The sequence below is a fragment of the Hyla sarda genome, chromosome 1 (genome assembly GCF_029499605.1).
Source record: "Hyla sarda isolate aHylSar1 chromosome 1, aHylSar1.hap1, whole genome shotgun sequence".
In the NCBI taxonomy this organism is placed as follows: Eukaryota; Metazoa; Chordata; class Amphibia; order Anura; family Hylidae; genus Hyla; species Hyla sarda.
In genome coordinates, this window is record NC_079189.1 from 587,939,255 (window position 1) to 588,083,433 (window position 144,179).

At 44.6% G+C, this 144,179-nt stretch overlaps 2 protein-coding genes and 2 long non-coding RNA genes across 5 annotated transcripts in view; 2 read left to right on the plus strand and 2 right to left on the minus strand.

Annotated features, from left to right (window-relative positions):
- Positions 1 to 517: 517 nt before the first annotated feature.
- Positions 518 to 87,819, minus strand: LOC130295278 (complement component C6-like). Of its 2 annotated transcripts, none has more exons than XM_056545889.1 (18): positions 87,733 to 87,819; positions 66,071 to 66,222; positions 65,814 to 65,970; positions 56,480 to 56,624; positions 51,437 to 51,575; positions 51,064 to 51,211; positions 46,020 to 46,220; positions 44,526 to 44,766; positions 31,041 to 31,163; positions 27,339 to 27,505; positions 25,573 to 25,798; positions 20,440 to 20,611; positions 15,197 to 15,308; positions 11,884 to 12,016; positions 10,579 to 10,770; positions 8,715 to 8,805; positions 1,713 to 1,951; positions 518 to 770 (listed from the first exon to the last, which is right to left on the minus strand). In XM_056545889.1, exons 2-18 carry the CDS (start codon positions 66,211 to 66,213, stop codon positions 595 to 597), a joined length of 2,805 nt encoding a protein of 934 aa, XP_056401864.1. In that variant the 5' UTR covers positions 66,214 to 66,222; positions 87,733 to 87,819; the 3' UTR covers positions 518 to 594. The 2 variants fall into 2 exon arrangements, with proteins under 2 accessions (XP_056401864.1, XP_056401856.1); XM_056545881.1 differs by lacking the exon at positions 87,733 to 87,819 and adding an exon at positions 68,680 to 69,047.
- A 7,825-nt stretch (positions 87,820 to 95,644) lies between these two features.
- The window catches only part of LOC130295286 (complement component C6-like), a 61,021-nt gene continuing 12,486 nt past the window's right edge, over positions 95,645 to 144,179 (minus strand). The window contains exons 5-18 of the mRNA XM_056545903.1: positions 140,283 to 140,421; positions 139,972 to 140,119; positions 139,367 to 139,567; positions 137,509 to 137,749; positions 135,080 to 135,202; positions 133,705 to 133,871; positions 131,291 to 131,516; positions 130,356 to 130,527; positions 122,704 to 122,815; positions 106,932 to 107,064; positions 105,014 to 105,205; positions 99,192 to 99,282; positions 97,964 to 98,202; positions 95,645 to 95,924 (exon numbers count right to left, since the gene is read on the minus strand). Coding sequence (XP_056401878.1) covers positions 95,749 to 95,924; positions 97,964 to 98,202; positions 99,192 to 99,282; positions 105,014 to 105,205; positions 106,932 to 107,064; positions 122,704 to 122,815; positions 130,356 to 130,527; positions 131,291 to 131,516; positions 133,705 to 133,871; positions 135,080 to 135,202; positions 137,509 to 137,749; positions 139,367 to 139,567; positions 139,972 to 140,119; positions 140,283 to 140,421 — 2,360 coding nt within the window. The 3' untranslated portion in view covers positions 95,645 to 95,748. The remainder of the gene's footprint in view (positions 95,925 to 97,963; positions 98,203 to 99,191; positions 99,283 to 105,013; positions 105,206 to 106,931; positions 107,065 to 122,703; positions 122,816 to 130,355; positions 130,528 to 131,290; positions 131,517 to 133,704; positions 133,872 to 135,079; positions 135,203 to 137,508; positions 137,750 to 139,366; positions 139,568 to 139,971; positions 140,120 to 140,282; positions 140,422 to 144,179) is intronic.
- Positions 101,838 to 107,252, plus strand: LOC130295294 (uncharacterized). Its single transcript, XR_008848761.1, has 3 exons — positions 101,838 to 101,937; positions 106,761 to 106,851; positions 106,962 to 107,252. It is a non-coding gene; the product is annotated as an uncharacterized LOC130295294 (long non-coding RNA).
- The window catches only part of LOC130295292 (uncharacterized), a 22,873-nt gene continuing 6,508 nt past the window's right edge, over positions 127,815 to 144,179 (plus strand). The window contains exons 1-2 of the long non-coding RNA XR_008848760.1: positions 127,815 to 127,904; positions 143,413 to 143,548. This is a non-coding gene — a long non-coding RNA (uncharacterized LOC130295292). The remainder of the gene's footprint in view (positions 127,905 to 143,412; positions 143,549 to 144,179) is intronic.

The following is a 144,179-nucleotide window of genomic DNA, read 5'->3' on the forward strand; positions in this document are numbered from 1 at the left end:
CTTTTTTATATATATATCAACTGGCTCCAGAAAGTTAAACAGATTTGTGAATTACTTCTATTAAAAAATCTTAATCCTTTCAGTACTTATGAGCTTCTGAAGTTAAGGTTGTTCCTTTCTGTCTAAGTGCTCTCTGATGACACCTGTCTCGGGAAACGCCCAGTTTGTAAGAGGTTTGCTATGGGGATTTGCTTCTAAACTGGGCATTTTCCCGAGACACGTGTCATCAGAGAGGATTTAGACAGAAAAGAACAACCTTAACTTCAGAAGCTCATAAGTACTGAAAGGATTGAGATTTTTAAATAGAAGTAATTTACAAATCTGTTTAACTTTCTGGAGCCAGTTGATATATATAAAAAAGTTTTTCTTGAAATACCCCTTTAAGTATTAATAATATGGAGAACACACAAGTGCCTACGACCCCCCTTCCTAGTTTAGTTATGGCTATTTCTTGTATGTTTACAGCATCCATCGTGCTGACATCAGAGCACATCTATATAAATTGAAGACTATTGGTGATCTTAAAGATGAAAGTCTTTGTCTCTTTAGTACTAACTATATATTTTTATTTTTGTGACTGTGTATATAGGAATATTACTGGGCACATGCGCCATCGTGCAATATTTCAGCCTTCAGCTTTGTGCATTTTATGGCTCCCAATGAGCAGAGGTTGACGGTTCTCTCTTTGCCGGTGGATCTTGTCTTGATGCAGAACAGTTGTTTGTTGTTCTCCGGGCACTGATTCGGGAGAAGGCAAAAACACTGAGAATCTGTGTAAAATGAAGAAAAAACAGTCTTAGTCTATGGAAAATAAAGACTGTAATTGAAAGTTACATAAATGGAGGGACATCATCCAAATAATTTTCGTCAGTGATGCCTGGATGAAGGGTAACTCTGGATGAAGGGCGTCTGCTAAAAGGGGAACTTTACATATCAATGCATTATTTTTTCTCACCATTATGTTCTGTCTTTATTATTTGGGCTCCCTACTATATTTACCCCCTGTCTCTCCCCAAAAAAGTTATTCCTCTTTATAATGGAGCTGTTAGCAGGAAAACAGTGGTGTAAGCCCATGGCTACTTAGGGCTAGTTATCAAGATTTCGGCAAACATTTTATCTCCATAGTTCTCTCCAGTACAGAGATATAAACCTTTTTGTTATTCTGTAAATGAGGCTTTAGTGTCTAGGGGGCGTTCCCCAGTATGAGAAGAGCCCAGGTAAGTCCAGCCCATCTCCTCTTAAAGGGGTACTCCACTGCCCCAAGGTTCGGAACATTTTGTTACCTGGACTCTTGCCATGCTGGTGAACGCCCCATGGGCACTTGAGTTAAATTTGCATAATAAAAAAAAAGTTTATATCTCATGCCTGGAAAGAGCTGTTGGGACAAAAATGAATGCCAAGAATGGTGATGACTAACCTTATCTAGCCATGGGCTTATTTACACCGCATTTTTCCTGCTGGCAGATCCGCTTTCATTTAATACTTCATCAAATAAAGTATTTTTTCTACATAATTGTCTTTCTTTATGCATCACAATATTGTACAGCTATAGCTGGAGACATCTGAACAACTGACTTATGTGTTAGACATGTTGGCAGAACTCCGAGAAGCCATTGCTAGATGGCAACATGTGTTACGAATGTCTAGCGTTAGATTGGATGGTGGCTGCCACTCTGCACCCATGAGATGAAGCAGGTCAATGTGAATAATACCTGTGCATCGCTCCCAGTCATAGCAGAAGTCATATCCACAAGGTTCCCTCTTTGTGCTGCTTGTTGACAGAGATTTCCGGTCTCGCGCCCAGTTCAGGTTGACGTCTTTGCAGGCGCCATCGTTTAGGAATTGAAGCTGTTTTGTTCCCTGGCAGCGCTCAGCCAAAAAGTGACACTGGGACATTGTGACAAAGTTATCAATCCCTTCATCATAGGCGCAAAGATCTTCTGTATGGTGCCTATAAGAAGAAGGAATTTTAAGCATGGCGCTCACACTCCCAACAATCAGGGAGATATTCAAAAACGACTGTAGTTTCTGTTCCATCGATATTAATTACACTTTTTTTTCTAATAACATTTTCAAAGTGTTACGCTATGCACTCCGGCCAAACACGCTGGCCATGAGCGCATGGTCCCCTTACCTTCTGCTGCCGACGGGGCTAGGACTCACATCACTGGTGGCACCCGCATGCGAGCACCAGTCCGTCACTCTCCGGGGGTTTCTCCTGCCTCTGCCTCTCTGCTCCGGCGCGCGAGTCCCCGTCACTTAGGGCGTTCCCGCGCCGGAGCTTTAAGATTTAAAGGGCCAGTACGCTCATTAGTGTAACCACCTGTGGCTTGTTTATACATTCCTCCACCCTCCTCAGTTCTCTGCGGGATCTTTGTTGCCTTGTGCCCTAGAGAAAGCATTCCATTGTATTGTCTTGCCGTGTACCAGATCTCCTGCTCTTGTGACTTGACCTTGCTCCTCAGCCGCCTGCCTACTGTACTCCTGCTATGTCCTGACTACGCTACTGTGCCGCCTGCCCTGACCTACTGCTATCCAGACTAAGAGATGTCTTATCCCTCCTGTGGCTCGCATCTCCTCAGCCACCTGTGTGGCTGCCGGAAGCATCTTACCGTATTTTTCGCCGTATAAGACGCACTTTTTCTTCCCCAAAACTGGGGGGAAAAAGTCGTCTTATACGTCGAATACACCCCTATTGCAGCGGTCCCTGCGGCCATCAACGGCCGGGACCCACGGCTAATACAGGACATCACCGATTGCGGTGATGCCCTGTATTAACCCTTCAGACGCGGCGATCAAAGCTGACCGCCGTGTCTGAAGCGAAAGTGACACTAACCCGGCTGTTCAGTCGGGCTGTTCGGGACCACCGCGATTTCACTGTGGCGGTCCCGAACAGCCCGACTGAATAGCCGGGTTAGTGCTTACAGGACACCGGGAGGGACCTTACCTGCCTCCTCGGTGTCTTCTCCGTTCAGGGATCCCCTGTATGGCCGGCGCTCTCCTTCCTCGTCAATGTTTAATAACATTTTCCAATAATAATTATTTATTTTTCAATAATTGATTAAATAACACCTTTTTACCAAAAAACTAAAGAAAATAACAAAAACAAAAAAAGACAACTATTCCTGTGATTTCTACACTAGAATAAAGTTGGTGTGAAATTTTTGATGTAAAATGGACTCACTCTCACCCCTTTGAAAATATCATGTAAAACATGAAATTTACATAGCCACGCCCACTTTAGCAAAATTGGTGTGATTAGTGTAAACTTTGGATAATTCACATGTAAAACGCTTTGAATATCTGATGTGAACTTTTTCGTGCCGAAATTATGTCGCAAAACACAACATTTTTGATGTGAAGAGTTTTGAATTTGACCCCCAATGTCGCTATTTTTCACCACTGTGTACAACAGAAGGTCTCTTCATGCTGACACATAGACCACATACATCCAGCATTGTAAATAAAATCTTACGACATACATTAAGTGTTAAATCTCGAATGTGCCATATTCACAAACATGGCACAAACCTACTGAACAATTATAATATTTTATAATTAAAGGGTACCTTTCATCAAAAAAACTTTTGATATATTATAGATTAATGTATGCAGAATAACTTTCCAATAGCATGTTATTAAAAAATATGCTTCTTTCTATTAAATTTTCCACTTTGAAAAAATGACCACTAGGGGTCTCCCTACCAGTCCTTTTTTATAGATTTAAATCTCAAACTGCAGCCGGGACACAGACAAACTCAGCACTGCTCCCAGCCAGGAGTTTGTCTGTGTCCCGACTGCAGTCTGAGATTTAGGACTCCAGCATGAGTCTGAAATCTATAAAAAAAGGACTGGTAGGGAGACCCCTAGTGGTCATTTTTTCAAAGTGGAAAATTAAATAGAAAGAAGCATATTTTTTTAATAACTATTGGAAAGTTATTCTGCATACATTAATCTATAATATATCAAAGGTTTTTTTTATGAAAGGTACCCTTTAATGAGACTTAAATGGCACTCTAGAATCAAGCAACATCCATGTGATAACCTACAGACGTGGACAAAATTGTTGGTACCCTTTTGTTAAAGACTGAAAACCCCACAATACTCCCTGAAATAACTTAAAAAAGGCAAAAGTAATAATGTATAAAACTTTACTTAAAATAAACATCTTAGACTTTGTGGAAATGGAGGCGGGATCTGACATATCCAGCATTCCCTGCCAGGTCGCACCTCAATTGCGTGAAGACTGCGATTACCATATTAACAATGGCGGTTAATAAAAGGTCTATATCAGGGACCGGACTGCAAATCCTCATTTTAATTTGGCTAACCTGCACTATAACCCTGTGTATTGTGTTTAATGCAGGTAACCTGGCTGTCAGTTTCCCTTTTAAAGGGGTACTCTGCTGCTCAGCATTTGGAACAAAATGTACAGAATGCTTAGAGCTGGCGCCGGGAGCTTGTGACGTCATAGCCCCGCCCCTCATGACGTCACATTCCGCCCCCTCAATGCAAGTCTAAGGGAGGGGGCGTGACAGCCGTCATGCCCCCTCCCATAGACTTGCATTTAGGGGACGGGGCTATGACATAACGAGCTCTAAGCATTCAGAACATTTTGTTCCAAAGGCTGAGCAGCGGAGTACCCCTTTAAAGGGGTACTCCGCTGCCCTGCTTTCGGAGCTCCACTCCCCAGCGTCCGGAAGTTTATTGTTCCGAATGCTGTGTGCGGGCTTCCATGTTCAGGGCCGCCCCTCTTGACGTCACGACCGCCCCCTCGTGACGTCGCGCCCTCAACAAAAGTCTATGGGAAGGGGCATGATGGCCGTCGCGCCCCATTCCCATAGACTTTCGTTGAGGGGGCGGGCGTGACGTCACGAGGGGGCGGCCGTGACGTCAGAGGGGCGGCCCTGAACACGGAAGCCCGCACACACAGTGTTCGGAACAATAAACTTCCGGACACTGGGGAGCAGAGCTCTGGAGGCAGGGCAGCGGAGTACCCCTTTAAGGTTCAACCTCTTTGGCCGCAAACGAATACTGATGATAATTCGAAGAGATTCGAAGGATAATACCAATGGTAACTAAAGAGCCCAGAACAACAACAAGACAGTAGAGGCGAACTACAAAGTCAAGATACATTAGTGTCAGAATGCACCATTCATCGTTCTTTGAGCCAAAGTAGAAGTAAAACCATTTTAAAAAAAACTGACAGAGATTTAACAGAATGCATATTGAGAAGCAACAAAGCTTCTGGGAGAATGTCTTTTGACACCTACGAGACCCCCTGTGTCAGATACAGCAAAGCAGCCCTAAAACCTCCTCCAGGCTTCACAGGATGTACAGAGTTCTTTTCCATGTAGGCTTCATTTTTGCCTCTGTGAACATAGAGCTGGTGAGACTTGCCAAACAGCTCTAGTTTAGATGAGACAAAACTGGAGCTTTCTGGCATGTCACATCAGCTCTATGTTCAAAGAGGCAAAAATGAGGCCTACAAAGAAAAAAAAAACACTGTACCTACTATGAAGAAAAATGTGCTGCCCAGTGTCAGAAAGCTTGGACTTAGTAGCAGGTTAAGGGCCCTCCACCAGGAGAAGACACCTTCACACCTGATGCAGCTGGAGCAGGATCTTATGAGGAGTGGGACAAGATTCCTGCAGTCTGGAGAAGACACCTTCACACCTGAGACAGCTGGAGCAGGATCTTATGAGGAGTGGGCCAAGATACCTGCAGTCTGGAGAAGACACCTTCACACCTGAGACAGCTGGAGTAAGATCTTATGAGGAGTGGGCCAAGATACCTGCAGTCTGGAGAAGACACCTTCACACCTGAGACAGCTGGAGCAGGATCTTATGAGGAGTGGGCCAAGATACCTGCAGTCTGGAGAAGACACCTTCACATCTGAGACAGCTGGAGCAGGATCTTATGAGGAGTGGGCCAAGATACCTGCAGTCTGGAGAAGACACCTTCACACCTGAGACAGCTGGAGCAGGATCTTATGAGGAGTGGGCCAAGATACCTGCAGTCTGGAGAAGACACCTTCACACCTGAGACAGCTGGAGCAGGATCTTATGAGGAGTGGGCCAAGATACCTGCAGTCTGGAGAAGACACCTTCACACCTGAGACATCTGAAGCAGGATCTTATGAGGAGTGGGGCCAAGATACCTGCAGTCTGGAGAAGACACCTTCCCCCCTGAGACAGCTGGAGCAGGATCTTATGAGGAGTGGGCCAAGATATCTGCAGTCTGGAGAAGACACCTTCACACCTGAGACATCTGGAGCAGGATCTTATGAGGAGTGGGGCCAAGATACCTGCAGTCTGGAGAAGACACCTTCACACCTGAGACATCTGGAGCAATATATTATGAGGAGTGGGGCCAAGATACCTGCAGTCTGGAGAAGACACCTTCACACCTGAGACATCTGGAGCAGGATCTTATGAGGAGTGGGGCCAAGATACCTGCAGTCTGGAGAAGACACCTTCACACCTGAGACATCTGGAGCAATATATTATGAGGAGTGGGCCAAGATACCTGGAGTCTGGAGAAGACACCTTCACACCTGAGACAGCTGGAGCAGGATCTTATGAGGAGTGGGGCCAAGATACCTGCAGTCTGGAGAAGACACCTTCCCCCCTGAGACAGCTGGAGAATGATCTTATGAGGAGTGGGCCAAGATACCTGTAGTCTGGAGAAGACACCTTCCCCCCTGAGACAGCTGGAGCAGTATCTTATGAGGAGTGGGCCAAGATCCCTGCAGTCTGGAGAAGACACCTTCACACCTGAGACAGCTGGAGCAGGATCTTATGAGGAGTGGGCCAAGATACCTGCAGTCTGGAGAAGACACTTTCACACCTGAGACAGCTGGAGCAGTGTATTATGAGGAGTGGGCCAAGATACCTGGAGAAGACACCTTCACACCTGAGACAGCTGGAGCAGTATCTTATGAGGAATGGGCCAAGATACCTGCAGTCTGGAGGAGACACCTTCACACCTGAGACATCTGGAGCAGTATCTTATGAGGAATGGGCCAAGATACCTGCAGTCTGGAGAAGACACCTTCACACCTGAGACAGCTGGAGCAGTATCTTATGAGGACTGGGCCAAGATACCTGCAGTCTGGAGGAGACACCTTCACACCTGAGACATCTGGAGCAGGATCTTATGAGGAGTGGGCCAAGATACCTGCAGTCTGGAGAAGACACCTTCACACCTGAGACATCTGGAGCAGGATCTTATGAGGAGTGGCCAAGATACCTGCAGTCTGGAGAAGACACCTTCACACCTGAGACAGCTGGAGCAGTATCTTATGAGGAGTGGGCCAAGATACCTACAGTCTGGAGAAGACACCTTCACACCTAAGACAGCTGGAGCAGGATCTTATGAGGAGTGGGCCAAAATACCTGGAGTCTGGAGAAGACACCTTCACACCTGAGACATCTGGAGCAGGATCTTATGAGGAGTGGCCAAGATACCTGCAGTCTGGAGAAGACACCTTCACACCTGAGACAGCTGGAGCAGTATCTTATGAGGAGCGGGCCAAGATACCTACAGTCTGGAGAAGACACCTTCACACCTAAGACAGCTGGAGCAGGATCTTATGAGGAGTGGGCCAAAATACCTGGAGTCTGGAGAAGACACCTTCACACCTGAGACATCTGGAGCAGTATATTATGAGGAGTGGGGCCAAGATATCTGCAGTCTGGAGAAGACACCTTCACACCTTAGACATCTGGAGCAGGATCTTATGAGGAGTGGAGCCAAGATACCGGAAGTCTGGATGTACCTCATTAGCCCAGCACAGTGCAACCTGTTCAGTCAAGTGCTCTTTCACCGGCATATGTCATGTCATAGCAGAGAGAATTATATGCTGCGCTGTGATTGGCCAGAGAAGTAAGAGAAAAGAAGACCTGTGTGTATAATACTGGCAAACAGTCCAGCCTTAATCCCACCCTTTGAAATGGAGAGAATGAGAAATAGCTGTGCATCATGGAGGGGACACTCAGGGGCCCAATAACAGCAGTCAGAGCCCAAAAGTCCCCTTATCACCCCTCTAAAAGGTTATTATAAATAAAACATTAAGTTTAAAAAAAAAACTGTTTAGAAACAAAAGGTATACAACCCAAGAGCCACAATTTTTTTTAATCAACATAAATTGTGGCTTACGGGGTCTTAAAGTGTACCTGTCTTCAACAAAAACTTTTCATATAATGTAGATAATACCATTATATGCATATTTGTAATATATATTGGTTAAAAAAATATGTATATTTTTGTCCCTGCAGTGGGCCCTGTGTAGTGAGGATATGTGACATGCTTTGGGCTCACACATGAGTATGATTGAGAATCCAGGAGCCTGTACAGAGCCCTGCAGGTCCCGCCCTCACTTCCTGTATCTGGACTCCTCACAGAGACACACATGCAATAGCTGCAGGGACAGCACTTTTTCACGCAAAAAATATGCACATTTTTTAACCAATGTAGATTACAAATATACATATAATGTTATCATCTACATTATATAAAAAGTTTTAGTTGACGACAGATACACTTTAAGTAAATATAGCACAACGTATGAACACATTTGACTGCCGAAAAATACTAATACTATAGAACAATAGCGTACAATAACTGTCAATACGGTATAGACATGTCCTGTCTAAATTTAGATTACACCACATTAGATAACTTATATTGTATCTCCGCGCTAGACATCTTACCCACAATCCTCATCTGGTGACATGCAGACACATTGAGAACCCACTTGCTTTTCTCCTGGGCCGCAGTTCCCTTGAGACTTTTTTTGTTGTACTAAACAAATGAGACAAGCATAAATGTCAGATGTGAGTTGAGGTCGTACGGAGACTTTTTTTCTGTGTTAGAGGGACTGGAAACTGTACAAACTCCATTCCGGCCACCATGGAATCAGTCCAGCACAGGCCCCCTCGCACCACAGCCCCACAGCAGTCACATTCCTGACCTCTATAGTAAACATGCCACTTAGTGTGCTATATTGTATCCAAATAGAAAGATCACCCCTTAAATACACAGCCAATTCTGACCCCTATAATTGTGTTATTTTTTCATTACCAGAGCTGTAGAAGGACTAGTCTTTTGCGCAGCGTGATGCTGTTTTTATTTAGGCTAGATGGGACATTTAGATTGCTTAAAGTGGCACTCCGCTAGAAACATCTTATCCCCTATCCAAAGGATCGGGGATAAGATGTGAGATCATGGGGTCCCACCGCTGGAGAGCCCCGCGATCTCCGAGCCGGCACTGGCGGCATCCAGGACACGGAAGCTTGGAGCTACCATGTTCGCGATGTTACGCCACACCCCCTCCTTTCATGTCTATGGGAGGGGGCGTGACAGCTAGTACGTAGCCGTCACGCCTCCTCCCATAGATATGAATGGAAGGGGCGTGGCGGCTGTAGTGGCCAGTCATCCGGCATGGAGCGGAATCCACGTTGTGCAGCATTTGACTGGGGTGCCGCAGCAGAAATTGCGAAGGTCCCAAGTGGCCGGACCTCCGCAATTAGACATCTTATGCCCTATCCTTTGGATAGGGAATAAGATGTTTTCCGGCAGAGTACCCCTTTAATAATCTGCCCTTTCTTAGGATGCTAGGCGTCTAAAATATCATGATTCTATACTTATGGGAAAAAGAAAGCAAAAAGAAAGGAATTACATATAGACATGGAATAATTTGTGATTACAATTGTTAGGACAGAGCATTTTTTTTTATAGTTTTAAAAATGCTTTAAAACTGTTTTGATTTCTACAGTGCAATGCATTACTAATGTTAAAGGGGTACTCCGGTGGAATTTTTTTTTTTTTTTAGGTCTTTATAAGTCAACTAGATATTTTTTTTTTTTTTAAGAACTGGTGCCAGAAAGTTAAACAGATTTGTAAATTACATCTATTAAAAAATATTTACCCTTCCTGTACTTTTTCACAGCTGTATGCTACCGAGAAAATTCTGTTCTTTTTTAATTTCTTTTTTGTCTTGTCCACAGTGCTCTCTGCTGACACCTCTGTCTATGTCAGGAACTGTCCAGAGCAGCATAGGTTTGCTATGGGGATTTTCTCCTGCTCTGGACAGTTCCTGATACGGGCATTAGGTGTCAGCAGAGAGCACTGTGGTCAAGACAAAAAAGAAATTCAAAAAGAACAGAATTTCCTCCGTAGCATACAGCTGCTAAAAAGTACTGTAAGGGTAAAGATTTTTTAATAGAAGCAATTTACAAATCTGTTTACCTTTCTGGCACCAGTTCATTAAAAAAAAAAAAAATCTACCAGAGTACGCCTTTAAGTGGGGGGCAACATACTAGATGTCAGCAGTGAACAGACTGTTGCACCTAATTGCCTGTAATTGGCAGTAGACCATTGATTGTGGCATCTCTATAGTTAAACAGCTGGCATCAGAGGTATCTCTGATCCAAACCACTGATAGAGGTTTTTAGTTGCAGCAGGACTGAGTATGAACAGGACTCAACTCCTGAGTCTAGTCCATAAATTCTTAACACTGCGGGGGCATTAATAGGTTAAACATTAGAAGACACAATTAAAGAAGTTGAAATGAACCTTTTTCACAGCTAAGTTCCCCCTGGACATCTGGACTCCACTCATAGTCACTTCCGCACGTGTAGCGATTTCCCCCAGTGACTGTAAATCCGGACGGACAACTTAGCCGAATCACTTCTCCGACTTTATATTCTGACTTGAAAGGGAATATGGTCACATCATCAGTTGTTGATGGTCTGGGGCAGGTTGTCCCTGTAAGAGAAGAATACAGAAGTGATAGTACATCATCCCTGACAAGTCCGCAAGAAATTCTGGTTTTAAGCTCTGGTTAAAATGTACTTTTCTTAGAGCCATGGCCACTTTCTTCAAACAATGCTGATCTGATGGCTGTGACCCCCACCAAATCTGATATTTATGAGATTTTCCAGTAAAATGACATTTCTAACCTATTTAAATGATCCCTCTAAGTGTTACACCCTCATGCTCTTCAATATTGCCTTCAAAGTTGACATTCGAAAAGTCAACTTTAGATGACATAGCTGTCCCTGTAAATACTAGATTTAAATCATCTGAATCTATTTAATAATAATAACAAAGCTCCCTACACTGTGTCTGCAAGGAGAACTATCTTTTCAGCAAGAGAAACCTCTATGCTACTTAGATTGTCTGGCACAGGCGCTATATCGACAATGAGGACATCGTCGATGTAGCGCCTGTGCCAGACAATCTAAGCAGAATAGAGGTTTCTCTTGCAGAAAAGATAGCTCTCCTCCCAAAATTCCATATAGAAATCTGGGGGAAAAAAGGGACCTCATTGGGACACTGAGTTGCTGAAAAAAATACATGACATAAAAAAATAAAAAATAAACTGTGTTTAAAGTATTCTGAATAGAGCACACATTGTATGCAGGATACATGAACATAAACTTTTCACTTCATTGGAAATCCATGATTTTCTTCCTACGAGTCAAAATGATGATGGAGAGATCTAATGGCTCCATACTGAGCTTTAGTGACATTGCATCTTACCATATCTTCTTTTATTAGGGTTTAAGGGGTCACAATTCTTCAAATTGTCTGCTGGATTTGCAAATTTTTACTCTCAGCCCCATGTAAATCCACAGATAATATATTGAGATTGGACAATGAATTGCACCAAATGACAAACTTTGCTACCTGCAACTTTTCTTCCAGCCCATTGTCTGCCAGGATATCATCAATGCTCCGTCTCTTCTTCTACACCATAAATCCATTGCTTCTGAGATGGCGGCTTATTAACCAGCGAGTATGTGAACAGGACAAGTTTTATATGGCCAGGACGACATTTCCATATAAATGAGTTTATTATATTATTCGTGTACTTACTGACACACTCCACATGCTCTTGTTTCCAAGTTCCATCTGGAAGACATCTTAAAAACTGAAACCCAGAAAGTTCATAGCCAGAAAAGCAGTCGACTTCTATCTCCTCAGCCACAGAATACCAAATCTTGTCATTCTGAGAGGAGAAAGAGAGGAATTACCTGATAAACCACAGATAACTGTAAGGGGAATAACATGAAAGACAAATCTATATCTATCTGTCTGTCTATCTATCTGTCTCATATCTATCTATCTATCTCATATCTATCTATTTATCTATCTATCTCATATCTATTTATCTATCTATCTCATATCTATCTATCTCATATCTATATATATCTATCTATCTATCTATCTCATATCTATCTATCTATCTATCTATCTATCTATCTATCTATCTCATATCTATCTATTATCTATCTATCTGAGATGTCCCAGTACAGGACATGGTCCTGTACTGCCCTTAGGCCCTGTCAGGTTGAGTCCCTCAGTGACCTGGGGGTTCCCCTGCATGGTCTCCCGCTGTTGGTTATAAAGGTGTGTATCACTTTAATGCCTAGACAGGATCCCTATGTAAAGTTAGTTTAGAGGACCTGTGGGAGGTCTCAAGGACCTGTGTGTAAGCTGTCACATGTTGTGTTATATTGTCACATGATTTGTTGTCACATGTTCTCCCAGAGAGCACAGCTTAACCTACGACCCGCAGCTTGACCAATGGGCTTTGGTCCAGCCCCCCCCCCCACTATATAAAGGGGCGGCCATTACAATTCAGCCTCTTCTCTTGTACCATCTGCTACTGAGCACAGCAACCACCAGAGATCTCAGTGCAGGTGATCAGCATCTGGAAGACCCCAAAAGCTACAGTCATTCCAGTAAGTCTCAAGTCTATGTCTGCTGTCACTGAAACTAGTCAAGTCCTGCACATAGTCAAGTCAAGTCTAATTTCAAGTCAAGTTAATTACAAGTATATTGGTCCAGCAAGCTGCGAGGTCCTTCTGGATCCTGGCCACCTCTCTGTGAAATCTTAGCTGTGAAGATAATTTCATCTGTCTTATACTCAGTAAAGCCTCCGTTTGAACATAACTCGTTGTGGACTCTCATTTTACTTCTAGCAATTGGGATAGCGGAGAATCCGGGCGTGTGGTGTTCCGGAACCCGAAAACCACACTGGCATCATGAACACTAAGGGTTAATACCATCCAGCCCCCGGGGTTAATACCATCTGATCCCACCACTCACACTGCTACACCCGTGGTCCCGCATTTCACCCGGTGGTCCACCACATATCTATCCATCTATCTCATATCTATCTATCTATCTATCTATCTATCTAATATCTATCTATTATCTAGCTCATATCTATCTACCTCATATCTATCTATCTCATATCTATCTATCTATCTCATATCTATCTATCTCATATCTATCTATCTCATATCTATCTATCTCATATCTATCTATCTCATATCTATCTATCTATCTATCTCATATCTATCTATCTATCTATCTCATATCTATCTATCTATCTATCTCATATCTATCTATCTATCTCATATCTATCTATCTATCTCATATCTATCTATGTCATATCTATCTATCTATCTATCTATCTCATATCTATCTATCTATCTATCTATCTCATATCTATCTATCTATCTCATATCTATCTATCTATCTCATATCTATCTATTATCTATCTATCCCTCAGAATCTCTCTAAGTTTAGCGAGAAATTTGTTAAAATAATTTGAAATAATAAAGTGACACCAGAGATAAAACCTCAGCTCTCTCCTTATCCACAGAACACAACCTTAAACGACAAGATTTATAACATCATGAACCAAAGACACTTCAGACCCATTTATCACTTTTAGGAACCTAATGGATTTACGTTTATAGGTCTATAAGAAGGAGAAATTGTTGTTTCCACTTTTTTCATCAGTTTTAGCCAATAGTAAAAGAAACTATCTTGTTTTTAGACTCTAGAGATTTTACCTGATGCTAGTAACAGCATAGGCCCGGAGGACTGGCATGTCGAACAGGCATGGCGAGACATTTAGGGGCTAAGTAACAACCCCCTCCCCCCTACACTCAATTCCCTCATTTGCATAATGCTATGAATCAGTTTTCAGAATAACAGTACCTGAAAGGAGAACTGCGGTGAAACATTTTTCATTTCCCCTGTGCTTGGGCTGCAAAAAACAAACTTTACCTCACCTTCCTATGTACCCCCTTTGCGCCAAAATCGGCATCCCGATCCTCCGGTGCTGGTCTTCTTCCTGCTTCTTGGGCTCGGATCATCACACTGCAGTCTGTGTATCGTCGGCCAAAGCAATGTCCCTTCTCGGCCGGTGATAGGCTGAGTGCACTGTCATGTAAGGAGCCTGGGCCCTGCCTTCTCCCTGCTGCCCGAGCTCCTTACATGACAGTGCGCTCAGCCTATCACCAGCCAAGGCGGGACATCACTGCTGCCGGTGATACGCTGAGCTCAGTATGAGTCACCGAGCCCAGGAAACAGGAAGAAGACCAGCATCAAAGGACCGGGACGCCGATATTGGGGCAACGGGGGAACGTAGGAAGGGGAGTTAAAGTTAGTTTTTTTTGGTTTTTGCAGCCCGGGCACAGGGGAAATGAAAAATGTTTTACCACAGTTCTCCTTTAAAGGGTAGCTCCCACCATCCTATTTTTTATTTTTTTTTTGCTAGCCCGTTACCACCACCCCACCCCCCGCTACGGCACTAGCCCGTTCCCTCCTCCCCCCCCCCCCGCGCCCGCCCCGCATACCCCGTTCCCTCATTAAACTTGCAGTTACTGCAGAGTCCGGCAGCGGGCGTGCAGGGACAGCAGCAGCAACGAGGCGGCGGCGATGTGCTGGAGGAGTGGCCTCCCAGCCAGTGACCGGGGAGCCAATGCGCTCGCTCCCGCCTGTCTGATTGACAGGCAGGGAGCGAGTGCAGCCTAACTGAAAAAGGACTGATTGCCACTCCAAAATCAGTCCTTTTTCAGTGGCCGGTTTTAAATGTAAATTAAACCTTTTTAATGAAAAAAAAAAAATAATAAAAGTACATTAGAGATATGTTGTAGTACATAAGTACTACAACATATCAAAAAATAAAGTTGGTGACAGTGCCCATTTAAGTCCTGCAGGGTACAGAGTTCCTGCACATTTTCCACAGTATGAACACTGTTTCCATTAGCAGGTGTTCTGCAGGACCAGTCCTTGACTGGAAATCTTGGGTGAGTTCCTACACTTTTTTCCCAGGACTTGACCCCTGTTGTAGACAATCCTGTGCAGTATTCAAAGGATAATGTCTTACCACAAATAGTCCATGTTCTGGGGGCTGTGGTTTTGAACATCCACTGTCAGGATTCGGCTGTTTCTGATCAACTTCTTTCTTGTCTTCATTTTCATTAATACAGAGTGCTCCTCTAAAAAATTGAGTAATGGAAAGATCTAAGATGAGATAGATATATTAAAAAAAAAAAATAAAATCAGCAGCACTCCGTTCCTTCAGATAAATCAGTGCGTGGCTTTATTCATCTTGTGTTACAATCAATGACCTTTCGGCTGTCTCACACCGCCATTATCAAGCCTTGATAATGGCTGTGTGAGACAGCCGAAACATAGCTGCTTGTAACACAAGATGAATAAAGCCACGCACTGATTCATCTGAAGGAGCAGAGTGCTGCTGATTTTTAGTTTTTTTTGTATACTCTAACCCAGGCTCCAACAGCCTGCACCCAGACAGTTTTGGTGTCGGGTGAGGGTAATGTGTGAATTAACCTTTTCGTGACGCCAGGGCGTGGTTGACCTACACACCACCTGAGGTAGACCAGCTTCTCCTCTGCCAGGCACGGGGCAAATAATCACTCCGACGCAATGTTACGGATAACTGGCTTTACTGAGGTTGGAAAGATGGTACAATCCATTACAGCTCAGATTAGCATGAAGGAGATGAAGGGTGAACTTTGAGAAGCTTATGGGCTTGCTGGGACTTATAGTTGATTGGGCTGTATATGACTGACTTGACTTGTATGCAAGCCATTCTAGACTTGAGTGACTTGAGCTTGATTAACTTGATTGACTTGAATTGATCCCTGGACTTTAGTGCTTACCGCAAGGCTTTGACTTTCACCTGGGTACTGGGATTAACTGGTAGTAGATGCGTGGTTGCTGGACTAGGCCTCAGGCCTCCTTTAGAATAACCTCACAGACTCCTCAGACTTCTCTCATCTGTACCTCAGCATTAACTAACCTCTGTACTCTGGTTATACTATATATGGGGTTATACTATATATGGGAGCAATTTAGAAGGGTCCCATTGGCTGGATAGGTCACATGGTTCACCTTTGCATACTCCCCCTAACAACAAGGTCCACGACAACAGGTTTCTTAAAGTAACAAGTGCATAGAAAATACCAATAAATTTACTTTGCATAACATTGCATTATTATAGAGTCCTGAGGTACGTGGGCCCAAGATGGACATTGAAGCAGCATCTGCCACACAGGGCGGGCAGGAATACAGAAGAATACGTTATTCTGTACTGGGTCACCACACAATTAGAGTGGTTGTGCTGCTCTACTGCGAAGTGTAGATAGATAGATAGATAGAAAGATGTGTAGTAGCCCAGTGTGAGCTGTACCAGCTGCTATGCCACACTTAGTCAGGTGGTTGAAGTATTTTAGTATTATACAGTTTGCTGGACAGTAAAATGTGTGTTTCATGTGCTGATGGCCTGTCCAGTGTGCAGAGGCTTAACAATAGCATTAGCAAAAAACAGAATCCAATCACAAACAAGACTCCTAACCAATAGCTGCAAGAGTTGTCCAAACTCCACCCTCCTGGCCCTGGGATTAGAGGCGGAACTTCTTTCTCTTGAGTCAGTTTAGTGCCAAATAACTCCAGTTTTGTCTCATCTGTCCAAAAGACATTCTCCCAGAAGATTTACGGCTTGTCCTTTGGACAGTTGAGAGTTACAGGCATTGCCTGTTTGCAGTGACTGCCTCAAAAGGTTGTGCAACAAAATATTAAGGGATTGTTTGATGGAGTATGTACAGTATTTCACCTTCCTCCACTCCCTCTAGATCCGGGATCAGGACGCCTCATCTCAAGCCGGTCTCTGCTGACTGCCTGCTTTACGGCGGCTGGAGCTGTAGACATAACGTCACAACAACGCTCCTCCAATTACTAGACGCAGTGGTGTCTCACCTCGGCCAGTGATTGGAGAGCGCCACTGTCAGTTCCCCTGGCTGTAGACGCTACGTTCTGAAGCTTGGGGAAAAGCAGTGTCATCAGCCATGGACAGGGCACCCCAATACCGAAACTACGAGGGAGCAGGGGAAGGTGAGTAAAAGTTTTTATTATTTTGCTAGGGACAATAGTAAAATAAAAAACTGGACGACCCCTTTAGGTTCAGGGACCATCATTTCTGTCCAGGCCAGTTTTTTTTTTTTTTAAATGATTCTGTTGAACCACAATTCAGAAGCGATGTCAAATTTTCATAAATTTTCTGTAAATTTATATACATTATTAGTTTTGTCAGTTTTAAGTTATTTCAGGGATTATCGTGGGTTTTTCTGTCCTTAATGTATGGGGAACAACAATTTTGTTAATGTATCTATCTATCTATCTATCTACAAAAAAGCAAAGGAGAGCAACACTTCCCAGGATAAGGTGCACAGGTGCTGTCTGCAAAGAACCCAGTTCCAGAGTTCACAGTGTTTAGCAGCAAATAGGTAGCAGCAACTCCATTTAAAGTGCAAAAAGAGGTGTCTTTATTCATACAATAACTAACCATGGAAATAAGCCCAGAACTATCAAAGATAAATGCAAGGCACATGCTAAAACAGAGATAGTAGATTAAAAGCTCAAACAAAGAGTGTTTCACCCAAAGCTCCATGCAGCATGTGGACATGTAATCACCAGCCCAGAAGCTAGACTGGGCTCACCTTATGTAGACACACCCTAAGAGCTATTGGATAGAATGCCAAAGGCTTAACTATTCCCTGACCGGGGAACATATCACTGTTAAAACACAACCAAATCCAATAGCCACTGAACACAGACCAAGACAGACATGACATATCTATCTATCTATCTATCTATCTATCTATCTATCTATCTATCTATCTATCTATCTATCTCTCATATCTATCTATCTATATATCCCTCAAAGAAGTTGCAGCACACCCAAGCAGCATAAGGTGCAAAATAAGTGAGCTTTATTTGCCCATGTTATACAACGTTTCGATGGTATCACACCATCTTTGTCAAGCTTGACAAAAAAAACAAGGCAAGAATCAAAACTGTAGCTGCTGCCCAGCCTCAGCTCAAGCATCATTTTCTAGTGAGGTGCCTTCCTGCAAGGGGCTATGAAAAATGTCATTGGCAGGGAAAGGGTTAAAATTGTCTTTTTCCATACACCCTGTTAGTGAATTCACACTTCACACTTAAAGGGGTACTCCGTTGGAAAAAAAAAAGTTTTCAAATCAACTGGTGGCATAAAGTTAAACAGATTTGTAAATCACTTCTATTTAAAAATCTTAACCCTTCTAGTACTTATCAGCTGCTGTATAATACAGATATACTACAGAGAAATTTTTGAAATTCTTTCCAGCCTGACCACAGTGCTCTCTGCTGACACATCTGTCTGTATCAGGAACTGTCCAGAGCAGGAGAGGTTTTCTATGGAGATATTATTCTAATCTGGACAGTTCCTGACATGGACAGAGGTGTCAGCAGAGAGCACTGTTGTCAGACAGAAAAGACATTCACAAATTTCTCTGTTTCATACAGCAGCTAATAAGTACTGGAAGGATCAAGATTTTTTAATAGAAGTAATTTACAAATCTGTTCAACTTTTAGGCACCACTTGATTTGAAAACATTTGTTTTCTACTTGTTGCCGCCAGAGTTCCCCTTTAAAGGAAAACTAACAGCTGGTATACCTGCAGTAAACCGAATACACAGGGTTAAAGTGTGGATAAACTGGCTGTCAGTTTATCTTTAAAGAGGTACTCCGCTGATCCAAAGTATGAGGATAAGATGTCTGGTCGCGGGGGTCCTGCTGCTAGGCCGCAAACCCGCCCCCCGCGCGCGATCTCCCGCAGCACCCAGCGTTCTGAGCAAACACCGGATTCCTGTGGCAGTGGTTGTGACATCACGGTCACACCTCCTCCTGACATAACACCTCACCCCCTCCATCCATGTCTATAGACATGAATGGAGGGGGCGTGGCGTGATGTCACAAGGGGGGTGTGCCCGTGACATCACGATCACAGCCTCCAGGTCTGAGCATTCTGAACAAGATATTCAGAACAATGGAGCACCAGAGTACCCCTTTAACCATAGTGAAGAGCGGCTACAAAAACCATCTCTCCATTCGTCGGACCAGTTCTGTCCTGCATTGCTTAGACCACCGACCGAAATGAATGGACACTCTAATGCTTTATTTCTCCTGTGGAGGCACTGTAGGGAATTTTCTGCATATCACAGCTGATCACTGGAGGTCCTAAAAGAAGGGCAGACAGTGATCTGCTTATTGTCAAGGTATCCTTTTAACAATAAAGGATTGTCTAAGTGGAGAAACCTCTTTAGGGTACGTTCACACGTACGCAGATTTGATGCACAGGATTTTCTGCTGCAGATTTCAGTGTAAACTAGATGACTGAGCGCAGCTTCTAATCGGCAGTTACATATCCTGCGCATCAAATCTGCGCAGGATCCTGTATGTGTGAACGTACCCTTAAAGGAAATCTGTCACCAGTGTCACAAGCACCAACCTGGTACCGACAGGTAGTGCAGGTGACACTGATGACAATGGTACTTACCTTGTCCCGTTCCCTGCAGGGGATCTCCGGTAATCTCCTCCGTTAGCTTCAGCTCCGGCACGGCTTGGGGCACTGGTGGAGCTTAGTGATGTCACCGCTGTTGTTCTCTAGCAGCGGGACCCAGCAGAGGTGACGTCACTAAGCTCCGCCCATGCCCCAAACCATGCCGGAACTGAAGCTAACGGAGGAGATTACCGGAGATCCCCTGCACGGAATGGGACCAGGTAAGTACTGTTGTCATCAGTGTCACCTGCACTACCTGTCGGTACCGACAGGTTAGTGCAGGTGACACTGGTGACAGATTTCCTTTAAGTATGAAAATATCTAGTATTAAATGAGTTAAAACCTTAGTGTTTTTGCCAATTTACTGTTATTACTTTAGACAGCAAATGAGAAAAATCTGTCTACCTGCAGCCACCACTAGGGGAGCCCACTGAGTATGGACACTAGTGAAATCAATGGGGTTGTAAAATTCTGCAGTGAGCTCCCCCTAGTGGTGGCTGTAGGCAAACGTTATGACTGTTTTCTAGAAAGCAGGAAAAGCAGTTTAAAGGGGTACCCGCTGTTATCTACAATCCTTTGGACAGGGGATAAGATGTTTACAGCAGAGTACCCCTTTAATGCCTTTCCTTCCCACCACTGACCACATGGTAACCACATGGTTGGCCTCTATAGAATGCAGTTACTGTACAAAAATGCATAATACTATCCCCATCTTATTAACCTACTTGTCTTTAAAGAGAGAGATGTAGCAGTAATCTTCTTCGGTCTGTGGACCCTCGCATGCTTTGCCCCCATTACGGGGCGCAGGATTGTTACACACCCTTGTTCTCTTCCTATTTGAGAAGGCGTCACATGAGCTCCAGGCAGACCAGCAGCTCCAGGACCCATCAACCACAACTAGAGAATGTAAGACAACAATGGGTTAATCAAAGTTACACTAATCTGTGTATTATTGTACACTGTGTGAAGGTATTATTTATACACTGTATGATGCATTATTTTAGTACTGTATGAAGGTATTATTGGAGCACTCTATGGTGGTATTATTTGTACAATGTATGGTGTTATTATTTGTGATGGTATTATTTGTACATGTTATGGTGGCATTTTTTGTACACTGTATGATGGAATCATTGGAGCACTCTATGGTGATATTTTCTGAGCACTGTATGAAGGTATTATTGCAGCACTGTATGATAGTATTATTTGTAGACAGTATGGTGGCATTATTGTAACACTGTATGGTGATATTATTTGTACTATGTATGGTGGTATTATTTGTACATGGTATGGTGGTATTATTTGTGATGGTATTATTTGTACATGGTATGGTGGTATTATGTGTACAAGGTATGGTGGTATTGTTTGTACTATGTATGGTGGTGTTATTTGTACATGGTATGGTGGTATTATTTGTGATGGTATTATTTGTACATGGTATGGTGGTATTTTTTGTACACTGTATGATGAAATCATTGGAGCACTGTATGGTGGTATTATTTGTACACTGTATGATGGTAATATTTGAGCAGTGTATGATGGTGTCATTTTAGCACTGTATGGTGATGGTATTGTCATGGTATTATTTGATTACACCAAAACCCTCGGATTGGTACGCAGTGGATTTACCATAGATAGGATAACTGTTAGGGGCAGCGCTCTGGCCATTCATTCTGGCCGTGATCGCTGCCCCCTCCCTGGTCTCCCTGGCTCTGGGACTTGCGGTGCGGGACGCACCTGCACTCGTGTCCCAGGCATAACCATGAGCAACGCTCCGGCTGTGAGGTCTGGCCATGAGCGCACCCCTTCTAGTTCTCCTGTTGGCACTGGGACTCGCTATGCGGGGAGCTCCCGCATGCAAGTCCCGGGCATCCCCATACCTTCCTCTGTTCCCGGCCTCTCTGCTCCCCTGTCCCTAGGGTGTGCGTGCGCCAGCATTGCTAGATTTAAAGGCCAGTACGCCCTTAATTGGTGTCCTGCTGGTGGTACTCTATATTAGTCCGGCACTTCCCTAGTGTGGTGCCAGATCTTCATGCCTTGTGCCCTTCGTTTGTGACCTGACCTTGCTCCTTTGCCACCTGCCTCCTGACCTAGTGCCTGTGACCTGACTACGCTCCTTTGCCGCCTGCCTGCTGACCTTGTGCCTGTGACTTGACTACGCTACTTTTCTGCCTGCCTTGCGTCTGACTTCGCCTTCTTCTGTGCCAAGCATCACCTGGCAACCTGTGTGGACGGATCGTGCCAGGAGTAGCGACCTGGGTGCTGTCTGCCGCTGCAAGTCCATCCCGCTTTGCGGCGGGCTCTGGTGAAAACCAGCAGCACCTTAGACTCTGCTCCCTGGTACGATTCAGTCATAGTCCACACAGTACAGGGGATCCATCTCTCCTCTGCCGTTACGGTAAGATCTTTACAATAACAAAAAGGAACTTATATAAGCTGGCTCTGATGTCCGGAGCAACAGTAGATCCTTGTCCCTTGACAAAGCCGATTTGCTCGGGGAAATGTCAGGGAGGACTATGATTTAGTTGTTTTAAATAGCTAAGTTACTGACAAACAGGGGATGAACAACTGAATTGAGGCAGACAGTGTATAAAGGGGAAACAATACCCACAGAAGTGCTGCAGCACTGGAAATTGAAGAAAATATCCCAGTTAACACTACATGCCAAAGTAGGGCTATTAGCCCATGCAATACCCCTTAAAGGGGTACTTTGCTGCTAGACATCTTATCCCCTATCCAAGGGATATCCCTTGTGACTCCGGCCTCTGGCTTCAAGCGTTCTGAACAAAATGTTCAGAACACTGGAGCACCGGAGTACCCCTTTAATGGTCAGGTGAACATTGTGGGGGAGATTTAATGTGTGTCTGTCTGCAGCCACTTCACAGCCTTTTGTCTTTGCTGTCTTTTTGGCTTATGTGTGCCAAATTTACCAAAACGGTGCACAGACTTTGATAAATTTTGCCCAAATGAAGAATCATCTCAGATCTTGCTGCAGGATGTAATTTTTCTAAGACAAGGCTGAAGTCATAAGAATTAGCGTTTTTTTTTTTTTTTTTTTTAAGTTTGCGCCTTATTTTTGTACCTTTTAAAAAGATGCAGTTATTAAATCTTGTCCACCTCACAGTCAAGAATGAAGCACTGCATTTCACAGTCACTTTTGCCATAGTTGTCTATTTTGAAATTGCGCAAAATGTTTGTGCAAAAACTAACTGCGCAAACATTTTGGCAAATACAGGTAGAAGAAACAGACATGGTCGCACATCTACAATCTTATATAATGATCTAATTGCTTCTTAGCATAATATCAAAAACTAACAGGTTGTTAGTATACATTTTTGATCAAAAAGTACAAGCCCACTCGCCACGTCAAGGCCACCTATTTAAAGTGGGTCCCTAACGTCCCTACCATAAAATGGCGGAGCACTGGGCGGCGACCACCACCGCCGCGACACCAGTACCCACGCGGGGGAAGTGAGCTGTAGCACCTTGTTCACACTGGTGTGGTGCTGTGCGGCGTCCGTTGCTGCCGTGGCGCCGTGTCTGCGGGGAGGTGCGACCCATGGACTGGTTTGAGTGGCATTGGGGCCGCTCTGCCAGTGGGTCGTTCCCCCTGTGGGCACTGGTGTCGCGGCGGTGGTGGTCGCCGCCCAGTGCTACACCATTTTATGCTAGGGACGTTAGGGACCCACTCTAAATAGGTGGCCTTGACGTGGCGAGTGGGCTTTGTACTTTTTGATCAAAACGTATATACTAACAACCTGTTAGTTTTTGAAATTATGCTGAGAAGCAATTGGATCATTGTGCAAGATTGTAGATGTGCACCATGTCTGTTTTCTACCTGAATTCCCATTTTGGCGAATAAAATGTCAGGAAGGCAATGATAAATATCCCTCTGTGTTTTTAAATAAATGTTAATTTTGTAATTTAGAAAATATTTTAAAGTGACATAAACTTAAGTTTTAAATAGGGGGGTATCTGGCAATTGGGGATTAGTCCCCTTGGGCTTAGGCCCTTAAGGGGTTTTGGTGTAATCATATTCATATTCTCCTGAGTTGACCAGGTGCCTACAGCAACCAATCAGATACCTTTTATTTTTTATTTTCAGAGGCCTTTTTATTTTAAAATAAAGAATCGATCTGAGATGGAATTATTTAAGCTCTGTATAGTGGTATCATGTGCGCACTATGTGATGGTATTATTTAAGCTCTGTATAGTGGTATTATGTGTACACTGTGTGATGGTATTATTTAAGCGCTGTATAGTGGTATTATTTGTACACTATGTGGTGGTATTATTTAAGCTCTGTATAGTGGTATTATTTGTATACTGTGTGATGGTGATATTTAAGCTCTGTATAGTGGTATTATGTGTACACTGTTTGAAGGTGTTATTTAAGATCTTTATAGTGGTATTATTTGTACACTGTGTGATGGTATTATTTAAGCTCTTTATAGTGGTATTATTTGTACACTGTGTGATGGTATTATTTAAGCTCTGTATAGTGGTATCATGTGCCCACTATGTGATGGTATTATTTAAGCTCTGTATAGTGGTATTATTTGTACACTGTGTGATGGTGTTATTTAAGCTCTGTATAGTGGTTTTATTTGTACACTGTGTGGTGGTATTATTTAAGCTCTGTATAGTGGTATTATTTGTACACTGGGTGATGGTATTATTTAAGCTCTGTATAGTGGTATTATGTGTGCACTGTGTGATGGTGTTATTTACGCTCTGTATAGTGGTATTATGTGTACACTGTGAGATGTATTATTTAAGCTCTGTATAGTGGTATTATGTGTACACTGTGTGATGGTATTATTTAAGCTTTGTATAGTGGTATTATTTGTACACTGTGTGATGGTATTATTTAAGCTCTGTATAGTGGTATTATGTGTGCACTGTGTGATGGTGTTATTTACGCTCTGTATAGTGGTATTATGTGTACACTGTGAGATGTATTATTTAAGCTCTGTATAGTGGTATTATGTGTACACTGTGTGATGGTATTATTTACGCTCTGTATAGTGGTATTATGTGTACACTGTGAGATGTATTATTTAAGTCTGTATAGTGGTATTATTTGTACACTGTTTGGTGTTATTATTTAAGCTCTGAATAGTGGTATTATTTGTACACTGTGTGATGGTATTATTTAAGCTTTGTATAGTGGTATTATGTGTACACTGTGTGATGGTATTATTTATGCTTTGTATAGTGGTATTATGTGTACACTGTGTGGAGTGATCATCTGTGCTCTGTATGATGGAATTATATATTTTACCAGCATATGATTTTTCTATATGGGTCTTAGAATCAGGAAGTGTATGGCATGAATACTTCTATACTGTATGGTGGCACAGTACATAACAAAAGAAGTGGTTGGATATACATAGTAAAGCACATGACACCATCCCTTATATGGCTTAGATGGTTGAGTACATCAGCAGCATGAATCTAGACTAGTGGTCTCAAAACTGTGGCCTTCCAGCTGTTGTAAAACAACAACTCCCAGCATGCCCGGACAGCCATCGGCATGCTGGGAGTTGTAATTTTACAACAGCTGGAGGGCCCAAGTTTGGAGAACGCAGGGAGATTTATCAAAATCTGTGCATAGTAAAAATATATTAGTTGCCCATAGCAATCAGATCGCTTTTTTCATTTGCGAAAAGGCCTCTGAAAAAGGAAAGAAGCAATCTGATTGGTTTCTATGGGCAGCAACTTTTCCACTGGACAGGTTTTGATATATCTCCCCCTCTGTCTATATATTGGGAGACACATCGGGGTGCAAGATGGATCCATACGAAATCTTTCCCACCCGACAGGAGGCCGGGCTAGCACGCATTAGAATCACTTACCTGAATTGTAATCTGGGGCCCGTTTCTCACAACTTTCTCCGTAAGTCCCAGGCTGGCAGACGCAGTGACACTCGGTGTCCACCAATATGGTCCTGGCATTATTAGGGCACGGCGAGCACCGGCAAGGGTCAAACTTTCCTAAATACTCATCAAATGCTTTCAGGAGGTTGCGTCGTTTTGTCACCGCACAAGGGATCCCGGTCACCAGATCCACAATGGGCTTTGCCTACATAATAAATAATTGGGAGATAGCAGTGGTATGCAGAAGGGGGTGGGGGGATAACATAGTTAATCACATTTTTATATACTTTAGGATGATTTGGGGGTCCTAGAAGTGGACTTATTATTTCTTTAAAGGGGTGCTCCAGTGTTTTTTTTTTTTTTTTTTTAAATTAACTGGTGCCAGAAAGTTAAACAGATTTTTTAATTACTGCTATTAAAAAATCTTAATCCTTCCAGGATTATTAGCTGTTGAATACTACAGAGGAAATTATTTTCTTTTTGGAACACAGAGCTCTCTGCTGACATCATGACCACAGTGCTCTCTGCTGACATCTCTGTCCATTTTGAGAACTGTCCAGAGTAGGAGAAAATCCCCATAGAAAACATATGCTGTCTGGACAGTTCATAAAATGGACAGAAATGTCAGCAGAGAGCACTGTGGTCATGATGTCAGCAGATGTACCAAAAATAAAAAAATTTCCTCTGTAGTATTCAGCAGCTAATATGTACTGAAAGGATTAAGATTTTTTTTAATAGAAATCATTTACAAATCTGTTTAACTTTTTGGCACCAGTTGATGTAAAAAAAAATTAATAATAATAAGTTTACCACTGGAGTACCCCTTTAATTTACTTATTTTAATTTAATTTATTTATGTATCAATTTTTTTTATCTAATTTGAATATTTATTTATTTAAATGTATTGTATTTTATTTATTTATTTAAATGTATGTTATTTATTTATTTAAATAATTACATTTATTTTTTTTTATTTGACTATGCTACAGGGGCTGTAACGTTAGTGTAGGTCATAATATAGTGTCTGTACCTGTATGTGATGGTTTTCTCACAATTCTTCTCTGATTTTCACTGCAATATTTATTTTTACCAGCCAACAAAATGACTGTTGTCTCAGATTTTTCCCAGGTTGCAATGCGGCTGAGACCTGACTCACTAGTCATTTGATGACAGGGAGCCTGTCTGCTTCAATGGGTGGAGCGATCGCTTGGTGGGAGAGAGATCAATCTGCAACAGCTGTAGGCACCCTGATTGAAAACCACACTGATTTGAATGGATGCAACTCATTTATGTTTCAATGGGTGGGGTGGCTGATGTGTGGGAGGGAGGAAGATGGAATTGTGGGATTTGTAGTCAAAAAAAGAAAAGTCAAACAAGAAATACAAGTTCACAAAAAGCTAGCCACAGTGTTATGTTAATCTCACAACATAGCCATTTATCCCCAAGACAATCGCAGATCCTTCCTAAGCATGTCCACTACTGTCTGCCAGATACGTACTAAAATCACTTTATGGTGGAGAACCCCTTTAAAAGTATGTTATTCATTTAAATAAATTTATTTTATTTATTTATTTATATTTAATTCATTTAAATTATTTTTTACATTTATTTTTTTACTTTTTTAAATGATTTATTTAATTTTATTTAAATTTTTTTTATTTATCCCTTTTTTTATTATTATTATTAGTATTATTATTATTTTTTTTATCTATTGCTCTGATTTACATCTCCTGCTTTTCCTTTACCTCAAAATTAACCAGCACGGGGTTATCCACTGTCGATGCTTTCCAGTTTCCATACACATCATGTCCCGGCAAGGATCCCTTCTTCTGCCAGGCTAGTTTAGCAGCATATTCCGCCCTGCCGCCCTTTACAAACGATATTGATTTTTCTGACGATTGTAGAAAAGAACCTTTGAGAAAAGAAAGTCTGGGTTAGTGAAGGGAGTGAGGCCTGATACAATAGAAAGAAGTTTACTCTCTGCGACCCACCACCCATTTAGCTGGACGCAGGCATCTTGGATACAGTGTGACCCCCTACAAGGATATCTGTAGCAATACCCTATGCCATCGTTTCCCAACCAGGATGCCTCCAGCTGTTGCAAAACTACAACCCCCAGCATGCCCGGACAGCCTTTGGCTGTCCGGGCATGCTGGGAGTTGTAGTTTTGCAACAGCTGGAGGCACCCTGGTTGGGAAACATTGCCCTATGCATTGAATCGAAGTCATCCACCAGCCCTGGGGGTCTGAGACGCAGGCTACATTCAGACTACAAATCTTCGTCATATTCCGGGCAGGAATGCCATCTGCAGCGGGCACCGTTGAAATCCGTTGGCACTGGGACCGCGCATATATGTGCCAACCCCATGCAGATTTCCGCCACATAAATTCTGCAGTGTGCATGGCGTAGCAGAATCCCATTAAAGACTAGTGTTGAGCGGCATAGGCCATATTCGAATTTTCGATATTTCGCGAATATATGGACGAATATTCGTCATATATTCGCTAAATTCGCATATTCTTAATATTCGCGTTTTATTTTCGCGTATGTGAAATTTTGCATATGCGAAAAATTTGCATATACAAAAATTAGCATATGCGAAAATTTGTAAATGCCAAAATTTGCTTATGAAAATTTTCGCATATGCGAAAATTCGCACGCCAGTCTCACACAGTAGTATTGAGCCTTCTTTACACCACACAAGCTGGAAGCAGAGAGGGGTGATCACTGTGATGTGTACTGTGAAAAACAAAACAAAACAAAAAAAAAGAATATTCGTAATTGCGAATATATAGTGCTATATTCGCAAATTCTCGAATATGTGATATTCGCGAATAAAATTCGCATTGCGAATATTCGCGAGCAACACTATTAAAGACAATGGGGGAGATTTATCAAAACCTGTGCAAAGGAAAAGTTGCCCAGTTGCCCATAGCAACCAATCAGATCACTTCTTTCATTTTACAGAGGCCTTGTTAAAAGTGAAAGAAGCCAGCTGATTGGTTGCTATTGGCAACAGGGCAATTTTTCCTCTGCACAGTTTTTGATAAATCTCCCCCTATGTCGCCTCACATCCCTTTTGCATAACCCCCCTACTAACCCCTAAGCTTGCAATTGTGTGGAACCACAAGTCTCAGCTGAACACCCGTGTAATCCCAGCTGTACCCCCACACAAAACAGACCACACACATTCAAAGTCTATATCATGGCCTTCACCTACCATGCGTTATTGATCATACTGGTGCCCTTTTTGGGCCCTCATGAGTTTTAGGGCCTGGGTACGCCACTTATCGCTACACCTCTGGCAGATGCTTCTACATTCGTAAATGCATGCACTTAAAGGGGTACTCCGGTGGAAAACAATAAATATATATTTTAAATCAACTGGTGCCAGAAACAGATTTGTAAATTACTTCTATTTAAAAATCTTAATCCTTCCAGTACTTATCAGCTGCTGTATACTACAGAGGAAGTTCTTTTCTTTTTGAATTTCTTTCCAGTCTGACCCTAGTGCTCTCTGCTGACACCTCTGTCCATATCAGGAACTGTCCAGGGCAGGAAAGGTTTCCTATGGGGATTTGCTCCTACTATGGACAGTTCCTGACATTAACAGAGGTGTCAACAGAGAGCACTGTGGTCAGACAGAAAAGAAATTCCAAATGAAAAGAAGTTTCCTTTGGAGCATACAGCCGCTGATAAGTACTAATAAGTTATAAATCGCGGGGGTGGGGGGATATGGGGTGGTCATTGGGTTGTTTCTGACTGCTGGGACCACCGCGAACTCCTGTACGGGGACATAGTAACATAGTTCATAAGGTTGAAAAAAGATCAGAGTTCATCAAGTTCAACCTATATCCCTAATGAGTCCCTACTGAGTTGATCCAGAGGAAGGCAAAAAAAAAAAAAACTCATACTAGAGGTAAAAATTCCTTCCCGACTCCAAATATGGCATCAGAATAAATCCCTGGATCAACATTCTGTCCTTATAAATCTAATATACATAACCAGCAATGTTATTACTTTCCAAAAATGCACCCAGAACCCTTTTGAACTCTTTTACAGAATTCCCCATGACCACCTCCTCCGGGAGAGAATTAAACAGTCTCACTGCTCTAACAGTAAAGAACCCCCGTCTGTGCTGGTGTAGAAACCTTCTTTCCTCTAAACGGAGAGGAGGAGAGGATGCCCCCTTGTTATAGATACAGTCCTGGGTATAAATAGATCATGGGAGAGATCACTGTACTGTCCCCTGATATATTTAATATAGTTTTCCTCCCCATGTGCATTACCTTACATTTATCAGGATGCGGCAGTATACTGAAAGGGAGGGTTCCATCCTCGCATGAAATGGTGGCCGACACGCCCCCTCCATGTATCCTGCTGAGGACAACAGACCGATTCCTGCAGACTGCTGCGACCCCGTACAGGAGATTGCAGGGGGCCCCAGCAGTCGGACCCCCCCCCCCCCCCCCCACGATCTATAACTTATGCCTTACCCTTCTGATAGGGGATAAGTTATATTGCCCTACAGTTCTCCTTTACGTTGGTGAAACCCATAGGTTTTCTCCTGTTATAACATGGATCTTTGCTCATTAAAGGGTACCTCTCATCCAAAAAAAAATTTTGATATATTATAGATTAATGTATGCAGAATAACTTTACAATTGCATGCTATTAAAAAATATGCTTCTTTCTATTTATTTTTCCACTTTGAAGAAATGACCACTAGGGGTCTCCCTACCAGTCCTGGCAGCAAGCATTTCAGACTCATGCTGGAGTCCTAAACACTACGAGCTGCCAGTCTGCTTTGTTCACAAAGGAGAACACTCAGAGCTGCCAGCCTGCTTTGTTCACAGCCTGTTTGGCTGTGAACAAAGCAGGCTGACAGCTCTGAGTGTTTAGGACTCCAGCATGAGTCAGAAATGCTTGCTGACAGGACTGATCGGGAAAAATACAATAGAAAGAAGCATATTTTTCATTAACATGCTATTGGAAAGTTATTCAACATTCATTAATCTAAAATATATCAAAAGTTTATTTGATGAGAGGTACCCTTTAATACTTTGTGACAAGTTTCTAATAAAGTAAAATTTAATCCTTACAGGATCAGAAAAACATGGCTGCTTTCTTCCAATAAACAGTGCCAACCCTGTACACAGGTTGTGTGCGGTATTACAGCTAAGTCCCATTTACATCAATGACAGCAGCTATATACAGTGTATATATATATATATATATATATATATATATATATACATACATATATATATATATATATATATATATGTTTTTTTTATCCTTTTTTTTATAATCTCTTTATTGTCTGGCAGATATATGAAGTACTACACGGCAATGTCTGAAAAGGTGGACAGAGCTCATCTAGTACAAAATGTGTAGAATACCACATAGACATTACTTGCACTGGTATTTAATCAGGGTTTGTTTACCTTCATATTTCTCGCTCATTTTGTTGGTTCTGCATATGTGTTTCTCTGATTTTATGGGAATAAAAAGAATCCACACAGTTGTTTCTGATCTGGAACATTCCGTTGATTCCTCAGATGTCATACCTAAAGGAAGATACATTGAGAACGTGAATCCTGCTGTAAAAAATGTGATCGAACCATAGTAAGGTTCTACGATACCTCTAAGATCTACATAGATAAAGCCAGGCTTCATTCATATTTTGACCACAACTAAATCTGATTTCTGAAGGTAGATAACCAGAAGAAATCCACACAAACACGGAGATAGAGATGAGCGAACTTACAGTAAATTTGATTCGTCACAAACTTCTCGGCTCAGCAGTTGATGACTTTTCCTGCATAAATTAGTTCAGCTTTCAGGTGCTCCGGAAAAGGTGGATACAGTCCTAGAAAAGAGTCTCCTAGGACTGTATCCACCTTTTCCAGCTCACCGGAGCACCTGAAAGCTGAACTAATTTATGCAGGAAAAATCATCAACTGCCGAGCCGAGAAGTTCGTGACTAATTGAATTTACTGTAAGTTTGCTCATCTCTACATGGAGACAACATAGAAACTGTCCTTGGTGAAAATTGAACCTGGGACTCCAGCACTGCAAGGTAACAATACTAACCACTGAGCCACTGATATAAGGTGCCAATAGACCCCAAATCTAATGCTCAGAGTAGTGTTAGGCGCGAATATTCGCATTTCAAATTTTTATCACGAATATTGCAAATTCACAAATATAGCGAATATATTAGCTATATATTCGAAATGACAAATATTCACTTTTTTCTGCATATGTGCATATTTGCATATGTGAATATTTGCATGTTCCTTCTTTTCACTTGTGGGCCAATTAGAATGATGCAAACACACTTGTCAGAGGTTATCAACAACATCCCTAGCAACCAATAGTAAAGTTGCCCACCCCCTCACTGTTTTCTTCCTTGAATACGCGGATATGCGAATATAACGAATATGCCAAATTAGCGAATATAGGATGAATATTCGTCTATATATTCGTGAAAAATTGCGTATTTGAATATGGGCAATGCCGCTGATCTCTCGTTCAGAGTACAGAGGGGCCATTTGTGGACAACATAGGAAAGGAATAGTGAAGTTGACAAATACATCAACTTTTAGAATTATCCTATTTGCCACTTTGTAATAGATGTTTTATTTACTAATAGACCTCATCTAGCTTATGCAATTTACTCATCAAGAATTATACTGTTAATATGTAGAAAAATAGGAAATATCCAAGAACAGAAATACCTATGTAGATCAAGGCATCCTGAATATATATAATATATGTTATATAATGTTAAATAATAGGAAACATCCACTTACAAAGTCATACACCAAGATCAAGGCATTCCAAATATACGCAATAGAATATATCGGGTATAAGTTTAACCCCTTAAGGACGCAGACCTTGTTCACCTTAAGGACTGAGCCCTTTTTCGCAATTATGACCACCGTCACTTTACGAATTAATAACGCGAAAACGCTTTTACCGAATATTCTGATTCTGAGATAGTTTTTTCAGGACATATTCTACTTTATTTTGGTGGTAAATTTTCGGTGTTAATTGCATCCTTTTTTGGTGAAAAATCCCAAAATTTCATGAAAACTTGTAAAGGAAAATGGATATTCCAAATACATTTTATTTTTCTTCACAAACACAATATGTCCACTTTATGTTGGCATCATAAAATGGACATACTTTTGCTTTTTGAAAAAATTAGAGGGCTTCAAAGTAGAGCAGCAATTTTCAAAAATGTCATGAAAATTGCTAAATCTGAAGGGACAGATGTTACTGAACTACAACTCCCAGCATGCCTGGGCAGTCGAGGCATGCTGAGAGTTGTAGTTTGGCAACATCTGGAGGGCTACTGTTTGGGCACCACTGTAACAGTGGTCTCCAAACTGTGACCCTCCAGATGTTGCAAAACTACAACTCCCAGCATGCCCAGACAGCCAAAGGCTGGGAGTTGCAGTTTGGCCCCCCCTAGTGGTTATCACAGTAAATATCGATTTACTTTCACTTTCAATTCCCCACCCCCCACTGTAGATTCCCTACCTGATCAGGATCCAGCAGGCTCCAGCGAAGATCCCAGGTCCCCAGGCATCTTCTCCTGCAGGTACGGCCTCCATCTTCTTCCCAGAGCCCCTCGACATCCAGGGGCGGGCAGAACGGGGGGTTGCCATGGCAACCCCCTGTCCTGCACTGCCATTGGTCAGAACTCCGTTCTGACTAATGCCAGGGGATAGGAGTAGATCGCAGCCTTGCGACCTCACTCCTATCCTTTAGGCTGATCGGGGCTGTTGCTGACAGCTCCGATCAGCCCTATTTTCCGGGTGATCGGGTCATCAGAGACCCGATCAGCCCGGAATTGGAGAAAATCGCATGTCTGAATTGACATGCGATTTTCTCCGATCGCCGACATGGGGGGTCACAGGACCCCCCTGGGCGATGTGCCAGGGTGCCTGCTGAATGATTTCAGCAGGCATCCGGCTCCGGTCCCCAACCGGCTAGCGGTGGGGACTGGATTTCCCACGGGCATATGGATACGCCCTCAGTCCTTAAGGACTCGGAATGCAGGGCGTATCCATACGCCCTGTGTCCTGAAGAGGTTAAGTCCACGCGCGTGCGCGCATATGAAACAAATGAACAGGGATTCTTAAGTTCGTGCGCATGCGCGAGTATAAGGAACATCACGAGAAAACGCGATGACGCAGTGCCGCAATGTCAGGTGGAAGCACAGTCATGTGATAAAGCTGTCACATGATCATAACAAGAGATCATGTGATACATGACGTGGCGGTATGCAATAGGCCAGAGAGCACCGGAAATGCGATTGCGCGGAACCGGAAGTGATGTCAGAACAAGAGTCTATAAATATACAAGCGTAAAAGATTTTCGGCATTAGTCTACAGCCCTTGACAAAGCCAGGTCATCTGGCGAAACGTTGGGGAGGCTGGTGGAAATGATTTTAGACAGAGACTCTCTATAGGGAGGAGTATTACATTGAAAAGTTGAAACTCATGGGACCGCAAAAACTCCGGGCAATATGATATAAGTTAATGGGGAAGTATTATATAATAGGGATAATATGGAGGGAAAGCTAGACCCCTGAATTTAAGAAGGAGTGAGAGGCCTTCAAACACTGTTATCCCTAACCCCTAATAAACCAGCAGTAACTGGTATAAAAATCAGGAGTAGTGCCCAGTAGTTCAGTACTACAATCTCCAAATTGTATACCATAGAGAATCTCTGAAAGTTTTAAATATTGTTAATCCATTTATGAATATATGGTTTTAAAGCATACCAATAAAAGAGTGGTTTTATTGAGAACCTAGAGAAGGGTATTAATCCCTGAGGAGGGTTAGCCCTACAAAGGGTTTTGCAATTTATATTATATAACATAGGAAATGGACAGATGAAAAGTGGATCTATGAATGAGTGTTTTCTCGTTCGTCTGCTGGTTGTTTGCCCTTTTACATAGGCCGATTTTTGGGAACGTGCCTTTTTATGAATGCTCATTCACTAGATAATCTGCCCATGTAAAAAGGCTTTTGCTTGCCCTCCCATAGCCCTGCACTCCTACAGCCAGATACCGGTGACTGTCTTTCTGGTGTCTCAAACATCATGTCCTCCCTTTATCTGAAACTAAATCTTTCTAGAACAGAACTCATTGTATTTCCTCCATTGACTAATGTACTTTAACCTGACATTTCCATCTCGATGTGGGGTACTACCATAACTCCTGGGCTGCACGCTCGCTGTCTTGGAATTGTTATAGACTCCGATCTGTCTTTCACTTCCTATATTCATTCCTTTTTACATTCTTGTCACCTGCACCTCAAAAACATCTCCAAAATCTGTTGCTGTGATTCATTCTTTCCTTGACTAATGTAAGTCTTTACTAATAGGCCTTCCCTTCTCTAAACTCTCCCCTCTCCAGTCCATCCTAAGTGCCGCAGCCAGACTCCTCTTCCCCTCCAGTTGTAACAATGATGCCTCCTCCCTGTGTCAGTCACTACACTAGTTACCTATTCTGTCCAGAATAGAGTATAAAATCCTTAGTCTCACCCACAAAGCTCTCCACAGTGCTGCACCTCCCTACATGTCCTCCCTCATCTCTGTCTACCATCCTTCACGTGCTCTCCCTTCTCCGCTATAATCGGAACCTCTCACTCCCATCTCCAAAACATTGCTTAGGCTGCACAAGTTCTCTGAGATGTGATACCCTGGACCGTCAGACTTATGCCCAACATCCACAGTCCAAATATGAAGAGTAAATGCTGGCACTGCCAAGATCACCGTGGAACAAGACTTGTATGTATATTACCTCTGAACAGCAGAATGGCACCAAAAAGGATCCGGTGGTGCACACGTCAGCTCCAATAGACTTGTAGAAATCCAATAATGTGAGAAGAAAACGCTGCAGCATTCGTATGGTCTGGACCCACAATAAATATGGTTGGACCGGATGAGTGCTGCAGCGTTTTCTTCTCACACTATTGGATTTCCACAGATTTAAACAAGCCCTAAAGACACATCACTTCAAGCAGGCCTATAACATCCCATAACTCATCTTCCCTACTATCACTTCAGCCTCTTTTGAGACTTCTGAGACTTGGAGACATCAAAAATGCCAAATTCGGCAGTCCTGCATACACTCTGCACTTTAGACATTCAAAATGTATTTGGTGACTGGTTCTTCCACCTTCACGTAACCTCTCCTATTTATAAAACATGGCTGGAGCATTGTATCAATAAAGCGCTTTCTGGCTTTTGTCTCAACCCTATTGCTGATAGTCTGGGGAAGCGGGAGGCTTGGGCACAGACATGGCAAATGAAGATTAATGTGGTTATATGTAATGTTATGCACTTGGGCCGTTAAAACAAAGTGTACAATTATGTGTTAAATAATAAAACACTAGGTTAAATTTGTACCAAAAAGGACTTGGGGATATTGCGGTCAGTAAGCTCAACTTTAGTGACCAGTGCCAGGCAGCTGCTGCCAAGGCTAATAAAGTCACGGGATGTGTATAGAGGCATAGAGGCACATGACAAGGACATAGTTTTACCTCTGTATAAATCAATAGTCAGACCACATATGGAGTATTGTGTCCAATTTTGGGCACCTATATATAAGAAGGACATGGATGAACTGGAGAGGGTGCAGAGGAGGGAGACAAAAATGACTGATGGTATGGGAGGATTACAGGACCAAGACAGGTGTAATGCCTTTAAGAAATTATAATTATTATTTGTATATTGTGTAATGCCTTTAAGAAATGTGTCATGTGATTGTGACATGGGAAGATACCAGTGACCATGTGACCTGTAGGGTGACCTATGGGACCCCTCCTAGTCTCCCCCATATAAGCCCTGGGGGAGCTAGCTCACTCTCTTATGCTATAGTGCTGAGTTGCAGCAAGGTCAAGTCCTAGGTATGTGTCTGGAGTCCAGAGGAGGCCAAAGTCTACCACGCAGCCAAGGATCCACAAGTCAAAGCCTAGTAAGCTACAAACGGAATATAGTCAGTCTCAGTCAAGTCAGTCCAAGTCAAGTCTGTATCAAGTCAGCGTGGCTGTGCACAAAATTTTCCAAGTCCACTATAAGTCCCAGCAAGCCCTGTGGTCTCTGAAGTCACTGGTCACCTCCGTGGGCCTAGCCAAGCTGTATAGACTGTAACATCGGTCTACCCTCAGCAAAGCTACCGCTGTTCCGTAACTTGGCATTGGATTGATTATTTGTCCCTGTGCCTAGCCCAGGATCCAGCGGTATTCCTTCGGGAGGTGTAGAGGATAAACCCCGCCCTGGCGTCACGAACACAAGAGGTTAATGTCATCTGCCCCTAGGGTAATTCTGTGGTCAGCCACGGTGATGCGATGTGAGATGTAGGGGCAGATGGAGTTGTCCAGGTGTAGATGGTGTTAACCCCTTAGTGTTCGTGATTCCAGGGCGTGGTTTGCCTATGTAACCACCCGAAGGTAATCCCGTTACTGCTAGGTCAGGCAGGGGTAAATAATGAACAGCTGGAGTAGGCCGTGGCGCTTTTGTTGGTGCCCCCTGGTCAGGCCAAACCTCTGGGGCAACCAGAGTAGACCTGGGCACTTCCGTTGGTGCCTGATGGTCAGGCCAAACCTCCTCAACAGCAAGAGTAGGCCTGGGCACATCTGTAGAAGACCCTTGATGCACATACTTGGGGTCCATAGCAGGTGGCTCCAAATACTCTTCCTGAACAACTGCTCCCTTGACGCATGGTGACAGGAGAAAAAATGGATCTGAGTCCCAATATTCAGAGGGGAAATAGGCGAAGGGGATTTGTGTGGGATTCTTAGGTATAGTGACAGCTGCTGCCCATTCCCCCCTCGCAGACTCTGTACAGGCATGTACTCCACATTCTCCCCGCTCTTCAGAGAATGCATAGCTGGGGGGGAGATAGTCCCTTTGTTCACTAAGAGGATGCCTCCATGGTGGCAGTCCATAAGGGTGCCAAACCCCCTCAGTTTGTAAAATTTGATTACTGTTGCGCGACGGCTCTCCAGGGGTGGCTCACCCTCCTGGGGGTGCTCTAGCTTTCTAATATACAGGGCCTCCAACTTTTTGGTATCTTGCTGCGGCTCCTGTCGCACCTCAAACGGCAGCCGCTTTGGCCCATACCTCTCTATCCTTTGCACCCTCAGTTCCTCCATGATATCGGCAACCTCAGCGTCTCTTTTAGCCCTTTTGGACTGGGCCGGAGGAACTGGTGGAAGGGACTTCCCTGACAGGAGAAGAAGATGCTCCCTCATGTACTGGATCAAGTCAGGCTCATTGCCAAATAGCCACTTAGGTAGCGGTGGTGACTGGGGACATGCTGGGGGCTGCTGGACCTTGGACGCTGGCTCTGGACTGGGGTAGATGGAGGGGTAGAGAACGCGGCCTTGGCTAAGGTACTCACTTCTGACTCCTCAGTGTCGATCTCCGGCCAGGATACCCAGGTCCGGCGATAGGGTGACAGCCTCACTGGCAACGGTTCTAGGGACAACTTTGGCGTACCTATGCCGGAGTTGTGGCCCACTCTCCATCGTCCTCTGGCAACGACACTTTCAGGTGGACGTCTTTGGCCCCGATGGAGAACTTATGCAGGCGATCCGCTAACTCCTGGAACATTTGGGCCACGGCATCGGCAATCTGTCGATCCTCCGCACATGTACATAGCTGCACCTCCACCATCTTCTTACTCTCAGCCAGCACTTCCACAGAACTGGAGGTTAGGCTCCCCATCGCTTCTTATACTAGTCGCCAACAAAATGGACTCCGGACAGAAACACATCATCAGTGGGGCCTGGGCCCGGAAGTGACTCAGCGGTGAATCCTCTTCTTCCGCCCCACCAGCAACAAGGGGTGGACCTTTCAAGCTCCACTTCAGACTGGGTACTGCAACTTGACTTCCACACTCAGGGGCGAGATGCTGGATTTGGCGGGGTCCTTTCGCTTCTCGACCAACTGGTTAACCCTTTCAGGTACAACGGCAGACATTTTGGCGTGTAACAGCTTTAGTTCTGATTTTGCACACTGTCAGTATAACTTTTACAGACTTCCCAATGGCAGGCAGCAAAACCTTCTTCACCTCCCCCTCTACTTTATCAGTGCCACAGTAAAAACACATTACAGTAACAAAGTCCCGTACACTTTTCTGGCGCAAACTTTTTCGCATCGGCATGCGATTTTTCTCGGACACAGTTTAGACTAGGGGGTGGCTTTGTGGCATATGGCACACAACCGAATCCTGTTCGTGAAGCTACGGGGGTACGATGTGAGGTGTAGGGGCAGATGATGTTGCCCAGGGGTAGATGGTGTCAACCCCTTAGTGTTCATGATGCCAGGATGTGGTTTGCCTATGTAACTGCCCAAAGGTAATCCCGCTACTCCTAGGTTAGGCAGGGGTAAATAATAGTCCAAGGCCAGGTTAAAGGAGTAGTCCAGTGGTGATCCAGTGGTGAACAACTTATCCCCTATCCTAAGGATAGGGGAAAAGTTTGAGATCGCGGGGGGTCTGACTGGGGCCCCCTGCGATCTCCTGTACGGAGCCCCGACAGCCCGGCCGACACGCTCCCTCAATACAACTCTATGGCAGAGCCGAAGCGCTGCCTTCGGCAATCTCCGGCTTTGCCATAGAGATGTATTGAGGGGGCGTGTCGGCCGCGGCTCCGTGCGGGGGTCGACACCCGCTGTCTGGCCAGAAAGCCTGGCCCCCGTACAGAGAGATCGCAGGGGGCCCCAGCGGTCGGACCCCCCGCGATCTCAAACTTATCCCCTATCCTTAGGATAGGGGATAAGTTTTTCACCACTGGACTACCCCTTTAAGGTTAACGTTTGCTTTATTGAAGATGAACAGGTATAACAGTCTTTACAGGGGTAGTAAGGTTCCCAGAGAGGTAACCAGTAACACGGGGGACCTCACAGCTTGCTGGGACTTGCAGTGACTTGACAGACTCTAGCACAGCCACGCTGACTATAACTGATTTGACGTGACTGAAGATAGTGATACTAGACAAAGATGACTTGACTTACAGATCTGTGGCTGCAATTTAGGCTTGAGGCCTCCAGATGTAATGGACACTGGCTCTGAGACGTCTGGACTGGACCATAGGAGAAGCCTGAGCACGTACAGGGACTCAACCAGACAGGACTGTAGGAGCATATCCCATACTGGGACATCACAATTCCATCTGCCCTCATCACACCCTCACCACAAACACGTTTTAGGGGCAATTTGATCACAAGCTATAAATATATGAATAGACAGTACAGAGATCTTTATAGTGATCTTTTTATACCTAGACCGGTAACCATGACAAGGGGGCATCATCTTTGTCTAGAGGAAAGAAGGTTTCACCATCATCACAGACAGAGATTCTTTACTGTAAGAGCAGTGAGACAATGGAACTCTCTGCCACACAATGTTGTGATGTCTGACTCAATAAACTAGTGTCTGACTCAATAAACTAGTGTAAGGGGGGTCTGGATGCTTTTTCGTGAAAACTATAATATTACAAGTTATGTATACTAGATTCATGTGGATAAAACGTTGATCCAGGGATTTATTCTGATCGCCATATTTGGGTCGTGAAGGAATTTGTCCTCTGTCATAGGGCACTTGGCATCAGCTTCATGGGGAAGGGGGGGGGGGGTTGTCTTCCTCTGGATCAACACAGTAGGGTTTTAGGTTGAACTTGATGGACTCTTGTCTTGCCTTACGAACTATGTAAGCTTTTGCGAGCAGGGCGTCACTCCTCCTGTCTGAATATTTAATGTGGAATATTGTTATGTCTGATACTAATCTTTATTTGTATCCCCAAAACTGTAAAGTGATGCGGGATCTGTTGGCGCTATATAAATATCATTATCATTTTTATTATTATAATTATTTGGCTTTTCCCTTTCTTTCCTTTGATCTACAGTTCATGTATATTGTATTTTAGAAGAGAACAAGAGCGCTCTCATGTGAAGATTCTCAAAGTACAGTGTTAGGTTGTGGCTAACAGAGACCGTGCTCACCTGGTGGGGTTGTGCGGTCTGCAGGCACAACACTGACAACTTGCAGAATGAATGAACCGAACAGCTGCAGCGGCTTCCCACGCTGGATCACCGGCGTACACAACAGGAAACAAGGGCAAGGAAAGTGGAAACTTGATGTCGCGCTGCTGTAGAAATGATGAGGATGACTGTTCAGGTAAGTTTAACCATTTATTGGCACACACACACAACGTGTTTCAGGGAATTAATGTCCCTTTCATCAGGCATGATATCCAGTAAAGAAACATACACGGTATTTAACAGGCAGTTCAGTGACGTATACAGGAAATGACGTTTTCCACAATAAAATGACGTTTTCCACAATAAAATATATACACCCAAAAATGATTTTAAAAATTCTTTAAAAAAACATAATAAATGAATGAGCACAAAGGAGGTTAATCGACAGTGCAAGTGCGGAGAGAATATAAAAATATCATCACACACATTTGAAATTATGGACACATTGATATTAATAGTAATAAAGGTAATAAATAAACATATATATATACGCATATAAAAAAACACATATATATAAATATATATATATATATAGATATAAAAATTCTATCATATCAAAAAATGTAAATAAATATATAAAAGTGGCATTTAGTCTATTCTCTCTGTGCATTCATTTAACCCTTCAGGCCACATCGTGTTCAGTCTAAAAATCCAGTACAATTCCCTATTAATTAATTGCTGGTATCGGTTGGGACAATTTTCATTTCATTTATGGATTCCACTACACAAACCGACAATTGCTCACTATCGCAACCTTTCGAGAGGGCAATATGACGGGAAACACTCTGTTTCATGAATTTATTGGCAATATTAGACCGGTGTTTGTTCATTCTTGAACGTAAATTTTGTACAGTATGGCCGATATACTGGATTCCGCACTGACATGTTAATAAATAAATAACAAAAGAGGAGCCAAAATTATTGTACTCCCCAATCTTTTGTTATTTATTTATTAACATGTCAGTGCGGAATCCAGTATATCGGCCATACTGTACAAAATTTACGTTCAAGAATGAACAAACACCGGTCTAATATTGCCAATAAATTCATGAAACAGAGTGTTTCCCGTCATATTGCCCTCTCGCAAGGATGCGATAGTGAGCAATTGTCGGTTTGTGTAGTGGAATCCATAAATGAAAATTGTCCCAACCGATACCAGCAATTAATTAATAGGGAATCGTACTGGATTTTTAGACTGAACATGATGTGGCCTGAAGGGTTAAATGAATGCATAGAGAGAACAGACTAAATGCCACTTTTATATATTTATTTAAATTTTTTGATATGATAGAATTTTATATATATATATATATATATGTGTGTGTGTTTTTTATATGCGTATATATATACATATATATTTATATATATATATATATATGTTTATTTATTACCTTTATTACTATTAATATCAATGTGTCCATAATTTCAAATTTGTGTGATATTTTTAAATTCTCTCCGCACTTGCACTGTCCATTAACCTCCTTTGCGCTCATTCATTTATGATGTTTTTTAAAGCATTTTTTAAGCATTTTTGGGTATATATATTTTATTGTGGAAAACGTAATTTCCTGTATACGTCACTGAACTACCTGTTAAATACCGTGTATGTTTCTTTACTGGATATCATGCCTGATGAAAGGGACATTAATTCCATGAAACAGGTTGTGTGTGTGCCAATAAATGGTTAAACTTACCGGTACAGTCATCCTCATCATTTCTACAGCAGCGCAACATCAAGCTTCCACTTTCCTTGCCCTTGTTTCCTGATGTATACTGTATGGTAGACAACCACTTGTATTCTTGTTTGGATGACTATTTGGTAATTCCAAAGTTTTTTTTTTACACTATAGGAAGGGATGTCTTATCAATATGATTATGTTTTGCATATGGCTACTTTACACACATACATTATAGTTAAAATCTATATATATAAAACTCAACGTGTGTATGTGTGTATGTATGTATGTTTATATGTATGTATGTATGTTCCACAAAAACTTCCAATCGGCTAAAGATATTAACATGAAACTTGGCACACATGTTACTTATATGTCAACAACAAACATAGGATAGGTGATTTAACCCTTACTCACCCCCATTTGCCAGGGGCGGGGTTTTTGTCCCATACAAGTCTATGGGAAGTATATGTTACCGCATAACTTCCAAACATCTGGAGATATTTCGATAATACTTGGTCACATGTTACTTATATGTCCACTTAAAATATTGGATAGTTAATTTAACCCTTAACTACCCCCATTTGTGAGGGTCAGGGTTTTTGTTTAACGTCCCATGCAAATCAATGGGAAATGTATGTTCTCACATAACTTCCGTATGGCTGTAGATATTTCAATACTTGGTACACATATTACAGGTTGGGATATGAGGACGGGATGGGAGGTCAAGATAGGAGATCGAGAAAGGAGGGCGGGATGGTCGGGATAGGAGGTCGAGATAGGAGGACGGGATAGGAGGATGGGATAGGAGGTCGGGATATGAGGACGAGAAAGGAGGACGGGATAGGAGGACGGGATAGGAGGACAGGATAGGAGGTCGGGATAGGAGGTCGGGATAGGAGGTCAGGATAGAAGGTCGGGATAGGAGGACGGGATAGGAGGACGGGATAGGAGGTCGGGATATGAGGACGAGAAAGGAGGAAGGGATAGGAGGACATGATAGGAGGATGGTATAGGAGGTCGGGATAGGAGGTTGGGATAGGAGGTTGGGATAGGAGGACGGGATAGGAGGACAGGATAGGAGGAAGGGATATGGGATTGGTATATGACAACAATATATGAGCACGGGATATGAAGTCAAAAGCTTCCTCCTTTGTTGATTTTCCTCCCCAACAAGGAAGGAAAAACTGGGCAACGCTGGGTACTCAGCTAGTAATAGTATAAAAGGAGAAATGTCAGTATTGTGACCACCTAGCTCCACAAATCTCTGTATAAACATGTGGTAGTGGGGTGTGATGAGGGCAGATGTTGTTACCCTAGGGGCAGATGGCATTAACCCCTTGTATTCATGATGCCAGGGCGTGGTTTAGCCTAAAACCACCCGAAGGTAAACCGTATGATCCTGGGCTAGGCACTGGGGCAATAAAGACTCCAACGCCAAGTTACGGACAACGGTAGATTTACTGAGGGTAGACAGTTGGTAAAGTCTATGCAGTTCAGCCAGGGTCCAAGGAGGTTACCAGTGACGCAGAGACCTTAAGGGCTTGCTGGGACTTGACAATTGAATGCAGACCACGCTGACTTGACAGATGGCAGGGACTGACTTGACTCATAAAGCTGTGACTTTAGCTTACTTGACTTGATGGTGGCTGCAGGACTGGACTTTGAGGCCTCCAACACTCTGGACACACACACTAGGCACGACTGCACTGGACCTCAGCAGGAAGCAAGAGCTAAGAGAGAAGCTCTACCCAGGGCTTAAATGGGGGAGACTAGCAGGGAGCCCGTAGGTCACTCTTTGGATCACCTGCTCACTGATAACTTCTGGGTAACAATCACATGACATAACTCAACTCAACTTAAAGATACAACACATTTTATAATACAATACACTGCAGAACATATGTACCGGGGGGAAACAGGTGCATGGGGCCCTGGGGTCACTGAAGGAGGCTGCCTGACAGGACAGCAAGGGTACGGAGTAACATCTCCCGTACTGGGCCACCACAAACATCATTATTTTGCATACAACAGATGACTGCATAGTTTGACGGTAATAACTGTAAATTTGTAGATATGTTTTTGTCTCATATGTCTGTTACCCTGTATTAGTCTCTACTATGGCCTCCTATCAGGTTCTAGCTGTCTCAGCCTCTGGCCGCTCTGCAGTGAGTTTTAGCTCCTTACCTGATGTCTTTAGCTCCTCAGCACTATACTGGTAGAGAAGGTCATACGATCCACCCATGGTGCCTGCTGTGATGTAATGGGTACCAAAATCATCAAATATTCTGCTATAGAGCGGATAGTTGTATTCCAAGGGCAGATGATTCAGAGCCTGCAGGAAGACATCTGAGAGCCAGAGATTGTCCGTCTTCATTCTGAATTCTGACACCGAGATCACTTTATTGATCCGAATGAAGTTAGAATTCTAGAAGGAAAACAAGCGAATATTGATAGAATTATAATTAAAATTTTGTTTTATTAATAATAATAATAATAATAATAATTTTATCTGTGGGGTACAAAGCAGTAAGTGTTTGTTTTCCCTACAGAACTACAAGAGGGGAAATTACACATTAATGAAAATACAAATAGACCCAAATCCATTCCAAACAACAGTAGGTGTTCAAATCCAATAGTTAGGGCTTGTTCACACCATATCATGTAGTATAGCTTTCAAATAAAACAAGATGGACATGTGGTGTGCCAGCACCAGAGGCTGTCCCGTGGCTTTAGATTGCTTCGGGCAGCCCAGTCTCTCCGGTGTTGGGCCCACTGAAAGACCTCTTGTTCCATTAATTATATTTGCCACTTTAATAAGAAGTAATATATTTTCCTAAGTATTTTGTTGATGTTATCCTCATGTATGTTATTTATGTGTTACTCTAACCTTAAGAGAGGAGCTGTGTGAACCCCATGTGACCCTGCCTACCAATGGGAACCCCAAAATTCTTGCATATATAGTGTAGTGGAGGAGGAGTTGCACCAGTCCAGTGCTAGTCACGGCTGAGTTTAGCCTGAGCATCAGTGTGGTAAAGGTAGGCCCAGGAAAGGCCCAGATCAAATCTACTTTATACGGTCATTCTGCAAGGATCACTCGTACGGTGGAAATACATGTCCTGACGGAGGAAGCTTCAAGACCTTGACAAAACCCTACCTACTAGGATCATTCTCCAAGTCTCACAAGTCAGTATCAATTTATTGGGTGAATGCATCACAAGTCCCAGCAAGGCAACAGGGCTCCCAAGGGGTTACGCTGCATGATACTGTCAGTGTAATACCATCTGTACCCTGCTCAGTAAAGACAGTTATCCGTAACCTGACGTCGGTGTGTTCCATTACTCCCCGTGGCCCAAGAGAAGCTGTCTCCAACCTCGGACAGTGTATAGGATAACGGTGCCCTAGCATCATGAAGGGATAAGGTATTTGCCTACACCACCTGGTACCACAGACACACATAGAGACTCCATCAGAGCCCCAAGCAGTGGTTGACATGACTTTGGGGGGGTTGACCTATTGACCAAGTGCAAGAAGGCAAGGGGCAATCCTCCAGTGATGGCTCCCTAGAAGTTTCCTCCACTGGTTTTTTTTCCCTTTCCTGTGTGCTGAAGGATGACTCTTTGTGATTTAAATGCACACTGTCAGATTAATAAAATTGACCTTGATGCATGGATTGTTTACCTTTTTATGAGAGGCTTGTAAGGCTTCCTTAAAGGATGATGAACCATGGCTTACAGATTTTGTATCAAAGAAGAATAATATAGGGATTACAATAGCTAGACCGCTGCCTCCCCGATGAGATCCAAATCGGTTATTGGAATTGGCAAAATTGATAAGACTATCGTAGAATTTAGACGACACGTCATCTGCTTCATCTTTCATCTGTTAGAAGACACACACACACATTTCTTTTATTCAAGGTCAATAGAAAAAAAAATGGAGATAGTTGAAGGGAACAGCATATCCAGTCAAGCAAAATAGAGAGTAGGTAGGCACTCACCGCATCTGACATTTACTGGTGCAAAATACCTGATCCACGGGAAGGCATAACAGACAGTGTAGAGCGTTCAGAGGCGACTGTTGGCCATTTCGCACGACTGTGCATGCTTCTTCCGGCCACAAGTGCATGCTTCTTCTGGCCAAAGTCTGCGATTTCGCATGACTGTGCATGCTTATTCTGGCCTCACGTGCATGCTTCTTCCAGCCACAGTCGGACGTTTCTCACGACTGTGCATGCTTCTTCCAGCCTCAAGTGAATGCTTCTTCCAGCCACAGTCTGCTGTTTCAGCCTTAGGGCCAGAGGAAGCACGCACAGTCGTGCGAACCGGCCAGCAGTTGCCTCTGAACACTCCACACTGTCTGTTATGCCTCCCCGTGGATCCGATATTCTGCGCTAGTAGACGTCACATGCAGTGAGTGCCTACCTACTCTCTATTTTGCCTGAGAAAATTGTAAAAGGTGCATCAAGAGTCAAAGTAGGAGCAGAATATTTTAATCGATTGTAAAATCAGATAATGACATAGTAACTGTTTGTAAGGTTATGCTGCTCCTTGTGCAAAAATAAAAATAAAAGTTTTTCCCCCATTATTCTGCACTCAATTCCCCATAAATTGACAATGTGGGAATAGAGGTCCTGATTTACTATTGTAAACCCGGCCTGTTTTGTCGGGTAGTGTGCCCGACATTGCATTGCACCACAAATTGTGTCCAAAATGTAAAACCCGACCAACTCTAAATTTCACTCAGAAAACCCGAAAAAGGGAAAGGGGACGTGGCCACCAAAAAGGGGGCATGTCCCGGACATTTAAAAAAAAAAAATCCCAATGTATTTACTTATGTCGCCACATAAAATCTGGTTAATTTAAGCTCTTGGAATCCCAACAGCTCAGGGCATGTGTAAAAAAAAGTAAAATGTAGGGAAGCCTTAGTAATTACCATAGAAAAATACTTGTAGGGAATTAAAACTCACAAAGAAAACTACACAACACTCTAAGTAAATCAGGGCCAGAATGTCAGAAATCTTTGCTAATTTATTAAAAAGGAAAAACTAAAATATTGCATTGACAAAAGTATTCAGACACTTTACTCAGGACTTAGTTACAACCCCTGTGGCAGTGATTCCAGCCTCCAGTTTTCTTGGGGATGAGGCCACAAGGTTTTCACACCTTAATTTGGGGATTTTCTTTAAAGGGGTTATCCAGGGAAAAACTTTTTTTTATATATCAACTGGCTCCAGAAAGTTAAACAGATTTGTAAATTACTTCTATTAAAAAATCTTAATCCTTTCAGTACTTATGAGCTTCTGAAGTTTAGGTTGTTCTTTTCTGTCTAAGTAATCTCTGATGACACGTGTCTCGGGAACCGCCCAGTTTAGAAGAGGTTTGTTATGGGAATTTGCTTCTAAACTGGGCGGTTCCCGAGACAGGTGTCATCAGAGATTACTTAGACAGAAAAGAACAACCTTAACTTCAGAAGCTCATAAGTACTGAAAGGATTAAGATTTTTTAATAGAAGTAATTTACAAATCTGTTTAACTTTCTGGAGCCAGTTGATATATATAAAAAAGTTTTTTCCTGGAATACCCCTTTAATTCTTCTCTGCTGATCCTCTGTGTCCAGTTGGATGGGGACCGTCAGTGGAAGCCATTTTCAGATCTCTATATAGATGTTTTCTTAAAGTTCAAGTCAGGGCTCTGACTGGGCCCCTCTAGGACATTCACAGAGTTAGCCCTAAGCCACTTCTGTGTTGTCTTTGTTGTAGGCTTAGGGTGGAGATTTATTAAAACCTGTGCAGAGGAAAGGTTGACCAGTTGCCCAAAGCAACCAATCAGATTGCTTCTTTCATTTTGCTGCCCCACCATGCTTTACTGTAGGGATGGAATTGGGCTGGTCATGGGCAGTGCCTGGTTTCCTCCAGACATGATGCTGCCCCCACCATACTTCACTGTAAGGATTGTATTGGGTTGGTCATGGGCAGTGCCTGGTTTCCTCCAGACATGATGCTGCCCCCACCATACTTCACTGTAAGGATTGTATTGGGTTGGTCATGGGCAGTGCCTGGTTTCCTCCAGACATGATGCTGCCCCCACCATACTTCACTGTAGGGATGGTATTGGGCTGGTCATGGGCAGTGCCTGGTTTCCTCCAGACATGATGCTGTCCCCACCATACTTCACTATAGGGATGGTATTGGGCAGGTGATGGGCAGTGCCTGGTTTCCTCCAGACATGATGCTGCCCCCACCTTACTTCACTGTATGGATGGTATTGGGCAGGTGATGGGCAGTGCCTGGTTTCCTCCAGACATTATGCTGCCCCCACCATGATCACTGTAGGGATGGTATTGGGCAGGTCATGGGCAGTGCCTGGTTTCCTCCAGACATGATGCTGTCCCCACCATACTTCAGTGTAGGGATGATAATGGGCAGGTGATGGGCAGTACCTGGTTTTCTCCAGACATGATTGTGCCCCCTCCATACTTCACTGTAGGGATGGTATTGGGCAGGTGATGGGCAGTGCCTGGTTTCCCCCAGACATGATGCTGCCCCCACCATGATCACTGTAGGGATGGTATTGGGCAGGTGATGGCCAGTGCCTGGTTTCCTCCAGATATGATGCTGCCCCCACCATGATCACTTTAGAGATGGTATTGGGCAGGTGATGGTCAGTGCCTGGTTTCCTCCAGACATGATGCTGCCCCCACCATGATCACTGTAGGGATGGTATTGGGCAGGTGATGGGAAGTGCCTGGTTTACTCCAGACATGATGCTGCCCCCACCATACTTCACTGTAGGGATGGTATTGGGCAGGTGATGGGAAGTGCCTGGTTTACTCCAGACATGATGCTGCCCCCACCATGATCACTGTATGGATGGTATTGGGCAGGTGATGGGCAGTGCCTGGTTTACTCCAGACATGATGCTGCCCCCACCATGCTTCACTATAGGGATGGTATTGGGCAGGTGATGGGCAGTGCCTGGTTTCCTCCAGACATGATGCTTAGAATTGAGGCCAAAAGGTTTCATTTTGGTTTTATCAGACCAGATAATCTTGTTTCTCGCAGTCTGAGAGTCCTTTAGATGCTTTTTTTGCAAACTTCAGACATCTTTTGTGTGTCTTTTACTGAGGAGAGGCTTCTTTCTTACCACTCTGCCATAAAATCCAGATTGATGGAGGCTGCAGTAATGTTTGAACTTCTGGAAATTTTTTGGTAACAATTGGGTTCTTGGGAATTTCTCTCACTTAGGCTCTTCTCTTCCATTACTTAGTTTAGTGGAGCAGCCATCTCTAGGAAAAGTCCTGGTTGTTCCAAACTTTTTTCATTTAAGAATCATAGAGACCACTGTGCTCTTGTGAACATTCAGTGCAGCAGAAGCATTTTTGTCCTCTTTTCCAGACCTGTGCCTCCACACAGTCCATTCTTTGAGCCCTACAGGTGGTTCTTTCCGCCTCATGGCTTGGTTTATGCACTGATATACATTGTCAGCTTTGAGACCTTATATAGACAGGGCTGTGTCTTCCCAAATCCTGTCAAATCATCTGAATTTACCACAGGTTACTCCGATCAAGGTGCAGGTACATCTCAGAGATGATCAAGAGAAATGGGAGACGCTTGGAAGCAAATTGTCAAAGCAAAGGATCTGAATACTTATGTCCATGCAAAATGTTATTTTATCCTTTTTAATACATTAGCAAAACCTTATAAAGTTCTATTTTCACATTCTTATTATGGGGTATCAAGTGCAAATTGATGGGGGAAACACAAATTATTTTGACTGCAGCATTAGGCCACATAACTAAATGTAAAAATAGTGAAAGATACTTTTCAAATGTATTGTACATCTATCCAGTTCATTACCCTATAGTGTTGATCCAGAGTAAAACAAAAAGACCCTATGATTTAGAAGCCAAAATTCCTCATTTTAGGCAGAATTTTAAAAAAGGGGTTATCCAGTAATAAAAAAAACAGACCAAATTTCTTTCAAAGACCGCCCCCTGTCTGTCTCCACTTTGGGTGGGGTATTACAACTTTGCTCCATTCACTTAAATGGAACTGAGCTGCAGAACCATGCCCAATTTAGAGACAGGCAGGGATATAATTTTGAAAGAAATTACCTCTGTTTTTCAATTCCTGGATACAGAATACAGAATACATGCCTGAATCAACAACCCTTCTCTGAAATCAAGTGACTACAACCTTTAATGTTATATATTACACTATAGAAACCTTCTTTATCTAGACGTAAAGGATGCCCCCTTATTATAGATACAGTATTGGGTATGAATAGGTTATGGGAGAGATCTCTGTACTGTCCCCTGATATATTTAGTTATATATGGTTATATATTTAGTTATATATGGTTGCCCATATATGTCTGATAGACATAACAGCATTTTTTTTATGACAGTATTTTATAGCTCAAAATCTGAAGGTTTTACTTCCCTCTGCTGCCTTTCGACAATTTACATCTCTCTCAAAACTGAGTTAAAAGCTGCCGCTTCATCCCCCTCCTACTCCTTCCTTTGTGTCCCCCATTAAATGTATGGATATTTGAGGCGCACAAAGAGGTTTCTTAACATTTAAACTTTCCCCTAATTCAATCTACCTAAAAGTTTCATGTATTATGTAAAATGATAATAACAAGTGATGCTTAAATAATAAAAAAAATGTTTTTAGTCAACAATGGTTTCATAGACTTATCAAGCAAAAAAAAAACTCTGCACACCTGAAATGTGATGTTTTCCAAGTTGGCGGACAGCCGATATAACTTCCGGTTTGGTCCTGTTCCATTACCAGAAACTGTTTCTTGCCTTCCTCCAAAAAACGAGTTATCGAGGACCTCACCTCCCATCTCCCCAGACAGGTAGTTATACCTAAAGCCACAAGACATAAAGTTACAACATGTACAGCAAAGGGGGAAGACAAGACAGATTGACTGGATATACAGTGAGTAAGGTGCCCTGGGATTTCTCCAATATTAGGACTGCTTCTGCTTTCACACAATAATCGGTCAATGTTAGAGCCAAAAGTTCGATTAGGGAGGGAATACCAGTGGAAGAAATAAGAAATTGAATAATTTATTTGGCGCCATGATTTACCCATTTCCCATCAGCTGCACCCCCGGGATGTTCTCAAAGCTCCTTTTGGGCTCTATCTTCTTCCTACAGCCTCTTTCATCTGAGTTGTCTCCACAGTCATTGTCTCCATTACACTTTAGCTTTGGGTCAATGCAGCGACCTGTTCACAAAGAACAATTATTTCTTCAATTTCAACATATTTTATAGAAATTTTATTAAATTTTTTTTAAAATAAAGACCAATTTCCACTTTCATGGATCCTTACAAGGGTTGACAAAAGTACAAACACTAGAGGTGTAGATCCTCACCTGGTGGGGTCTAGCATCAATGATTGTTCCACCCCTCCAGGTACAGGTCAGTTCTACACCTGCAATGACGTAACAGAGGAGGACATCTTAAGGATTACAGACTTCCCTTTCATTTCCCCCCATTTTTTAAGGAAATACTTTGCACTATTTTATTTACCTTTATCCGCTGACAAATGAGAGAGGTAGAAAGTCATGAACAATAACTGAGAAATTAATGGCAATGAATCGCAAACCATCGGGGGGGGGGATGGGTGGGGGGGGGGGAGGTTCTGTAAGGGGCCTGGCTACTCATCCAGTCTTGGCACACCCCAAGCCCCACCATTGAAATCGGGTTCAGTGACAGTCTGCTCAGCAAATCACTGGCCGAATGAGTAGCAAGCTCAGCGACAAGCAGGGCTCTGTGCACTGAGGACAAGCAGGGCTCTGTACACTGAGGACAAGCAGGGCTCTGTACACTGAGGACAAGCAGGGCTCTGTACACTGAGGACAAGCAGGGCTCTACACTGAGGACAAGCGGGGCTCTGTACAATGAGGACAAGCAGGGCTCTGTGCACTGAGGACAAGCAGGACTCTTACACTGAGAACAAGCAGGGCTCTGTACACTGAGGACAAGCAGGGCACTGTACACTGAGGACAAGCGGGGCTCTGTACACTGAGGACAAGCAGGGCTCTGTACAGTGAGGACAAGCAGGGCACTGTACACTGAGGAGAAGTGGGGCTCTGTACACTGAAGACAAGCAGGGCTCTGTACACTGAGGACAAGCAGGGCTCTGTACACTGAGGACAAGCAGGGCTCTGTACACTGAGGACAAGCAGCGCTCTGTACACTGCGGACAAGCAGGGCTCTGTACACTGAGGACAAGCAGGGTTCTGTACACTGAGGACAAGCAGGGCTCTGTACACTGAGGACAAGCAGGGCTCTGTACACTGAGGACAAGCAGGGCTCTGTACACTGAGGACAAGCTGGGTTCTGTACACTGAGGACAAGCAGGGCTCTGTACACTGAGGACAAGCAGGGCTCTGTACACTGAGGACAAGCAGGGCTCTGTACACTGAGGACAAGCATAACTCGATACACTGAGAACAAGCAGGGCTCTGTGCAGTGAGGCTCTGTGACATGCACCCGGCGCACACAGCAAGATGATTGACAATCCAGGAGCCTGTACAGATCCCTGCTTGTCCCGCCCTCACTTCCTGTATTTTGTCTCTGCACAGAGACACACAGGCAATAGCTGCAGGGACAGCATTTTTTCACCTAAAAATATACAAATTTGTTTAACCAATGTAAATTACAAATATACATATAATGACATTATGTACATTATATAAGAAGTTCGTGCTAATGACAGGTACACTTTAAATAGTGAAATATTAGAACTTGTAATTCTGCCTTTTTTATCTGCTGTATTCTGTTAGCATCTGCTGGGGAACAAAATTATCCGAAACAGAAATATGTTTGATGGATCTGACTGTTCCCTTCATGTCCAGAAACATCAGAGGTGATTGCAGTTATTATCACAAGAGGAACAGACGAGCGGCTCCTTTTGCAGTGAACAGATGCTCGCCGGTGTCTCACTAGGTTATCGCCGCTTCCTCTAAGTAAACAAATTGTTTTCTAGAACTGCACATTTAAAATACTAGAAAAATTATGTTTCAAAACTTTACAGGCAACAAAGCAAACAGAAACAAGAAAGATAAGAGATCTGGTGTAAGGTATCTGGACCAAAACACAGCAAATACCTGCTCCGTAACACAGTTCAAAAAAGTGGCCCACACCTCAGGCGGCAGTGTCCATGAGGAGGATAGGTGTAGTAGTTTAGGGCATCTGGGGCACCTTCTTTATACTGCACCCAGCTAGATGTCATAAAAGTAAGTACGTTACATATTATTTTACTGTGTGTTGAGATGTTACAGTGGTTATGCAGCTTCTCTTTTGTTTTGCTATTTTTTTAGTTCATTATATTGTATAGCCCTTGGCAGAATTAAAGGGGTTATCCAGGAAAAAAAACTTTTTTTTGTTATATATCAACTGGCTCCAGAAAGTTAAACAGATTTGTAAATTACTTCTATTCTTAATCTTAATCCTTTCAGTACTTATGAGCTGCTGAAGTTGAGTTGTTCTTATCTGTCTAAGAGCTCTCTGATGACACCTCTCTCGTGAATTGTCCAGAGTAGAAGCAAATCTCCATAGCAAACATCTTCTACTCAGTGCAGACAAGCAGAGGTGTCAGCAGAGAGCACTGTTGCCAGACAGAAAAGAACAACTCAACTTCAGCAGCTGATAATTATTGGAAGGATTAAGATTTTTTAACAGAACTCATTTACAAATCTCTTTAACTTTCTGAAGCCAGTTTATATGAAAAAAAAAAAAGTTTTTCCCTCGAATACTCCTTTAAGGTTCCCAATCCCTGCCTCTAAAGAGAGGATGTGGGTCCGACAAGGTATTCTAAGAATACCTCTCCTTCCATTAGCTAGGCCTCACCACCTGAAGCCACTTGGAGTATGATCAGTGAATATAAGCCTAAACATTCCACATTCCGGATCATACCTAGTCATATCTAAGGAGATACAGGAGAAGTTATATTGGTACTCCAGTGGAAAAAAAATGTTTTCAAATCAACTGGTGCCAGACTGGAAAGAACTACACAACTTCCTCTGTAGTATACAGAGGAAAGTTGGGTGTGGTTTTACAACTTGGCTCCATTCACTTCAATGGAACTGATTTGCAGAACCACACCCAACCTGGAGACAGACAGGGAGCATTTTTTGAAAGAAAGCAACTCTGTTTTCTTATTCCTGGATAACCCTTTTAAAGGAAAACTGTCACCAGTGTCACCTGCACTAACCTGTCGGTACTGACAGGTAGTGCAGGTGACACTGATGAGAATGGTACTCACCTTGTCCCGGTCCGTGGCGGGGATCTCCTGTAATCTTCTCCGGTATCTTCGCTCCGGGCACCTTCTTGGGGCACGGGTGGAGCTTAGTGACGTAACAGCTGCTGCACAGGACCCTGCAGAAAGCAGTGGTGACGCCACTAAGCTCCGCCCATGCCCCAAGCCGCTGCTGCTTTCTGCAGGGTCCTGTGCAGCAGCTGTTACCTCATTAAGCTCCGCCCATGCCCCAAGCCGGTGCTCGGTGCGAAGATACCGGAGAAGATTACAGGAGATGCTCTCTGCTGGGTCCCGGGTCCTGGGAACAGCAGCGGTTACGTCATTAAAGGGGTACTCCGGTGGAAAACTGTTTTTTTTTAATCAACTGGCACCAGAAAGTTAAACAGATTTGTAAATTACTTCTATTAAAAAATCTTAAAGCCACAGTAGAGCCCCGGGAGGAGCTAACTCAGTCTCTTTCCTTACTCTCTTGCTTCCTGCTGAGGTCCAGTGCAGTCGAGTCTAAGTGTGTGTCCGGAGTCATAGGAGGCCTCAAGTCAAGTCTGCAGCCACAAGCTACAAGTAAGCCACAGTCTCAGTATTGTCAGTCACAGTCATCATATATCAAGTCAACACGGTCTGCATAAAATTTACCCCATCTACTACAAGTCCCATCAAGCCCTTAAAGGAGTAGTCCAGTGGTGACCCAGTGGTGAACAACTTATCCCCTATCTTAAGGATAGGGGATAAGTTGCAGATTGCGGGGGGTCCGACTGCTGGGGCCCCCTGCGATCTCCTGTACGGAGCCCCGACAGCACGCGGGAAGGGGGCGTGTCGACCTCCGCACGAAGCAGTGGCCGACACGCCCCCTCAATACAACTCTATGGCAGAGCCCAAGCGCTGCCTTCGGCAATCTCCGGCTCTGCCATTGAGATGTATTGAGGGGGCGTGTCGGCCGCCGCTTCGTGCGGGGGTCGACACCCCCTATCTGGCTGGAGAGCCGGGGCCCCATACAGAGAGATCGCAGGGGGCCCCAGCGGTCGGACCCCCCGCGATCTCAAACTTATCCCCTATCCTTAGGATAGGGGATAAGTTTTTCACCACTGGACTACCCCTTTAAGGTCTCTGAGTCACCTCCTTGGGCCCTGGCTGAACTGTATAGACTTTTCCACCTGTCTAACCTCAGTAAAGCTACCAATGTCCCTAACTTGGCGTCAGAGTCATTATTGCCCCCGTGCCTAGCCCAGGATCCAGCGTTATACCTTCGGGTGGTATTGAGGATTAACCACGGCCTGGCGTCACGAATACAAAGGGTAATGCCATCTGCCCCTAGGGTAATTCCATCTGCTCTTGGCATCACACCCTCTACCACATCTGTCTCTGGCTACTTTATGTGCATGACCCCACCAATGGAACTGCAGCCAACATCAACCATTAGAACTAAGCACAAAGGTACTGGGGACTATTTCTACCATCCTCATCCTATGTGTAACCCCCTCTTTATTGCACCAGCCCAGGTAGTGTGGAACCCCAGCCACCATGACCACTGTTCCACTATAAACTCTATGCTACATGACTGTGAAAACTGAGGGACTACACCCTGATCATCCATACATCTGCATCCCACTTGGCTGCTACACATTGACTATTTAGCTGCAATTAAAGGGGTACTCCGCCCCTAGACATCTTACCCTCTATCTAATCCCCTAGGATAGGGGATAAGATGTTTGTCTGTGAGGGTCCAGCCGCTGGGACTCCGGCGATCAGATATCTTATGCTTTGGATAGGGGATAAGATGTCTAGGGGGAGGAGTACCCCTTTAAGTACCATTATACACTGCTATCTCTCTTGTCACATATCTAGTTATAGTAATAACCATTTCTTACCTGTGTCACACTGGAACTTTTTAGTGCAGTCTGCTTGTTCTATGTTACACAGTTTTGTTGGGACACAAGGCCGGGATTCTGACAACTGCCCTGCACAGCTCTGCCCTCCAAACTGAGATGGACGTTCCAATGATCGAACCCGGAACTGGAAATGTAAAGGTTAATGTGCAAGATATGGCAAAAAATCAATCCGTAAAGGTATATTCTGCACGTATAGTAATACCCTCAATGGTATATACACATGCATTGTTACATTTGTCATGATCATGGACATACCGATGGGGGAGATTTATCATAACCTGTCCAGAGGAAAAGTTGCCGAGTTGCCCATAGCAACCAATCAGATCGCTTGTTTCATTTTGCAGAGGCCTTTTCAAAAATGAAAGAAGCGATCTGATTGGTTGCTATGGGCAACTCAGCAACTTTTCCTCTGGACAGGTTTTGATAAATCTCCCCCATCATGTTTTTATTTAGAAGGATTCGCTGCACATGAGCAGCAACAGGTCATATGGTGTCTGTCCATCATCATGATTGTAAAAAAGGAAACTACAGTGATCCCTCAACTTACAATGGCCTCAACATACAATATTTTCAACATACAATGGTCTTTTCTGGACAATTGTAACTTGAAACCAGACTCAACATACAATGCTACGGACAGTCCAGATCTGTGAAACGTGTCAATGGCTAGAAGATCTCACCAATCAGAATGGGCCTTCACTGGTAAAACTCCTGTATTACTGAAGTGCATGCACTGACTGGTGTCTGGCATGTTCTGTACTCTTTACCTGTGCCAGGGATAGCTGCTCCTTTGGACACCAGGGGAGGGTGGCTCCATTTTACATTTTTAGGACAGGACCCTGAAGAAGCTACTGTCCTCTACATAGACCAGTGTTTCCCGACCAGGGTGCCTCCAGCTGTTGAAAAACTACAACTCCCGGCATGCCCGGACAGCCTTTGGCTGTCCAGGCATGCTGGGAGTTGTAGTTTTCCAATAGCTGGAGGCACCCTAGTTGGGAAACACTGACATAGACAGTGATTACAGCTCCCAGCAGCTCTTTCTTACTTCTATATGTAAGGATTTGCTTTATCTCTATTCGTTATCTACTTATTTTTTTGTTTACTCCTCACTTTTTCCTATTTTTGGATGACATTTTGGGGGCTTCAGAACCAATTACCAGGTTTCCATAGAGTTATGGTCTCAACATATGATGGTTTCAACATACAATGGTCGTCCTGGAACCAATTAATATTGTAACTTGAGGGACCACTGTACTGGTATTAAATGCAATCGGTTACTAAACATTCAGCTATTCCTGCTCCATACTTCAAGCACTGAAGGGTTTTCCTCTTTTTTGTGAATAAACCTTAAAGGGGTACTCCGCGGGAAAACTTTTTTTTTTCTTATAAATCAACTGGTGCCAGACAGTTAAACAGATTTGTAAATTACTTCTACACAACTTCCTCTGGAGCATACAGCAGCTGATAAGTACTGGAAGGATTAAGATTTTTAAGTAGAAGTAATTTACAATTATGTTTAACTTTCTGGCATCAGTTGATTTAAAAAAAAATGTTTTCCCATGGAGTACCCCTTTAAGGTGTTTCTGGTGACTTTTCAGGGTAAATTGCCCTGTGTGTGCACATGAGGAGCAGCACTATTTCTATAACTTGTATATGGTATTTTTCAGCAGATTTCTGTCTTCAGGCTTCATCTATAATTTGCAGTTCTTTCAGAGCTGATGGGCGGAGTCTCCCCCCTCCATAGACTTGTATTTCTTGTCTTGCAGACACAGGACAAAGCTGAGCTTATTTTCAGAGAAGAATATTTGAGCAGCAGGTGGGTGGGTGGGTGGGGGCAAAGTTTGTTTTAATAACAGTGCCTGTTTAAAGCGTTACTTTAAAAAAAAAAAAAAAGCACAGACATGTCAAAATTTTTATTATTTGAATAAAGAATTAATAAAAAAAAAAAAATATTATTTGGGGTCTGGGAGAAGCATGTGCCTTAGTGCTTTACTCCACGGCTCACTGCTCTCTCCGACTCGTTGCTTTGTAGACAAACTGATTCCAGAAAGGTCTAGAAAAGACAGATGAGTCTGGCAGAAGTTTGTCCCATTAAAGGGGTACTCCGGTGAAAACCTTTTTTCTTTTAAATCAGCTGGTGGCAGAAAGTTAAACATATATGTAAATTACTTCTATTAAAAAAATCTTTATCCTTCCTGTCTTTATTAGCTGCTGAATACTACAGAGGAAATTCTTCTTTTTGGAATGCTCTCTGATGACATCACGAGCACAGTGCTCTCTGCTGACATTATTATAAAATTAATAAGACTTTATTTATTCTTGTCCTTAGTGGGATTTGAACCCAAGTCCCCAGCACTGCAAGGCAGCAGTGCTAACCACTGAGCCACCATGCTGCCCTTAGCATGCATCTGCTATGCATGGTTGCTAAAATGGACAGAGATCAGCAGAGAGCACTGTGCTCGTGATGTCATCAGAGAGCATTCCAAAAAGAAAGGAATTTCCTCTGTAGCATTCAGCAGCTAATAAGTACTGGAAGGATTAAGATTTTTTAATAGAAGTAATTTACAAATATGTTTAACTTTCTGCCACCAGTTGATTTAAAAGAAAACAGGTTTTCACCGGAGTACCCCTTTAACCCCTTAAGGACGCAGGACGTAAATGTACGTCCTGGTGAGGTGGTACTTAACGCACCAGGACGTACATTTACGTCCTATGCATAACCGCGGGCATCGAAGCGATGCCCGTGTCATGCGCGGCTGATCCCGGCTGCTGATCGCAGCCAGGGACCCGCCGGCAATGGCCGACGCCCGCGATCTCGCGGGCATCCGCTATTAACCCCTCAGGTGCCGGGATCAATACAGATCCCGGCATCTGCGGCAGATCGCGATTTGAATGAATGATTGGATCGCCCGCAGCGCTGCTGCGGGGATCCGATCATTCATAACGCCGCACGGAGGTCCCCTCTCCTGCCTCCGTCCGGCTACCCGGCGTCTCCTGCTCTGGTCTGTGATCGAGCAGACCAGAGCAGAAGATGACCGATAATACTGATCTGTTCTATGTCCTATACATAGAACAGATCAGTATTAGCAATCATGGTATTGCTATGAATAGTCCCCTATGGGGACTATTCAAGTGTAAAAAAAATTTAAAAAAATGTAAAAGTAAAAGTAAAAAAAAAGTGAAAAATCCCCTCCCCCAATAAAAAAGTAAAACGTCAGTTTTTTCCTATTTTACCCCCAAAAAGCGTAAAAAAAATTTTTTATAGACATATTTGGTATCACCACGTGCGTAAATGTCCGAACTATTAAAATAAAATGTTAATGATCCCGTACGGTGAACGGCGTGAACGAAAAAAAAAAAAAGTCCCAAATTCCTACTTTTGTAATACATTTTATTAAAAAAAAATTATAAAAAATTAATTAAAAGTTTTTCATATGCAAATGTGGTATCAAAAAAAAGTACAGATCATGGCGCAAAAAATGAGCCCCCATACCGCCGCGTATACGGAAAAATAAACAAGTTAGAGGTCATCAAAATAAAGGGATTATAAACGTACTAATTTGGTTAAAAAGTTTGTGATTTTTTTTAAGCGCAACAATAATATAAAAGTAGGTAATAATGGGTATCATTTTAATCGTATTGACCCTCAGAATAAAGAACACACGTCATTTTTACCATAAATTGTACGGCGTGAAAACTAAACCTTTCAAAATTAGCAAAATTGCGTTTTTTGTTTTAATTTCCCCACAAAAATAGTGTTTTTTGGTTGCGCCATACATTTTATGATATAATGAGTGATGTCATTACAAAGGACAACTGGTCGCGCAAAAAACAAGCCCTCATACTAGTCTGTGGATGAAAATATAAAAGAGTTATGATTTTTAGAAGGCGAGGAGGAAAAAATGAAAACGTAAAAATGTAATTGTCTGAGTCCTTAAGGCCAAAATGGGCTGAGTTCTTAAGGGGTTAAGCATGGAAATGGCTTAAAAGGAAACTGATTAGCATCACCCACACTAACCTGCTTATACAGGGTAATAGTGTGATTGATGCTGATTCAAATGCAGGTTAACTAATCTGATGCGCCATTCCCAACATATGGCTAAAACTCCTAAAATATATATGAGCTTATTGGTGCACTCAGGCCGCTCCACAGCCCCTTATCACACCATTCTGCCCGGCATCGGCCTTGTGAGATCCCCCTCTTCTTTAATATTCATATTTCTCTCTTTAGCACAGCGCCAATATGTGCTATGACCTTGGGGAAGTGGCGCATGCGCGCTTGTCGTACAGGCTGAATGTAATGACAAGGTCACAGATTGTATCGCCACCTACTGCAGAGAGAATTATAATTATTTATAACTGAGGGGAATATTACAGGAAAAGGTAAACTGCGCTGGAATCGGCATTGCCCGGACTATTACCTGTATAAGCAGGTTAGTGTGGGTCTTGCCGCTGTCTGTTTCCATTATGTGGTGGCCCAGTACAGGAGTTGCTACCCTGTATCCTTACTGCCCTGTCAGGCAGCCTCCCTGCAGTGTCCCTGTTCTACTGTAATGGTATATTATCCCCTATGTAAAGAATGTTGTATCTTTAACCCCTTAAGGACCGTTTTTCCGTTTTTGCATTTTCGTTTTTTGCTCCTTGCCTTTAAAAAATCATAACTCTTTCAATTTTGCACCTAAAAATCCATATGATGGCTTATTTTTTGCGCCACCAATTCTACTTTGTAATGACGTCAGTCATTTTGCCCAAAAATCTACGGTGAAACGGAAAAAAAATCATTGTGCGACAAAATTGAAAAAAACACAGTTTTGTAACTTTTGGGGGCTTCCGTTTCTACGTAGTACATTTTTCGGTAAAAATGACACCTCATCTTTATTCTGTAGGTCCATACGATTAAAATTATACCCTACTTATATAGGTTTGATTTTGTCGGACTTCTGGAAAAAATCATAACTACATGCAGGAAAATTAATACGTTTAAAATTGTCATCTTCTGACCCCTATAACTTTATTATTTTTCCGTGTATGGGGCGGTACCATTTTTGCATTGATAGGACTTATTGATCACTTTTTATTCATTTTTAAATGATATAAAAAGTGACCAAAAATGCACTATTTTGGACTTTGGAATTTTTTTGCGCGCACGCCATTGACCGAGCGGTTTAATTAATGATATATTTTTATAATTCGGACATTTCCGCACACGGTGATACCATATATGTTTATTTTTATTTACACTGTGTTTTTTTTGTTATTGGAAAAGGGGGGTGATTCAAACTTTTAATAGGGGAGGAGTTAAATGATCTTTATTCACTTTTTTTTTTCACTTTTTTTTTGCAGTGTTATAGGTCCCATAGGGACCTATAACACTGCACACACTGATCTTCTATGCTGATCACTGGTTTCTCATAAGAAACCAGTGATCAACGATTCTGCCGCATGACTGCTCATGCCTGGATCTCAGGCACTGAGCAGTCATTTGGCGATCGGACAGCGAGGAGACAGGAAGGGGCCCTCCCGCTGTCCTGTCAGCTGTTCGGGATGCCGCGATTAGCCGCGGCTATCCCGAACAGCCCGACTGAGCTAGCCGGCCACTTTCGGTTTCACTTTTAGCCGTGCGGCTCAGCTCTGAGCGCGCGGCTAAAGGGTTAATAGCGCGCGGCGCTGCGATCGGCGCTGCGCGCTATTAGAGGCGGGTCCCGGCTTCACTATGATGCCGGGCCCGCCGTGATATGACGCGGGGTTACTCTGTAACCCCGCGTTATATCAGGAGAGCAGGACCAAGGGCGTACCTGTACGCCCTTGGTCCTTAAGGGGTTAAAGGGTACCTTTCATCAAAAAATCTTTTCATATATTATAGATTAATGTATGCAGAATAACTTTCCAATTGCATGTTATTAAAAAATATGCTTCTTTCTATTTAATTTTCCACTTTGAAAAAATGACCACTAGGGGTCTCCCTACCAGTCCTTTTGTATAGATTTCAGACTCATGCAGGAGTCCTAAATCTCAGACTGCAGCCGGAACACAGACAAACTCACCACTGCACACTGCCAGGGATTTTTTCCGTGTCCTGGCTGCAGTCTTAGATTTAGGACTCCTGCATGAGTCTGAAATCTATAAAAAAGGACTGGTAGGGAGACCCCTAGTGGTCATTTTTTCAAAGTGGAAAATTAAATAGAAAGAAGCATATTTTTTTAATAACATGCAATTGTAAAGTTATTCTGCATACATTAATCTATAATATATCAAAAAGTTTTTTTGATGAAAGGTACCCTTTAAGAAAGGTTAGCATGTGATCACCAGTTGTCATGTGAGTTGTCATATGATTGTTACCCGGGAGGTATCAGTGACCAGGTGACTTAAAGGGGTACTCCGCCCCCAGACATCTTATCCGCTATCCAAAGTATAGGGGATAAGATGTCAGATCGCCGCGGTCCCGCTGCTGCGCAGAGCGAGTTCGTTCTGCACGTAATGACGGGCAATACAGGGTCCGGAACATCGTTGTGTCACGGCTCCACCCCTCGTGACGTCACGGCCCACCCCCCCCCCTCAATACAAGTCTATGGGAGGGGGCGTGGTGGTCGTCACTCCCCCTGCCATAGACTTGCATTAAGGGGATGGGCCGTGATGTCACGAGGGGTGGAGCAATGACGTCACGCTGCCCCGTCACCTGTATCGCCCGCCATTACGCACAGAGCGAACTCACTCTGTGCAGTAATGATAACACAGTACCGCAGCGGCGATCTCCGGGGTTCCCAGCAGCGGTACCGCGGCGATCTGACATCTTATCCCCTATCCTTTGGATAGGGGATAAGATGTTTAGGGGCGGAGTACCCCTTTAAGGATGACCAATGGGACCCCACCAGATTCTCCCCCATAAAAGCCCTGGGAGGAGTCTCTTCTCTCTCTTAGTTCCTGAGTCTTTGCTGAGGTGCAGTCGAGCCTAAGAGTCTGGAGTCATAGGAGCCTCAAGTCAAGTCTTCAGCCACAAGCTACAAGTCTACAAGTAAGATACAGTCACAGCTTAGTCTGTCTCCAGTCAAGTCAGTCACTGTCATCTATTGTCAAGTCAACGTGGCCTGCACTAAATTGTCCAAAACCACTGCATGTCTCAGCAAGCCCAAAGGTCTCTGAAGTCACTGGTCACCTCCGTGGGCCTGGCTACACTGTATAGACTGTTCCATCTGTCACTCAGTAAAGCTACCGTTGCCCGGAACTTGGTGTCGGAGTCATTATTGCCCCCATCCCTAGCCCAGGATCCAGCGGTATACCTTGGGGTGGTATTGAGGATAAACCACACCCTGGCATCATGAATACAAGGGGTTAATGCCATTTGCCCCTAGGGTAATTCCATCTGCCCTGCATCACACCCTATACTACATCTAAATGGTTCGTCCAACAAATATCTCACTGAGGATTTCCAACAAATAAACCTATTTTCAGCTTGGTAATAAATTGACATATACTGTATAAAGTTAGCCCTGGTGGTCCAAATAAAGGTTCTTATGCACTCATTTGCTATTGTTCATATAGATTCCTCTGTCCTAATTCAGATGTCACTATTCTGTCCAGGCTCCCCTGTCCCCTCCAGACAACTTGATCTCTACCAGACCATTCTGTTCTAATCTTAACCCCTCTGTCTCCTCCAAACTCTTCTGTCCCTTCCACACTGGTTTATCCCCTCCATACCCCTTTTTGCCTTCCAAACATTTCTTTCCCTATCCAGACCCCTCTGTTCCCCCCAGACCCCTCTGTTCCCTCCAGACCCCTCTGTCCCCCTCCAGGGTCCTCTGTCCCCTTCAGACTCCTCTGTCCTCTCAACACTCCTCTATTACCTCCAGACCTTCCTGTCCCCTCCAGATCCCTCTGTCCTCTCAACACTCTCCTGTCCCCTTCAGACCCCTCTGTCCCCTCCAGACTCATTTGTCCCCTTCGAACCCCTCTGTCCCCTCCAGACTCCCCTGTACCCTTCAGACCCCTCTGTCCCCTCCAGACTCCCCTGTACCCTTCAGACCCCCTCTGTCCCCTCCAGACTCCCCTGTACCCTTCAGACCCCTCAGTCCCCTCCAGACTTCTCTGTCCCCTCCATACTCATTTGTCCCCTTCAAACCCCTCTGTCCTCTCCAGACTCCCCTGTCCCCTTCAGACCCCTCTGTCCCCTCCAGACTCATTTGTCCCCTTCGAACCCCTCTGTCCCCTCCAGACTCCCCTGTACCCTTCAGACCCCTCTGTCCCCTCCAGACTTCTCTGTCCCCTCCATACTCATTTGCCCCCTTCAAACCCATCTGTCCCCTCCAGACTCCTCTGTCCCCTCCAGACTTCTCTGTCCCCTCCAGACTCCTCTGTCCCCTCCAGACTTCTCTGTCCCCTCTATACTCATTTGTCCCCTCCAGACTCCTCTGTCCCCTTCAGATCCTTCTGTCCTCCTCCAGACCTGTCTGTCCTCTTCCAAACCCCTCTGTCCTCCACCAGACTTCTCTTCCCCCTCCAGACCTCTCTGTCCCTCCAGATTCCTCATCCTTATCTCCTAAGGTATTTAAATGATCTGTAAATAGATCTTTTTAACTACTGGACAGATTTATGTGAGTAAAAGCTTGTGAGGCCGGGTTTGCACTTTGCAGTTTAATCCTGTTCTTAAAGTTTTTTTTCTTTTTTTTCTTTTGTTAAATGGCAAGACTTATAACCATAAGATGAAAGCTTTTAATATATACCCACTTCTGCTTAAAAAACACAGTTCCACTGTGTAAACCTGACCTCAAAGGGGTTCTCCAGCCAAAGACATCTTATCCCCTATCCGAATTTTTAGATCAACTGGTGCCAGAAAGTTAAACAGATTTGTAAATTACTTCTAATCTTTCCAGTACATTTTAGGGTCTGTATACTACAGAGGAGAAGGTTTTCTTTTTGGAACACAGAGCTCTCTGCTGACATCATGATGACAGTGCTCTCTGCTGACATCTCTGTTCATTTTAGGGACTGTCCAGAGCAGCAAATGTTTTCTATGGGGATTTTCTCCTACTCTGGACAGTTCTTAAAATGGACAGAGATGTCAGCAGAGAGCACTGTGGTCATGATGTCAGCAGAGAGCTCTGTGTTCCAAAAATAAAACCGTTTCCTCTGTAGTATTCAGCAGCTAATAAGTACTGGAAGGATTAAACATTTTTTAATAGAAGTAATTTACAAATCTATTTAACTTTCTGGCACCAGTTGATTTAAAATAAAAAGTTTTCCACGGGAGTACCCCTTTAAGGCAATAGTCTGTACCAATATATATATGATTGTTATTACATATCTGTGATTGAAATACCTGCTTCTTCAGACACGGATCACAGTCGGACCAGGGCCCGAAGTCTCCCAGCTGACAGTTTATTGGACAGGACTGTTCATTGCAAGATCGACTCTCATATTTTGTACAAAGCCGGTCACAGTTGTTTTTTCGGTAGTGTTCATCATAGACAATATTCCTGTGATAGAGATCATTTATACTTCAGAATATAATCTGTATCTATTGCATTTTTATAAGATTTAATTTTACGTAAAATTTTCCAAAAGTTTCGGACCTACCGAGCTCTGCTCTGAGTTCCATGTTCACATGTTTTAGAGCAACTTGACCAAGAGGCCCAGGGATAATGTTCACAAAAGCATGAAGACGCCTTCCCCAAAATGGAGCTTAAGAGCAAACATACGACAAAAATGCTACAATCCATTGAGATTTACTGGAAGATAAAAGACAAAAGGGGGACATGTATCAATAATGGTGTAGCAATGTGTGATTTTATGTATGTTTTTTTGCGTCAAATGGAGCATATTTGCGCCAAAATTATCAATTGTCGTACGCAAGTTTGTAATTTTGGCACAAATGTAGCCCTACAAAATGCACAGACCCCAGAATTCCAGGCAGTAAATCTGACTTTGGGACGTTCTTGTTACCCCGAGCGCACCGGGTCCCTGCTCCTCCCCGGAGCGCTCACGGCGTTCCCCTCTCTGCAGCGCCCCGGTCAGACCCGCTGACCGGGAGCGCTGCACTGACACAGCCGGCGGGGATGCGATTCGCATCCCAAGCTACTCACCTGTGATTGGTGCCTGGCCCAAATCAGTCTAATTAGCTTCCACCTGCTCCTTGCTCATATAACCTCCCTTCCCAGCATTGCCGGATCTTGTTGCCCTTGTGCCTAGAGAAAGCGTTTACTGTGTTTGCCTTACCAGTGTTTCCAGACCTTTTGCTATCACCATTGACTACGAACCTTGCCGCCTGCCCTGACCTTCTGCTACATCTGACCTCGCCTCTGTCTAGTCCTTCTGTCCCATGCCTTCTCAGCAGTCAGAGAGGTTGAGCCGTTGCCAGTGGATACGACCTGGTTGCTACCGCCGCAGCAAGACCATCCCGCTTTGCGGCGGGCTCTGGTGAATACCAGTAGCAACCTAGAACCGGTCCACCGGTACGGTCCACGCCAATCCCTCGCTGACACAGAGGATCCACATCCAGCCTGCCGAATTCTAACAGTTCTATTGTTGTAGCTATTTTCTCTGTCACTTTATTCATGGTGTAGATTTGCGCCTAAATGAAGGTATTTGCGCCTAAACTTGCGCCAAATCGAAAAGACGCAATTTATGAATTCCAGACCAAAGTATGATTGTAACTGAAATCACAACTAACAAAGTGAAATCAGTGATTTTGTTCTAAACCATTTGGCGCAATTGTTTGTCGCAAAAAGTGACATAAAAGGAAATTTGAGACAAATCACAGTCAAAAAAACAGGGTAAAATCCTTCATACATACCCCCCAAAAATCTTTACTATATGCCCCTCAGGGTCGAAGGGCAATTGATAAATTTTGTGCAGGTACACATTTTCTGAAATGTCACTCTTCACATACACCAAAAAGCCATGCTAAGTCTAGGCTGGAGTATTTTTGCGACTTTTTGGTGGTTTTTGCGACAAATTTGCAACCAAGTCGCAATTGATAAATTCTTTACCCCTGCAAACTACCAACCTTAAAGGGGTACTCCACTGCCCCAGCGTCCGGAACATTTCGTTTCGAATGCTGGGTTGTGATGTCATGACCACGCCCCTCGTGACATCACGCCACACCCCCTCAATGCAAGTCTAGGGGAGCGTGCGAAACATTTAGTTCCAAATGCTGGGTGCTGGGGTTGTGATGTCATGACCACGCCCCTCGTGACATCACGCCACACCCCCTCAATGCAAGTATATGGGAGGGGGCGTGACGGCCGTCACACCCCCTCCCATAGACATGCATTGAGGGGGGCGTGGCGTGATGTCACGAGGGCCGTGTTCGTGACATCACAACCCCAGGACCTAGCATTCGGAACTAAATGTTTTGGACGCTCTGGCAGTGGAGTACCCCTTTAATAGCTGGTCTGCACACTTAAAAAAAAAGGTGTAAGCCAAAAAGTCGCAAAAAATAGCCGGAGACGCAGCTCTGTGCCAAATGGGCGACAACTATACACACACAAATAGTTTTGGGTAATTTATGAGGAGAGCAATGCATGTGAGCAATACATGGGTGAGGGAAGGAGAGATGGACTAAAGGGGCAAATATTATGTCGATACATGGATACATGGGCAGATCATTCTGCAAGAATTGTAGTTTTGCAACAGCTGGGGGCACCCTGGTCAGAAAACACTGGTCTTTTGCATGAAAGGGATCCCAGGTGCGTTTCAATGGATGGGGTGGCTGATATGTGGAAGGAAGAAAAGGGACCTCACACTTACAAACAAGGAATTATGGGACTTGTAGTTTGAGGGAACAAACTCCAACAGGAAATAGCCAGTTCACAAAAAGCCTCAGCGTTATGGTAATCTCACAACATAGCCATTTACCCCAAGACAAGCGCAGATCCTTCCTAAGCATGTCCATTACTGTCTGGCAGGTACTTACTAAAATCACCTTATGGTGGAGAACCCTTTTAACTCTTCTATCCTCCATGACAAAATGTAATGTATCCTTTGGTCTCATCCAGGATTGCTCTCCCTTGGTTATAGATTGATATATCATGAGCCCTGTAGGTCACCCTCTAAAAGTCATAGCATTGGAACAAAGAGGCATAAGCAGTTTGGGATGCATGTTACATAGTTGCGCATTCTTCCGGGGCAACATTTTACATAGAACCCCCCCAGATATACATTATAAAGATATCAGTAGACCTTACCGTTCTGCCTGCTTCTTCTCTCTGTGTAGGAGACCTGCATCACCTAAAAGTCCATGGTCTGTGTTTACTTTGGTTAATTTTACACCATCCACCTCCCCCCCATAGACCGCAGACAATTCTAAAGCCCATTGTCATGATTGGTTAACCCCTTCAGGAGGTGTTTTTTTTGCATACACAATTGTTTGGAAAGAAAGAGGTGGATTCAAAAGCCATGAGAAATATAAAGGATGGCCTTGTAAGCCCTTTCTCACATCTCGGAATTTCCGTGTCAGATGTTTCCAGGACGGATAAATTGGTAAATACCGTGGAAAAATATCTGTTGGGAAAAAAAACCCACATAGAAAACTACACAACACTCTTAGTAGATCAAGGCCAATGGGGGAGATTTATCAAAAGCAGAGCAAAGGAAAAGTTGTCCAGTTGCCCATAGCAACCAATCAGATCGCTTCTTTCATTTTGCAGAGGCCTTGATCAAAATGAAAGAAGCGATCTGATTGGTTGCTATGGGCAACTGGGCAACTTTTCCTCTGGACAGGTTTTGATAAATCTCCCCCTATGTGTATATTGTGAATTGCTAGAGATAAAAGGCATCTGATTGAATGCAGGAGTGTCGAGTGTATTGAAGTCTGCCATTATATGGAGTAGTAACCTGCGTGCGCCATTTCAGTGGCATCCTTTTGCGTCAGTTTTTTATCCATTTGTATCCTCTATTGTCTGTTTTTATTTTTGTCTAGCTACTTCTTGGTTGCGCACACCTCTTCTGAGCATGCTCAGAAGTAATAACGGATCAAAAACAGATAGGAAAAAATGGATGCAAGCAGATGACATTACAGGCTCATCCGTTTCCCATTGACTTCAATGTTGAATTTAATATATCTGTTTCTCTTTTTTTTTTTTTTTTTTGACAGGGAAAAAAATACTACATGCCACGTCTTTTTTTCCTGTAAAAAAAAAAAAACAGAACAGACAATGCCATTGACATCAACGGTGTCCATTTACGACCGTTTGCAAAAGGCTCGAACGGATTTAAGAATGGGCATGAAATAATGGAGACAGACGGCCATGTGAACAGGCCCTTACCAGGAGTGCCATGTGATGCTCCTAGGGTGCATTCACACCACGATTTAATCCTACGGCTGCCAAATTCAAAACTGTATCTGGTTTTGTGACCGGACCTAAAACCATGGAATACTACAGATTTAGTAAACATTAGCCGACCGGAGTCACCATCTGACTCCGGTCGGCTCATTTAAATTTATGAGAAGTTGCTCGGGTCCGGTGGGGATATGGAAGCAGTTTTAAAATATCCCCGCTGGATCCAGCAGCCATAGGATTAAAGGGGTTCTCCACCATAAGGTGATTTTAGTATGTAGCTGCTGTAGCTGCTGGATATGCTTAGGAAGGATCTGCACTTGTCTTGGGGCTAAATGGCTATGTTGTGCGATTACCATAACACTGTGGCTAGCTTTTTGTGAACTAGTATTTCCTGTCTGACTTCTTTTTTTTTTACTACAAATTCCAAAATGTCATCTTCCTCCCTTCCACACATCAGCCACCCCACCAATTGAAACATAAATGAGCTGCATCCATTCAAAAGACCTGTGATTTTCAATCAGGGTGCCTACAGCTGTTGCATTAGTTGCAGATTGATCTCTCTCCCACCAAGATATCGCTCCACCCATTGAAGCAGACAGGCTCCCTGTCATCAGCTGACTAGTGAGTCAGGTCTCTGCCGCATTGCAAGCTGGGAAAAATCTGAGACAACAGTAATTTTGTCTGCTGTTAAAAATAAATATTGGGGTGAAAATCACAGAAGAATTGTGAAAAAACAGTCACACACAGGCACTATATTATGAACTACACTAACTTTACATCCCCTGTAGCATAGTCAAATAAAAAAAAATCCTGGAATATGCCTTTAAAACATGGTGTGAATGCACCCTTACTGAGGCAGCATTTACCTGACAGGCCATATCCTGCACTGGGACACCACATTCTGTCTTCTTTATTCCAGTACAAGACCTAGCACCATTTTGCCTATAGTGGTTCTCGAGGCAGGTCAGACTGTAGGGTGGGAGAGGGCGAGAGTGCCAGGCAGCAGAAAACATATGTTGCCCAATTATGTAGCACCCCCTGGGCCTGTTGCAATATTGTACTATAGGCAGTGTCTCACCTGTCCTACCCCTCACCCCAGCTCTGCATACTTAAACGTGTTCACAGATGTGGCAAAAACAACAAGTAAACCTATAAATTATTTAGAGAAAAACGTTTTCAGCCCAGACAATTGTAAATCTTCCCTTTTTTGCGTTCTGCTCGGTCACATTCTGCTGACCAGATCCTACAGGAAGGACATAACTTTCCTTATCTTCACTGTTTACTTGACAATGAATATTCCCCAGACTGAATTCTTGTCTAATGTCCTTTTTACTGATCAACAGGACTTCAAAACAGTTCCCGTAAATGTGGAGAAACATTGGGGACATGCCAAGATCTCTAAACTGGGATTTCCTCCTGTTTCACAGACCAACACCGAATGTCTATTACATAAGCGCCCTCACCGGACTGTGTGGACACCGCAGCGTTCAACTGAGCTTTACCCGCTCCCAATGATAATAAAAATAGCAAAAAATACAATGATAATGTGGTGTCCCGTCAGATAAGAACCATTTGGCCCATCTAGTCTGCCCAATAATCTGAATCCTATCAATAGTCCCTCGGCATCCGGTGGTTCCATCATAGTTGCTTCAATTGAAACCCAAGTCTTATGATAATAATTATGCCACCATTATTTTAGTTGATTAAGTATTTACTGCCTTGTGGTACACAACAAGATTCGGGTAGTATGTGAAGTATGTGGAGATGTTAATGCTATCAACACATCATCTGCGAATAAGCCAATTTTGTGATCTATACCTCCAATCCTGACTCCTGAAATTTTACTTGATGTGCGTATATATTCCGCGAAAGGTTCCATTAATAAAGTAAATAACAAAGGGGAGAGGGGACAACCTTGTCTGGTTCCCTTGTAGATTTTAAATGACTTAGAAAGGGCCCCTGCACTAAAGACTCTTGCAGATGGCTCTGAATACAATGCCATAGCAGACTTAAAGGAGTAGTCCAGTGGTGAAATACGTATCCCCTATCCTAAGGATACGGGATAAGTTTGAGATCGCGGGGGGTCCGACCGCTGGGGCCCCCTGCGATCTCTCTGTACGGGGGCCAGGCTCTCCGGCCAGATATCGGGTGTCGACCCCCGCACGAAGCGGCGGCCGACACGCCCCCTCAATACATCTCAATGGCAGAGCCGGAGATTGCCGAAGGCAGCGCTTCGGCTCTGCCATAGAGTTGTATTGAGGGGGCGTGTCGGCCACCGCTTCGTGCGGAGGTCGACACGCCCCCTTCCCGCGGGCTGTCGGGGCTCCGTACAGGAGATCGCAGGGGGCCACAGCGGTCGGACCCCCCGCGATCTCAAACTTATCCCCTATCCTTAGGATAGGGGATAAGTTGTTCACCACTGGACTACTCCTTTAATAAATTCCGGGGGAAGATGATATTTACGCAAGACTGCTTCCAGATATCCCTAATGCACTCGGTCGAATGCCTTCTCTGTTTCCAAAGGTAGGAGCAGAGAAGGCATTCGACCGAGCTTCGCATTTGCAATAACATCCAAAAACTGCCTGGTTCCATCTGATGTTTGTCGCCCTTTAACAAACCCAACTTGGTCAGGGTGGATCATGGTAGGAAGCACCTCTACTAATCGCAAGGCCAAAACCTTAGCATGTATTTTAAAGGGGTACTCCAGCCATGAGACATCTTCTCCCCTATCCAAAGGACCCCACCTGTTTGAGCTGCACGCCGTGGTACCAGCTCACAAACAGCCCCAACCACGGGGCCGGAGTATCGTGACGTCACCCCCCGCCCCCGCTATGTACGTCTATGGGAGGGGGCGTGACTGCCGTCACGCCCCCTCCCATAGACTTGCATAGCGGGGGTGACATCACACGGGGGCAGAGTTGTGATGTCACGATACTCCGGCCCCGTGGTCGCCGCCCGGCTGTTTGTGAGCTGGCACCACAGCGTGCAGCTCAAACAGGTGGTTGGCGAATACAAGATTGCAGGGGTCCCCAGTTGGGGGACCCCCGTGGTGAGACATCTTATCCCCTATCCTTTGGATAGGGGATAAGATGTCTCAGGACCGGAGTACCCCTTTAAGGTCAGTATTTAATAAGGAGATTGGTCTAAAATTAATTGGGATTGTGGGGGGTTTCCTGGGTTTGGGAATGGTGATAACAATTGCCTGCAACATTTCTGCGAGCATACTTCCCAAATCTTGAACTTCTCTAAATAGTTTGGTAAATTGAGGGGAAATTATCTCATTATGGACTCTACATAAATGATTAAAGGGGTTATCCAGGAAAAAACTTTTTTTTATATATCAACTGGCTCCAGAAAAGTTAAACAGATTTGTAAATTACTTCTATTAAAAAATCTTAATCCTTTCAGTACTTATGAGCTGCTGAAGTTGAGTTGTTGTTTTCTGTCTTAGTTCTCTCTGATGACACGTGTCTCGGGAACTGTCCAGTTTAGAAGCAAATCCCCATAGCAAACCTCTTCTACTCTGTGCAATTCCCAAGACAAGCAGAGATGTCAGCAGAGAGCACTGTTGCCAGACAGAAAACAACAACTCAACTTCAGCAGCTGATAATTATTGAAAGGATTAAGATTTTTTTTTATAGAAGTAATTTACAAATCTGTTTAACTTTCTGGAGCTAGTTGATATATAAAGAAAAGTTTTTTTTACTCCTTTAACCCCTTAAGGACTCAGCCCATTTGGACCTTAAGGACTCAGACAATTTTATTTTTACGCTTTCATTTTTTCCTCCTCCCCTTCAAAAAATCTTAACTCTTTTATATTTTCATCAACAGACTAGTATGAGGGCTTGTTTTTTGCGCGACCAGTTGTCCGTTGTAATGCCATCACTCACTTTACCATAAAATGTATGGCGCAACCAAAAACATACTATTTGTGTGGGGAAATTAAAAAGAAAACTGCAATTTTGCAAATTTTGGAAGGTTAAATGTATATAAAATAATTTTTTGTACACTTTTTGGGGGTAAAATAGGGAAAATGGGACAATTTACATTTTTATTGTTTTTCACATTTTTTTAACTTTATTTTTTAACTTTTATTTTTACACTCTTATAGTCCCCATAGGGGACTATTTATAGCAACCATTCAATTGCTAATGCTGTTCAGTGCTATGTATAGGACACAGCACTGATTAGCATTATCGGTCATCTTCTTGTACCGCCGAGCGCTCCGGGTCCCTGCTCCTCCCCGGAGCGCTCGCGGCGTCTCTCTCTCTGCAGCGCCCCGGTCAGACCCGCTGACCGGGAGCGCTGCACTGACACTGCCGGCGGGGATGCGATTCGCATAGCGGGACGCGCCCGCTCGCGAATCACATCCCAAGTCACTCACCTGTCCCGGCCCCCGGCTGTCATGTCCTGGCGCGCGCGGCTCCGCTCCTTAGGGCGCGCGCGCGCCAGCTCTCTAAGATTTAAAGGGCCAGTGCACCAATGATTGGTGCCTGGCCCAATCAGCCTAATTAGCTCCCACCTGCTCCCTGGCTATATTACCTCACTTCCCCTGCACTTCCCTTGACGGATCTTGTTGCCATTGTGCCAGTGAAAGCGTTTCCTTGTGTTTTCCTAGCCTGTGTTCCAGATCTCCTGCTATCCTTATTGACTACGAACCTTGCCGCCTGCCCTGACCTTCTGCTACGTCTGACCTTGCCTCTGCCTAGTCCTTCTGTCCCACGCCTTCTCAGCAGTCAGCGAGGTTGAGCCGTTGCCGGTGGATACGACCTGGTTGCTACCGCCGCAGCAAGACCATCCTGCTTTGCGGCGGTCTCTGGTAAAAACCAGTAGCAACTTAGAACCGGTCCACCGACACGGTCCACGCCAATCCCTCTCTGGCACAGAGGATCCACATCTAGCCTGCCGAATTGTGACACTTCTGCTCTGGTCTGCGGGAAGGCAGATCAGAGCAGAAGACTCCCGGAAGACAGCGGAGGCAGGAGAGGGGACCTCAGTCTGCCGTGCAGGATGATCGGATCGCCGCGGCAGCGCTGCGGGCGATGCCGTCATCCTGTTAAGTGTCTGCATTGATCACGGCATCTGAGGGGTAAATGGTGGACATCCGCAGGATCGCGGGTGTCCGCCATTACGGGCGGGTCCCTGGCTGCGATCCACAGCCGGGACCTGCCGCGCATGATGCCGGCATCGCTCCGATGCCCGCGGTTATGCTCAGGACGTAAATGTACGTCCTGGTGCGTTAAGTACCACATCACCAGGACGTACATTTATGTCCTGCGCCGTTAAGGGGTTAATGAGACTGTCGGGGCCGGGAGCTTTCCCAGTCTTCGGGGTATTAATAACTTGCGATACTTCTGCCTCTGAGATTGGTCTATTGGATTGATTGTGGGTTTGTACTGGTGAGAGGGTTTTTGTTGAAATTCCAGCTAGGAAAGATTCAATTGCTAATGCTGTAGGGTGATTGGTCTGAGTGTCATTTGGTATATTTTATGGTGTTGAGTAATATGCTGAAAAAGCATCTGCTATAGCTTGAGGGTTATAACGTCTGGATCCATCTGGATTTTCTAAATAAGCAATTGTAGCTTTGACTTCTTTAGCTTTAATTTGTCGTGCTAATTATCCCCCGGCCAGGGATAACTTTTAGCCTTGGGATGATCCATTGCTCCACAGGGTAGGAAGGATTAACCTTGATGGATTATTCTATGCTTATTGAGGGCAATCCTGGACATTTAACCTCCATTGTTCAAACATTATCCAAAGTACACACCATCAATGTTTAACGCTTTTTAAGGGTGCGTTCACACTGAGTAATTCAAGAGGAATTTACTCGAGTAATTTATCTTGAATTCCCCGCTTAGAAATAATTATACATCTGCTTTTCCATTGACTTCAATGTATTTTACTCTACACTGCATAAATTCCACTTGCGGAATTTGTGCGGAGATTCTGCATGCAAAAAAAAAAAATAATTAAATAGGGAAATTCCAATTGGTGGTTGTAGTCCAGCAAAAAAAAAAAAAACTCAATTTCCTCCTATATTCCGCACGGAAAATCTGTGTGGATATTTCGTGTTAATTCTGCATGATTTTCATGCAAAATCCACGCAAATTTCACACAAAAAAACCCATCAATTATGTGGCTGAATTTTTACGCGAGGATTCTTCTCCTATTCCTCAGTGTGAACGCACCCTTAAAGGGGTACTCCGTTGGGGAAAAAATTTCTTTAAATCATCTAGTGCCAGAAAGTTAAACAGATTTGTATATAACTTCTATTTAAAAAATCTTAACCCTTACAGTACTTATCAGCTGCTATATGCTCCAGAAGGAGTTGATTGTTCCTTTCACTCTGACCACAGTGCTCTCTGCTGCCACCTCTGTACGTGTCATAAACTGTCCCATGCAGGAAAGGTTTGTCATGGGAATTTGCTTCTACTCTGGACAGTTTCTGACACAGACAGAGGTGTCAGCAGAGAGCACTGTGGTCAGTGTGGAAAGAACTACACAACTTCTTGTGGAATTCCAACTCCTCACTCCAATAAACAAAGGGGATCCATGTCCACTGCCCACCATAAAAAAGTACTTGACAAAGAAGCTGGTTCGGCTTTGTAACGTGTTGTACATTCTTTATACTAGTAGTGCATCCTCAATTTTTATGGTGGGCAGAGCACGTGGATCCTCTTTGTTTGGTGGAGTGAGGAGTTGGAATTCTATGTACTACACCCTTGGAGTGTGTTGGTGGAAGTAGCTGCAGCCTCATGCTGGTCTTTGTACATGTTGTGCCGGAATTGGCACAACATTCCCAGGTGAGTGAGTGCTTGGCTCACCTACCACTAGTTTCCTATACTGGGAGGATTCACACAAGGAAGCGCCTTTTGCTTTTGTCTATTTCAACTTCCTGTGGAGCATACAGCAGCTGATAAGTACTGGAAGGATTAACCTTTTTTTTCAATAGAAGTAATTTATAAATCTGTTTAACTTTCTGGCACCAGATGATTTGAAAATATTTGTTTTCCACTGGAGTGTCCCTTCAGGGGCGGACTGACTGGCCGGTCCAATCAGACATCTTCTGTGGGCCCGGCCGGGCACAGGGCCCGCCGCTGCCACCGCTCCTGGGTCCTCAGCAGACAGTGCTGCCTTCTCCTGTATGTGCGGTACATGCACATACAGGAGAAGGCGTCCCCTCTGTGTGAGCCACATCTGCGACTTACACAGAGGAGACGTGACCTCCGCCCCCACACAGTGCAGGCGCCGATGATGTCACTCATCGGCGCCTGCACTGTGGAGGAAGGAAGACGTTGCCCCTTGCTGTGCTCCAGAGAAAATCGCTGCGTGGGACACACACGTGAGCATCTTTTTTTTTTTTTTTTTTACCTGGGAAGGGGGAGGGGGAAAACTCTGCTGCCTACACCTACTGGGAGGGAACTTTAACTCTGCTGCCTACACCTACTGGGGGGGGGGGACTTTAACTCTGCTGCCTACACCTACTGGGGGGACTTTAACTCTGCTGCCTACACCTAAAGGAGGGCGGACTCTAACTCTGCTGCCTACACCTACTGGGGGGGACTCTTACTCTGCTGTCTACACCTACTGGGGGGGGGGGAATCTAACTCTGCTGCCTACAACTACTGGGGGGGGGGGACTTTAGCTCTGCTGTCTACACCCACTTAGGGGGGGGGGGACGGCTCTAACTCTGCTGCCTACACTTACTGGGGGGGTCTCTAACTCTGCTGCCTACAACTACTGGAGGGGGGGAACTTTAACTCTGCTGTCTATACCTACTGGGGGGACCTCTAACTCTGCTGCCTACACCTACTGGGGGGACTCTAACTCTGCTGTCTACCCCTACTGGGGGTGGGGACTCTAACTCTGCTGTTTACACATACTGGGGGGGGCTCTAACTCTGCTGCCAACACCTACTGGGGGGGGGGACTTTATCTCTGCTGTCTACACCCACTGGGGGGGGGGACTCTAGCTCTGCTGTCTACACCTACTGGGGGGAACTCTAACTCTGCTGCCTACACCTAAAGGAGGGTGGACTCTAACTCTGCTGACTACACCTACTGGGGGGGACTTTTACTCTGCTGTCTACACCTACTGGGGGGGGGGACTCTAACTCTTCTGCCTACAACTACTGGGGGGAGGGAAACTTTAGCTCTGCTGTCTACACCCACTTTTGGGGGGGGGGGGGACTCTAACTCTGCTGCCTACACTTACTGGGGGGTCTCTAACTCTGCTGCCTACAACTACTGGAGGGGGGGGGCTTTAACTCTGCTGTCTATACCTACTGGGAGGACCTCTAACTCTGCTGCCTACACCTACTGGGGGGACTCTAACTCTGCTGTCTACACCTACTGGGGGGGGGGGACTCTAACTCTGCTGTTTACACATACTGGGGGGGGGGGCTCTAACTCTGCTGTCTACACCTACTGGGGGGGTGGGGACTTTATCTCTGTTGTCTACACCCACTGGGGGGGACTCTAGCTCTGCTGTCTACACCTACTGGTGGGGGGGGGACTCTAACTCTGCTGTCTACACCTACTGGGGGGGGGAAACTCTAACTCTGCTGTCTACACCTACTGGGGGAAACTCTAACTCTACTGTCTACACCTACTGGGGAGGGGGACTCTAACTATGCTGTGTACAACTACTGGGGGGGACGACTCTAACTCTGCTGCCTATACCTGCAGGGGGGGGGGACTTTACCTTTGCTGTCTACACCTACTGGGGGGGGGACCTCTAACTCTGCTGCCTACACCTACTGGGTGGGGGACTCTAACTCTGCTGCCTACACCTACAGGGGGGGGGGGAACTCTAACTCTGCTGCCTACACCTACTGGGGGGGGGACTCTTACTCTGATGTCTACACCTACTGGGGGGGACTCTAACTCTGCTGCCTACACCTACTGGGGGGGGGACTTTAACTCTGCTGTCTACACCCACTGGGGGGGACTCTAACTCTGCTGCCTACACCTACTCGGGGGGGGGGGGGGGGACTCTAACTCTGCTGTCTACACCTACTGGGGGGGGACTCTAACTCTGCTGTCTACACCTACTGGGGGGAAACTCTAACTCTGCTGTCTACACCTACTGGGGGAAACTCTAACTCTACTGTCTACACCTACTGGGGGAAACTCTAACTCTACTGTCTACACCTACTGGGGAGGGGGACTCTAACTACGCTGTGTACAACTACTGGGGGGGGACTCTAACTCTGCTGCCTATACCTGCAGGAGGGGGGGACTCTACCTTTGCTGTCTACACCTACTGGGGGGGGACCTCTAACTCTGCTGCCTACACCTACTGGGTGGGGGACTCTAACTCTGCTGCCTACACCTACGGGGGGGGGGAGACTCTAACTCTGCTGCCTACACCTACTGGGGGGGGACTCTTACTCTGATGTCTACACCTACTGGGGGGGACTCTAACTCTGCTGCCTACACCTACTGGGGGGGGGACTTTAACTCTGCTGTCTACACCTACTTGGGGGGGGGGGACTCTAACTCTGCTGTCTACACCTATTGGGGGGGGGACTCTAACTCTGCTGTCTACACATATGGGGGGGCTCTTACTCTGCTTTGTACACCTACTGGGGGGGGAACTCTACCTCTGCTGTCTACACCTACTGGGGGGAACTCTAACTCCGCTGTCTACACCTACTGGGGGACTCTAGCTCTGCTGTCTACACCTACTGGGGGGGACCTCTAACTCTGCTGCTTACACCTATGGGGGGGGGGGACTCTAACTCTGCTGCCTACACCTACAGTGGGGGAAGAATCTAACTCTGCTGTCTACACCTACTTGGGGGGGGGGGACTCTAACTCTGCTGCCTACACCTACTGGGGGGGACTCTAACTCTGCCGCCTACACCTACTGGGGGGGGATTTAACTCTGCTGTCTACACTCACTGGGGGGGACTCTAACTCTGCTGCCTTCACCTACTGGGGTGGGGGTTCTAACTCTGCTGTCTACACCCACTGGGGGAGGGGGGAACACCCTAACTCTGTTTCCTATACCTACTGGGGGGACGAATCTAACTCTGCTGCTTATACCCACTATGGGGGAACTTTGCTTCCTACACCTGCTATGGGGGAACTCTGCTGTCTAAAGTTAATGTGAGGGTCTATCTACTATGTTCCTGCCTAGCTAATATGGGGACAAAACACTAAACTAATAGGAGGGCTACCTACTAACTACATAGGGGGTTTTCATAATGCTCCTCCTGAGACTAAACTCTGGATCCACCACTGGGTGGAGGGGTGCTCGCTACCTACTTGACTAACTCCCTGGCTTACTAACTTTGTACCTGGATGCCTAACTACAGAATGTAGGTGGAGAACAGCACTGGACCCATCCACTGTGCCCGTGGTCACCTGGACTGCCAATCCAGCAAACAACCATAGAGAGATGCAAAGGCCACAGCAACAGTCTAGAGGCTCCGGTCAGTAAAATATAGCTGAAGTTTATTGGTTAAAAAAGCGACGTTTGGCTCTGCTTGATAAAGGCTCATATGGAGCCGAAATGTCGCTTTTCTTAGACAATAAACTTCAGCTCAAATCACTGACTGGAGCCTCTAGACTGTTGCTGTGGCCTTTGCATCTCTCTATGGATGCCTAACTAGTTACCTACATACCTGGCTATCTAACTACCTACATACCTGGCTGCCTAACTACCTACCTACATATCTTGCTACCTACCTACATACAAACTATTTACCTGGCTACCTACCTACCTGCCCTTTTACTGTGCAGGAAACCAAGGAGGGCTTTATAACAGTTAGGGCTTGTAGATGAAAAAATTGTGTGTGTGTGGGGGGGGGGGGGGGGGGGGGGCACTGGAAAAATGCAGAGTCTAACATGTTTTTCTTGCAGATGTTAAGAGATGGACATGGCGGTCTGATATGGACAGAGAAGAAAAGGAAAGAGGACGCCACTGATCAGAAAGATGTAATTGTGAGTTCCTAGATGTAACTATAATCACTTATATGGTATACAGATCCTGTGTACAGCTGATATCTACCGCTGTATGCTCCTGTATATAATCATTTATATTGTATAAAGCTCCTGTATAGTATACTGGTCTGTGCATAGTGGTTTTATTCAGTACAGTATGGTGGTAGTATCCGGTTATTGTGTGGTGGTATATATTTACTCCTTGTATACCAGTATTATTGGTCATGGGAAATTATTTTACCTACCTTAAAGTGTTTCTTATATATAAAATTTGTTTATTTTGTGTGTAGGGCTGGTGAAGGGATTTGGGTAGAATAGGGGCCGAAGTGTGACCAGCAGCAGAGCATCGCAGGGGGCCTTACTTTTTTTGGTCCGGGGGCCTTGAGTGTTGTCAGTCCACCCCTGTATCCCTTTAATGTTATTGCATCCCAGTCATTAGCATGCAGATATTTTAAAGTTTTTACATAAGAATCTTAGTCAAGTCACCAAGGAAAATATAACTAATGTAAGTTAATAGAAAGTTCAGGTAGACTATAAAGCAAAAGGAGCTCATTGGGAATTACGGATCAGGCTTCTCCTGCGACTGTGAATGGCGCCGTATACTAATGTATTCATTATTATGTCAGGAACACCTTTCCACTCTATAGAAATTTCTGAAAAATGAATTAGAAAAGGTTATTAACGTTTAGTTGTTCCATTCTATCATGTCGGAATTGTGGCCCTCACACATATCGCTTCATTGTTCTCATGTCTCCTAGCAACCGTATCCTCTGCCTATTCAATAGCAGCGCAAGGCCGCGACTCCATACTTCACCATACAAATGTATTTTAAAAGCTGAACATATTTATCTATGACAAAAAGTTATGTATGCCAAATATTTCCCTGTGCTGTACAATACAGGGAAATGTAGCATACATCATTATGTATTATTAAATTCATTTCTTTTCCATAACTTTTTTAAATTACATTTTGCTACATAAACTCAACATTTATAATTTGTTTATATTCAATTTAAATTATCACTGTCGATCCGAAAACGTTTTACATGTTGTTACTGATGAACATTTAAGACCATTTGTAATATGGCCATTTAATAAAAATGTTGAATACTTAATAAAGAAAACAGCGTCTGAAAATCCCACCATTAGGAGTCCCCATACCTACTGGAAAACTAACTAGTCCTGCAGCAGCATTAGCTTGTCCATGAGTCATAGACAAGAGATGACTCATAGACAAGGCTGCATGAGCCGACAGACCAATCACCTCCCACCACCACAAGGAGGGACACGCCCCCTCCCACCACACACCAATCACCTAACACTGTGAGCTAATTAGGATTATTTGTATAATAAACATAGAAGCATAAAAATTGCATGTAAATGGTCACGATTTGGTACTGAGTAACATATTAAAAAAATTTTTGTGGGATCTGACAGGTACACTTTAATATAGTTTACATAGTCTGATCCTTTCTGTTTTCCGTAGTTTACTTGATCGCTATTCTGTGTAGACTTAGGCAAAATAAGCAGAGTCATCTCAAAGTCATCTCAGTCATTAGAATGAAGATTGGGCAATTACTGTGATGCCCTGTGTGATCTGACACTTTTCTATCATAGCCAGCAAGAACTTTTATAGCAATATGTGCTGAAGTAGCTTTTATGTTGAATTTGCCGAAACAATGGAGCCTTCACTCCCCGTATGCATCACTGACCTGTTGACAGTTCCTGATTGTTCCCATGGACCACTTTTGGTAGATACTAACCACTGCATACCAGGAACACAGCACCAGACCAGAAATTTTAGATGCTCTGACCCATCACAGTTTGGCTCTTGTCAAAGTCCTTCAGATCCTTATGTTGTCCAATTTAACTGTTTGCAATAAATGAATAGTGCCCAGAAATATTAAAATTAGGGTTAATTAGCTTATGTATATGTGGTGGCCCAGTACAAGAGTTATACCCCTGTACCCTTGCTGCCCTGTCAGGAAGCCTCCCTGCAGTGTCCCCTGGGCCCCTGACACCTGTCCCATTAGGTATATATATTTTCTGCTATGTGTACACTGTAAACTATATATCGAAGTGTTATTTCTTTAAGAAATGTTAACATGTGATCACCAGTCCCCCCCCCCCCCCCATATAAGCTCTCTCTCTTATGCTCTTGAGTTCCAGTTAAGTCTTTGCTGAGGTCCAGTGCAGACAAGTCCTGGAGTGTGTCTGGAGTCCATTGGAGCCTCAAGTCTGTCCTGCAGCCACAAGCCTTCAAGTCTACAGGTAAGCTACAGTCACAGCTAAGTCAGTCTCAAGTCAAGTCAGTCACTGTCATCTATCAGGTCAAGTCAGGCACAAAATTTGTCCAAATCTACTGTAAGTCCCAGCAAGCCCTTAAGGTCTCTGAAGTCACTGGTCACCTCCTTGGGTCCTGGCTACACTGTATAGACTTTACCATCTGTCACTCAGTAAAGCTACCGTTGTCCATAACTTGGTGTTGGAGTCATTATTGCCCCAGTGCCTAGCCCAGAATCCAGCGGTGTACCTTCAGGGGTGGTATTGAGGATAAACCAAGCCCTGGCATCACAAATACAAGGGGTTAATGCAGGGGCGGACAAATCACATGTGCAGCATGTTCAGCTGCACATGGGCCCGCCACTACACATGGGCCCTCAGGCACTGGCCAAGGGCCCCCTTGAGAGAGAGGTGCAGCTGGTGAGGATCCAGGACAGTTGTCCCGATCCCCACTCAGACAAGCGCTATTTTTTTTTTTACAATCCCTGCGCTGCTCCGGTATCATTAGGGAGACAGGCAGTAGCGCAGGGATGAAGGTATCTGATTCATGGCTCCGCCCCCAGCACAGGAAGAGGAAGGAGGTGGAGAGCTGACCGGCCTCCCAGGAGCACAGCGGCTGTGAGGGGAAGTTATGTCCCCTGTCCTGCCTCTCTTCTCACTAGCAGTATAACCTGGGGCTGGGGGGTATCAGCCCAGTGGGGTCACTTTCCCTGCTCCGGTGTCCACAGGTCACCTACAGGTCACATTTTGAAAAATCACGGTAAAACTGCACCATTTTTGCCGCAATTTTTCAAAAAATTGTTCTTGTAATGTGACCTGTAGGTGACCTGTGGACCCCGGAGGAGGGAAAGTGACCCCTGTGGGGCCACAACATGTGGACACACTGCTTGTTTAATTATCATTAATCCATTAAGGCAGTGTTTCCCAACCAGGGAGCCTCCAGCTGTTGCAAAACTACAACTTCCGGACAGCTAAAGACTGTCCGGGCATGCTGGGAGTTGTAGTTTTGCAACAGCTGGAGGCACACTGGTTGGTAAACACTGAGATAGATAGATTGACTGGGCATAGATCAATCTATCTATCTCATATTCATCTCATATCTATCTGTCTATCTATCTCATATCTATCTATCTTTCTATCTATCTATATCCATCTCATATCTATCTATTTATCTATCTCATATTCATCTCATATCTATCTGTCTATCTATCTCATATCTATCTATCTTTCTATCTATCTATATCCATCTCATATCTATCTATCTATTTATCTATCTATCTCATATCTATCTATCTTTCTATCTATCTATATCCATCTCATATCTATCTATCTATTTATCTATCTATCTAATATCTATCTATCTATTTCATATCTATCTATCTCATATCTATCTATCTATCTTATATCTATCTATCTCATATCTATCTATTTATCTTATATCTATCTCATATCTATCTCATATCTATCTATCTATCTCATATCTATCTATCTCATATCTATCTATCTCATATCTATCTATCTATCTCATCTATCTATCTCATATCTATCTATCTCATATCTATCTATCTATCTATCTATCTATCTCATATCTATCTATCTATCTATCTATCTCATATCTATCTATCTCTCATATCTATGCATCTATCTATCTCTATCTATCTATCTCATATCTATCTATCTCATATTTATCTCCTACCTGAACAATTGATGTATGGGGGGGGGGGGGGAGGGGGCCTATGCTGCACAGGGGCCCTATGCTGTCTGTGTCCGCCCCTGGGTGAATGCCATCTTCCCCTAGGGTAATTCCATCTGCCCCACATCACACACCCACTACGACATATAAATATATCAGGGGGCAGCACAGAGAATCTCCTAATACCTATTTATACCCAGGACTGTATCAATAACAAGGGGGCATCCTCTACGTCTAGAGGAAAGACGGTTTTTACACCAGCACAGACAGGGGTTCTTTACTGTAAAAGCAGTGAGACTATGGAACTCTCTCTTGGAGGAAGTGGTCATGGTAAACTAAATAAAAGAGACCTAATTTACTGTGTAAGCAGCCTTATTAGCCGATTTTAGGTGACAGATACGCTTTAACAGTAACTTCATCCAAAATGAAATCACAGTCTCATAAGTCTTTAGGCTGGTGGTAGTGCATGGGTTAACCTGTTAGTGGGAAATCTCTGGCTGCTACTTGTAGAGAACTAGATCTCTTCATACTAAGGCTCCTTTCACACTATGAATTTCTCCGTTTACAAACTTCCGCCACACCTTTCGTCACTACAGCTGCAAAACCCCTGACGCCCGTGACTAAATTGCATTGCAGCCTATGGGGTTTTGTAACTGCCCGTTTGCACCCGTATATGGCCGTAATTCATTACGGGCGTTATACAGTGACGGGACATCGTGCATGCAGTAATTTTTCCGCCACGATGTCCCGTCACTGTATAACGCCCGTAATGAATTACGGCCATATACGGGTGCAAACGGGCAGTTACAAAACCCCATAGGCTGCAATGCGATTTAGTCACGGCCGTCAGGGGTTTTGTAACGGCCGGGTTTTGCAGCTGTAGTGACGGAACATGTGACGGAAGTTTGTAAACGGAGAAATTCATAGTGTGAAAGGAGCCTAACCTGGCAGTGACCCTACCCATTATAGTTGCCAGTTTCCTGTAGATGGTGCCAGCCTGGCGTACTTGTACATGTTTAACCTTAATCGTGCTGCTTCTGTCTTCTGGCTTCCAGTCAATTTTTAGCTTATTTAACTCTGAACTGGTTATTTAATCTGCAAACACTATGAGCAAACACAATACTGCAATGTTTCCCAACAACATGCATACCCGAAGGAACCTGAGAAAGAAACTGAGGCCTCATTTACAAGGTGGAAAGTAATCGGGGATGATTCTCTCCCCATCTGTGTCTATGAGAGCAGGAGAGCCCTATAGACTTACAATACATTAGGAGTCCATTCTGGTCACGCATCTCATAGCCGGAAGAGAATGCGTTATGTGGGGACCACTCCCGGCTCATTCTCCTGATCATTTTGGGTCTGAACACTCAGACCCCGGCCAATAGTTACTTATAATATGTCTCTACATAGCGACCAATTCTTTTCTGAAGTAGATTTAAAGGGCTACTCTGCCCTTATACATCTTATCCCCTATCCAAAGCCTGTGTACTAGTAAATGGCTGCTCGATTTACAAAGGGACACGCCTTTAAATCACTTATCATTTATCCTCTTGATGGTTCATATATTGTAATCTTGAAATAACCCTACTTCTATCGCTTATATGGCACACGCCTGATGACATCATTTCAATTTGTCGTTCATTTTAAAAACCTATGTGGTATCCCGGTGCAGGACCTGGTCCTGTCCCTTGTCTAAAGTCCCCGTAGCTAGAGTCTCTCCATGTCTATAGGGCTCTCCTGTAGGGCTTAACCCTAGTCGTCTTAAGTAAGGTGTGTACATATTAATTTAATGTATAGGAAATATATGTATAGGATCTTAGTGGTCACGTGATACACAGCTGTAATGTACAAAATGCTTAAGGACCTTTGGAGGTCATGTGATGTACCCAGAGTTCACTGGGTTCATAACTTACAGGTTTTCTGACCAATGAGCTTTGTCCAGCCCCTTATTATATAAAGGGCTGTAGCCACTAAATTCTCTCTCTTGTTCCTGCACTACAGAAGCACAAGAATCTCAGCAGAGATCACAATTCATCTAGGCCCAAAGCCTAAGAATCTGCAGCAACTAAACGTGAGTTGCTCAAACTACTGAATCCTGTGGGACTACTATCAGTTCAAATATTCTAAAATATTAGCACCATGGCTAGCATCAAAAGCTCATTGCTTCCAAGTCCCAGCAAACCTGTGAGGAACCTGTATCCCGGTTCACTGTTATGTTCAATACCGTTGCATAAAATCTTCAAGGAAAGTTTCTTCAGTTTACTTCATAAAATCTGCTGTGGACATTCTGTTATTTCTCCCTGCTGTTTGTGGGACGGTTGGCAGCAGGAACATTACTATTGAGGAAACCGCACCCTGGCGTCACGACATTTAAGGGTTAATACCATCAGAGTCTACACTATTACCGCAACACCCTAGACACCAACACCCTAGACACCATTACCATTCCACATAGCCCACAGCCTGATGCTAGAAGAGTTTTTTTTTTTTTTTCCCCCAGCCAATTCCAATAGTATAAAATCCTGTGGAGAATGGAAGTAGTGGAGCCTAAACCCACGAGCCCCATGAGAGCACCGCTAATACATTCAATCCAGCGTTTCATGGCCTCTATTGAAACTCATTGGGGGGAATTCATTAAGGGATTGACACAGGATTTTTGGTGTATATTTGTTGCAAAAAAGTCGCACGTGCGACTTTTGTGCGACTTTTAGTGGTATGCCGGCCTGCGCGATTTCTCACAATCCAGCTGTTTTACGCGAGATCTGTGTTTTGCTTACCTTTAGGCAGAGATTTACTAACTGCGACTTTTGTGGTGTTTGAGGTGGTGTTACAAAGTGGTGTTCTGAAGTTATTTCTTGGTTTTTGCTTATGTATACTTAAAAAGTGTTTTTGCTTATGTAAGCCAAATTTATCAACCCCCCCCCCCCCCCCCCCCTGTGATAGTATGATAAATGTGTCACACATAAGAAACACTTAAGGAGGAAGTCATCAAGCTGTGCATACGTACACGACTTACGTACACGACTTACGTACACTGTTTTCCATGGTGTAAGGGGGAGATTTATCAAAACTTGTGCAGAGGAAGAGCGGTGCAGTTGCCCATAGCAACTAATCAGCTCGCTTCTTTCATTTTTAAAGAGGCCTGTGAAAAATGAAAGAAGCGATCTGATTGGTTGCTATGGGCAACTGCACTACTTTTCCTCTACACAGGTTTTGATAAATCTCCCCCTGAGTGTTTCTTACATGTGACACATTTATCATTTGGTTGATAAATTTGGCATATACTTTTTTAGCAAAAACCAAGAAATGACTTCAGAACACCACTTTGTAACACCACCTTTTCTCCTCTGTGACTTTTCTGCTCTAAAGCCGCATTTGTGACAAAAATGTGTGATATATATGTATTTATTTGATTTTTTTTAACCATTTTTCCCCCTAAATGTACTAACCCTTTTTTTTTGTATGTTCTTTTTTCTCATTTCAGTTCCATGTATGCAAAGGACTACTTCGGACTAGGGTGACCAGCATTTTTTTTGTTTAATATTAATAAAATGGTTAGCAAGGGCTTGTGGGGGAGTGTTTTTTGGAATAAAATTTTTAAACGTTTGGTGTTTTTTTTTTCTTAACAGGATTAGTAGTGGAAGCCGTCTAATAGACGGAATCTGTTACTAAGCCGGGCTTAGCGTTAGCCACAAAAACAGCTAGTGCTAACCCCCAATTATTACCCCAGTACCCACCACCACAGGGGTGTCGGGAAGAGCCGGTACCAACAGGCCCAGAGCGTCAAAAATGGTGCGTTATTTAGGCTGGAGAGGGCCAGTAACAATGGTCCTTGCCCACCCTGGTAACGTCCGGCTGTTGCTGCTTAGTTGGTATCGTGCTGAGAATGAAAATACAGGGAACCACACACATTTTTTGCATTAAAAAAAAAAAAAAAGAGGCATAGGTTCCCCAAATTTTCATTCTCAGCATGATAACAACTAAGCAGCAACAGCCTGACGGTACTTGGATGGGTGAGGACCATTGTTACTGGCCCTCCACAGCCTAAATAATGCCAGCCTGTTACCGCCTAGGCCCAGGAGCGCCATTTTTGATGCTCCGGGCCTGTTGGTAATGGCTCTTCCCGACAGCCCTGTGGTGGTGGGTACTGGGGTGATAATTGGGGGTTAGCCCTAGCTGTTTTTGTGGCTAACGCTAAGCCCAGCTTAATAATGGATAGTGTTGAGCGGCATAGGCCATATTCGAATTCGCGAATATTCGCGAATATATGGACGAATATTCGTCATATTCGCGAATATTCGCACAGTCGTAATATTTTCGTTTTATTTTCGTATATGCGAATATTCGTGTGTGCGAAAATTAACATACGCGAAAATTTGCATATACAAAAATTAGCATAAACGAAAATTCGCATATGCGAAAATTAGCATATGCAAATTTTCGTATATGCGAAAATTCGAACACCAGTCTCACACAGTAGTATTAGAGCCTTCTTACACCACATAAGCTGGAAGCAGAGAGGGATGATCACTGTGATGTGTACTGTGAAAAAAAAATACAAAAAAAAAAAACTAATATTCGTAATTACGAATATATAGCGCTATATTCGCGAATATTCGCGAATTCGCGAATATGCGATATTCGCGAATAAAATTCGAATTGTGAATATTCGCGAGCAACACTAATAATGGATTCCGTCTATTAGACAGCTTCCACTGCTAAAAAAAAAAAACACCACACGTTTAAAAAAAAAATTGTTCCAAAAAACACTCCCCCACAAACCCTCGATAACCATTTTATTAATGGTTAATGGAGGCAGCCTGTTCCTAAACTACAACTCCCATCATGGGAGTTGTAGTTTAGAAACAACCAGGGAAGCCCGCTTATCTCCCACCCGCCTGCGCCACATGACTACAACTCCGGGGAGCGGAGCGCTTGTCACCAACTTGTATGACTACAACTCCCAGCATTCCCTTACAGAAAGGACATGCTGTGAGTAATAGTTGTGAGGTTCGGGCAGGTGACAAGCCGGCCAGCTACATTTAATATAATACTACGGCACTGTAGTTTCATATTTCCCTCCTGAAGCTGTGATTTGCCGAGACCCCTCGGCCAATCAAAGCTCCTGGCGGGGAATATGAAATGACAATGTTGTGGTATGTTCCCAAGCATGAGAAATGCTGAGTCAGCAAAGCCACTGTGATTGGCTGAGACGCGCACACCCTCCCCATACTATTGGTTGTTGGGGGGGGGGGGGTGCAGTCTCGCTCTGCTCACTATTTTGCAGCCTTGCTGTGCCTGGACACAGTTCTCTGCAAACCCCACAGGACCGACCAGATCAGGGGAACAATTCATTACAGCCTCCCTCCTTCCCCTTCAGACAAGCAGCAGCACAGCAGCAGGATAAACTACAACTCCCAGCAAAACTTGCAAACATCTTGCAAAACTACAACTCCCAGCATGCTCAGACAGCAAACTGTCTGGACATGCTGGGAGTTGTAGTTTTGCAAGATGCGGATGGCCACAGTTTAGAGAGCTCTGCGCAGTGATCTGAAAGCTGTGGGTCTCCAGATTCTAAAAAAAAAAAAAAATTGCAGAGCTCCGGGGGAACGCAGGAAGGTAAGTGAAAGTTTGTTTTAATTATTATTTTTTTCAGTCCGGGAACAACGGAGGAAAAATAGTCGGCACTAGAGTACTCCTTTAAATTTTAAAATCCTCCCAGTTCACTGCCCTCATCATCCCCCCCCCCCCTCCCCACCTTTATTTTTTTTATTTTTTTAGTTTTCTACCTTAAATTTCTCTTTTGTTTCTGCTTAGTCTCAGTCAGATTCACAGACTGGGAAGGGGCGTTCCCCAGCAGGCTGTTACATCGTCTGAAGCCATACAGGGAAGTTCAGTGTGAGATGAGCTATGATTGGCTAAGGCTGCACACACACCCCTCAGCACTCCAGACTGCATTTCCTGATTTTGGACTTCTGCCAGGCCAGCAGGAGTCCCAAAGTCTGTGCAAGAGATAGGGGGGGGATGTGCTCTGGGCAAGTAGGGGAGACACCTAGTGGCAGCTTTTTAAAACACAAATAAAACATAGAAAACTTCTTTTTTTTTTTTTTTTTTTTTTAAAACAAAGCACATTAAAAGGATTTTTTTAATTTACCGTAAGGAGTGCAATAGCAAAAATTTTAGTTTATAGTTTTAATAGTGCCAATTTAATTAAGTTATTCCCAAAGTGCAGAAATTAGACATCTGGACACTAGGATTTTTGTGAAATAACTTTACTGAATGTTTTTGTTCAAATCCAGTACAACACAATTTACACCACAGTTTAGGATGTTACAGCTATTGGTGCAGATATCTGGATATTTGGTCACTGACCCTTTACATTGCTTTTTTTTTTTTTAGCAGATTTACCAAATGAAAAGTCTCTGAGGTGCTATTACTGTAGTGTTTATGCAGATGGAGATTTAGATAGTATACAGATAATACACAGTCCGGAGTTACACAGCTTGGCTCACTGTGGTGCAATACTTGTACTTTTACTCACAAACTGGGGGAGATTTATCAGACCCTGTGGAGAGGAAAAGTTGCCCAGTTGCCCATAGCAACCAATCAGATCCCTTCTTTCATTTTGAAAAGACCTCTGAACAATAAAAGAAGCGATCTTATTGGTTGCTATGGGCAACTAGTCAACTTTTCCTTTCCTTTTCGCGGGTTGCACCTGGATACACAAAGGCATGTATACAAAAAAATTATAATCGCGGAACGGCAATCCAAGTTGCGGTTCATGATAACAGCAAAGCTGTGTAAAATGCCTGCTTTTAACCCCTTAAGGACTCAGGGTTTTTCAGTTTTTGCACCTTCGTTTTTTCCTCCTTACCTTTTAAAAATCATAACCCTTTCAATTTTCCACCTAAAAATCCATATTATGGCTTATTTTTTGCGTCACCAATTCTAATTTGCAGTGACATTAGTCATTTTATCCAAAAATTCACGGCGAAATGGAAAAAAAATAATTGTGCGACAAAATCGAAGAAAAAACACCATTTTGTAACTTTTGGGGGCTTCCGTTTCTACACAGTGCATATTTCGGTAAAAATGACACCTTATCATTATTCTGTAGGTCCATACGGTTAAAATGATACCCTACTTATATAGGTTTGATTTTGTCGTACTTCTGGAAAAAATCCTAACTACATGCAGGAAAATGTATACGTTTAAAAATGTCATCTTCTGACCCCTATAACTTTTTTATTTTTCCACGTACGGGGCGGTATGAGGACTCATTTTTTGCACCGTGATCTGAAGTTTTTATCGGTACGATTTTAGTTTTGATCGGACTTTTTATCCCTTTTTATTCATTTTTTAATGGTATAAAAAGTGACCAAAATACGCTTTTTTGGACTTTGGAATTTTTTTACGTGTACACCATTGACCGTGCGGTTTAATTAACGATTCATTTTTATAGTTCGGACATTTACGCACGCGGAGATATCACATATGTTTATTTTTATTTACACTGTTTTATTTTTTTATGGGAAAAGGGGGGTGATTCATACTTTTATTAGGGAAGGAGTTAAATGACCTTTATTAACACTTTTTTTTAACTTTTTTTTTGCAGTGTTATAGGTCCCAAATTTTGGGGGGGCTTTTTCTCCTTTTACCCCTTAAGAAAACGAAAAGTTGGGAGCTACACCAGCCTGTCAGTGTAAAAAAATTAAAGATTTTACACTAACATGCTGGTGTTGTCCTTTACTTTTTATTTTCACAAGTGTTAAAAGGAAAAAAAGACCCCCAAAATTTGTAACGCAATTTCTCCTGAGTACGAAAATACCCCAGATGTGCGCGTAAAATGCTCTGCGGACGCACAACAAGGCTCAGGAGTGAGAGCGCACCGTGTACATTTAAAGCCTAAATTGGTGATTTGCACAGGGGTGGCTGATTTTACAGCGGTTCTGCCACAAATGCAAAAAAAGAAATACCCACACGTGACCCCATTTTGGAAACTACACCCCTCACGTAATGTAATAAGGGGTACAGTGAGCATTTACGCCCCACAGGTGTCTGACAGATTTTTGGAACAGTGGTCCGTGAAAATGAAAAATGTAATTTTTCATTTGCACAGCCCACTGTTCCAAAGATCTGTAAAACGCCAGTGGGGTGTAAATACTCACTGCACCCCTTATTAAATTCTGTGAGGGGTGTAGTTTCCAAAATGGGGTCACGTGGGGGGGGTCCACTGTTCTGGCACCACGGGGGGGGGGGCTTCGTAAACGCACATGGCCCCCGACTTCTATTCCAACCAAATTCTGTCTTCAAAAGCTCAATCGTGCTTCTTCTCTTCTGAGCATTGTAGTGCGCCAGCAGAGCACTTGACATCCACACATTGGATATTTCCATACTCAGAAGAAATGGGGTTACAAATTTTGGGGGTCATTTTCTCCTATTACCCCTTGTAAAAATATAAAATGTGGGGGAAAACCAGCATTTTTGTGAAAATTCTTTTTTTTCATTTACACATCCGACTTTAGCAAAAAGTCGTCAAACACCTGTGAGGTTTTAAGGCTCACTGTACCCCTTGTTGTGTTCCTTGAGGGGTGTAGTTTCTAAAATAGTATGCCATGTGTTTTTTTTTTTTGCTGTTCTGGCACCATAGGGGGTTCCTAAATGCGACATGCCCTCCAAAAACCATTTCAGCAAAATTCGCTTTTCAAAAGCCAAATGTGACTCCTTTTCTTCTGACCATTGTAGTGTGCCAGCAGAGCACTTGATGTCCACACTTGGGGTATTTCCATACTCAGAAGAGATGGGGTTACAAATTTTGGGGGACATTTTGTCCTATTATCCCTTGTAAAAATTTTACATTTGGGGGAAAACTAGCATTTTTGTGGAAAAAAAATAAATAAATAATTTACACATCCAACTTTAACAAAAAGTCGTGAAGCACCTGTGGGGTGTTAAGGCTCACTGGACCCCTTGTTACGTGCCTTGAGGGGTGTAGTTTCCAAAATAGTATGCCATGTGTTTTTTTTTGCTGTTCTGGCACCATAGGGGCTTCCTAAATGCGACATGCCCCACAAAAACCATTTCAGAAAAACTCAATCTCCAAAATCCTATTGTCGCTCCTTCCCTTCTGAGCCCTCTACTGCGCCCGCCGAACACTTGACATCCACATATGAGGTATTTCCTTACTTGAGAGAAATTGGGTTACACATTTTAGGAAGATTTCTCTCCTTTTACCCCTTGTAAAAATTCAAAAACTGGGTCTACAAGAACATGCCAGTGTAAAAATGAAGATTTAGAATTTTCTCCTTCAATTTGCTGCTATTCCTGTGAAACACCTAAAGGGTTAACACACCTTTTGAATGTAATTTTAAATACTTTGAGGGGTGCAGTTTTTATAATGGGGTCATTTGTGGGGCATTTCTAATATGAAGGCCCTTCAAATCCACTTCAAAACAGAACTGGTCCCTGAAAAATTTTGATTTAGAAAATTTTGTGAAAAATTGGAAAATTGCTGCTGAACTTTGAAGCCCTCTGATCTCTTCCAAAAGTAAAAACATGTCAACGTTATGATGCAATCATGGAGTAGACATGTTGTATAATGAATCAATATATAATTTATTTGGAATATTCATTTTCCTTATAAGCAGAGCTTCAAAGTTAAAAAAATTCTAAATTTTCAATTTTTTCATCAAATTTTGGAATTTTTCTCCAAGAAACAATACAAGTATCGACAACATTTTACCACTAACATAAAGTAGAATATGTCACGAAAAAACATTCTCTGAATCAGAATGAAAGGTAAAAGCATCCCAGAGTTATTAATGCTTAAAGTGTCAGTGGTCAGATGTGCAAAAAATGGCCGGGTCCTACAGTGAAAATTGGCTGGGTCCTTAAGGGGTTAAAGGGTGACTAAAATGTTGTTGCGACAGTTCCGTAGCCCACTGCTTAAAGAGGTATTCTGTCGAAACACATCTTATTCCCTATCCGAAATATAGGGGATAAGATGTCTGATTGTGGGGGGACATGAAAGCCGGAGCACGAAAGCTTGGAGCTTCCGTGTTTGTGATGTCACGCCACGCCCCCTCCATTCATGTCTATGGGAGGGGGCGTGACAGCTACTACGTAGCCGTCACGCCTCCTCCCATTGACATGAATGGAGGGGGTGTGGCGGCTGTAGTGGCCAGTCATCCGGCACAGAGCGGAGTTCGCTCCGTGCACGGATGACCAGGGTGCCATGCTGGAAATCAGACATCTTATCCTCTATCCTTTGGCTAGGGGACAAGATGTTTTCGGTGGAGTACCCCTTTAAGTTAGAAGCCTATGCATGACCAGAAGTCCCATAGACTTGCATGTGACTTCCAGCAATTCTGTAGCTCGTTCACTTTAGCAGCAGGCTATGGGGATAGCAGAAGTTTGAACATGTATTCTGCTGCCACAACAACATTGTAGTTACCCTTTAAAATGTACGCTATACAAATATAGGTCGCAATTCAATCTGTTTTGGGCATGCATTGTTTATGCTATGCAGCTTGTATTTTGGTGCACAATATGGGTTTCGACCCCTCATGAGGAGAGACTTTGCAATCATGAAAAGCAGAGAGTGAAGCTCCATGTCACTCACTTCCTCCTTGGTGCTAGCTCCATCTCCAGAGGAGCTTAGCCCAAACCTAGTTCCTGCTGTTCCACCAATGAGCACTAAGGGGGAGATTTATCAAAACCTGTCCAGAGGAAAAAATGCCGAGTTGCCCATAGCAACCAATCAGATCGCTTCTTTCATTTTTAACAAGGCCTCTGCAAAATGAAAGAAGCGATCTGATTGGTTGCTATGGGCAACTGGGCAACTTTTCCTTTGCACCGTTTTTGATAAATCTCCCCCTAAGTCCTCACAGTACAGCTTGTGGCAAAATCACTCCCCCCCCCCCCCCCCTCCAGAAAATTGGGGGGATCTCAAGTGCCTAATGGTAAATATGGCCCTGGACACCAGGGCTACCTAAATGAAGATTATTTCTGGTCTCATCATTTATTTTTGTGACTGTGTATATAGGAATATTACTGGGCACATGTGCCATCGTGCAATATTTCAGACTTCAGCTTTGTGCATTTTATGGCTCCCAATGAGCAAAGGTTGACGGTTCTCTGTTTCCCGGTGGATCCTGTCTTGATGCAGAACAGTTGTTTGTTGTTCTCCGGGCACTGATGTGGGAGAAGGCAAAAACACTGAGATCCTGTGAAGAATAAAGACGACACAGGCTTAGTCTATGGAAGAAAAAGTCTGTAGCTGCGCTGGATGTGTAGTAGGTGCAAAAAAAAACGGTGAAATATACTAAAATGACAAGGCCCAGTAGGATAACGGAAGGGCCACATGGGATGGGCCCCGCTCTTCCCCTCCCCACGGTGGTTAGATTTATTTAGATGTAGTTTCAGGTGTAAAGTTAATAAGGGTTAATCTTTTGCTAATGTGGTATTAAGTCTCTTATAGGGCCGGCCTGTTGCTGGGCAGTTTATGAGAAGCCGCTGATTGGCTGTTGCTACCCACAGCGGGAAGATTTGAAACCTATATAAATTGCTGCTGAGGGAGACCGGTATCCAGTCTGAGGAGAACTCTGAAGAAACACCTTGCCCGCCCGCCCACCCTTGTCACGGTCTGTTATGAGGGTGTCACCGAAAGGTGGACAGCTTTTTTTTAATGTTTTAGTGGGTGTCACCCAGAGGTTTTCTGGGTGGACAGATGGTTTGGACTATACACTGTGGTTTGTTATTTTAGTATGGTTTATGAGTTAGTATATATATTTATTAAATGGTTATTTATTAATTAATTTATTGATTATTTATTAATAAAATAATACCCTCAATAAACAGGCTGTGGCCTTTTCTCCAAAGTAGTTGTATTAGTTTTTATTTATGGGAGGTTTGGGTTGGGGTGTAGGGGGGTCCCTATCCCATGGAGATCCAAATCATTCTAGTTAGGCATGGATTTACCGACAGTCACAGTGGGCATGCGCCATTAGCATCCCTGGAAAAATGGCGCCTGATGCAGGGCAATATTTACATATTGATACACTGGTTCCACAAGGCACCACTATATTCTGCTTTATTATTTTGGTTCCCAACTATACATATCATTACCCCCTTCTCCAATACATGATTATTTATCTTTAAATGGGTAAAAAAAAAAAAATTTTTATCTAGCCCTAGAAAGTTAAACAGATTTGTTAATTACTATTTAAAAATCTTAATCCTTCCAGTACTTATCAGCTGCCGTATGCTCAACAGAAAGTTCTTTTTAATTTTTTTATTTCCTATTATTCTGACCACAGTGCTCTCTGCTGACACCTCTGTCCATGCCAGGAACTGTCCGGATCAGGAGAGGTTTTCTATGGGGATTTGCTCCTACTCTGGACAGTTCCTAAAATGGACAGAGGTGTCAGCAGAGAGCACTGTGGTCAGACAGAAAGAAAATTCAAAAAGAAAAGAACTTCCGGTGGAGCATAAAGCAGCTGATAAGTACTGGAAGGATTAAGATTTTTAATAGAAGTAATTTACAAATCTGTTTAACTTTCTGGCAATAGTTGATTTAAAAAAAAATGTTTTCTAGCGGAGTATCCTTCAACATCCCTGGAAAAATGGCGCCTGATGCAGGGAGACAGTTACGTATTGATACACAGGTTCCACAAGGCACTGATATGTTCTGCTTAAAGGAGTTCTCCAACTGAATTTTTTTTTCTCCCGCTGTGCCCGGGCTGTAAAACTATACATAATAAACTTTCACTTACCTGCCTACGATCCCCCGTTGTTCCGATATCGCCGCCCGTGCACCGGTCCCTGTCTGCTTCCTCTTCCTGCGGGTCGGTGACTTCACTCTGCGCTCAGCCTATCAGCGGCCGCGACGGGACATTTCTGCGGACACTGATAGGCTGAGCGCAGAGTGAAGTCACCGACCCCCAGGAAGTGGAAGAGACTGGGACGGCGATATCGGAACAACGGGGGATCGTAGGCAGGTAAGTGAAAGTTTATTATGTATAGTTTTACAGCCCGGGCACAGCGGGGGTTAAAAGTTTTAGCTTAGAGAACTCCTTTAATTACTATGATTCTCAACTATACTATATCATTACCCCCTTCTCCAACACATGATTATTTATCTTTAATGTCGCATTTCTAGTTTTTCTAGTTACCAAATAGAATTATTTTCCCACTTTTCATAACATAATTGTCTTTCTTTACCACTCTGCACCCATGAGATGAAGCAGGTCAATGTGAATAATACCTGTGCATCGCTCCCAGTCATAGCAGAAGTCATATCCACAAGGTTCCCTCTTTGTGCTGCTTGTTGACAGAGATTTCCGGTCTCGCGCCCAGTTCAGGTTGACGTCTTTGCAGGCACCATCGTTTAGGAATTGAAGCTGTTTTGTTCCCTGGCAGCGCTCAGCCAAAAAGTGACACTGGGACATTGTGACAAAGTTATCAATCCCTTCATCATAGGCGCAAAGATCTTCTGTATGGTGTCTATAAGAAGAAGGAATTTTAAGCATGGCGCTCACACTCCCAACAATGTCGCTATTTACTACCACTGTGTAGCTGGGATGAGACTGACAAGACCAAAGACCTGCAAAGAAGGTCTCTCCATGCAGGCCTGGTGCAAGGATTTTTTCCACCCTAGGCGAAAGCTAATTTTGCCACCCCTTGACCCTGCCCATTGGCTTCTCCCAATGTATGGAGGCGCATGCGATGTCAGGATGTTGGACGGACCTGACCTTAGTGATCAACCCTGTCAGCCTCGGAGGTGGCGTTGCGCTCCTCCAGCAGGCTGAAAAAAAGCAGATTATTATAGCACGGGTGGGGTGGGGGTTAGTGTGGATGGGTGGGTACTTTGGATGCTTGCAAACTTCATTGCAGCAGGCAGAGTGGAGCCCCCATCAAGAGGGCGCTCTAGGCGGCTGCCTATTTTGCCTATTGGCAGAGCCGGCAATATCTCCATGCTGACACATACCACATACATCCACCTCCTCTGTATAAACAGTAGTGCCTCGGATGAGCCAGTACTTCGGATGCTTGCTAACTTTATTGCAGCAGGCAGAGTGGCACCCCCATCAAGAGATCGCTCTAGGCGGCTGCCTATTTTGCCTATTGGCTGAGCCGGATCTGTCTCCATGATGACACATACATCCAGGTCCTCTGTATAAACAGTAGTGTGAATAGTGTCTTATGCGTACTGAGAGGAAGGCATGGGACACATTAACTGTTATATAGAGGATAGCATGAACCATATTTACCAACATGGCACCAATCTACTGGAGAATGGAAGATTGTACCTGGTGTCATTCATCAAAAATAGTTAAATGATTTATGTGATGGTATAAGAATGAAGGGAACGGGGGCCTAGTACATATGGCGCTTTATACCAGCAGGAATGCCAGTTATACTACCCAACGTAAGACAACATGGATTATATGTCTGGGGGCATTAGTAACGGATGTCACCTCTAGACTTCTTACCCACAGTCCTTATCAGGTGACATGCAGACACATTGAGAACCCACTTGCTTCTGTCCTGGGTTGCAGTCCCCTTGAGACATCTTTTGTTGCACTAGAAAAACAAAAAAAGGAAGAATTAAATGTAGATATGCGGTAGTGCGCAGCCCAGAGGGAATGCAGCTAGGGTAGGGTTGCTACCTTTCTTGCAAAAAAAATACCGGCCATGCTAATTTGCATAATTAATTATATATGCGTGGCATCACAGGATACACTTATGCGGGGGAATTTTGTTCTATTCTGACACCTATAACTTTTTTATTTCTCCTTATACGAGGGCTCAAATAAAGAAAACAAACTTTCTCTTGCCTGCCTACGCGGCCCGGAGCTCCGGTACAGGTGTTCGGTTGCCGGGCTGTTTCCTTCTTACTTCCTGTTAGCCCGGCACGTCACACGGAGCTTCAGCCTATCACCATCCGCAGCGATGTCCTGCCTCGGCCAGTGATAGGCTGAAGCTCCGTGTGACGTGCCGGGCTAACAGGAAGTAAGAAGCAAACAGCCCGGCAACCGAACACCTGTACCGGTGCTCCGGGGCCGCGCAGGCAGGCAAGAGAAAGTTTGTTTTCTTTTTTTTTGCAGCCCGGACCGGATAAAATAAGAAAAGTGCGCGCCGGACTACTCCTTTAAATTCGGGAGTTGCAGTTAGTTACTTACTACAACTCCCAGCATGCCCTGATACATCCTGTGGCTCAGCAGCTGACCCAAACAAAAACTACAACTCCCAGCATGTTGGGAAACACTGGTATAGTATATGGCCATTGCATTGTCGGTATTTTTAATATAAAAATACTGGCAGGGTGGCCAAAATCCCGACTGTGTTGGTAAAATACCAGCCTGGTTGCAACCCTAAGCTAGGGCCCGCAGTTGTGCCACAGCCAGGTCATGGTCAGATGGACTCAAGGGATTTCACCAGTTATCCCCACCCTCCATGGGCTCTCTCAGACACGCCGGTTAAGTTAAAAAAAAATTCAACTTTGCTCGATGGGGCAGGCAAAATTACAGTCTTGACAGACAGTGACTGTAGCAAATAGTGATGAGCGGCATTGGCCATATTCGAATTAGCGATATTTCGCGAATATATAGACGAATATTTGTCCTAAATTCGCATATTCGAGGAAGAAAACAGTGAGGGGGTGGGCAACTTTACTATTGGTTGCTAGGGAAGTTGTTGACAACCACTGACAAGTGTATTTGCATCATTCTAATTGGCCCACAAGTGAAAAGAAGGAATATGCGCATATGTGGAAAAATGAATATTCTCAATTTCGAATATATAGCGAATATATTCTCAATATTCGCGAATTTGCGATATTCGTGATAAATATTCGAAATGCGAATATTAGTGCCCAACACTAGTAGCAAAGGTGACCGTAGTATTTCAGTAGTGTGGTGATAGATGATGGTTCCGCTTCTTCCTTAGTTTGCTCAAACCTCTTTAGGTAATGTTAGTACCATTCCAATGTCTCACACCAGTTGACTCCCAGCTAGGTTTACAATACGTGTAGTACACATTCCATGCCCTGCAATGCCAAATCGATGGGGTGCAGGTGGACTGAGGCGTAGCCCCTATTGCCACGTGGACGTCTAGGCCTGACCTGAAGCTCAAAACGTCCTAACACGCAATGAGGCTCTTTTTACATCTTCTCCCCAATGACTTGACGATTCCTCTTTTTCTTCCTTTCTTCTGTGATATTCTCGTGAACAATGGAAGGATGACCCAAATATTTCAATATTTTGCACCAGCATTCAGTTCCCCTCATACCCAGGAGGACTGGTGGTCTCATCTAGAGAAGAGGTGGCGAGGCTGCGCTTCACATTTTGCTTTCACCCATCGTTTGTCGAATCCATCGTATGTTGAGGGATCCGTGCAATGTAAAGTATAGGAAGCTGTACTTACCTGTCCCCGCCGCTCCGCCCCAGGTCCTCACCGCTCCCGCTGCTGTTCCAGGCGATCCTCCGGTGTCTTGCGCATCTTCTGCAGGGTCCGGGCCTCGCTTTCTGGTGATGTTATTACGCTGCTGCGCCGGCGCGGCGTGCGTAGTGACGTAATAACGACGCCGGAAAGCAAGGCCCGGACCCTGGAGAAGATGCGCAAGACACCGGAGGATCGCGAAGTGGACCCGGAGCATCGGGAATAGGTAAGTGAACCTGCTGGGGCACATTACACTGCTATCCGACAGCAGCTTAAGCATTTTGCGCTGTCGGATAGCAGTAATGCGATGGCCCCGACATATAAAAGCATCGTATGTCGATGCTGACATCGACATGCGATGGCCTCTGAGAGGCCATCGTATGTCGATTTTATCATATGTCGGGGCCATCGTAGGTCGGGGGGTTACTGTATACGGGAGGCTGGACTTGAGCAAATGACACCCACCTTTTAGGGTTTTTCCCTCAATAGAAGCCTACAGGCAGGGCTCAAGTCCTGCAGGAATGTGCAGGAACTGAGTTCCTGCACTTTTTTCACAGCAAGAACACTAGGGGAGATTTATCAAAACCTGTGCAGAGGAAAAGTTGCTGGGTTGCCCATAGCAACCAATCAGATCGCTCCTTTCACTTTGCAGAGGCCTTTTCAAAAATGAAAGAAGAAATGTGATTGGTTGCTATGGGCAACTAGTAAGCTTTTTCTCTGCATAGGTTTTGATAAATCTTCCCCACTGTTCCCATTAGCAGGAGTTCTGCAGGACCAGCTTTTGTGTGGAAATCTTGGGTGAGTTCCCTTTTTTCCCTAGGACTTGACCCCTTCCTACAGGCAATATGAAGTGCATAGACTTTTCTTGCACACAGCCTCACATAGTACCAGAAAATGACAATAAAACAGATAAACAGCCTAAAGAGAGAATGTTAACCTTCAAAAATCCAATAGTTTTTTTTAACAAGCAATAACTATTTAAGGCGTATGTAATTTTGAAAGCCACCATTCATTTTACCGGAAAAAGTAATGAGAAACAAAAATTATATATATATATATATATATATATATATATATGTGGTGTCCCGGTACCGTATTGTATACGTTACCTTTATGGAGGTCCCCATAGTCAGAGTCCCTAGGACGTCGGGGTCCCTCTTTTATAGTTTTCCCCTTGTCACCCCTCCGTTAGTCAATGACTATATGGAAGTTCTTATCAATATAAGTATAGAAATATGTATATATTTAGTTGCCTACCTATTCAAGCGTAGCAGGACCTGCGGGTCACGTGGTTAGTTCAGAACTCTATGGTTTTGCTACAGGACCTTTGGTGGTTTAGTTATGTGATCACCCACAATCCATTGTAACAGTGAGTGACAGCTGTATGGACCAATCTAAAACGGCTCAGCCCCCTGCCCATATAAGGGAGCTGCAGCCATTAATCTCGCTCTTGTTCCTGTGCTGCCAAGCAAGCAGCATCTCTCTTGGATTGCTGACTCTGGAAGAGATAGGACCTCCGCAGCTTACAAGATGATTTACTAGACCAAAGCCTTGCGGCCTAGGCCTCTAACATAGCGGATAGACTAAGCCATTCCCCGCTACTCACCGCAAGACCACTGGACCTAAATACTCCCCTAAATCCAGCGGATCTCTGCTATATAATCCTTCAGAAGATAAATTGAGCTCATCTGATCCCAACCGACTGTCAATCGCTGCTCAGCTATATGCATAGAGACTCTGCTATCTGGACTGTTACTATTACTACATGTACAGAAATTCTTCAGTAAAAGTTCCTGCAAGTTTTCAGTTAACAGCGGTTGTGGACAATCCTTTATTTCTGCATCACCTATTGCTCTTGGGAAGGGTGGCAATAGGCCTATCAAGAAACACAGCATTTAACCCTCACCCTGGTGTCACGAGTGACAAGGGTTAACAGCGGCCTTAACTATTCGGAACAGCAACACCCTAAGTACCCTACACCCCCACAAGGCTTGTTCCTAATTCAGCCACCACATATATCTGTGGTGAGGGTGTGATGAAGGGCAGATGTTATCACCCTAGGAGCAGGTGGCATTAACCCCTTGTGTTCATGATGCCAGGGCATGGGGGGGAGGGGGGCAAACCTCTAGTTATTGCAAAACTACAACTCCCAGCATGCACTGACAGACCACGCATGCTGGGAGTTGTACTTTTGCAACAGCTGGAGGCACACTGGTTGGAAAACCTTGAGTTAGGTTCTGTTACCTAACTCAGCATTTTCCAACCAGAGTGCCTCCAGCAAAACTTTGTTTCAAAACTACAACTCCCAGCATGTACTGATTGCCGAAGGGAGATGTAGTTATGCAACAACTGAAGGCACGCAACTACAACTCCCAGAATGGCCAAACAGCTGTTTGCTGTTTGTGCATGCTGGGAGTTGTAGTTTTGCAAGATTTAGAGGGGCAAGGTTTAGAAACCACCTCACAGTGATCTCCAAACTGTGGCCCCTTCAGATGTTGCAAAACTACAAATCCCAGCATTCCCAAACAGCAATCAGCTGTCTGGGCATGCTGGGAGTTGTAGTTTTGCAACATCTGGAGGGCTACAGTTTAGAGACCACTTTATAGTGGTCTCCAAACTGTAGCCCTCCAGATGTTGCTAGGAAACAACTCACTGGCTTCCGTAGTCTGCACCAGAGAGCAGCACCTCATTGCTGCCCGCCACCACCGCTGGCCGTGGGTGGGCAGAGCGGGGGAACCGAACTTTAACCCCCTTGCCCCCGATCTGCTATTGGTCGGTCGCTTCTGACCGACCAATAGCAGGGATAGAAGGGGTGGCACCCCTGCCACCTCACTCCTATCCCTTCATGGGGATCGTAGGTGTCTTGGACAGTCCCGATCCCCATTATTTTCCGGGTTCCGGCGAGGGACGGAATTCCCACGGGCGTACCGGTACGTCCTTAGTCCTTAAGTACCAGGGCGTACCTGTATGCCTTTGGTCCCTAAGTGTTTAAAGTCATATTCACTTAAATACAACACATTAACCCTTTATATGAACCATAGTTTGACGAGAGTTCTGAGGAGTGGGGGGCCAGAGGACTGGTACTGAGTACACCTGAAAGGACCAGTGTACGGAAGGGTCACTTCTGTACTGGGCCACCACATATCTATGAGGTTAAATTGGAAGAAAAACTCCACAATTTCCATTTTTGGGTATTTTCAATTTTTTCCTCCTTTGGGAAATGGACTGAACTACTAGACCACGTTCAACCAACTGAACTCCATGGAAATATGAACAACTCAATCAAGCAACATTTAAAGTGGTTTTCTGGAGGGAGAAAAAACTTTTTCAAATGAACTGGTGCCAGAAAGTTTAACAGATTTGTAAATTACTTTTATTTAAAAATCTTAATCCTTCCAGTACTTTTTAGCTGCTGTATGCTCCAGAGGAAGTTGTGTGGTTATTTCCAGTATGACCACAGTGCTCTCTGCTGACACCTCTGTCCATGTCCAGGAACTGTCCAGAGTAGGATAGGTTTGCTATGGGTGTTTGCTCCTTCTCTGGACAGTTCCTGACATGGACAGAGGTGTTAGCAGAGAGCACTGTGGTCAGACAGACAAGAATTACACAACTTCCTGTGGAGCATACAGCAGCTGATAAGTACTGGAAGGGTTACAAATTTTAAATAGAAGTAATTTACAAATCTGTATAACTTTCTGGCACCTGTTGATTTAAATTTTTCATTTTTTCCTCCGGAGTACCCCATTAAGCAGCATGTCATCCTTTTTGACACTGCGTGTAAAATGCGGTCTGAATGCAGCCACGTGTTGGGTGCCTCGTGCACATCTGTCTATATAATTGTCTTTATGCACTTAAGTAAGAAGTTGAAATGAACCTTTTTCACAGCTAAGTTCCCCCTGGACATCTGGACTCCACTCATAGTCACGTCCGCACGTGTAGCGATTTCCCCCAGTGACTGTAAATCCGGACGGACAACTTAGCCGAATCACTTCTCCGACTTTATATTCTGACTTGAAAGGGAATATGGTCACATCATCAGTTGTTGATGGTCTGGGGCAGGTTGTCCCTGAAAGAGAAGAATACAGAAGTGATAGTACATCATCCCTGACAAGTCCGCAAGAAATTCTGGTTTCAGGCTCAGGCTACTATGTTGCATACAATCTATTATAGTCAATGGTGGCCCACGTGATCACTTTGTTTAAAGGGTAGCGCTCATTAAAACAAATTTTTGCTATTGCACTCCTTATGGTAAATAAAAAAATATTTCTAATATACTTTGTTTTAAAAAAATGAAGTTTTCTATGTTTTATTTGTGCTTAAAAAAGCTCAAGAGCACATTTCCCCCCCATCTCATACACAGACTTTGGACCAAAGTCCAAACACAGAAAGTGCAGCCTGGAGTGCTGAGGGTGGTGTGTCCAGCCTCATCCAATCATAGCTCCTCTCACACTTAACTGCCATATGCTGTTGGTTGGTCACACCCCCTCAGCACTCCAGGCTGCACTTTCTGTGTTTGGACCTCGGTCCTAAGTCTGTGTATAAGATGGGGGAAAATGTGCTCTTGAGCTTTTTTATGCACAAATAAAACATAGAAAACTTCATTTTTTTAAAACAAAGTATATTAGAAATCTTTTTTGTTTACCATATGGAGTGCAATAGCAAAAATTTGTTTTAATGAGAGTGCCCATTTAAAGGAGATGTCCGGCATAGGCTTTTTCTATTCCGTCCTGCTCGGGCTGCAAAAAAAGACAAAACAAACCATCACTTACCTCCATATGTTCTCCCAGAGCTCCGCAACAGCTGATCGGTCGGCCGGGCTGTCTTCTTCCTACTTCCTTTAGCCCGGTACGTCACACGGCACTTCAGCCTATCACCGGCTGCAGCGATGTCCCGCCTCGGCAGGTGATAGGCTGAAGCGCCGTGTGACGTACTGGGCTAAAGGAAGTAGGATGTAAACAGCCCGGCCGAGCGATCAACTGTTGCGGCGCTCCAGGAGAATATATGGAGGTAAGTGAAAGTTTGTTTTGTCTTTTTTTGCAGCCCAGGCAGGACGGAATAGAAAAAGTTTGTGCCAGACATCTCCTTTAAGCAATGCAGATCTGATGGCCAATCTGAGATTTATGGAATATTCCAGTGATATATAACCAATTTAAATTATTCCTCTAAGTCAGTGTGTCTCCCTCTGTTGCAAAACTACAACTCCTAGCATGCCCGGACAGCCAAAGGCTAACATTTAGTATTGCCTTAATTTTATTAAATTTTTTACAAAAACAGCATATGTGAAAATGTGTTGTTTTGCATGCCTATAAATGTGATATTATTAAAAACTACAGATCAGGGCACAAAAAAATTGCCCTCATACAGCTCCCTATAAGGAGAAATAAAAAAGTTATAGGGGTTAGAATAGAACAAAATTTCCCCCGCATGTGTGTATCCTGTGATGTCATGCATATATAATTAATTATGCAATTTAGTATGGCCGGTATTTTTTTTGCAAGGAATGTGGCAACCCTACTTGCAAAACCTCATATAATATATTGTAGTATAACAATGAATTGCACCAAATGACAAACTTACTATAAGTCAAACTTTGCTACCGGCATCTTATACTTTTATTCCAGCCCATTGTCTGCCAGGATATCATCAATGCTCAGTCTCCTCCTCTACACCATAAATCCATTGCTTCTGAGATGGCGGCTTATTAACCAGCGAGTATGTGAACAGGACAAGTTTTATATGGCCGGGGCGACATTTCCATATAAATGAGTTTATTATATTATTCGTGCACTTACTGACACACTCCACATGCTCTTGTTTCCAAGTTCCATCTGGAAGACATCTTAAGAACTGAAACCCAGAAAGTTCATAGCCAGAGAAGCAGACGACTTCTATCTCCTCAGCCACAGAATACCAGATCTTGTCATTCTGAGAGGAAAAAGAGGAATTACATTATAAACCACAGATAACTGTAGGGGGAATAACATGAAAGACAAATCTATATCTATCTATCTGTCTGTCTGTCTGTCTGTCTATCTATCTATCTTATATCTATCTATCTCATATCTATCTATCTATCTTAAATCTATCTCATATCTATCTATCTACCTATCTTATATCTATCTATCTCATATCTATCTATCTATCTATCTCATATCTATCTCATATCTACCTACTGTAAATAAAAAATAAACTGAACTAATAAAGTGACACTATAGATAAAACCTCAGCTCTCTCCTTATTCATGGTCAGAAACCTTAAACAACAAGATTAATATAATCATTAACTGAAGACGTCTGTAATGGCTGGTGGTGTGGATCTGCTACCCCTGGCATGACTTGTCCACAAAGGCTGCTGCGGAGATGCGTGGCACAGAAGGGAAGAGACGGAGTCATAGTGAGGGACTGGCAGGAAGTCAGGACTGGGGCACAATAGCAAGGTCAGATCACGCAGCAAGAGGTCAGAAGGCAGGCAGCACAGGAGCAAGGTTAGGACATGTAGCAATGGGGTCAGATACACGGCAAGGCAAGACACAAACAGTATGCTTTCTCTAAGGCTGTAATGGCACAAAGATCCGGCATGGGTATGGAGGAAATGAGGGATAAATATATGGTCAGAGTCCAATTAACGGTGTGCTGGCCCTTTAAATTTAACAAAGCTGGCGTTCGCGCGCCCTAAGAGGCGGGCACGGGCACGCCGGGAGCCAGGGAGAGAGGAGGAGCGGCGAGATGAGTAACAGACCGGCGGCCGCATGCAAGCGCATTCCACAATGAGTACCGCAGCACGGCCGGTACGGGAGGAGGGAGCAGGAGTGGCCACAGTGTATTCCGTAAAACAGCACCCCCCCCCCTTGGGTCTCCCCCTCTTTTTAGGCCGCAGGAACCTGAGTACCAGATCCCGGTCCAAGATTTTTTCCACATGCTCCCAGTACCTCTTCTCAGGGCCAAAACCCTTCCAATCCACCAAGAAGTACCATTTCCCCCTGATGGGAGTACCATTTCCCCCAGACACAAGAGTAGAAGAGACTTAGCCCTGGGAGAAACAGTTGAGGAATAATGGCTTAAGGAGAGAAACATGGAGTTTGGTATGCGTAGGGAAGGAGGCAGACAGAGCTTATAGGAGACCGGGTTAATTTGATGTAAGATCCTAAAAGGACCGAGGAAATGAGGAGCAAGTTTGTAGCTGGGGATCTTCAGTCGAACATATTTGGCACACAGGAGAGAAGGTCGGAGGTGGTCTTCTCTTGTCAGTGTGAGACTTCATGAGAGTAGAGGCATGTACCAAGGAGTGTTGAGTCTCTTGCCAAATAGCCATGAAATCCGGGACCTAGTCATCCACAGCAGGTACCCCAGAAGAAACGGGCAGAGGAAGAGGAGGGCTAGGATGGCAACCATAGACAATGAAGAACGGAGATTTTTGTAGCCACTGAGTCCCGGTGGTTATAGGAAAACTAAGTCCACGGTAACAAATTGGTCCAATTGTCCTGTCGTGAGGAGACGAAGTGACATAGGCAGTCTCCCAGAATCTGGTTCACTCTCTCAACCTGGCCATTGGTCTGCAGGTGATATGCAGAAGAAAATCTAACTTGACTTTGAGGCGAAAACAGAGCGTCCGCCAGAACTTAGAGACAAGTTGGACCCCTCGGTCAGAGACAATGTGAGACGGCAAACCGTGCAAATGAAAAATATGCCGGAAGAAATGATCCACCAGCTGTGGAGCAGAGGGAAGTCCAGGCAAAAGGAACAAAATGGGACATTTTGGAGAAGAGATCAGTGACAACTCAGATGACTGTGCTGTTTGAGGAGGATGGCAGGTCAGTAATGAAATCCATGGCATTGTGTGTCTAAGGACACTCCGGAATGGGCAAAGTTTGCAGTAGACCCACAGGCTTAAGTCGAGGTGTCTTGTCACGGACACAAGTAACACAGGAACAAACATAATCTGAAACGTCTCGCTCCAAATTCAGCCACCAGTAATGCCGGGAGATTAAACGTTCTGGAGGCACAATGTGCCGAGGGGAGGAGTACAGACTCACCACATCAGAAGCCCTGGAGAGAGCATTGGCCTTGATATTCTTGTCCGCGGGCCGAAAATGAATGAAAAAATTAAATCTGGAGAAGAAAAGAGACTACCTGGCCTGCCGGGGATTTAGACGCTGAGCGGACTGAAGGTAAAGAAGAATCTTATGGTCTGTGTAGATACTAACTGGATGAGTAGAGCCTTCGAGTAGATGACGCCATTCTTAATGGCCAACGGTTCACGATCTCCAATGGAATAATATCTCTAGGAAGACGAAAAGGTCTAGGAGAAAAAAACACAAGTCACAGTTTTACCCCTGGTAGTCTTTTGGGACCGAATGGCTCCAGCTCCTACCGAAGAGGCATCTACTTCGAGGAAGAAGGGTTTCCTGGATCGGGTCTCGATAAAACTGGAGCAGAGGCAAATGCCGATTTCAATTGTGAGAAGGCTTCATTGGCCTCAGGAGGCCAGGATTTGGGATTACTGTTCTTCTTAGTAAGAGCCACTATTGGAGCAACCAAGAATGAGAAGTGTGGAATAGACTGTCGATAATAATTGGCAAACCCCAGAAAGCGTTGTATAGCCCACAGGCCAGTAGGTCGAGGACAGTTAAGAACCGAAGACAACTTATCAGGGTCCACCTGGAGGTCTCGATTGGAGACTATATATACAAGAAACAGAAGACTTGTCTTCTCAAAGAGGCATTTCTCGAATTTTGCGCAGAGACGATTGTCCCATAGGCGTCGTAGGACCTGTCGCACGTGTGTGATGAAGCTCCAAGTTGGGTGAGACGATCAGGATATTATCCAGATACACCACGACATGTGTAGAGAAGATCATTGAAGATGTCATTGACGAATTCTTGGAAAATGGCCGTGGCATTACAGAGACCAAATGGCATCACAAGGTATTCGAAGTGCCCATCTTGGGTATTAACCCCTTAAGGACCAGGCCATTTTACACTTTAAGGACAAGAGCATTTTTTGCAAATCTGACCACTGTCACTTTAAACATTAATAACTCTGGAATGCTTTTAGTTACCGTATTTATCGGGGTATACCACGCACCGGCCTATAACACGCACTCTCATTTTACCACGGATATTTGGGTAAAAAAAGTTTTTTACCCAAATATCCATGAAAAAATGAGGGTGCGTGTGTGCGCGTGTATACCCCGATATACCCCCAGGAAAGGCAGGGGGAGAGAGGCCGTCGCTGCCCGCTTCTCTCCCCCTGCCTTTCCTGGGGTCTAGAGCGCTGCTGTCGGCCCTTCTCACCCCCTGGTTATCGGCGCCGCTGCCCGTTCTGTCCCCCTGACTATCGGTGCCGGCGCCGATAGCCAGGGGGAGAGAAGCGGCGCCGACAGCCAGGGGGAGAGAAGGGGCAGCGGCACCCATTGCCGGCGCCGCTGCCCCGTTGCCTCCCCCCATCCCCGGTGGCATAATTACCTGAGTCCGGTCCGCGCTGCTCCGCTGCTCCAGGCCTCCGTCGTGCGTCTCCAGCGTCGTTGCTATGCGCGGCGCGGCGCACTGACGTCATGCGCCGCGCCGTTCAGCGCATAGCAATGACGCCGGGGACGCACGACGGAGGCCTGGAGCAGCGGAGCAGCGCGGACCGGACTCAGGTAATTATGCCACCGGGGATGGGGGGAGGCAACGGGGCAGCGGCGCCGGCAATGGGTGCCGCTGCCCCTTCTCTCCCCCTGGCTGTCGGCGCCGCTTCTCTCCCCCTGGCTATCGGCGCCGGCACCGATAGTCAGGGGGACAGAACGGGCAGCGGCGCCGATAACCAGGGGGTGAGAAGGGCCGACAGCAGCGCTCTAGACCCCAGGAAAGGCAGGGGGAGAGAAGTGGGCAGCGACGGCCTCTCTCCCCCTGCCTTTCCTGGGGTGTATCGGCGTATAACACGCACACAGACTTTAGGCTAAAAATTTTAGCCTAAAAAGTGCGTGTTATACGCCGATAAATACGGTATCATTCTGATTCCGAGATTGTTTTTTCGTGACATATTCTACTTTAACTTAGTGGTAAAATTTTATGGTAACTTTCATCCTTTCTTGGTGAAAAATCCCCAAATGTGATTTAAAAAAAATAAAAATTTAGCATTTTTCTAACTTTGAAGCTCTCTGCTTGTAAGGAAAATGGATATTCAAAATAAAAAGAAATTTGGTTCACATATACAATATGTCTACTTTATGTTTGCATCATAAAATTTATGAGTTTTTACTTTTGGAAGACACCAGAGGGCTTCAAAGTTCAGGAGCAATTTTTAAATTTTTCACAAAATTTTCTAACTCACTATTTTTCAGGGACCAGTTCAGTTTTGAAGTGGATTTGAAGGGTCTTCATATTAGAAATACCCCATAAAAGACCCCATTATAAAAACTACACCCCCCAAAGTATTCAAAATGACATTCAGTAAGTGTATTAACCCTTTAGGTGTTTCACAGGAATAGCAGCAAAGTGAAGGAGAAAATTCAAAATCTTCATTTTTTACACTCGCATGTTCTTGTAGACCCATTTTTTGAATTTTTGCAAGGGGTAAAAAGGAGAAAATTTTTACTTGTATTTGAAACCAAATTTCTCTCGAGTAAGCACATACCTCATATGTCTATGTTAATTGTTCAGCGGGCGCAGAAGAGGGCTCAGAAGGGAAGGAGCGACAAATGGTTTTTGGGGGGCATGTCACCTTTAGGAAGCCCCTATGGTGCCAGGACAGCAAAAAAAAAAAAACACATGGCATACCATTTTGGAAACTAGACCCCTCGGGGAACGTAACAAGGGGTAAAGTGAACCTCAATATCCCACAGGTGATTCACGGTTTTTGCATATGTAAACAAAAAAAATAAATAAATTTACCTACAATGCTTAGTTTCCCAAAAATTTTACATTTTGTAAAAAGGGTAATAGCAGAAAATACCCCCCAAAATTTGAAGCCCAATTTCTCCCGATTCAGAAAACACCCCATATGGGGGTGAAAATTGCTCTGCTGGCGCACTACTGGTCTCAGAAGAGAAGGAGTCACATTTGGCTTTTTGAAAGCAAATTTTGCTCTGGGGGCATGCCGCATTTAGGAAGCCCCTATGGTGCCAGAACAGCAAAAAAAAAAAAAAAACACATGGCATACCATTTTGGAATCTAGACCACTCGGGGAACGTAACAAGGGGTAATGTGAACCTTTATACCCCACAGGTGTTTCACGACTTTTGCATATGTAAAAAAAAAATATTTTTTTTTACCTAAAATGCTTGTTTTCCCAAAAATTTTACATTTTTAAAAAGGATAATAGCAGAAAATACCCCCCCAAAATTTGTAACACGATACCCCATATGTGGCCCTAAACTGTTGCCTTGAAATAAGACAGGGCTTCAAAGTGAGAGCGCCATGCGCATTTGAGGCCTAAATTAGGGACTTGCATAGGGGTGGACATAGGGCTATTCTACACCAGTGATTCCCAAACAGGGTGCCTCCAGCTGTTGTAAAACTCCCAGCATGCCTAGACAGTCAGTGGCTATCTGGCAATACTGGGAGTAGTTGTTTTGCAACAGCTGGAGGCTCCGTTTTGGAAACAGTGGCGTACCAGACGTTTTTCATTTTTATTGGGGAGGGGGGCTGTGTAGGGGTATGTGTATATATAGTGTTTTTTACTTTTTATTTTATTTTTTGTTTGTTTGTGTAGTGTTTTTAGGGTACAGTCGCACGGGCGGGGGTTCACAGTAGTTTCTCGCTGGCAGTTTGAGCCGCTGCTCCTGGGGCCCGATTCCAACATTGACGCTGGGGATCGGGGTCCCCAGCTCCCGGGGTCTTCTTCTCGCACCTGCTCACGTCTTCCGGAAGAGGGGCGGAGCGGGTTGCGGGAGTGACACCTGCAGCAGGTGCACTGATTGGTCGGCCGGTAAACCGGCCAACGAATCAGGGTGATCGTGAGGTGGCACCAGAGGTGGCACCAGTCTCTGACGGCCCCGATCAGCCAGTAATTCCGGGTCACCGGGTCACTGGAGAACCGATTGACCCGGAATCGCCGCAGATCGCTGGACTGAATTGTCCATCGATCTGCGGCCATCGCCGACATGGGGGGCATAATGACCCCCCTGGGCGATATGCCACGATGCCTGCTGAATGATTTCAGCAGGCATCGGGCACCGACTCCCCTCCGGCTAGCGGCGGGGGGCCGGGAATGGACAGGACGTACTCCTACGTCCTCGGTCCTTAAGGACTCGGAAATGGGGGCGTAGGAGTACGTCCATTGTCCTTAAGGGGTTAAAGGCCGTCTTCCATTCGTCTCCTTCCCAAATTCTGACAAGGTTGTGATAAGATAAGGTTCTGATAAGATCCAGCTTGGAGAAGACCTTGGCACCCCGCAGGCGATCAAAGAGCTCAGAAATCAAAGGTAAAGGGTACCGTTTTTTGATTGTGATCTGATTAAATCCTCAGTAATCAATACAAGGATGGAGAGACCCACCCTTCTTTTCTACAAAGAAGAATCCAGCACTGGCAGGGGATGAGGACTTTCAGATGAAGCCCTTCTGAAGATTCTCCTTAATGTATTGTGCCATGGCTTGCATTTCGGTAATTGACAAGGGATAGATTCTTCCCCAAGGAGGCATAGTCCCTGGCAGAAGGTCAATCGAGCAAGGCTGATGTGCAGAAAGACTTTCAGCCTGCTTTTTGCAGAAAACATCAGAATAGTCCTGATAAGTAAGAGGCAGGCCCGGCAGGGAAGGAGACGGTAAGACACTCTTGGGTTGGGGAGTCGCCAGACAGTGGTTCAGGCAGTAGGATCCCCAGCGGGTGATCTCCAGTTTGCCAGTCTAGAGCCGGGGCGTGACGTTGTAGCCAAGGGAGACAGAGAAGAAGCTCCGAAGAACAGTGAGGAAGCACGTAGAACTCAATCTTCTCCTTGTGCAAAACTCCCACTTGCAGCAAAAGTTGTACAGTGCGGAATAGCACCGCATAGGTTAGCCATTCTCCATTGATAGAAGAAATGTACAAAGGCTTAATGAGCCACGTCACCGGAAGACTGAGTTCGTGGACCCGGGAAGCGTTGATAAAGTTTCAAGCTGAGCCAGAGTCCAGAAAGGCTGAGGCAAAGAACGATGCACAGGTAGAGGTATAGACTTGAACCAGTGTGGTCAGTCGAGGAGAGGTGGAATTCTTACCTAGGGAGGCTTCTCCCACATTTCCTAAGTGCGTGCGTTTCACAGACGTGGTGGTCGCAAAGGACAATCTTTGAGAAAATGCTGGCACAGTAGAAACACAATTTTCATTGCGTCGGCGGAACCTCTCCTGCTGGGTTAGACAGGCATGATCCACCTGCATAGCTTCTTCAGCTGAGGGCAAAGAGGAAGGTTGAGGTGGCCACTGGAAGACAGGTGCCAATCGGTGAAGTCGACATGTCCGAAGTGGTTCACGTTCTTGGCGAAGTTCTTCCTGCCTCTCGGCAAAATGCACATCTATTCGAGTGGACAACTGTATGAGGTCACTCAGGGAAGATGGAGGATCACGTGCAGTGAGAGCATCCTTGACTCTACTGGAAAGTCTTTTTTTAAAGGTAGCACACAGGGCCTTGTCATTCCAGGCCAATTCGGAGAAACCACAGGAGCTGGTTGAGGCTGCAGAGGCTGTTGTCCGATGAGGAGCTGCTGTAACATTGCAGATAGATGGTTCAGCTGTTGCGCTTGCTGTGCAAGCTGCTGTGTTTGTTGAGCCACGCCAGTGGTAAAGACAGCAAGTTTTGGCAGAGGCACCTCAGCGGGATCCATGGCTGGATCTTACTGTAATTGCTGGTGGTTTGGATCCGCTATACCTGTTGTGGATGATGGCGTGAGCCATACCAGGGAGCGGAGTCTATGGAGCCACTGATTTTCACCAGAGCCCGCCGCAAAGCGCGATGGACTTGCTGCAGCAGGTGGCTCCCAGGTCGCTACCCCTGGCACGACTCGTCCACAAAGGTTTCTGAGAAGATGTGTGGCACAGAAGGGAAGAGACTGAGTCGTAGTGAGGGACTGGCAGGAATTCAGGACTGGTGGCACAACAGCAAGGTCAGGTCATTTAGCAACAAGTGAGAAGGCAGGCAGGCGGCACAGGAGCAAGGTCAGAATATGTAGCAATGGGGTTGTCACGATGCCGGCTGGCAGGTAGTGGATCCTCTGTGCCAGAGAGGGATTGGCGTGGACCGTGCTAGTGGATCGGTTCTAAGTCACTACTGGTTTTCACCAGAGCCCGCCGCAAAGCGGGATGGTCTTGCTGCGGCGGTAGTGACCAGGTCGTATCCACTAGCAACGACTCAATCTCTCTGACTGCTGAAGATAGGCGCGGTACAAGGGAGTAGACAGAAGCAAGGTCAGACGTAGCAGAAGGTCGGGGCAGGCAGCAAGAATCGTAGTCAGGGGCAACGGCAGGAGGTCTGGAACACAGGCTAGGAACACACAAGGAAACGCTTTCACTGGCACAATGGCAACAAGATCCGGCGAGGGAGTGAAGGGGAAGTGAGGTATAAATAGGGAGTGCACAGGTGAACACACTAATTGGAACCACTGCGCCAATCAGCGGCGCAGTGGCCCTTTAAATCGCAGAGACCCGGCGCGCGCGCGCCCTAGGGAGCGGGGCCGCGCGCGCCGGGACAGGACAGACGGAGAGCGAGTCAGGTACGGGAGCCGGGATGCGCATCGCGAGCGGGCGCTACCCGCATCGCGAATCGCATCCCGGCTGGAGACGGTATCGCAGCGCACCGGGTCAGTGGAGCTGCCCGGAGCGCTGCGGTAGCGAGAGAGAAGCGAGCGCTCCGGGGAGGAGCGGGGACCCGGAGCGCTCGGCGTAACAGTACCCCCCCCCTTGGGTCTCCCCCTCTTCTTAGAGCCTGAGAACCTGAGGAGCAGACTTTTGTCTAGGATGTTGTCCTCAGGTTCCCAGGATCTCTCTTCAGGTCCACAGCCCTCCCAATCCACCAAAAAGAACCTTTTTCCTCTGACCGTCTTGGAGGCCAGTATCTCTTTCACTGAGAAGACGTCAGAAGAACCGGAGACAGGAGTGGGAGAAACTAATTTGGGAGAGAAACGGTTGATGATGAGCGGTTTAAGAAGAGAGACATGAAAGGCATTAGGAATACGGAGAGAAGGAGGAAGAAGAAGTTTGTAAGAGACAGGATTAATTTGGCACAAGACTTTGAAAGGACCAAGATAGCGTGGACCCAGTTTGTAACTGGGGACACGAAAGCGGACATATTTAGCGGAGAGCCATACCTTGTCTCCGGGAGCAAAAATGGGGGGAGCTCTTCTTTTCTTATCGGCAAACTTTTTCATGCGAGATGAAGCCTGTAAAAGAGAAACTTGGGTCTCTTTCCATATGGTGGAAAGATCACGAGTCACTTCATCTACCACGGGCAAACCAGAGGGCAAGGGAGTAGGGAGGGGGGGAAGAGGGTGACGGCCGTACACCACGAAAAATGGGGATTTGGAGGAAGATTCAGAGACTCTAAAGTTATACGAGAATTCGGCCCATGGTAGAAGATCTGCCCAATCATCCTGGCGGGAGGAAACAAAATGTCGTAAATAATCACCCAAGACCTGGTTAATTCTTTCTACTTGTCCATTGGATTGAGGATGATATGCAGAAGAAAAGTTTAATTTAATCTTGAGTTGTTTACAGAGAGCCCTCCAGAATTTTGACACGAATTGGACGCCTCTATCCGAGACTATTTGTGTGGGCAACCCGTGAAGACGAAAAATGTGTACAAAAAATTGTTTAGCCAACTGAGGCGCTGAAGGAAGACCAGGAAGAGGGATGAAATGTGCCATCTTGGAGAATCGATCAACGACCACCCAAACAACAGTGTTGCCACGGGATGGGGGTAGATCTGTAATAAAATCCATACCAATCAGAGACCAAGGCTGTTCGGGGACAGGCAGAGGATGAAGAAAACCAGCGGGCTTCTGGCGAGGAGTCTTATCCCGAGCACAGACAGTGCAGGCTCGCACAAAGTCCACGACATCCGTCTCCAGAGTCGGCCACCAATAGAAGCGAGAGATGAGTTGCACAGATTTCTTGATGCCTGTATGACCTGCGAGATGGGAGGAGTGACCCCATTTGAGGATTCCGAGGCGTTGGCGTGGAGAGACGAAGGTCTTTCCTGGAGGAGTTTGCCTGATGGAGGCTGGAGAAGTGGAGATCAGGCAGTCAGGAGGAATGATGTGTTGCGGAGAGAGTTCGACTTCCGAGGCATCCGAGGAACGAGAGAGAGCATCGGCCCTAATGTTCTTATCGGCAGGCCGAAAGTGAATTTCAAAATTAAATCGGGCAAAGAACAGAGACCACCTGGCCTGGCGAGGATTCAGCCGTTGGGCAGACTGGAGATAGGAGAGGTTCTTGTGATCGGTGTAAATAATAACAGGAAATCTTGATCCCTCCAGCAGATGCCTCCATTCCTCAAGTGCTAATTTAATGGCTAGAAGCTCTCGATCCCCGATGGAGTAGTTCCTCTCCGCCGGAGAGAAGGTCCTAGAAAAAAAAACCACAAGTAACAGCATGCCCGGAAGAATTTTTTTGTAGAAGGACCGCTCCAGCTCCCACAGAGGAGGCATCAACCTCCAATAGGAAGGGTTTAGATGGGTCAGGTCTGGAGAGCACGGGAGCCGAAGAAAAGGCAGACTTGAGCCGTTTAAAGGCGTCTTCCGCTTGAGGAGGCCAAGACTTGGGATTGGCATTTTTTTTGGTTAAAGCCACGATAGGGGCCACAACGGTAGAAAAATGTGGAATAAATTGCCTGTAATAATTGGCGAACCCCAAAAAACGTTGGATAGCACGGAGTCCGGAGGGGCGTGGCCAATCTAAGACGGCAGAGAGTTTGTCTGGATCCATTTGTAGTCCCTGGCCAGAGACCAAGTATCCTAGGAAAGGAAGAGATTGGCATTCAAACAGACATTTCTCTATCTTGGCATAAAGTTGATTGTCACGAAGTCTCTGAAGAACCATACGGACATGCTGGCGGTGTTCTTCTAGATTGGCAGAAAAAATCAGGATATCGTCCAGATATACAACAACACAGGAGTATAAGAGATCACGAAAAATTTCATTAACAAAGTCTTGGAAGACGGCAGGGGCGTTGCACAGGCCAAAGGGCATGACCAGATACTCAAAGTGTCCATCTCTAGTGTTAAATGCCGTTTTCCATTCATCCCCCTCTCTGATGCGGATGAGATTATAAGCACCTCTTAAGTCCAGTTTGGTAAAGATGTGGGCACCTTGGAGGCGATCAAAGAGTTCAGAGATGAGGGGTAGAGGGTAGCGGTTCTTTATCGTGATTTTATTAAGACCGCGGTAGTCAATGCAAGGGCGTAGAGAGCCATCTTTTTTGGACACAAAGAAAAATCCGGCTCCGGCAGGAGAGGAGGATTTACGGATAAAGCCTTTTTTTAAATTTTCCTGGATGTACTCCGACATAGCAAGAGTCTCTGGGGTGGACAGAGGATAGGTTCTGCCCCGGGGTGGAGTAGTGCCCGGGAGGAGGTCAATAGGACAATCATAAGGCCTGTGAGGAGGTAGAGTCTCAGCTTGTTTTTTGCAAAAAACATCCGCAAAGTCCATATAGGCCTTAGGGAGACCGGTTACAGGGGGAACCACAGAGTCACGGCAAGGGGTACTGGGAACCGGTTTTAGGCAGTCCTTGAAACAAGAGGGCCCCCAACTCTTGATCTCCCCAGTGGACCAATCCAGGGTTGGGGAATGGAGTTGAAGCCAGGGTAGTCCAAGGAGGATTTCGGAAGTGCAATTGGGGAGGACCAAAAATTCAATCTTCTCGTGATGAGGTCCGATGCACATTAGAAGGGGTTCCGTGCGGAAACGTATGGTACAATCTAATCTTTCATTGTTTACACAATTGATGTAGAGGGGTCTGGCGAGACTGGTCACTGGGATGTTGAACCTGTTGACGAGAGAGGCCAAAATAAAATTTCCTGCAGATCCGGAATCCAAGAAGGCCATAGTAGAGAAGGAGAAGGCAGAGGCAGATATCCGCACAGGCACAGTAAGACGTGGAGAAGCAGAGTAGACATCAAGGACTGTCTCACCTTTGTGCGGAGTCAGCGTACGTCTTTCCAGGCGGGGAGGACGGATAGGACAATCCTTCAGGAAGTGTTCGGTACTGGCACAGTACAGGCAGAGATTCTCCATGCGGCGTCGTGTCCTCTCTTGAGGTGTCAGGCGAGACCGGTCGACCTGCATAGCCTCCACGGCGGGAGGCACAGAAACGGATTGCAGGGGACCAGAGGAGAGAGGAGCCGGGGAGAAAAAACGTCTTGTGCGAACAAAGTCCATATCCTGGCGGAGCTCCTGACGCCTTTCGGAAAAACGCATGTCAATGCGAGTGGCAAGATGGATGAGTTCATGTAGGTTAGCAGGGATTTCTCGTGCGGCCAGAACATCTTTACTGTTGCTGGATAGGCCTTTTTTAAAGGTCGCGCAGAGGGCCTCATTATTCCAGGATAATTCTGAAGCAAGAGTACGGAATTGTACGGCGTACTCGCCAACGGAAGAATTACCCTGGACCAGGTTCAACAGGGCAGTCTCAGCAGAAGAGGCTCGGGCAGGTTCCTCAAAGACACTTCGAATTTCTGAGAAGAAGGAGTGTATAGAGGCAGTGACGGGGTCATTGCGGTCCCAGAGCGGTGTGGCCCATGACAGAGCTTTTCCAGACAGAAGGCTGACTACGAAAGCCACCTTAGACCTTTCAGTAGGGAACTGGTCCGACATCATCTCCAAGTGCAGGGAACATTGGGAAAGAAAGCCACGGCAGAATTTAGAGTCCCCATCAAATTTATCCGGCAAGGATAGTCGTAGACCAGAAGCGGCCACTCGCTGCGGAGGAGGTGCAGGAGCTGGCGGAGGAGATGATTGCTGAAGCTGTGGTAGTAGCTGCTGTAGCATCACAGTCAGTTGAGACAGCTGTTGGCCTTGTTGCGCTATCTGTTGTGACTGCTGGGCGACCACCGTGGTGAGGTCGGCGACAACTGGCAGAGGAACTTCAGCGGGATCCATGGCCGGATCTACTGTCACGATGCCGGCTGGCAGGTAGTGGATCCTCTGTGCCAGAGAGGGATTGGCGTGGACCGTGCTAGTGGATCGGTTCTAAGTCACTACTGGTTTTCACCAGAGCCCGCCGCAAAGCGGGATGGTCTTGCTGCGGCGGTAGTGACCAGGTCGTATCCACTAGCAACGGCTCAACCTCTCTGACTGCTGAAGATAGGCGCGGTACAAGGGAGTAGACAGAAGCAAGGTCGGACGTAGCAGAAGGTCGGGGCAGGCAGCAAGAATCGTAGTCAGGGGCAACGGCAGGAGGTCTGGAACACAGGCTAGGAACACACAAGGAAACGCTTTCACTGGCACAATGGCAACAAGATCCGGCGAGGGAGTGAAGGGGAAGTGAGGTATAAATAGGGAGTGCACAGGTGAACACACTAATTGGAACCACTGCGCCAATCAGCGGCGCAGTGGCCCTTTAAATCGCAGAGACCCGGCGTGCGCGCGCCCTAGGGAGCGGGGCCGCGCGCGCCGGGACAGGACAGACGGAGAGCGAGTCAGGTACGGGAGCCGGGATGCGCATCGCGAGCGGGCGCTACCCGCATCGCGAATCGCATCCCGGCTGGAGACGGTATCGCAGCGCACCGGGTCAGTGGAGCTGCCCGGAGCGCTGCGGTAGCGAGAGAGAAGCGAGCGCTCCGGGGAGGAGCGGGGACCCGGAGCGCTCGGCGTAACAGGGGTCAGATACACGGCAAGGCAAGAGCATACAGTATGCTTTCAGTATGCTTTCTCTAAGGCTGTAATGGCACAAAGATCCAGCAGGGGTATGGAGAAAGTGAGGTATATATATAGGGTCAGCGTCCAATTAACGGTGCGCTTACCCTTTAAACTTAACACAGCCGACGCGCGCACGCCCTAGGAGATGGGCATGTGCGCACCGAGTGGCAGGAAGAGAGGAAGAGCGTCAAGATGAGTAACAGAACAGCGGCCGCTTGCGAGCGAATTCCGCAATGCGCATCGCGACACTGCCGGTACGGGAGGAGGAATCAGTATGTCTGGCCGCAGTGTATTCCTTAACAACGCCTCAGACCTATTTTTATTACTTTTAAGAACTTTACTTTATTATATGTCTATAAAATAGAGAAATTTTGGCTCCACTTTTTCTCATCACCTTAAGCCATAGTAACACAGGAAACAAATGAAAAGTTAAACATTTTAATAAAATAGCAATGAAAAAAAAAGGGATAACATTTCATTGCTGTTACCAAATCATGGTGAGAATAGTGTTTAGTCCTGATCAGAGATGAGGAAAACTACAGACAGAAACACCGACACCAAAACTAAAGTATTCACAGGGAAACTCAATGAATGAAGGGGAACTGGATTATCAGAGATTTCACTTGAAAATTTAACTATTTTTCAAAATGTTTATATGTTAAAGGGGTAGTCCAGTAGTGAAAAACGTATCCCCTATCCTAAGGATAGGGGATAAGTTTGAGATCGCGAGGGGTCCGACCACTGGGGCCCCCTGCGATCTCTCTGTACGGGGGCCAGGCTCTCCGGCCAGATAGCGGGTGTCGACCTCCGCACAAAGCGGCGGCCGACACGCCCCCTCAATACATCTCTTTGGCAGAGCCGGAGATTGCCGAAGGCAGCGCTTCGGCTCTGCCATAGAGTTGTATTGAGGGGGCGTGTCGGCCGCCGCTTCGTGCGGAGATCGACACGCCCCCTTCCCGCGGGCTGTCGGGGCTCCGTACAGGAGATCGCAGGGGCCCCCAGCGGTCAGACCCCCCGCGATCTCAAACTTATCCCCTATCCTTAGGATAGGGGATAAGTTGTTCACCACTGGGTCACCACTGGACTACTCCTTTAACTATATATTTTTAGGAATGCTTTTTTCTAATTTTCCATTTTGCTTTCTATAATTACAATAATCCTGAAATTTTGCAGTACACATTCTGGCCACTAGTCCTAAAACTAATCTGAGACTTCCTGTTCTGTACAGATTATTTCCCTGCAGTCTCCTCCTTATCATGACAGACAAGACAACAGTGAAAGGTGACACCAGTGAATGGATTACAGAGGTACACACAATAGATGAAGCTCACAGATCAGCCTCCCCTCCCTGTGGAATGACTTCTAAAAGGTCACAGAGAATGGCCAGTAATGTTGCTAATTCATTCGGATGGGACAGCTTCATGGTGTTGCGTATGTCCATGGTGCTTGCTTTAAAGCATCTCTGTAAATACACTTAAAGGGGTACTCTGGTGCTCCAGTGTTCTGAACATTTTGTTCAGAACGGTCAGAGCCGGAAGCCATGATCGTGACGTCATGGCCACGCCCCCTCCATTCTTGTCTATGGGAGGCGGCGTGTCGGCCGACATGCCCCTCCCATAGACATGAATGGAGGGGGCATAGCCATGATGTCATGAAGGGCGTGGCCATGACATCACAACCACTGCTGCAGGAACCCAGCGTTTGTTTAGAACGCCGGGTGCTGCTACACAATGAATGTTTAGACAACCCTCTCATCTTACCATAAATAGTCCATGTTCTGGGGGCTGTGGTTTTGGACATCCACTGTCAGGATTCAGTTGTATTTGATCAACTACTTTCTTGTCTTCATTATCATTAATACAGAGTGCTCCTCTAGAAAATAGAGTAATGAATAGATCTAAGATTAGATGATGAGACAGATGTATGGCTATTTGACTATGTATGGGCCAATAAAATCCATAGGGGTCGTGTCTGTGCATGTGTACATCAGCATCCCATTTAGATAGTTTGCAGACGTATATCCGTGCCATGGATGGCACAATTGTGAAGGGTCTCTAGCTCAGTTTCCACAGTGGCTTGGGTGGCTCCATTGGTTTTCCCACACTCCTCTAGATTGGCATAGTGAAGAGGGTGCTGCACTAATGGTGAGGATGCCACCCCCCCAAGGGCTCACCCTGTAGAAAGTCATGTATCAGGAAAGTGGAATGCCCTTGGTAACTGTGTCATGAGTAAACCCGACATAGTGGCAAAGTGGTGGGAAAGTGACACCTTTATATAATAAACTTGGCTAACAATATTCCCCAATGGATTGTGGTGCAGTCTTCGTGATTGGCAAAAAGCTGGTGTGAGGAGATAGAGAGAGACCAGAATGCAGTCAGTTTGTTTTTGGGCATCCTATTGCCTTTTATGTGCTAGTCTTTATTATTTTTACTGGTTGGCTCCCAGTGGGTTAAATATAATATTAATATATTCACAGTAGCTGAGCTGCAATGCATACGGAGGGGTGCAGGCCCTTAAATACTGTAAATCTGTGATAAGATAGTTACAATTGGAAGCTAGAAAAAAGAAAAAGGCCCGGAGCGAGATCCTAGTGCATATCCTTTTTCACTTAGAATAGAAAATAGAAGGAAGGCATTTACGCTCACCGAAGTTGGTTATGCTAAGAGCACAACATCTATACGAGAGTAGGTCAGCAGCCCTGGAAACCCTGATCTTCTCTGGATCTCGACAATCAGCGATGGTGTGTGAAACAGAAACAACATGCATGTCATAAGAAAGAGCTCTGTCCAAGCTCGAAACGCGTTGACTGCCGCTATCCACCAAGTGAATATATTTTATTTACAATAAATCTTATTGACTTTGTAGAAGTGCCAGAACTAGATGATTTTTTCTGTTTCACACACCATCACAAGATAGTTACAATGGGGCAGATTCATCAAGACCTGTGCTGAGGAGAAGTCAACCAGTTGCCCATAGCAACCAATCAGATTGCTTCTTTTATTTTTCAGAGGCCTTTTCAAAAGTGAAAGACGTGATCTGATTGGTTGCTATGGGCAACTGGTTGACTTCTCTTATGCACAACTTTTGATGAATCTCGCCCAATATCTTTAGGTAAAACCTTAAAAGGCGTTATCCACTGAGATTTTGCCCGGGCTGCAAATATAAAAATAACATATTTTAATTCAGGCGAGTTAAAGTTAGTTAGTTTTTTCTTTTTGCAGTCTGGGAAAAAAAAAAAAAATCAGTGGAAAACCCCTTTAAGCCCTGGGAAGGTCCTAGATGTTCTATAGTTTTTTGGTACAAGGTCATACCTTCCCTAAATAATTCTCTGTACTTCTTCTCTTTCCGTAAATCCTCACATAGGACTAAATGTTACTCCGGGATGTGTAAACTTATATTTACAAGAGTAGAGTGACCCCCCGACCTACGATGGCCCTGACATACGATCATTTCAAGATACGATGGCCTCTTAGAGGCCATCACATGTTGAAGGTGGCATCAACATACGATGCTTTTGTATGTCAGGGCCATCGCATAAACGGCTATCCAGCGGTGACGGGTCCGGAGCGGCGGGGTCACGTGAGTATTACCTGCTATACTTTACATTGCATGGATCCCTCTACATACGATGGTTTCAACAAACAATGGTTCATTTGGAATGGATTACCATCATATGTTGAGGGACCACTGTATTCTGGGAGTTGAGGCCTAACTAATGGAAGACGGGAGATAAGGTGCCCCTGACCCTTCCTTACTCTACCCTACTGTCACGATGCCGGCTGGCAGGTAGTGGATCCTCTGTGCCAGAGAGGGATGGCGAGGACCGTGCTAGTGGACCGGTTCTAAGCCACTACAGGTTTTCACCAGAGCCCGCCGCAAAGCGGGATGGTCTTGCTGCGGCGGTAGTGACCAGGTCGTATCCACTAGCAACGGCTCACCTCTCTGACTGCTGAAGATAGGCGAGGTACAAGGGAGTAGGCAGAAGCAAGGTCGGACGTAGCAGAAGGTCGGGGGCAGGCGGCAAGGATCGTAGTCAGGGGCAACGGCAGGAGGTCAGGAACACGGGCTAGGAACAAACAAGGGAACGCTTTCACTAGGCACAAGTGCAACAAGATCCGGCAAGGGAGTGCAGGGGAAGTGAGGTGATATAGGGAAGTGCACAGGTGGAAACTAATTAAGCTAATTGGAAGATTGGGCCAGGCACCATCATAGGTGCACTGGCCCTTTAAATCGCAGAGACCCGGCGCGCGCGCGCCCTAGGGAGCGGGGCCGCGCGCGCCGGGACAGGACCGACGGAGAGCGAGTCAGGTACGGGGACCGGGGTGCGCATCGCGAGCGGGCGCCACCCGCATCGCGAATCGCATCCCGGCTGGAGGCGGGACCGCAGCGCACCCGGTCAGTGGATCTGACCGGGGCGCTGCAGCAACGAGGATGAGGCGAGCGCTCCGGGGAGGAACGGGGACCCGGAGCGCTCGGCGTAACAGTACCCCCCCCCTTGGGTCTCCCCCTCTTCTTGGGGCCAAAGAACCTGAGGAAAAAAAAGTCAATTTTTCCGTGATGAGGTCCGATGCACATTAGGAGGGGTTCTGTGCGGAAACGCATGAGACAGTCCAATCTTTCATTGTTAATACAATAGATGTAGAGGGGTCTGGCGAGACTGGTCACAGGGACGTAGAACCTGTTGATAAGAGAGGCCAAAAAAAATTTTCCTGCAGATCCGGAATCCAAGAAGACCATAGTAGAGAAGGAGAAGGTAGAGGCAGATATCCGCACAGGCACAGTAAGGCGTGGAGAAGCAGAGTTGACATCAAGAACTGTGTCACCTTTGTGCGGAGTCAGCGTACGTCTTTCCAGGCGGGGAGGACGGATAGGACAATCCTTCAGGAAGTGTTCGGTACCGGCATAGTACAGGCAAAGATTCTCCATGCGGCGTCGTGTCCTCTCTTGAGGTGTCAAGCGAGACCGGTCAACTTGCATAGCCTCCGCGGCGGGAAGCACAGGAACGGATTGCAGAGGACCAGAGGAGAGAGGAGCCGGGGAGAAAAAACGCCTCGTGCGAACAAAGTCCATATCCAGGCGGAGCTCCAGACGCCATCCGGAAGAACGCATGTCAATGCGAGTGGCAAGATGAATGAGTTCATGCAGGTTAGCAGGAGTTTCTCGTGCGGCCAGAACATCTTTAATGTTGCTGGATAGGCCTTTTTTAAAGGTCGCGCAGAGAATCTCACTATTCCAGGACAACTCGGAAGCAAGAGCACGGAACTGAATGGCGTACTCGCCAACAGAAGAAACACCCTGGACCAGGTTCAGCAGGGCAGTCTTGGCAGAAGAGGCTCGGGCAGGCTCCTCGAAGACACCACGGACCTCAGCGAAGTAGGACTGGACTGTGGCTGTGGCAGGATCATTGCGGACCCCATCAAATTTGTCCGGCAGGGACAAGCAGGGGTTAGGAGCGGCCGGTTGCTGCGGAGGAGTTGCAGGAGCCGGCGGAGGAGATGGTTGTTGCAGCTGTAGCTGTGACTGAATTTGCTGTATCTGTGACTGAAGATGCAGTGTCACGGAGGTCAAGTATGCCAGCTGTTGATTTCGTTGGGCGATCTTTAGGGCTTGCTGGGCGACCAGTGTAGGGAGGTCGGTGACAACTGGCAGAGGAACTTCAGCGGGATCCATGGCCGGATCTACTGTCACGATGCCGGCTGGCAGGTAGTGGATCCTCTGTGCCAGAGAGGGATGGCGAGGACCGCGCTAGTGGACCGGTTCTAAGCCACTACAGGTTTTCACCAGAGTCCGCCGCAAAGCGGGATGGTCTTGCTGCGGCGGTAGTGACCAGGTCGTATCCACTAGCAACGGCTCACCTCTCTGACTGCTGAAGATAGGCGAGGTACAAGGGAGTAGGCAGAAGCAAGGTCGGACGTAGCAGAAGGTCGGGGGCAGGCGGCAAGGATCGTAGTCAGGGGCAACGGCAGGAGGTCAGGAACACGGGCTAGGAACAAACAAGGGAACGCTTTCACTAGGCACAAGTGCAACAAGATCCGGCAAGGGAGTGCAGGGGAAGTGAGGTGATATAGGGAAGTGCACAGGTGGAAACTAATTAAGCTAATTGGAAGATTGGGCCAGGCACCATCATAGGTGCACTGGCCCTTTAAATCGCAGAGACCCGGCGCGCGCGCGCCCTAGGGAGCGGGGCCGCGCGCGCCGGGACAGGACCGACGGAGAGCGAGTCAGGTACGGGGACCGGGGTGTGCATCGCGAGCGGGCGCCACCCGCATCGCGAATCGCATCCCGGCTGGAGGCGGGACCGCAGCGCACCCGGTCAGTGGATCTGACCGGGGCGCTGCAGCAACGAGGATGAGGCGAGCGCTCCGGGGAGGAACGGGGACCCGGAGCGCTCGGCGTAACACCTACAATAGACTAAACAGGCATTCCTCTTTCTAACCAGACATAGGCAGAGCTATAGAGTTCTAAATCTAGTATAAAGTAGCAGTGTCTGTGTATGGGTCACCTCACAAATAATATAACAAAGGTTTAACAGTAGGTGGCAGCGTAACATCTCCTGACACAATATCACACATGAAGCGCATGAAGCAACGCAATATTAACAATACACATGAACAGTAAGGCAGATATTTCACAACCAGGCTATCTATCTATCTATTTATTTATTTATCTATCTATCTATCTATCTATCTATCTATCTCATATCTATACATCTATATTGTATTATAGTGTACATATACCTTTACTGTAAGCTGTAAAATAAGATGTTGGTTAATTCCTGGTCCGAATCTAGTGCTGACAATTAGTGGGCACTTTAGAAACTGTAATGTTTTTGTTTTTTGTTGTTTTTACATCACTAGATACAAAAAAAAACAAAAAAAGAAAGAAAGAAAGAAAAGAAAAGAAAAAGAAAAGAAAACAGTGCCAAAAAAGACTTGCTTTATGCTGCGGTGAATATTTGATGGTAAGAACTTTCTGTTCACACGTTGAGTTGTTACAAGACACCAGAGAACATTGGAAATAAGCCAAGGATGAAGGGAACAGATGTAATGAATGTTGTGATCTTTATTCATCGTCCGCTCCCTGTTCCTTCCCTGATCCCGTCTCCTTGCTAGTCTCTGTGCTCAGTTATGGGTTTTATTTATTTATGGGTTTTGGTAATGTAGGGAACATTGCTTTGCCCACCAGGAAATTCCAACCCTCAGAAGTGTCAGGTTTTTTGCTTTAAGAAACATTTAATATTGTTGTAGGGGCCCGGGCTCTCCCCCGGAAAAGAGGGTGCCGACCCTGCACCAAGCATTGTCTGACACCCCCCCCCCTCCATAGAGATATATAGAGGGGGGGTGTCGTCCGCCGCTCTATGCGGGGGCTGACGCGCCCCATTCCTGGAGAGAGCCAGGGCTCCGTACAGGAGAGGGGGGATCTCAGCGGATAGGGGATATGTTTTTGTACATGATATATCTCCTTTAGGGTATGTTCACACTACGGAGTGTGAACGGAATCTCTGCTCGCTGAATTCAGCGAGCGGAGCTTCAGACTGGCAGCCGGAGGCGGCGGTAGGACCGTGCGGCACTGCGCCGTCACCATTGATGGCTATGCAGTGCCCGCGGACTTCCGCGCAAAGAATGAACATGTTCTTTCTTTGCGCGGAACAATTTCAACGGCGGAATTGTCCGCCGCTGAAATTCCGCAGTGTGAACGAGTCTCGCGGAGACCCATTCACACTAATGTTAAGTTCACACCGCGGAATTCCACTCGCGGAATTCCGCGGGAATTCCGAAGTGTAAACATACCCTTAATGGAAAAAGTTAGATACCTGACAATGAGTTCATCTGAATTCATTTTAATACAATAGAACCTTTAAAAAAAAATGTTAACCGAAAATCTGAGGAAAATAAAGGGCATGCCATTTAATTCAGAACACAAATATGCAATTGTAATGGAAATAAAAAATTGTGTAACTTTAAAAATATCATGCTTTTGTGTTTTTTGGGGGAAAATGTTCTGTTTATGACAGCAAATAAAAAAACTTTGGCTGCCTGCAAATGATTCTGCATTTAATTGTAGTTTTGCAACAGCTGGAGGCACCCTGGTCAGAAAACACTGGTCTATTGAATGAAAGGGATCACAGGTGTGTTTCAGTGGGTGGGGTGGCTGATGTTTTGGAGGAGAAAAATGACCTCACACTTACAAACAAGGAATCATGGGACTTGTAGTTTGAGGGAACAAACTCCAAAAGGAAATACCTAGATCACAAAACGATAGCCAGAGCGTTATAGTAATCTCATATAGTAACATAGCCATTTATCCCCAAGACAAGCACAGATCCTTCCTAAGCATGTCCATTACTGTCTGGTAGGTAAGTACTAAAGTCATCCTATGGTGGAGAACCCCTTTAATTATTATGGATATTGTATAGTATTGAGATACTATCGAACTTAATAGGAGATGTCAAATTCCACAATAAGCTCCCCTAGTGGTGGCTACAGGAAAACGCTATGACTGTGTTCAGTAGAATACTCATCCTTCCTACCACTGGCCGCTTAGCAATCATTTGGTCTTTATACAATATAACTGGATATACTGTGTGGTGGCCCAGTACAGGAGTTGTTACCCAGTACCCATGCTGCCCTGTCAGTCAGCCTCCCTGCAGTGTCCCATGTGCCCCCCTTACGCCTGTCCCCTCATGTATATATGTTTTGCCATTTGTTATCCTGTAAAGTGTGTAAAGAAGTGTTATAACTTTAAGAAATATTCCCATGTGATCTTCAGTTGTCATGTGATTGTTATCATGAGATTGTTACCCAGGAGGTATCAGTGACCAGGTGACTTAAGGGTGACCAATGGGATCCCACCAGAGTCTCCTCCATAAAAGCCCTGGGAGGAGTCTCTTCTTTCTCTTAGTTCCTGAGTCTTTGCTGAGGTGCAGTCGAGCCTAAGAGTCTGGAGTCATAGGAGCCTCAAGTCAAGTCTGCAGCCACAAGACACAAGTCTACAAGTAAGATAGAGTCACAGCTTAGTCTGTCTCCAGTCAAGTCAGTCACTGTCATCTATTGTCAAGTCAATGTGGCCAGCACTAAATTGTCCAGAACCACTGCAAGTCCCAGCAAGTCCTTAAGGTCTTTGAAGTCACTGGTGGGCCTGGCTACACTGTATGGTACCATCTGTCACTCAGTAAAGCTTCCATTGTCCGTAACTTGGCGTCGGAGTCATTATTGCCCCCGTGCCTAGCCCAGGATCCAGCGATATACCTTTGGATGGTATTGAGGATAAACCACGCCCTGGCGTCACGAATACAAGGGGTTAATGCCATCTTCCCCTAGGGTAATTCCATCTGCCCTGCATCTCACACCCTATACCACAACTGTACATGCAGACAAAAATGCATAATACAATCCCCATCTTATTAACCTACTTGTCTACAAACAGAGAGACGTAGCAGTAATCTTCTTCGGTCTGTGGACCCTCGCATGCTTTGCCCCCATTACGGGGCGCAGGATTGTTACACACCCTTGTTCTCTTCCTATTTGAGAAGGCGTCACATGAGCTCCAGGCAGACCAACAGCTCCAGGACCCATCAACCACAACTAGAGAATGTAAGACAACAATGGGTTAACCAAAGTCAAACTCATCAATGTATTATTTGTACACTGTATAATGATATCAATTGTGCACTGTATGGTGGTATTATTTGTACATTGTATTATGGCATTGTACATTGTATGATGATATTAATTGTACACTGTATAATGGTATTATGTGTACATTGTATGGTGGTATTATTTGAGCTCTGTATTATGACACTAATTGTATACTGTATGATGGTATTATTCCATCACTGTATGTTGATATTATCTGAAAGTTGAATGGTAGTATTTGAACATGGTAGGATGGTATTATTTATACATTGTATGTTGGTATTATTTCATGATGGTATTATTTGGACATTTCGTAATGGTTATATTTGGGCATTGAGTGATGGTATTAGCTGTACACTGTAGGGTGGTATTAATTAAGAGTTTTATGGTCATATTTGCATTTGGCCCCTATATAATGCTTCAATATGGGCACAATATGTGCTTAGCATCAAAAACTTTATTGTACTGTATGGTATGATACAGTTACTTTTATACATGATTTTATACATTATTGCATTACTGTCCCCCATAGTGGAAGAAGGGGCCCCATAGAATGTACAACATAGGGTACCATCCAACATAAGAGCAGACCTGTCCAGACATAACATTTCTCACAAATGAATACAATTTGGGCACCTTTAAACAAGGAAAGAATGCTGCCCCTCGTGTGTGTGACAGGAGGCTGGCGCTGGACACATCAGTTATCACTTACCTGAATTGTAATCTGGGGCCCGTTTCTCACAATTTTCCCCGTATGTCCCAGGCTGGCAGACGCAGTGACACTCGGTGTCCACCAATATGGTCCTGGCATTATTAGGGCACGGCGAGCACCGGCAAGGGTCAAACTTTCCTAAATACTCATCAAATGCTTTCAGGAGGTTGCGCCGTTTTGTCACTGCACACGGGATCCCGGTCACCAGATCCACAATGGGCTTCGACTGTAAAATCAATAATTCGGAGATAGTTTGATATTTGGAGGGGTGTGAAGATATTAAAGTCAGCAAAACACCAATCAAAATCTGCATGTGGCAAAAATAGAGACAAGACCAATGGAGCGAAATTCCCCTCTCCCCAGATCCACCCCTGCTTATGCTCACTCTGTCATCCTCCTAGATGTATTACTTCACATATATAAACATATGGTTGCTTAGTGGTTATCGCTGGGGTGCCAACAACCGGCAGCTGTTCTGAGCCCTGTACTATACAGTGAACAGGCTCGGTAGTCCTCCACCGTTTCTTGTATAGTGGTAATGCCAGGTAACGGCAGATTTAAAATAAAAAATGAAATATAAAAAATAAGGCACTGACATGACAGTACAGAAAAGTGGAGGTAGCAGGAAAAGCGCATACACATGGAATACAGGGAAAGACAGATCTTGGAGGAAACCCAGTGGGCACATCACTCAGAGAAATCACTTGTACGACAAAGTATTATAATGACCAGCATAGAGAAATGTATAAAAATGTATAGAACAATGGAAAAATCATATAAAAGAGGCGAGAACTACACAAAAAACTGCTGAAACTCCATGAGGGCTGGGTTCACATCACGTTTTCTCCCATACCGGAGCACATACGGCAGGGGGGAGCTAAAACCTCGCGCCCCCGTATGTAATTCATATCAATAAGCCGGCAGAGTGAAACGTTTGGTCCAGTCGGCTCATTTTTGCGCTGTATGCGCTTTTTCCCCGGACCTAAAACTGTGGTCAACCACGGTTTTAGGTCCGGTTGTAAAAGCGTATACGGCGCAAAAATGAGCCGACTGGACCGAACGTTTTACTCTGCCGGCTCATTGAAATGAATTACATATGGGAGCGCATAGAAAGGCATACGGGAGCGCGAGGTTTTAGCTCCCCCCTGCCGTATGTGCTCCTGTATGGGAGAAAACGTGATGTGAACCCAGCCTTATAGACATCCTGCCATGTGTGCTGCCAACCTACCAGCCAACCAACCTACACACTCCCTGATGAAGCCCAATGCATAAAGTACTTTGGGGTTGGAGCTGGTAGGTTGGCAGCACACATGGCAGGTTGTCTTATGGAGTTTTAGCTGTTTTTTGTGTAGTCCTCTTTTATATGTTTTTTCCATTGTTCTATACATTTTTGTACATTTCTCTATGCTGGTCATTATAATACTTTGTCTTACAAGTGATTTCTCTGAGTGATGTGCCCACTGGGTTTCCTCCAAAATCTGTCTTCCCCTGTATTCCATGTGTATGCGCTTTTCCTGCTATCTCCACTTTTCTGAATTGTCATGTAAGTGCCTTATTTTTAATATTTAATTCTTTATTTTAAATGTTTGTCTTGCAATTTTTTGATATATGTTTAATAAACTGAGTATTTTACACAATTTGTTCTTTTGTTGGTGTACATCTTTGGAGTGAACCAACTGTGCTATATTTATCATAGCTTGCTATTTGTCGGAGGTATACTATCCCATTAAAGTGAGCTGCAGTTACCCTGAACCACCATTATTCTGTGAAAGACTCTTCTGGCCCTGCCGAGAGATTGATATCTGTGGACTGGCCATCAATCATAAAGTCCTTAAAAATCCCTTTAAAAATATAATAGCCCTGGTAGTCAGAAGTGGCAATGGAGATTTGGCTTCAGGATAAACCGGCTCAACGGTGCTGATCGACCAGACAGGTGAATGGATAAAAAGGACTTATTGACCAAAATGCAACACGTTTCCCTGCGCATGGGCAGCTTCCTCAGGCATGAGGAAGCTGCGCAAGTGCTGCGAAACGCTTTGCATTCTGGTCAATAAATCCTTTTTATCCATTCACCTGTCTGGTCGATCAGCACCGTTGAGCCAGTTTATCCTGAAGCCAAATCTCCATTGCCGTTTACTTTCCGGAAGGCAGCAGATGACCTATCCTATATACTGGTACCATTGTTGTGTATGTGGCTACACAACCACCCAGGGTGAGCAGCCAATCCTTCTACACTATCTCACATCGGAGTTGAAACAATACTACTCTATGGAGCGCTTATTTATTTGTCTCTGGTAGTCTGAAGGGCCACCTTGTATCTCTGATGGTCTGGAAAAATGATCTGCAAAGTGTTGCATAATTACAACACCCAGCATGCTGGGACAGTCAGCAGATGTCTGACGCTTTTCCTTTACCTCAAATTCCACCAGCACAGGGTTATCCGCTGTAGACGCGCTCCATTCTGCATACACATTGTGCTCTGGGAAGGAGCCCTTCTTCTGCCAGGCTAGTTTAGCAGCATATTCTGCCCTGCCACCCTGTACAAAAGATATAGATTTTTCTGAAGATTGTAGAAATGAACCTGAAAGGATAAACAGTCCAGATTAGTGAAATAAGTGACGCTTCACACAACAGAAACACGTTATTCTCTGCAGGCTAACACACACGCAGTATTAGCAAATAACGTAGAGAAAAAGAAAATTGGAGGCACCTGACTAACACACAGTCAATGCCGGGGCTAGCACATGTATTGGAGAATCCATGGTGAATAACGGTTACAAACGTAATGCTGATAATGTCGGTGGTTCAAGGAAAAAGAAGACTAAAAATGCAGGTAAAAAAGAGGAAAATGATCCAGCAACTCACAACAAAGTCCTGAGTCGTGAGGCCGGAAGAAGTGCACCTGCACGAAACCTACTGGTTTGTAGCCTCTGAGCTTCCCGCACCATCCCGGCTATCCATGGCGGCTTCACTACGCCGACTCAGGACTTTGTGGTGAGTTGCTGGATCATTTTCCTCTTTTTTACCTGCACACACAGTATTAGATCAAAGGGAAAACTGCAACTGCAATAAAACCCGGAAGGGCAACATTACTGTTCTGTTATGATTTTGCATAGAAGATGCTCCAGGTCTTTTTCCCAGAGCTCCAGAGCTATATCACAACTTGGATTGCAGCAAAACAGAAGTGATTTTTTTTTTTTATGTATTCCGATTAGCTTTGGCTCTGTGCAAGCTGACCATACTGTATCATGCCCCCCCCCCCCCCTCCTACCATGTGTTATTTATAATATGATGGCCCTCAGGGGCATGGCCATGGGGTGCCCTTGTGTCCCCACATACACCAACCTGCTCCAGGGCTGGTGGGAGGAGAAACTGGTCTTTGGTGACTCCAACCCTGACTCTGCTCCATTGATCGAGGGTCTGGAGGAGATACATGGATGATGTATTTCTTGTCTAGACTGGGTCAGAGGAAGCTTTTCATGGATTTCTTCCAAAAACATTGTCACAACTGGTAGACAAGGTTGTGTGTGGTATTACAGCTCAGCCCCAAGAACAACAATGAGCCTGAGCTGCAATATTAGACCATAGACTAAGTGATGCTTTCTTTGGAAGAAAGCAGTCATGTTTTTTTTTTATTCTGTAGGTCTCCGTTTTCGTCTGGCGGTATATAAGGTACTACATTGTAATGATTAAAATGGTGGAGACAATCTGGTGCTAAAGTGTAAAGTTCTGTGTAGAATACCATATAGGCATTACTTGCTCTGGTGTTTTTATTTTTGGTATGGTTACCTTCGTATTTCTCGCTCATCTTGTTGGTCGTACATATGTGTTTCACTGTTTTTTTTTTCCTAAAAAAAACCCGCCTTGTCGTTTCTGTTCTAGAACATTCAGTCGACTCCGCAACAGTCAGACCTAAAGAAAGATACATAATGAACAGTGAACTGAGAGGCGGGTCTGTCAGCACAGTGTCGACAGGTTCTAATAGCAGACAGCAGAATTCTGGTCATGTCATTGATTGTGCATCATTTCCATGAAAAAATAAATTGGGACAAAGTATAGAAAAGTTTTACCATTTATGGAAAATCTATTTGATGTCCCCTGGTTCAGAGAAATGCCTTCATTTATATTTAGCCCAAAAGTGAGTTACATTTCTGAAAAGATTATACAAAGTAGCTCTCCTATAAGACAAAAAAAGAACTTCTAAATTGCCACCTACTGTAGGGAGCTTCTTTTCACATGAATGCTTAACCTGCAAAACTTTATTGGGTATTATATGCCACACCAGAAAGGAGAGCTAAACATCTGTATACAGCTATTTTGGGGTTCTTGCCCCTTATTAGTACAGAGCAGAGGCTTTTAAGAGTTTCTGTAAGTGAAATGGTGCTATGGTGATGCCACAGACGATCCGATCATCCATTTTAACATGCGTACTGCCGCAGATGCCATGATCTGTATTGATCACTGCATCTGAGGGGTTAATGGCAGACATCAGTGCGATCGCTGATGTCTGCCATTACCGACGGGTCTTTGGCTGCAGTGCAGTGCATCGCTCCGATGCTCGCGGTCATGTACAGGACGTAAATGTACATCCTGGTAAGCAAAGTACCTCCGCACCAGGATGTACATTTACATCCGTGGTCGTTAAGGGGTTAAGGTCTTTATTAACAGAGCAGGTACTGTGACAACAGCTAGCAAGATGGCTACAGGTGCAGACTGGAACAAGCTGCCAACAGACAGGAATCGTGGTAGACAGTCGAAATTCATGACAAGAGATGCAGTTCAGGTTCCAGAGGATGAGGCAAAGGAGTAGCAGGCAGAAAGAGACCTTAGCAGTTCAGGAATACACAACCAGAATGCAATCGTGCTGAGGCATCAGGCAACAGGTGTGTCTTCTTTATACACGGAGTGCCTTGCAGGGATTGGAGGGGGAACTACTAGGGAGTGCACATTAGCTCTATAAAACTCAGCCAGTGCTCACATCCGGCCCCTAGTGAAAATTGCAGCAAGAGACACATCAGAGAGTTACAGGAGTTGCTGGGACCTGTGGTTCAGCTGGAGCAGGAACAACAGGAATTGCAGGAGTTGCTGGGACCTGTAGTGCAGCTAAAGCAGAACCAAGAGGAACCACTGGAGTTTCTGGAACCTGTGGTGCAGCTGGAGCAGGAACAACAGGAATTGTAGGAGTTGCTGTAACCTCTAGTGCAGCTAAAGCAAACATAACATCCAGAGGAGCAGAATTTATGCTCAAACACTGAAACAGAGCATCCTGGCACTGCAGCACCAGAAACATATCTTGCAGGACAGGCTCAGGCATGCCAGCGAGATTTATGGCCCCAGCATACTGTTACGCTCCATGGCAGCCGGCCAGGCAGGCAGAATGGGGCAAACTGACTCTAAAGATAGCACCAGACGCAGCAGAGCTAAGGTCTTTATTAGCAGAGTAGATGCTGTGAGAACAGCTAGCCAAGATGGCTACAGGTGCAGGCTGGCTGGAACAAGCTGCAAGCAGACAGGATTCGTGGTAGTATACAGGCAGGGATCGGCAGACAGAATTAGTAGGCAGAAAGAGATCTTAGCAGTTCAGGAATACACAACCTTGCTGAGGCATTAGGCAACAGGTGTGGCTTCTTTATATAGGGATTGCCTTGCAGGGATTGGAGGGGGAACTACTAGGAAGTGGCCCCTAGTGAACAGAGTGGAAATGGCAGCACATCAAAGCAGGAAGAACATGGAAATACAGCAGACACATGGAACCGGGACATATGGTTCGCTGGTGTCCGCCAACCAGCAGTATTACAGCCAATAATGACAATAGCACCTGGTCTGTGAACTTATACATTGGCATTCAATTTAGAAATTTTGATGAAAAACATATGGGCCATGGATGGCACGATGATAATTTGAACCCTGCCAAAGATCAAGTTTTTCTTATGGCTCGTTGGCATGCATACATAATACTAAAAATAGTACAGAAAAAGGAGCAACTTCAGTATCACATTGTTCTGGCTCCACAAACCTCTTTATAAACATAATCATTATATTTCATAAAACAGATTACTGCATAGTATCCTATTAGGCAGTAATAAATGACAAGTTCTGTTCACATGTCCTTTTTGTCTCATATGTCTGTTACCCTGTATTAGTCTCTACTATGGCCTCCTATCAGGTTCTAGCTGTCTCAGCCTCTGGCCGCTCTGCAGTGAGTTTTAGCACCTTACCTGAAGTCTTTAGCTCCTCAGCACTATACTGGTAGAGAAGGTCATACGATCCACCCATGGTGCCTGCTGTGATGTAATGGGTACCAAAATCATCAAATATTCTGCTATAGAGCGGATAGTTGTATTCCAAGGGCAGATGATTCAGAGCCTGCAGGAAGACATCTGAGAGCCAGAGATTGTCCGTCTTCATTCTGAATTCTGACACCGAGATCACTTTATTGATCCGAATGAAGTTAGAATTCTAGAAGGAAAACAAGCGAATATTGATAGAATTTCAGCGGATACAATGTTTTAGTAATAATTATTATAGAATTTTTGGGAATGGAAATTGATCTATCTATCTCATATCTATCTATCAATCTCATACCTATCTATCTATCTATCTCATATCTATCTATCTCATATCTATCTATCTATCTATCTCATATCTATCTATCTATCTCATATCTATCTCATACCTATCTATCTCATATCTATCTCATATCTATCTGTCTATCTATCTCATATCTATCTCATATCTATCCATCTATCTCATATCTATCTATCTATCTATCTCATATCTATCTATCTATCTATCTATCTCATATCTATCTATCTATCTCATATCTATCTATCTATCTCATATCTATCTATCTATCTCATATCTATCTATCTATCTCATATCTATCTATCTCATATCTATCTGTCTATCTATCTCATATCTATCTATCTCATATCTATCTATCTCATATCTATCTGTCTATCTATCTCATATCTATCCATCTATCTCATATCTATCTATCTCATCACTATCTATCTCATATCTATCTGTCTATCTATCTCATATCTATCTATCTCATATCTATCTATCTCATATCTATCTATCTCATATCATATCTGTCTATCTATCTATCTCATATCTATCTATCTCTCTCATATCTATTTACCTATCTATCTATCTATCTATCTATCTACCAATCTATCCATCTACCTATCTATCCATCTCAAATCTATCTATCTCATATCTATCTATCTCATATCTATTTATCTCATATCTATCTGTCTATCTATCTCATATCTATCTATCTATCTATCTCATATCTATCTCATATCTATCTATCTCATATCTGTCTATATCTCATATCATATCTATCTGTCTGTCTATCTATCTATCACATATCTATCTATCTCATATCTATCTATCTCATATCTATCTATCTATCTCATATCTATCTATCTCTCTATCTATCTATCTATCTATCTACCCATCGATCTATCTAGATAAGCAAATACGATGCAGCACTCCACAAGTAGCAAAGAAGGTGGTTTTATTCCATCATGTGCATAGACAACGTTTCACCAGTCTCACACTGGCTTTTTCAAGTGCAAAAACTTGAAAAAGCCAGTGTGAGACTGGTGAAACGTTGTCTATGCACATGATGGAATAAAACCACCTTCTTTGCTACTTGTGGAGTGCTGCATCATATTTGCTTATCTGGATTAAGGAACCGGAGGACCCAGGTTCCAGATATGCGGGCACCCCGAATCTCTTTTTTACTCTGGATTTTGCTTGTGCCGTTTTTATTTGCATTGGCATCGATCTATCTATCTATCTATCTATCTATCTCATATCTATCCATCTCAAATTTATCTATCTCATATCTATCTATCTATCTATCTGATATCTATCTATCTACCCATCGATCTATCTACCTATCCATCTATCTATCTCCTCTATCTATCTTTCTATCTATCGAATTGTATCAGATTTTACCCGCAGCATTACTGCCCCATATGAATTTACAGTGGTTGTCTGGTTCAGCTCTCTTTCTATTGTTATCTGTGAGGGTACCTTGCTGTAAGTAAAAACATTTTTTACCTTTTTATGAGATGCTTGTAAGGCTTCCTTAAAGGATGATGAAGACCACCATCTGGTTTTACTTCGAGAGTGGAATAACAGGGGAATTCCTCTAGATTTACCTCCTGATCCCTCATGACTTGCAGATCGGCTACTGGAATCAGCAAAGTTGACGAGACTCTCATAGAAATCAGACGACACATCATCTTCCTCATCTTTTATCTGTTTAAAGGACAGCACACACATTACGTATAATCATGGTCAGTACAAAAGAGAGGAAGGTGCACTAGCCAAAGTACGGGCAGAATATTTGAAGGTTCCCATTTGCTACAATAGGATGGCATTCCTGTTTTCTGCAGCTCACTTGGCAGCTTTGTTGAATAGCCTTGGGCAGTATGAGCAGGGCCATCTCATCAGAAGAGGGAAGGGGAATATAAAGACAGCTTAATGGTACTCTAGATGGGTTTTATTTGAATGAAGAGGTTTCTATAGATTTACAGAGATCCTACAAGTAGGCAGGGGGCCTACAGGTTGCTGGATGTTTAGGAAGCGGCACCTTCCCCTAATTAAATCTGCAAAAAAGTTAAATGTTTTTGTGTGTATGAATATGCAAAAACTCTGCACACCTGAAAAGTGATGCTTTCCAAGTTGGCGGGCAGCCGATATAACTTCCGGTTTGGTCCTGTTCCATTACCAGAAACTGTTTCTCGCCTTCCTCCAAAAAACGAGTTATCGAGGACCTCACCTCCCATCTCCCCAGACAGGTAGTTATACCTAAAGCCACATGACGTAAAGTTACAACATGTACAGCAAAGGGGGAAGAAAGACAGATGGATTGACTGGATGGCTGATATATAGAAAGTGTTCTGGGATCTACACAATATGCAGTATAATGTAAGTCCATAAAGTGTTAATCATAAGAAATCACATGATTTACCCATTTCCCATCAGCTGCACCCCCGGGATGTTCTCAAAGCTCCTTTTGGGCTCTATCTTCTTCCTACAGCCTCTTTCATCTGAGTTGTCTCCACAGTCATTGTCTCCATTACATCTTAGTTTTGGGTCAATGCAGCGACCTGTTCACAAAGAACAATTATTTCTTAAATTTCAACACATTTTATTGAAAATTAAGCAACAAGCAAAGTAGGGCCCCTTATCTCCACACTTTATGTCATCATATTAGGTGGTACTTAAAGGAGTATGTCGGGCAAAAATATTTTATCCCCTATCCAAAGGATAGGGGTTAAGGTGTCTGATTGTAGGGGGCGCGCTGCTGAGACCCCCACGATCTCCCTGCAGCACCCGCATTCTATGCGGGTGCTGAATCTCCAGTTTCGGAAACCTCCAGGTTTCCGGGACTGGGGACGTGACGTCACGCCATGCCCCCTCCATTCATGTCTATGGGAGGGGGCGTTGCAGCCATCACGCCCCCTCCCATAGACATGAATGGAGGGGGCGTGGTGTGATGTCATGTCCCCAGTCACGTCCCCAGTCCCGGAAGCCTGTAATACCCCTTTAATAAATCTGTATCACCACATAATGCCATGTTATTACTGCCTTGTACAGCCAATATAATGCTACCATATGATGCCTGAATAATACTCCACATAAGTTATACTTCCATATGTTCCCAAGTTATACCACAGTTCAAATCCTAAATAAATAAAATAAATACATAATACTTGGTGGGTTTTAAATGCTTTAAAAGTAATAAAGTGCCATAGTAACTTTATAATTTCTAAGTCCCTTAAAACCTATACAGTCCATAGTTAGGCCACTCAAAAAAAATATATATTGTTGGGAACCTGGAAACCTGTTGGTGGGAGCCTGTTCAATGGCACAATATCCCCCCCCCCCCCCACCCCTTCCTTAAGGGTTATCAGCCCCCAGTACAGACTTGACCCATTCAGTTCTTGCTATCCTCTTGGTTATCTATGTGTATACATTTCTGGGACACATAGTCTACAATCTGATTGGCACCCTGATTTTTCATTGGCAGAATTTCTCCTTACCTGTGTTCAACACCCATTACAGGGTTGTTCTCCTGCTCATCTATATGTGTATTTTTCTGGGACAGGTAGTTAACAACCTTCTCCAATTACAGATTCCACAGAGAATCTTACTCTGCTTTTTTAAAGGGTCATCAACACCCTAACCACTTCTTCTTTTGTTGTCCCACAGTACAGCCTTAGGGAGAGATTTATCAGAAACCTGTCAGGAGAAAAAATTGCTGAGTTGCCCATAGCAACCAATCAGATCACTTCTCTTATTTTTCAGAGGCCTTTTCAAAAATAAAAGAAGCGATCTGATTGGTTGCTTTGGGCAACTCAACATTTTTTCTCCTTACTGGTTGTGATAGATCTCCCCCTCAATCTTTTCAGATCTAGTCATCTTAGTAATCCATAAAATCACATTGTCTGATTTTTAAAGAATTTATTTGCAAGTGATGGTGAAAAATAAGTATTGGCCACCTACAAACAAGCAAAATGTCTGGCTCTCACAGACCTGTAACTTCTTCTTTAAGAGTCTCCTCTGTCCTCCACTCGTTACCTGTATTAATGGAACCTGTTTGAACTTGTTATCAGTATAAAAGACACCTGTCCACAACCTCAAACATTCACACTCCAAACTCCACCATGGCCAAGACCAACGAGCTGTCGAAGGACACCAGAAACAAAATTGTAGACCTGCACCAGGCTGGGCCGGTTGAAGCTGTAATAGGTAATCAGCTTGATGTGAAGAAATCAAATGTGGGAGAAATTATTAGAAAATAGAAGACATACAAGACCTCTGATAATCTGCCTCGATCTGGGGCTCCACACAAGATCTCACCCCGTGGTGTCAAAACAGGAGCCATTAATACAGGTAACGAGTGGAGGACAGAAGACTCTTAAAGAAGAAGTTACAGGTCTGTGGAGCAAGAAATCTTTCTTGTTTGTAGGTGACCAAATACTTATTTACCACCATAATTTGCAAATAAATTCTTAAAAAATCAAACAATGTGATTTTATGGATTTTTTCTCATTATGTCTCTCATAGTTGAGGTATACCTATGATGAAAATTACAGGCCTCTCTTATCTTTTTAAGTGGGAGAACTTGCACAATTGGTGGCTGACTAAATACTTTTCTGCCCCACTGTATGTGTGTTTTTTTTCTGGGACCGGCAGTTAACAACCTGCTCCAATTCACCATTCAACAGAGATTGTCACCTTGCTTTTCCATTGGCAGAATACTCCCACAAAGAGTCATTAACATCTAGTATAGGCTTGGCTCTTTTAACCTTTTTTGTCCTCGTGCTCATCTATGTGTAAGAGCACTTATCCCATCAAAACATACATATCATGTGAAACTGACCATGTGGTTTACTGCATTTCCTGTACAGAATGCAGAAAACAGTACGTGAGTTTTACAGCCTGCAAATTAAAATGCAGAATCACCGAACATATTGCGGGCGCACGCTCAGTGGGCAGTGTTCACACACGGGACTGTCCAGTGCATCTAGGCACTTTATGGTAATACATGGAGGTAATGTTACGCACATGAAGGTTATACCAATAGAACATGTCACCAGGTCACCCAGAGGAGGTGACAGAATACGTAAATTACGCACAAGAGAGACATATTGGATTATGAAAATGGCGACTTGCGCTCCAGAGGGAATGAATTTTAGATCTGATGGGATGTTTTTCTATTGATCTATCAATTTTCGTTCATGCACCTTGTTTTAACAAATGTTATGAATTATTATATTGGTAATATAAGTTTCATATTAAGTGCAATCCTTACCTCTGTGTTGCTGGGAGTAACGTGCGCTCATACATACGAAGTCATTCATTATTGGTCAGGAAGTAATGGGTTACTGCAAGATTGGGATCAGGAAGTGATGTGTTGATGGGGGTTGGGTTTAATGATAAGGTGTATATTTATTCGGCTTATTACTATTTCCCTGTGAGGACCTTGAAAAAGGCTTTTGTTTGCCGAAACGCGTCAGTATGATTTTACCTATTTTTGTGCCCCCTATCATGTTTTTAATGAAGAAAGAATAAAGTTTTTGTATTTTACATAGACCGGTGTCCGGAAGTGATGAGGATTTCATGCTCTTCAGTGAGTGAAGCTTCCTTTCCTATCTACCTTGTTTGCGGCTGCAACGCCCTGACAGCACCTGGTCCAGAGGGGAATCGTGAGTCTTTATGCTGGAGTAGGTTAGCGGACTTTTTCCTTTTTCATGCTTTGAACATAAAGTGCAGTTCTTAAAGATAAAGTCTCAATTCTTAAGTCTATATATTTCAAGTGGGTAAAAAGCACAATAAGTCTCAGCAAGGCAACAGGGCTCCCAGGGGTTACACTGCATCCCTTCCCCTCTGCTCCGTACTGTGGGTTGTACCATCTACACCTGCTCAGTAAAAGACAGTTATCCGTACCCCCAAAATCAGTGTGTTTCTTAACCCCCAAGTCTGAACAAGGAAAAGCTGTGTCCACCTTGGACCGTGTATAGGCTAACGGTGCCCTGGCGTCACGAACTGACAAGAATCCCTCACACGCCCTGTGTCACCACATATGGGGTAGTAACTAGGTTGCCATTTCCTACAGTACTTTTGCCTAAATTTGCCACTAAATAGTGCCTTACATTTACGATACCTGCCACACACAATGTTTTTGACTCTTTTTGGGGTGTTCATTTTACTGTGACAATATTTACAGCATAATATAATTTCCCCTTCATACAATGCATTTTTGTTTGTGTTGTTTCATATTGCATTATTTAAGCATCGCTATTATGCTGCCGTGCAAATTCTGTACACGACCCACCACCAACAATAGTGCCCGATGTTG

Bases quoted from the DNA above. Each gene is read 5' to 3' on its own strand.
- LOC130295278 (XM_056545889.1), bottom strand. From the start codon at position 66,213: ATGGATTGTAGCATTTTTGTCGTATGTTTGCTCTTAAGCTCCATTTTG. The intron at 65,971-66,070 runs GTAGGTCCGAAA...TCTCTATCACAG, and splicing joins GGAACTCAGAGCAGAGCTCG to GAATATTGTCTATGATGAAC. The intron at 25,799-27,338 runs GTAAAGGAAAAG...TTTATTATGTAG, and splicing joins CCGTGCTGGTTAATTTTGAG to GCAAAGCCCATTGTGGATCT.